At 49.2% G+C, this 144,179-nt stretch overlaps 5 protein-coding genes and 1 pseudogene across 7 annotated transcripts in view; 2 read left to right on the plus strand and 4 right to left on the minus strand.

The window, feature by feature from the left end:
* UBE2W (ubiquitin conjugating enzyme E2 W) overlaps positions 1-1,678 on the minus strand; it is a 39,983-nt gene extending 38,305 nt beyond the window's left edge. Inside the window, exon 1 of the mRNA XM_038766772.1 lies at positions 1,619-1,678. Within this exon, the coding sequence (XP_038622700.1) occupies positions 1,619-1,633 (15 nt within the window). The 5' untranslated portion in view covers positions 1,634-1,678. The remainder of the gene's footprint in view (positions 1-1,618) is intronic.
* Positions 1,679-8,741: 7,063 nt separating this feature from the next.
* On the minus strand, positions 8,742-22,669 carry ELOC (elongin C). Of its 2 annotated transcripts, none has more exons than XM_038766612.1 (4): positions 22,602-22,669; positions 15,729-15,787; positions 12,730-12,873; positions 8,742-8,957 (listed from the first exon to the last, which is right to left on the minus strand). In XM_038766612.1, the coding sequence occupies exons 2-4, from the start codon at positions 15,730-15,732 to the stop codon at positions 8,767-8,769; spliced, it is 339 nt and encodes a 112-aa protein (XP_038622540.1). In that variant the 5' UTR covers positions 15,733-15,787; positions 22,602-22,669; the 3' UTR covers positions 8,742-8,766. The 2 variants fall into 2 exon arrangements, with proteins under 2 accessions (XP_038622540.1, XP_038622539.1); XM_038766611.1 differs by having other exon boundaries at positions 22,591-22,632.
* Positions 22,670-29,060: 6,391 nt separating this feature from the next.
* TMEM70 (transmembrane protein 70) lies at positions 29,061-39,283 on the plus strand. The gene is made up of 3 exons (XM_038766715.1): positions 29,061-29,339; positions 34,455-34,566; positions 38,644-39,283. Exons 1-3 carry the CDS (start codon positions 29,136-29,138, stop codon positions 39,084-39,086), a joined length of 759 nt encoding a protein of 252 aa, XP_038622643.1. The 5' UTR covers positions 29,061-29,135; the 3' UTR covers positions 39,087-39,283.
* Positions 39,284-46,467: 7,184 nt separating this feature from the next.
* Positions 46,468-72,324, plus strand: LY96 (lymphocyte antigen 96). 2 transcript variants are annotated; one of them, XR_005456246.1, is made up of 6 exons: positions 46,468-46,625; positions 49,881-49,970; positions 52,642-52,770; positions 54,540-54,592; positions 58,488-58,626; positions 72,264-72,324. XR_005456246.1 is itself a non-coding variant. In XM_038766752.1 (5 exons), the coding sequence occupies exons 1-5, from the start codon at positions 46,514-46,516 to the stop codon at positions 58,572-58,574; spliced, it is 471 nt and encodes a 156-aa protein (XP_038622680.1). In that variant the 5' UTR covers positions 46,468-46,513; the 3' UTR covers positions 58,575-58,985. The 2 variants fall into 2 exon arrangements, 1 of the variants encoding a protein (XP_038622680.1); XM_038766752.1 differs by lacking the exon at positions 72,264-72,324 and having other exon boundaries at positions 58,488-58,985.
* A 13,943-nt stretch (positions 72,325-86,267) lies between these two features.
* JPH1 (junctophilin 1) overlaps positions 86,268-144,179 on the minus strand; it is a 69,251-nt gene continuing 11,339 nt past the window's right edge. Inside the window, exons 2-6 of the mRNA XM_038766636.1 lie at positions 118,196-118,922; positions 98,466-98,584; positions 92,860-93,368; positions 88,672-88,767; positions 86,268-86,351 (exon numbers count right to left, since the gene is read on the minus strand). Coding sequence (XP_038622564.1) covers positions 88,687-88,767; positions 92,860-93,368; positions 98,466-98,584; positions 118,196-118,922 — 1,436 coding nt within the window. The 3' untranslated portion in view covers positions 86,268-86,351; positions 88,672-88,686. The remainder of the gene's footprint in view (positions 86,352-88,671; positions 88,768-92,859; positions 93,369-98,465; positions 98,585-118,195; positions 118,923-144,179) is intronic.
* Positions 120,649-120,767, minus strand: LOC119945616 (annotated as a pseudogene).

Here is a 144,179-nt window from a genome sequence, read left to right on the forward strand (position 1 = left end):
GTGATCCAGGTTGTCCCACGGGGGGCTCCCAGTCTTCATCCCCATTTTCCAGCTGACAACCGGCGGAGCCGGGGTTTGAACCCCTGACCTCTGACCCAAAGCCCGGGCTCCTTCCGCTGAGCCACGCTGCTTCTCCATGAGATTGGGGGGGCAGGAGAGATGGGGGGCTCTAGATGAGGTTGGGGGGGGGACAGGAGAGAGATGGGGGGAACTCTAGATGAGATGGGGGGGACAGGAGAGAAGGGGGGAACTCTAGATCAGATGGAGGGCGGGACAGGAGAGATAAGGGGTGAGGGCTCCAGATGAGATTGGGGGGGACAGGAGCGATAAGGGGGGGGCCTCCAGATAAGGGAGAGACTCCAGATAAGTTTGGGGGAGACAGGAGAGATAAAGGGGGGGTCCAGATAAGATAAGGGAGGGGTTCCAGATAAGTTTGGGGGGGACAGAAGAGATAAGGGGGGGCTCCGGATAAGGTGGCAGGGGACAGGAGAGATACGGGGGGGGGGGGGGGGGGGCATCAGATGAGGTTGGAGGGGGACAGGAGAGATAAGGGGGGAGGCTCCAGATAAGTTTGGGTTTTTAGACTGTGAGCCCACTGTTGGGTAGGGACTGTCTCTCTATGTTGCCAACTTGTACTTCCCAAGCGCTTAGTACAGTGCTCTGCACACAGTAAGCGCTCAATAAATACGATTGATTGACAGGAGAGATAAGGGGGGGCTCCAGATAAGTTGGGGGGGACAGGAGAGATGGGGGGGGCTCCAGATGATAAGTTGGGGGGGAAAGGAGAGATAAGGGGGAGGGGCTCCAGATAAGATGGAAGGGGCTGGGACAGGAGAGATAAGGAGGGGGGGTTCCAGATGATAAGTTTGGGGGGGGGCAGAAGAGATAAGGGGGGGCTCCAGATAAGTTGGGGGGGGCCGGAGAGATAACGGGGGAGGCTCCAGATGAGATGGGGGGGGACAGGAGAGATAAGGGGGGGTTCCAGATGATAAGTTGGGGGGGGGGCAGGAGAGATAAGGGGGGGCTCCAGATAATAAGTTGGGGGGGACAGGAGAGATAAGGGGGGGTTCCAGATGATAAGTTTGGGGGGGGCAGGAGAGATAAGGGGGGGGCTCCAGATGATAAGTTGGGGGGGACAGGGGAGATAAGGGGGGGCTCCGGATGAGATTGGGGGGGACAGGAGAGATAAGGGGGGAGGCTCCAGGTAAGTTCGAGGGGGGACAGGAGAGATAAGCGGGGGGCTCCAGATGATAAGTTGGGGGGGACAGGAGAGATAAGGGGGGGCTCCAGATGATAAGTTTGGGGTGTCCCGAGAGATAAGAGGGGGCTCCAGATGATAAGTTGGGGGGGACAGGAGAGATAAGGGGGGGCTCCAGATGAGTTAAAGGGGGACAGGAGAGATAAGGGGGGGGGGGGGGTCCAGATAAGATGGAAGGGGTCTGGGACAGGAGAGCTAAGGGGGGATGGGGGGGGGCTCCAGAGAAGATGGAGGGTCTGACCCAGAAGGGAGAAGGGGGGCGGCGGGGGGGGGGGGGGTCCTGTCAGCCGCCCCACCCCCCCCGGGGGAGGCGGGGCGATGGGGGGAGGGCGGGGGAGGGGGGGAGGGCGCGGCGCTCACCTGCATTGACGCCATGATGGCGGCGGCGGCGGCAGCGGCGGCGGCGGCGGCGGCGGCGGCGACGGGAGCAGCATCGCCGCCCCTCCCCCTCCCCCCTCCCCGCCGCGCGACGGGGGGCGGGGCCGGGCGGGGTGACGTCACGCGCAGCACCGCCCGCGCGGCCCCCCACGACGACGGAGGTGGGGGAGGGGCGGCGGGGACGCCATTGGCCGAGCGGCCCGGCGGGGGGGGGAGGGGCCGATGGGGGCGGGGCTGCTGAGGCGCGATCGCAATAATGGCGAGAGTGACGGGCTGGGTTGAGCGCTTAGTAGGTGACAGGCGCCGTACTGAGCGGCGGGGGGGGAGACGAGGTGATGAGGTTGTCCCACGGGGGGCTCGCAGTCTTCATCCCCATTTGACAGATGAGAGAAATGAGGCCAAGAGAATAATAATAATAATAATAATAATGACATTTGTTAAGCGCTTATTATGTGCCAAACGCCGTTCTAAGCGCTGGGGGAGATACAAGGTGATGAGGTTGTCCACCCGGGGGCTCACAGTCTTCATCCCCATTTGACAGATGAGGGAACTGAGGCCCAGAGAATAATAATAGTGATAATAATGGGATTTGGTAAGCACTCACTATGTGCCCAGCACCGTTCTAAGCTCTGGGGGGGATACAAGGTGATCAGGTTGTCCCACGTGGGGCACGTACTCTTCATCCCCATTTGACAGATGAGGGAATTGAGGCAAAGAGAATAATAATAATAATAATAATAATAATAATGGCATTTGTTAAGCACTCACTATGTGCCAAGCACGGTTGATGATCACCTCAGGTTGTCCCACGGGGGGCTCACAGTCTTCATCCCCATTTGACAGATGAGGGAACGGAGGCCCAGAGAATAATAATAATAATAACAGCATTTGTTAAGCACTTACTATGTGCCAAGCACCGTTCTAAGCATTAGGGAGGATACAAGGTGATCATAATAATAAGAATGATGGCATCTGTTAAGCACTTACTATGTGCCAAGCACTGTTCTAAGCGCAAGGGGGATACAACATGATCAGATTGTCCCCCGGTGGGCTCCCAGTCTTTATCCCCATTTGACAGAGGAGGGAACTGAGGCACAGAGAATAATAATAATAATAATAATGACGGCATTTGTTAAGCGCTTACTAGGTGCCAAGCACTGTTCTAGGTGCTGGGGGAGATACAAGGTGATGAGGTTGTCCCACGTGGGGCTCACAGTCTTCATCCCCATTTGACAGATGAGGGAACTGAGGCCCAGAGAATAATAATAATCATAATGATGATGATGATGGGATTTGTTAAGCGCTTACTCTGTGCCAAGCACCGTTCTAAGCGCTGGGGAATTTACAAGGTGATGAGGTTGTCCCACGGGGGGCTCAGTCTTCATCCCCATTTGACAGATGAGAGAAATGAGGCCAAGAGAATAATGATGATAATAATAATAATGGCATTTGTTAAGCACTTACTATGTGCCAAGCGCCGTTCTAAGCGCTGGGGAGGATACAAGGTGATCAGGTTGTCCACCCGGGGGCTCACAGTCTTCATCCCCATTTGACAGATGAGGGAACTGAGGCCCAGAGAATAATAATAATCATAATGATGGCATTTGTTAAGCGCTTACTATGCGCCAAGCACCGTTCTAAGCGCTGGGGGGGATACAAGGTGATGAGGTTGTCCCACGGGGGGCTCGCAGTCTTCATCCCCATTTGACAGATGAGGGAACTGAGGCCCAGAGAATAATAATAACAATAATAATAAACAATAATTATGATGATGATGATGGCATTTATTAAGCGCTTACTATGTGCCAAGCACCGTTCTAAGCGCTAGGGGGATACAACATGATCAGGTTGTCCCCGGGTACGCTCCCAGTCTTTATCCCCATTTGACAGAAGAGGGAACTGAGGCACAGAGAATAATTAATGATAATAATAATAATAATGACGGCATTTGTTAAGCGCTTACTATGTGCCAAACACTGTTCTAGGTGCTGGGGGAGATACAAGGTGATGAGGTTGTCCCACGTGGGGCTCCCAGTCTTCATCCCCATTTGACAGATGAGGGAACTGAGGCCCAGAAAAGTGAGGTGACTTGCCCAAAGTCACACAGGAGACAAGGGGCGGAGGCGGGATTCGAACCCACAGCATCTGACTCCCAAGCCCGGGCTCTTCTACGTGAGCCACCACGCTGCTTCATTTGGGGGCGGGGACTTTGGGGACAGGGCTATTCATTCATTCATTCAATCGTATTTATTGAGCGCTTACTGTGTGCAGAGCACTGGACTAAGCGCTTGGGAAGTCCAAGTTGGCAACATATAGAGACGGTCCCTACCCAACAGCGGGCTCACAGGCTACAAGGGGGAAGGCAACCTGATCACCTTGTAATCTCCCCAGCGCTTAGAACAGTGCTTGGCACATAGTAAGCGCTTAATAAATGCCATCATTATTATTATTACATGTGATCGGGGTCACCGACAGGGGGCGTGGCCTTTGTGGGCGCGACTCCATGTGAACGGGGCTACTTTGTGGGCGGGGCTGTCTGTGCGCATGCTCATTGGGACGGGGCCTTTTGTGGGCGTTGACGTTGAGGGCGGGGCTATCTGGGCGCATGCGCATTGGGGCGGGTCCCTTTGTGGTCGTTGTGGGCCGGGCTATCTGTGCGCATGCCCATTGGGACGGGGCTATCTGTGCGCGTGGTCATTGTGGGCGGGGCCTATTGTGCGCGTGCTCATTGTGGGCAGGGCTGCCCGTGCGCATGCCCATTGGGGCGGAGCTATCTGTGCACGCGCTCATCGTGGGCAGGGCCGGTTGTGCGCGTGCTCATTGTGGGCGGGTCTATCCGTGCGCACGCCCATTGGGGGCGGGGCTATCTGTGCGCGTGCTCGTTGTGGGCGGGGCTATCGGTGCGCGCGGTCATCGGGGGCGTGGCTATCTGTGCGCGCGTTCATTGTGGGCGCTGCTATCTGTGCGCATGCCCATTGGGCCGGGCCTTTGTGGGCGTGGTCGTTATGGGCGGGGCCACCGGTGCTCATGCCAACTGGGGCGGGGCTGTCTATGCGCGTGGTCATTGTGAGGCGGGTGATCTGTGCGCGTGCTCATTGTGGGGAGGGTGATTTGTGCGCGTGCTCATTGTGGGCGGGGCGATCGGTGCGCATGCCCATTGGGCTGGGGCCCCCCTATGGGCGGGGCCATCTGTGCGCTTGCCCATTGGGGCGGGGCCATATGTTGCCAGCTGGTACTTCGCAAGCGCTTAGTCCAGTGCTCTGCACACAGTAAGCGCTCAGTAAATGCTATTAAATGAGTGAATGAAATCTTTCCTCTCTCTATCTCCATCTCTCTTCTGTTTCATATGTTTAGTTTTGTCGTCTGTCTCCCCCTTCTAGACTGTGAGCCCGCTGTTGAGTAGGGACCGTCTCTATGTGTTGCCGACTTGGACTTCCCAAGCGCTTAGTACAGTGCTCTGCACACAGTAAGCGCTCAATAAATACGATTGAATCAATTAATGAATGACCATCTTCTAGATTGTGAGCCCGCTGTTGGGTAGGGACTGTCTCTGTATGTTGCCGACTTGGACTTCCCAAGCGCTTAGTACAGTGCTCTGCACATAGTAAGCGCTTAACACCTACCATTATTATTATTATTATTATGTGGGCGGGCCAGCTGTGCGTGTCTTCGTGTGGGCGTGGCCATCTATGGGCGTGGCCATTGGGGGCGGGGCGTTCTGTGCACGTGCTCATTACAGGCGGGGCGATCTGCCCGCGTGATCATTATGGGTGGGGCGATCTGCGCGCATGCCCACTGGAGTGCGGCTTTTGTGGGCGGGGCGATCGGTGCACGTGACCTTTGTGGGCGGGGCGACCTGTGCACGTGACCTTTGGGGCGGAGGCCTTTAGTGGGCGGGGCTAGCTGCGCGTGGTCATTGTGGGCGGGGCTTTCTGCACGTGGTTATTGTGTATGGGGGCTATCTGTGCGCATACCCATTGGGACGGGGCCTTTTGTGGGCGGGGCTAGCTGTGCGCACTGTCATTGTGGGCGGGGCGATCTGTGCGCATGGCCCGGGTGTGGACTTTGTGGGCGGGGCGGTGCGTGCACATGATCATTGTGGGCGAGGGCTATCGGTGCACATGACCACGGGGGCGGGCCCTTTTGTGGGCGGGGCTATCTATGCACGTGGCCTTTGTGGGCGGGGCTACCTGTGCACGTGGTCAATGTGGGCGGAGCTCGGCGCTCACGCACATCAGGGCGGGGCTATCTCTCCACGTGGTCACTGTGGGCGGGGGCATCTATGCGCATGCCCACTAGGGCAGGCCCTTTTGTGGGCGGGAATACCCGTGCACGTGGTCACCGTGGGCGGAGCTATCTGTGCGCATGCCCACTAGGGCGGGAATATTTGTGCACGTGATCATTATGGGCGGGGCTATCTGTGCGCATGACCATTGGGACGGGGGCCTTTTGTGGGCGTGGTCACTGGGGGCGGGGCCGCCGGGTGCGACACCGCCCCCTAGAGGACCCGGATGACTGTGGAAGAATAATAATAATGATGATGATGGTATGTGTTAAGCGCTTACTATGTGCCAAGCACTGTACTAAGCGCTGGGGGAGATACAAGGTGACCAGGCTGTCCCACGGGGGAGGGGGGCTCAGTCTTCATCCCCATTTGACAGATGAGGGAACTGAGGCCCAGAGAAGTCAAGTGGCTTGCCCAAAGTCACACAGCTGACAAGTGGCAGCGGTGGGATTTGAACCCATGACCTCTGACTCCATAGCCTGGGCCACACAGGATCAGGAGCCTGGGGGGAGCGGGGAGAATCATCATTGTGGTAGTTCTTCATCATCATCGTTAAGAGAAGCCGCGTGGCTCAGTGGAAAGAGCCCAGGCTTTGGAGTCTGAGGTCGTGGGTTCAAATCCCCGCTCCGCCAATTGTCAGCTGGGTGACTTTGGGCAAGTCACTTCATATCCGTGTGCCTAGTTACCTCATCTGTAAAATGGGGATGAAGACTGTGAGCCCCCCATGGGACAACCTCATGGAAAGAGCCCGGGCTTTGGAGTCAGAGGTCATGGGTTTGAATCCTGACTCCACCACAAGTCTGCTGTGTGACCTTGGGCAAGTCACTTCACTTCTCTGAGCCTCAGTTACCTCATCTGTAAAAATGGGGATTAAGACTGTGAGCCCCACGTGGGGCAACTTGATCACACTGTATCCCCCCCAGCGCTTAGAACAGTGCTTTGCACATAGTAAGCGCTTAACAAATGCCATCATTATTATTATTATTATCACCTCACGGGCTTTGGAGTCAGAGGTCATGGGTTCAAATTCCCACTCCACCAACTGTCAGCTTGGTGACTCTGGGCAAGTCACTTCACTTCTCTGGGCCTCAGTTCCCTCATCTGCAAAATGGGGATTAATGTGAGCCCCCCCATGGGACAACCTGATCACCTTGTAACCTCCCTAGTGCTTAGAACAGTGCTTGGCACATAGTAAGCGCTTAATAAATGCCATTATTATTATTATTACTAGGTGCCAGGCACTGTAGAAGCAGCGTGGCTCAGGGAAAGAGCCTGGGTTTGAGAGTCAGAGGTCATGGGTTCGAATGCCAGCTCCCCCACGCCTGCTGTGTGACCTTGGGCAAGTCACTTCACTTCTCTGGGCCTCAGTTCCCTCATCTGGAAAATGGGGATGAAGACTGCGAGCCCCGCGTGGGACAACCTGATCACCTTGTACCCTCTCCAGGGCTTAGAACAGTGCTTGGCACATAGTAAGCGCTTAATAAATGCCATCATTAATCAATCAATCAATCGTATTTATTGAGCACTTACTATGTGCAGAGCACTGTACTAAGCGCTTGGGAAGTACAAATTGGCATCACATAGAGACAGTCCCTACCCAACAGTGGGCTCACAGTCTAAAAGACAGTCATCATTATTATTACTAAGCGCTGGGGTAGATAACAAGGTGATCAGGTTGTCCCCCATGGGGCTCACGGTCTTCATCCCCATTTTCCAGATGAGGTCGCAGAGGCCCAGAGACGTGCAGTGACTCGCCCAAGGTCACACAGCACGCGAGTGGTTTTAGCTCAGCCCTTCCTAGGGGCCCGACACCGTACTGAGCGCCGGCTAAATGCAAGCAAACGGGGTTGAGCACAGTCCCCGTCCTACAGGGCGCTCACGGTCTCCCTCCCCATTTTCCGGATGAGGGCACTGAGGCCCTGAGAAGGGAAGGGACTCACCCAAGGTCACACAGCGGACGAGTGGCGGAGCCGGGATGAGGACCCAAATTGCACTTCCGAAGCGCTCAGTCCAGTGCTCTGCACGTAGTAAGCGCTCAATAAATACGATTGATGATGACCCACGCCCTTCTGACTCCCGGGGGCCCAGGCCGCTAAGCCACAGTGCGTCTCCTACACTTAGAGAAGCAGCGTGGCTCAGTGGAAAGAGCCCGGGCTTTGGAGTCGGAGGTCATGGGTTCAAATCCCGGCTCCGCCACTCGTCACCAGCGTGAGGTTGGACGAGTCACTTCACTTCTCTGGGCCTCAGTTCTCTCATCTGTAAAACGGGGATTAAGACTGTGAGCTCCATGTGGGACAACCTGATCACCTTGCATAATAATAATAATAATGATGGTATATGTTAAGCGCTTACTATGAGTAAAGCACTGTTCTAAGCGCTGCGGAGGTTACAAGGTGATCAGGTTGTCCCACAGGGGGCTCACAGTCTTAGTCCCCATTTTCCAGATGAGGGAACTGAGGCCCAGAGAAGTGACTTGCCCAAAGCCACACGGCTGACAAGTGGCAGAGCTGGGATTCGAACCCATGACCTCTGACTCCAAAGCCTGTGATCTTTCCACTAAGCCACAGCTGCTTCTCTGCTTCTCTCTTGTATCCCCCCGGGGTGCTTAGAACAGTGTTTTGCACAGAGTAAGTGCTTAACAAATACTATTATCAGCGTCATTACACTGATTCTTGACCGGACTAAGCGGCTAAATGGGTTAGGACTCTTTCATTCACTCACTCGATCGTATTTACGGAGCGCTTACTGTGTGCGGAGCACTGGACTGAGCGCTTCGGAAGTACACGGCGCGACAGACGCACACGCGCGCGCGCGCGCCTCGACGGTGGGCGATCATTTATTTTCCCTAACAGTCGAGGAAGTTGGCGGCCATCAGCAGCTCCAGGGCGATTTCGGGGGCGATGGGGAACTCGGGGATCTCCGTGGAGCTGTTGGTGTAGCGCACCTTGTACGTGAAGTACATGCAGACCTTGGAGAGGACGTGCGACGGGATCTCGCGGAAATTCACCTCGTTGGTCTCGTTCTCGGCGAACTGCCCTGCAAGACCGAACAGCACCGCGTCGACGGAGCCCAGGCAGCTGCGCAGCAGGCAGAAACCCCTCACCCTGGGCTTCAAGGCCGTCCATCCATCCCCTCACCCCCTCCTCCCTCCCCTCCCTTCTCTCCTTCTCCATCGCAGCCCGCACCCTCCGCTCCTCCGCCGCTTATCTCCTCCCCGTACCTCGCTCTCGCCCGTCCCGCCATCGACCCCCGGCCCCCGTCCTCCCCCGGGCCCGGAATGCCCCCAATCCCTCTGCCCACCCACCAAGCTCGCTCTCTTCCTCCCTTCAAGGCCCTGCTGAGAGCTCACCTCCTCCAGGAGGCCTTCCCACACTCAGCCCCTTCCTTCCTCTCCCCCTCGTCCCCCTCTCCATCCCCCCCATCTTACCTCCTTCCCTTCCCCACAGCACCTGGATAGATGTTTGTGCATATTTATTACTCTATTTATTTTACTTGTCCATATCTATTCTATTTATTTTATTTTGTTGGTATGTTTGGTTCTGTTCTCTGTCTCCCCCTTTTAGACTGTGAGCCCACTGTTGGGTAGGGACTGTCTCTATGTGTTGCCAATTTGTACTTCCCAAGCGCTTAGTACAGTGCTCTGCACATAGTAAGCGCTCAATAAATACGATTGATTGATTGATTACTCTATTTATTTTACTTGTACATATCTATTCTATTTATTTTGTTACTATGTTTGGTTTTGTTCTCTGTCTCCCCCTTTTAGACTGTGAGCCCACTGTTGGGTAGGGACTGTCTCTATGTGTTGCCAATTTGTACTTCCCAAGCGCTTAGCGCAGTGCTCTGCACATAGTAAGCGCTCAATAAATACGATTGATTGATTGATTACTCTATTTATTTTACTTGTACATATCTATTCTATTTATTTTATTTTGTTAGTATGTTCGGTTTTGTTCTCTGTCTCCCCCTTTAAGACTGTGAGCCCACTGTTGGGTAGGGACCGTCTCTAGATGTTGCCAATTTGGACTTCCCAAGCACTTAGTCCAGTGCTCTGCACACAGTGAGCGCTCAATAAATACGATTGACGATGATGATGATGACTGTCTCTAGATGTTGCCAATTTGGACTTCCCAAGCGCTTAGTCCAGTGCTCTGCACACAGTGAGCGCTCAATAAATACGATTGATGATGATGATGATGACTGTCTCTAGATGTTGCCAATTTGGACTTCCCAAGCGCTTAGTCCAGTGCTCTGCACCCAGTGAGCACTCAATAAATACGATTGATGATGATGATGATGATGATGATGATGATGATGATGAGGGACGGCCGCCGCCCGCCTGGGGCGAGTCCAAGATTAATGGCAGGACGGATGCGTCCCCCTCCGCGTCTCGACACGGTGGGAGCTCGGAAGAGCCCGCGGCTCTGCCCACGGGTCGGCTGGTGGGCGAGTCGCTTCCCTTTTCCGGGCCTCGGTTGCCTCACCCGGAAAATTCACTCATTCAATCGTATTTATTGAGCGCTTACTGCGTGCAGAGCGCTGGACTAAGCGCTTAGCGCGGTTGGGGCTGAAGGCTGCGGGTCCCATGGGGGACGGGGCCGACCCGATTTGCTTGGGTCGGGCCCGGACGGACGGTGCTCAAATCCCGGCTCCGCCGATTGTCAGCTGGGTGACTTTGGGTAAGTCACTTAACTTCTCTGGGCCTCAGTTCCCTCATCTGGAAAATGGGGATGAAGATTGTGAGCCCCCCGTGGGACAACCTGATCACTCTGTAACCTCCCCAGCGCTTAGAACAGTGCTTTGCACATAGCAAGCGCTTAATAAATGCCATCATTATTATCATCATCATCATCAATCGTATTTATTGAGCGCTTACTGTCTGCAGAGCAATGTACTATTTATTCTCTGCATCTCAGTTCCCTCATCTGGAAAATGGGGACGAAGACTGGGAGCCCCCCGTGGGACAACCTAATCACTCTGTAACCTCCCCAGTGCTTAGAACAGTGCTTTGCACATAGTAAGTGCTTAATAAATGCCATCATTATTATTATTATTATTATTCTCTGCACCTCAGTTCCCTCACCTGGAAAATGGGGATGAAGAATGTGAGCCCCTCCGTGGGACAACCTGATCACTTTGTAACCTCCCCAGCGCTTAGAACAGTGCTTTGCACATAGTAAGTGCTTAATAAATGCCATCATTATTATTATTATTACTCTCTGGACCTCAGTTCCCTCATCTGGAAAATGGGGATGAAGACTGGGAGCCCCCCGTGGGACAACCTGATCACCTTGTAACCTCCCCAGCGCTTAGAACGGTGCTTTGCACATAGTGAGCGCTTAATAAATGCCATTATTATTATTATTATTCACGGCCATATCCCAGTCCCATCTCCTCCGGGAGGCCTTCCCAGACTAGGCCCCGCTTTTCCTCCTCTCCCCATCCCTCCTCCACCTCCCCGACTCGCTCCCTTCCCTCTTTCCCGCTCCCAGCCCCTTCCCACTTAGGTCCGCGTCTCTCATTTTATTTCTCCGCGTCGACGTCCCTCTCTCCCCTCTAGACTCGTCGCGGGCGGGGAATGTGACCGGTTACTGTTTGGTCCTCTCCCCAGTGCTTAGAACAGTGCTTTGCACATAGTAAGTGCTTAATAAATGCCATCATTATTATTATTATTACTCTCTGGACCTCAGTTCCCTCATCTGGAAAATGGGGATGAAGACTGGGAGCCCCCCGTGGGACAACCTGATCACCCTGTAACCGCCTCAGCGCTTAGAACGGTGCTTTGCACATAGTAAGCGCTTAATAAATGCCATTACTATTATTATTCACGGCCATATCCCAGTCCCATCTCCTCCGGGAGGCCTTCCCAGACTAGGCCCCGCTTTTCCTCCTCTCCCCATCCCTCCTCCACCTCCCCGACTCGCTCCCTTCCCTCTTTCCCGCTCCCAGCCCCTTCCCACTTAGGTCCGGGTCTCTCATTTTATTTCTCCGCGTCGACGTCCCTCTCTCCCCTCTAGACTCGTCGCGGGCGGGGAATGCGACCGGTTACTGTTTGGTCCTCTTCCCAGTGCTTAGAACAGTGCTTTGCACATAGTAAGTGCTTAATAAATGCCATCATTATGATTATTATTACTCTCTGGACCTCAGTTCCCTCATCTGGAAAATGGGGATGAAGACCGGGAGCCCCCTGTGGGACAACCTGATCACCCTGTAACCGCCTCAGCGCTTAGAACGGTGCTTTGCACATAGTAAGTGCTTAATAAATGCCATTATTATTATTATTCACGGCCATATCCCAATCCCATCTCCTCCGGGAGGCCTTCCCAGACTAGGCCCCGCTTTTCCTCCTCTCCCCATCCCTCCTCCACCTCCCCGACTCGCTCCCTTCCCTCTTTCCCGCTCCCAGCCCCTTCCCACTTAGGTCCGCGCCTGTCATTTTATTTCTCCGCGTCGACGTCCCTCTCTCCCCTCTAGTCTCGTCGCGGGCGGGGAACGCGACCGCTTATTGTTTGGTCAATCAATCAATCATATTTATTGAGCGCTTACTATGTGCAGAGCACTGTACTAAGCGCTTGGGAAGTACAAATTGGCAACACCTAGAGACAGTCCCTACCCAACAGTGGGCTCATGATGACTTCTAGACCGTGAGCCCGCTGTCGGGGAGGGACCGTCTCCATACGTTGCCGACTTGGACTTCCTGAGCGCTTAGTCCAGTGCTCAGCACACAGTAAGCGCTCAATAAATACGGCGGAACGAACGGCAATGCTCTGCACGCAGTGGGCGCTGAATAAGTAGCCGTCACACTGACCGGGGCCGCTGAGCATGGCCTTGATGGTCCCCGAAGTCAGGGCGTGCTCCCGCTTCACGATGAACTCGTGCCCGTCGGAGGAGATGAGCTTCACGTACATGGCGTCCGGGCCCTCGCACCCGCCGTAGGTCTTCTCTTCGCCATCTGGAAGGCCGGCGGTGAGGACGCGGGGGGCCGTGGGGGGAGTCCACCCCAGCCCCCCGCCGCCGGGGACCGAGGGAGGGTCGCTCACGCAGTAGGAGCGGGGCCGGGACGCTCGGGAAGGCGGCGGGCGCGCCAGGGACGGCGGGAGACGGGATGCGGGGCCAGCGGGCATCGGGGGATGACGGGAAACGAGGGCAGGACGAGAGGAGGACCGGGATAAAAGAGGAGGAGGAGGAGGAGGATGGGCCGAAGGGAGAGGAAGAGAAGGACAGAAGCATTCATTCATTCATTCATTCATTCATTCAATCGTACTTATTGAGCGCTTACTGTGTGCAGAGCACTGGACTAAGCGCTTGGGAAGTACAAGTTGGCAACATCTAGAGATGGTCCCTACCCGACAGTGGGCTCACAGTCTAGGAGGGGGAGACGGAGAACAAAACAAAGCATACTAACGAAATAAAATAAATAGAATAGATAAGTACAAGTAAAATAAATAGAGTAATAAATATGTACAAACATCGATCCATATAGACAGGTGCTGTGGGGAAGGGAAGGAGGTAAGACGGGGGGATGGAGAGGGGGATGAGGGGGAGAGGAAGGAGGGGGCTCAGTCTGGGAAGGCCTATTTATTTAACAGACTAATATATCGTATAAATAAATCGATTTAATAAATCGTACTTATTGAGCGCTTACTGTGTGCAGGGCACTGGACTAAGCGCTTGGGAAGGACAAGTTGGCAACATCTAGAGACGGTCCCTACCCGACAGTGGGCTCACAGTCTAGAAGACTAGAAGCAGCGTGGCTCGGTGGAAAAGAGCCCGGGCTTTGGAGTCAGAGGTCATGGGTTTGAATCCCAACACCGCAACATGTCTGCTGGGTGACCTTGGGCAAGTCACTCCACTTCTCTGGGCCTCAGTGACCTCATCTGGAAAATGGGGATGAAGACTGGGAGCCCCAAGGATCACCTTGGAACCTCCCCAGCGCTTAGAACGATGCTTGGCACATAGTAAGCGCTTAATAAATGCCACCATTATTATTAGTATTATTATTAAGCAGCGTGGCTCAGTGGAAAAGAGCCCGGGCTTTGGAGTCAGAGGCCATGGGTTCAAACCCCGGCTCCGCCAACTGTCAGCTGGGGGACTTTGGGCAACTCACTTCACTTCTCTGGGCCTCAGTTACCTCATCTGGAAAATGGGGATGAAGACTGTGAGCCCCACGGGGGCCAACCTCATCACCTTGTAACCTCCTCAGTGCTTAGAACAGTGCTTAGCACATAGTAAGCACTTAATAAATGCCGCCATTATTATTATTATTAAATGCCACCGCCATCATCATCATTATCAAGCAGCATGGCTCAGTGGAAAAGAGCCCGGGCTTTGGAGTCAGAGGTCATGGGTTCAAATCCCAGCTCCGCCACTTGTCAGCTGGGTGACTTTGGGCAACTCACTTCACTTCTCTGGGCCTCAGTTCCCTCATCTGTCAAATGGGGATGAAGACTGTGAGCCCCCCGTGGGACAACCTGATCACCTTGTAACCTCCCCAGTGCTTAGAACCGTGCTTAGCACGTAGTAAGCGCTTAATAAATGCCATTACTATTATTCTCTGGGCCTCAGTGACCTCACCTGGAAAATGGGGATGAAGACTGTGAGCCCCCGTGGGACAACCTGATCACCTTGTAACCTCCCCAGTGCTTAGAACGGTGCTTGGCACGTAGTAAGCGCTTAATAAATGCCATTATTATTATTCTCTGGGCCTCAGTGACCTCATCTGGAAAATGGGGATGAAGACTGTGAGCCCCTGTGGGACAACCTGATCACCCTGTAACCTCCCCAGCGCTTAGAACAGTGCTTGGCACCTAGTAAGCGCTTAATAAATGCCATTATTATTATTCTCTGGGCCTCAGTGACCTTACCTGTCAAATGGGGATGAAGACTGGGAGCCCCCCATGGGACAACCTGATCACCTTGTAACTTCCCCAGCGCTTAGAACAGTGCTTGGCACCTAGTAAGTGCTTAATAAATGCCATTATTATTCTTCTCTGGGCCTCAGTGACCTCACCTGTCAAATGGGGATGAAGACTGTGAGCCCCCCGTGGGACAACCCGATCATCTTGTAACCTCCCCAGCGCTTAAAACGGTGCTTGGCACCTAGTAAGTGCTTAATAAATGCCATTATTATTATTCTCTGGGCCTCAGTGACCTCACCTGTCAAATGGGGATGAAGACTGTGAGCCCCCCGTGGGACAAGCTGATCACCTTGTAACCTCCCCAGTGCTTAGAGCGGTGCTTGGCACGTAGTAAGCGCTTAATAAATGCCATTATTATTCTTCTCTGGGCCTCAGTGACCTCACCTGTCAAATGGGGATGAAGACTGTGAGCCCCCGTGGGACAACCTGATCACCCTGTAACCTCCCCAGCGCTTAGAACAGTGCTTTGCACATAGTAAGCGCTTAATAAATGCCATTATTATTATTCTCTGGGCCTCAGTGACCTCATCTGTAAAATGGGGATGAAGACTGTGAGCCCTACGAGGGACAAGCTGATCACCTTGTAACCTCCCCAGTGCTTAGAGCGGTGCTTGGCACCTAGTAAGTGCTTCATAAATGCCATTATTATTATTCTCTGGGCCTCAGTGACCTCACCTGTCAAATGGGGATGAAGACTGTGAGCCCCACGAGGGACAAGCTGATCACCTTGTAACCTCCCCAGCGCTTAGAGCGGTGCTTGGCACGTAGTAAGCGCTTAATAAATGCCATTATTATGATTATTATTAGAGGAGGAGAGGAGAAAGCGAGGGGTCGGGGCAGGCCGGGGCACGGAGGAGACGGGCGACCCGGCGGCCGTTCCCCAACTCACCCATGGTCCCGGAGCGGCGGTCCGCTTCGTCTCCCCGGGAATCTCGGCCCCACGCGATCCTGCAAAGACGCCGACAGGGAGATGTGGGACAGGACCCGCGCCTCTTCATCATCATCATCATCATCATCAAATCGTATTTATTGAGCGCTTACTATGTGCAGGGCACTGTACTAAGCGCTTGGGAAGTACAAATTGGCAACATCGAGAGACGGTCCCTACCCGACAGCGGGCTCACCGTCTAAAAGGGGGGGACGGAGAACAAAACCAAACGTACTAACAAAATAAAATAAATAGATTTCTTCCCACCCCCTCCTCCTCCGAACCTGCAGACCCCAAGGGGGGGACAAATAATAATGACGGCATTTATTAAGCGCTTACTATGTGCCAGGCACCGCTCTGAGCGCTTTACAAGGTGATCGGTTGTCCCACGGGGCGGCTCACAGTCTTCATCCCCATTTGACAGATGAGGAAACTGAGGCCCAGAGAAGGGAAGCGGCTCGCCCAAGGTCACGCGGCTGACTCGGGGGGCCGGCGTGCGGACGGACGGACGGACAAATCCAGGACCGTCAGTGTCCCCCGAGCACGGGCACCGCGCGGCTACTAGTCCAGTGCTCTGCACCATCATCATCATCATCATCCGTCGTATTTATTGAGCGCTTACTGTGTGCAGAGCACTGTACTAAGCGCTTGGGAAGGACAAATTGGCAACATATAGAGACGGTCTAAAAGCGCTCTGCACACGGTAAGCGCTCAATAAATACGGCTGAACGAATGAAGCGTCACGTTGAAGGTCCCGCAGCAGACCGTGAGCCCGCTGTCGGGTAGGGACCGTCCCTCTATGTTGCCAACTTGGACTTCCCAAGCGCTCAGTACAGTGCCCTGCACACAGTAAGCGCTCAATAAATACGGCTGAATGAATGGCGCAGCCGGAATTCGAACCCAGCTCCCGGGACTCCCAGCCCGCGGCGTTGTTCAGGAGGCGGCGCTGCTTCGGTCTGGGCCGGGAAGCGGCACGGCCAAGCGGGCAGAGCCCAGTCCTGGGAGAGTCCGAGGTTCTGGGTTCAAATCCTGGCTCCGCCACTTGTCTGCTGTGTGACCTTGGGCGAGTCGCTTCACTTCCCCGGGCCTCAGTTTCCTCATCTGGAAAACCGGGATGGAGACTGGGAGCCTCACCTGTTGCCAATCTGTACTTCCCAAGTGCTTAGTACAGCGCTCTGCACATAGTAAGCGCTCAATAAGTACGATTGATGATGATGATTTGCTGGTACCCACCCCGGCGCTTAGTACAGTGCCCGGCACGTAGTAAGCGCTTAACGAATGCCATTACTACTCTTCTTCTTCCAAGGGGCACCGAGTCAGCGGGCGAAGAAGCAGCGTGGCTCAGTGGAAGGAGCCCGGGCTTTGGAGTCGGAGGTCATGGGTTCGAATCCCGGCTCCGCCAACTGTCAGCCGGGTGACTTTGGGCAAGTCGCTTCACTTCTCTGGGCCTCAGTTCCCTCATCTGGAAAATGGGGATGAAGACTGGGAGCCCCCCGGGGGACAACCTGATCACCCTGTAACCTCCCCAGTGCTTAGAACAGTGCTTGGCACATAGTAAGCGCTTAATAAATGCCATTATTATTATAACAGACACACTCCTTGCTCCCAGCGACCTCACAGCTTGGAAGGGGAGTATTTAGTGAGCGCTCCCTGTGTGCAGAGCACTGCGCTAAGCGCTCGGGCCAGGATCCCACAACATTATCACAGACACACACTCCCTGCCCACAACGAGGAAGCAGCGTGGCTCAGGGGAGAGAGCCCGGGCTTTGGAGCCAGGGGTCATGGGTTCGAATCCCGGCTCGGCCAACTGTCAGCTGGGGGACTTTGGGCGAGTCACTTCACTTCTCCGGGCCTCAGTTCCCTCATCTGGAAAATGGGGATGAAGACTGGGAGCTCCACGTGGGACAACCTTGTAACCTCCCCAGCGCTTAGAACAGTGCTTGGCACATAGTAAGCGCTTAATAAATGCCATTGTTATTATAACAGACACACTCCCTTCTTACAGCCTGGAGGGGGAGTATTTACTGAGCGCTCCCTGTGTGCAGAGCACTGTACTAAGCGCTCGGGACAGGATCCCACAACATTAGAAGAGGCACACACCCTCCCTGCCCACAACGGCCTCACAGCCTGCAGGAGAAGGGGTATGTAGTGAGCGCTCCCCGCGTGCACAGCACTGTGCTAAGTGCTCGGGACGGGATCCCACAACATTAGAAGAGACACACCCTCCCTGCCCACAACGACCTCACAGCCTGCAGGAGAAGGAGTACTTAGTGAGCGCTCCCTGCGTGCAGAAGACTGTACTAAGCGCTCGAGAGGGGATCCCACAACATTAGAAGAGACACACACACTCCCTGCCCAAAACGACCTCACAGCCTGCTGGAGAAGGGAGTATTTAGTGAGCGCTCCCTGTGTTCACAGCACTGTACTAAGCGCTCAGGACAGGATCCCACATTAGAAGAGACACCCTCCCTGCCCACAACGACCTCACGGCCTGGAGGAGGAGGAGTATTTAGTGAGCGCTCCCTGAGTGCACAGCACTGTGCTAGGCGCTCGGGACAGGATCCCACAACATTATCACCACAGACACGCACACTCCCTGCCCACAACGACCTCACAGCCTGCGGGAGAAGGGGTATGTAGTGAGCGCTCCCCGTGTGTGCAGAGCACTGTACTAAGCGCTCGGGACAGGTTCCCACAACATTAGAAGAGACGCACCCTCCCTGCCCACAACGACCTCACAGCCTGCAGGAGCAGGAGTACTTAGTGAGCGCTCCCCGTGTGCACAGCACTGTACTAAGCGCTCGGGACAAGATCCCACAACATTATCACCACAGACACTCCCTGCTCACAGTGACCTCACAGCCTGGAGAAGGAGTACTTAGTGAGCGCTCCCCGCGTGCAGAGCACTGTACTAAGCGCTCGGGAGGGGATCCCACAACATTAGAGGAGACACACACACTCCCTGCCCACAACGGCCTCACAGCCTGCAGGAGAAGGGGTATGTAGTGAGCGCTCCCCGTGTGTGCAGAGCACTGTACTAAGCGCTCGGGACAGGATCCCACGACATTAGAAGAGACACACCCCTCCCTGCCACAACGACCTCACAGCCTACAGGAGAAGGAGTATGTAGTGAGCGCTCCCCGCGTGCGCAGAGCACTGTACTAAGCGCTTGGAAAAGGATCCCACAGCATTATCACCACAGACACATACTCCCTGCCCACAATGACCTCACAGCCTGCAGGAGAAGTACTTAGTGAGCGCTCCCTGCGTGCACAGCACTGTACTAAGCGCTCAGGACAGGATCCCACTTTAGAAGAGACACACCCCTCCCTGCCCACAACGACCTCACAGGCTGGAGCAGGAGTACTTAGTGAGCGCTCCCCGTGTGCAGAGCACTGTAGTAGGCGCTTGGAAAAGGATCCCACAATATTATCACCAGACACACACTCCTTGCCCACAACGACCTCACAGCCTGCAGAAGGGGTATTTAGTGAGCGCTCCCCGTGTGTGCAGAGCACTGTACTAAGCGCTCGGGACAGGACCCCACAACATTATCACCACAGACACACCCTCCCTGCCCACAACGACCTCACAGCCTGGAGCAGGAGTACTTAGTGAGCGCTCCCTGTGTGCAGAGCACTGTACTAAGCGCTCGGGAGAGGATCCCACAACATTAGAAGAGACACACCCTCCCTGCCCACAACGACCTCACAGCCTGGAGAAGCAGGGGTACTTAGTGAGCGCTCCCCGTGTGCACAGCACTGTACTAAGCGCTCGGGACAAGGTCCCACAACAGTATCACCACAGACACACACTCCCTGCTCACAACGACCTCACAGCCTGGAGAAGGAGTACTTAGTGAGCGCTCCCCGCGTGCAGAGCACTGTACTAAGCGCTCGGGAGAGGATCCCACAACATTAGAGGAGACACACACACTCCCTGCCCACAACGGCCTCACAGCCTGCAGGAGAAGGGGTATGTAGTGAGCGCTCCCCGTGTGTGCAGAGCACTGTGCTAAGCGCTCGGGACAGGATCCCACATCATTATTACCACAGACACACACTCCCTGCCTACAACGACCTCACAGCCTGGAGAAGGAGTACTTAGTGAGCGCTCCCCGCGTGCAGAGCACTGTACTAAGCGCTCGGAACAGGATCCCACAACATTAGAAGAGACGCACACTCCCTTCCCACAACGGCCTCACAGCCTGCGGGAGAAGGGGTACTTAGTGAGCGCTCCCCGTGTGTGCAGAGCACTGTACTAAGCGCCCGGGAGAGGATCCCACAACATTAGAAGAGACACACCCCTCCCTGCCCACAACGACCTCACAGCCTGCGGGAGCAGGAGTACTTAGTGAGCGCTCCCCGTGTGCACAGCACTGTACTAAGCGCTCGGGACAAGGTCCCACAACATTATCACCACAGACACACACTCCCTGCCCACAACGGCCTCACAGCCTGCAGGAGAAGGGGTACGTAGTGAGCGCTCCCCGCATGCAGAGCACTGTACTAAGCGCTCGGGACGGGATCCCACAACATTGGAAGAGACACACCCCTCCCTGCCCACAACGGCCCCACAGCCTGCAGGAGAAGGGGTACGTAGTGAGCGCTCCCCGCGTGCGCAGAGCACTGTACTAAGGGCTCGGGAGGGGATCCCACAACATTAGAAGAGACACACACTCCCTGCCCAAAACGACCTCACAGCCTGCGGGAGAAGGAGTATTTAGTGAGCGCTCCCCACGCGCAGAGCACTGTACTAGGCGCTCGGGAAAGGATCCCACAACATTATTACCACAGACACACCCTCCCTGCCCACAACGACCTAACAGCCTAGAGCAGGAGTACTTAGTGAGCGCTCCCCGTGTGCAGAGCACTGTACTAGGCGCTTGGAAAAGGATCCCACAACATTATCCCCACAGACACACACACTCCCTGCCCACAACGGCCTCAAAGCCTGCAGGAGAAAGGGTATGTAGTGAGCGCTCCCCGCGTGCAGAGCACTGTACTAGGCGCTCAGGAGGGGATCCCACAACATTAGAAGAGACACACGCACTCCCTGCCCACAACGACCTCACAGCCTGGAGCACGAGAAGGGGTACGTAGTGAGCGCTCCCCGTGTATACAGAGCACTGTACTAAGCGCTCGGGAGAGGATCCCACAACATTAGAAGAGTCACACCCTCCCTGCCCACAACGACCTCACAGCCTGCAGGAGAAGGAGCACTTAGTGAGCGCTCCCCGCGTGCAGAGCACTGTACTAGGCGCTCGGGACGGGATCCCACAACATTAGAAGAGACACACACTCCCTGCCCACAACGGCCTCACAGCCTGCAGGAGAAGGGGTACTTAGTGAGCGCTCCCCGTGTGTGCAGAGCACTGTACTAAGCGCCCGGGAGAGGATCCCACAACATTAGAAGAGACACACCCCTCCCTGCCCACAACGACCTCACAGCCTGCGGGAGCAGGAGTACTTAGTGAGCGCTCCCCGTGTGCACAGCACTGTACTAAGCGCTCGGGACAGGATCCCACAACATTAGAAGAGTCACACCCTCCCTGCCCACAATGACCACGCAGCCTGGAGCAGGAGTATTTAGTGAGCGCTCCCCGTGTGTGCAGAGCACTGTACTAAGCGCTCGGGACAGGATCCCACGTTAGAAGGGACACACAGTCCCTGCCCACAAGGACCTCACAGCCTGCAGGAGGAGCACTTAGTGAGCGCTCCCCGTGTGCAGAGCACTGTACTAGGCGCTCGGGAGGGGATCTCACAACATTAGAAGAGACACACCCCTCCCTGCCCACAACGGCCTCACAGCCTGCAGGAGACGGAGTATGTAGTGAGCGCTCCCCGCGTGCAGAGCACTGTGCTAGGCGCTCGGGACGGGATCCCACAGCATTATCACCACAGACACACCCTCCCTGCCCACAACGACCTCACAGCCTGGAAGAGGAGTATTTAATGAGCGCTCCCCGTGTGCAGAGCACTGTACTAAGCGCTCAGGAGGGGATCCCACAACATTAGAAGAGACACACCCTCCCTGCCCACAACGGCCTCACAGCCTGGAGCAGGAGTACTTAGTGAGCGCTCCCTGTGTGCAGAGCACTGTACTAAGCGCTCGAGGGGGATCCCACAACATTAGAAGAGACACACCCCTCCCTGCCCACAACGACCTCACAGCCTGCAGGAGAAGGGGTACGTAGTGAGCGCTCCCCGCGTGTGCAGAGCACTGTGCTAAGCGCTCGGAAGGGGATCCCACAGCATTAGAAAGGACACACCCCTCCCTGCCCACAACGACCCCACAGCCTGCAGGAGAAGGGGTACGTAGTGAGCGCTCCCCGCGTGCACAGCACTGTACTAAGCGCTCGGGACGGGATCCCACAGCATTATCACCACAGACACACCCTCCCCGCCCACAACGGCCTCACAGCCTGGAGGAGGAGTATTTAGTGAGCGCTCCCTGCGTGCAGAGCACTGTACTAAGCGCTCAGGAGGGGATCCCACGACATCAGAAGAGACACACCCTCCCTGCCCGTAACAGCCTCACAGCCTGGAGCGGGAGAAGGGGCACGTAGTGAGCGCCCCCCCGCGTGCGCAGAGCGCTGTACTGAGCGCTGAGGCGGCCCGGGCCTGAGGGGAGGCGGCGGGGGGAGGGGCTGCTGGACGCTGATTGGCTCCCGGGCGGCCAGCCCCCAGAAGCCCCCGCGCGGGGTGGCCAAGGGGGCCAAGGGGCCAAGGCCCGCGCGCGCCCCCGCGGACTGCGCGCTCCCGCGCCGCCGGGGTGGGGGGGGAGGGGGAAGGGGAGGAGGGGGAAGGGACGGACGACCGACCGACAAACCAACCGCCGCCTCCCAGGACCGGCCGCTCGCCCTCACGCCCCCACTTCCGGGAGGCCACCGGAAGTGCGTCACGCCCCCCGCCGGCGACCAATCAGGAGCCGCTTCCGGCCCCCTCCGCGGCCCGGCATGCAGCGCGCCGAGGCCGCCCGAGGGGGAGGCCGGAAGTGGCGCGGCCGCGGGGGATGCCGGGAAAGGGGGGGTGCCCTAGGGGCCGCCCCTCCGGCAGGGGGCGCCCGCACGGGCCCGGCGCTCAGTCCAAGCCTGCGCCCCATTAATACGAGGGAATTCGTTCGTTCATTCATCTGATCGATCGGGGCCGCCCCTCCGGCAGGGGGCGCCCGCACGGGCCCGGCGCTCAGTCCAAGCCTGCGCCCCATTAATACGAGGGAATTCGTTCGTTCATTCATCTGATCGATCAATCAATCAATCAATCAATCGTATTTATTGGGCGCTTACTACGTGCAGGGCACTGTACTAAACGCTTGGGAAGTACAAGTTGGCAACATATAGAGACGGTCCCTACCCAACAGTGGGCTCACAGTCTAGAAGAAGCGCTTACTACGTGCAGGGCACTGGACTAAGCGCTGAGGAAAGTACAATGTAATTATATATATATCATATATATGATGGCATTAATTAATTAATTAATTATTATTATTTATTCATTATTATTAAATATTTATTATTTTTAGACTGTGAGCCCACTGTTGGGTAGGGACCGTCTCTATATGTTGCCAATTTGTGCTTCCCAAGCGCTTAGTACAGTGCTCTGCACACAATAAGCGCTCAATAAATACGATTGATGATGATGATGATTAAGCGCTTACTATGTGCCAAGCACTGTTGCAAGCGCTGGGGAGGTTACAAGGTGATCAGGTTGAGCCACGGGGGGCTCGCAGTCTTCATCCCTGTTTTACAGATGAGGTCACTGAGGTACAGAGAATAATAATAATGGCATTTATTAAGCGCTTACTATGTGCCAAGCACTGTTCTAAGGGCTGGGGAGGTTACAAGGTGATCAGGTTGAGCCACAGGGGGCTCACAGGCTTCATCCCCATTTTACAGACGAGGGAACTGAGGTACAGAGAGGTGAAGTGACTTGCCCAAAGTCACACAGCTAATTGGAGTAGGTGAAGTAATTATAAAGAGGAACGGTTCCTGCCCACATAATAATAATAATAATAATAATAATAATAGTTTTTGTTAAGCGTTTACTATGCACCAAAGCACTGTTCTAAGTGCTGGGAGGGGTTACAAGGTGATCAGGTTGTCCCATGGGGGGCTCACAGTCTTCATCCCCATTTCACAGATGAGGCACCTGAGGCCCAGAGAAGTGAAGTGGCTTGACCAAAGTCATCCAGCTGACAAGTGACAGAGGCGGGATTAGAACCCATGACCTCTGACTCCCAAGCCCGGGCTCTTGTCACTGAGCCACGCTACGTCTCACATTGTCAGCCTGTCAGTCAGTCCATGGCATTTATTCATTCATGTGGCTCAGTCTCCCCCTTCTAGACCGTGAGCCCACTGTTGGGTAGGGACCGTCTCTGTATGTTGCCAACTTGGACTTCCCAAGCGCTTAGTACAGTGCTCTGCACACAGTAAGCGCTCAGCGCTTAGAACAGTGCTTTGCACATAGTAAGCGCTTAATAAATGCCATTAAAAAATACAATTGATTGATTGATTGGTATCTGGTACCTAGTGGATGAATAAAAGATGCAAGTCAGGGCAACGCAGAAGCACTTAGTACAGTGTATCAGCCGCCTCTCTGATCTCCCATCCTCCTGTCTCTCCCCGCTTCCATCTATGCTTCACTCTGCTGCCAGTCCCCAGTTTACAGATGAGGTCACTGAGGCCCAGAGATGTGAAGCGACTTGCCCCCTCCTCCCCCTCTCCATCCCCCCTGCCTTCCTCCTCCTCCTCATCATCAATCATATTTATTGAGCGCTTACTGCGTGCAGTAATGAGTCCCGATGAGTCCCCCCCAACTTCCTCCTTCCCTTCCCCACAGCACCTGTATATATGTATAGAAGTTTGTACGTATTTATTACTCTATTTTTTTTTACTTGTACATATCTATCCTATTTATTTTATTTTGTTAATATGTTTGGTTCTGTTCTCGGTCTCCCCCTTCTAGACTGTGAGCCCGCTGTTGGGTAGGGACCGTCTCTATGTGTTGCCAACTTGTGCTTCCCAAGCGCTTAGTCCAGTGCTCTGCACACAGGAAGCGCTCAATAAATACGATTGATTGATTGATTGCTTGCTCAAGGTCAAACAGCAGACACGTGGCGGTCTCACCTCCCCAACATCGCCAAGATGCGCCCTTTCCTCTCCATCCAAACCGCTCCCTTGCCGGTTCGATCTCTCATCCTCTCCCGACTGGCTGACTGCATCCGCCTCCTCTCTGATCTCCCATCCTCCTGTCTCTCCCCGCTTCACACCGCTGCCCGGATCGTCTTTGTGCAGAAATGCTCTGGGCCTGTCACTCCCCTCCTCAAAAATCCCCAGTGGGTGCCTGTTGACCTACGTATCAAGCAAAAACTCCTCACCCTGGGCTTCAAGGGCGTCCATCACCTCGCCCCCTCCCACCTCACCTCCCTTCTGTCCTTCTCCAGCCTAGGCCGCACCCTCCGCTCCTCCGCCGCTAATCTCCTCACCGGGCCTCGTTCTCCCCTTTCCCGCCGTCGACTCCTCCCGCCGTCCTCAAAAATCTCCAGTGGCTACCAATCAATCTGCGCATCAGGCAGAAACTCCTCACCCTGGGCTTCCAGGCTGTCCATCCATCCCCTGGCCCCCTCCTACCTCACCTCCCTTCTGTCCTTCTCCATCGCAGCCCGCACCCTCCACTCCTCCACCGCTAATCTCCTCACCGTACCTCGCTCTCGCCCGTCCCGCCATCGACCCCCGGCCCACGTCCTCCCCCGGGCCCGGAATGCCCCCAATCCCTCTGCCCACCCGCCAAGCTCGCTCTCTTCCTCCCTTCAAGGCCCTGCTGAGAGCTCACCTCCTCCAGGAGGCCTTCCCACACTCAGCCCCTTCCCTCCTCTCCCCCTCGTCCCCCTCTCCATCCCCCCATCTTACCTCCTTCCCTTCCCCACAGCACCTGTATATATGTATATATGGTTGTACATATTTATTACTCTATTTATTTATTTATTTATTTTACTTGTACATTTCTATCCTATTTATTTTATTTTGTTGGTATGTTTGGTTCTGTTCTCTGTCTCCCCCTTTTAGACTGTGAGCCCACTGTTGGGTAGGGACTGTCTCTATGTGTTGCCAATTTGTACTTCCCAAGCGCTTAGTACAGTGCTCTGCACACAGTAAGCGCTCAATAAATACGATTGATTGATTGATTGATTGACTCCCCGGCCCGGAATTCCCTCCCTCCTCACATCCGCCAAGCCGGCTCTCTTCCTCCCTTCAAATCCCTACTGAGCGCTCACCTCCTCCAGGAGGCCTTCCCACACTCAGCCCCCTTTTCCTCCGCTCCTCCTTCTCCCCTCCCCAGCAGAGAAGCAGCGTGGCTCAGTGGAAAGAGCCCGGGCTTTGGAGTCAGAGGTCATGGGTTCAAATCCCGGCTCCGTCACTTGTCAGCTGGGTGACTTTGGGCGAGTCACTTCACTTCTCTGGGCCTCAGTTCCCTCATCTGGAAAATGGGGATGAAGACTGGGAGCCCCCCAAGGGACAACCTGATCACCTTATAACCTCCCCGGCACTTAGAACAGTGCTTTGCACATAGTAAGCACTTAATAAATGCCATTATTATTATTATTATTATTATCACCTCCACTCCCTCCCTCTACTCTACCCTTCCCCTCCCCACAGCACCTATATGTATCTACAGTTCTATTTACAGTAATACTTGTTTACTTGTTTTGGTGTGTATATTCATTCATTCAATCGTATTTATCGAGCGCTTACTGTGTGCAGAGCACTGGACTAAGCGCTTGGAAAGTACAATTCGGCAACAAATGGGGACAATCCCTACCCGACAACGGGCTCTATAATTCTATTTATTTCTACTGATGCCTGCTTACTTGTTTCGCTGTCTGTCTCCCCCCTTCAAGACCGTGAGCCCAGTCGGGGCAGAAATTGTCTCTGATTAGAGAAGGAACGTGGCTCAGTGGAAAGAGCCTGGGATTTGGAGTCATTCATTCATTCATACATACGTATTTATTGAGCGCTTACTGTGTGCAGAGCACTGTACTAAGCGCTTGGGAAGTACAAATCGGCAACAGATAGAGACGGTCCCTACCCAACAGTGGGCTCACAGCCTAGAAGGGCGAGAGGGACAACAAAACAAAACAAGTAGACAGGTGTCAATGCCATCAGAAAAACAAGAATTGCATCTACATATCCCAAATAAATACAACTGAATGAATGAATGATCTCCCAAGCACTTAGTCAATTGTATTTATTGAGTGCTTACTGTGTGCAGTCAATAAATACAACTAAGTTCCAATCCCGGCTCTGCCAGTTCTCAGCTGTGTGACTTTGGGCGAGTCACTTCCCTTCTCTGGGCCTCAGTTACCTCATCTGGAAAATGGGGATTAAGACCGTGTTGTCCACTAGCGGACTTGACGTGACTGACTCCGTTTTGTGTATGCGGACAGTAGCCCTCCATTCTGTGCAGGCCGAGAGAACAACTCCTTTTCGTATTTTCTGCAAGGCTCAGCAACAGATATCTTCAAGGCCAGTAACAAGTATCTACGCAAGGCCACAGGGCAGATAACAACAACCTGCGCAAGGCAGTGAGACCAGAGAATAATGAGAATTTGTAACATCTCGTCGGGCCGAGTCGGATTCCTGAAATTCCTAATTCCCATGTCGCTGTAACTCAATAAAAGACACAGTGATGTTGGGATCGGGGCTGCTTGTCACTCGTCCCTCTCCCGGGAGGTGAACGGGCAGGTGGCCACTTTCCTTCTTTCCTGCTCTATCGGAACTCATGTCTCCGAGTCATCATCATCATCAATCGTATTTATTGAGCGCTTACTGTGTGCAGAGCACTGTACTAAGCGCTTGGGAAGTACAAATTGGCAACATATAGAGACAGTCCCTACCCAACAGTGGGCTCGCAGTCGAAAAGGGGGAGACGGAGAACAAAGCCAAACATACGAACAAAATAAAACAGGTATGCACAAGTAAACTAAATAAATAAATAGAGTAATAAATATGTACAAACATCATTTTTCCTCTCTGTGTCACCACCTTGGGTACAAGAACCCTGTGGCCGATTTACACCGAGTTAACCTATTTTGCACCCTACTTGTCGATAACAGACCGTGAGCCCCCCATGGGACAGCCTGATCACCTTGTAACCTTCCCAGAGCTTAGAACAGTGCTTTGCACATAGTAAGGGCTTAATCAATCAATCAATCGTATTTATTGAGCGCTTACTGTGTGCAGAGCACTGTACTAAGCGCTTGGGAAGTCCAAGTTGGCAACATAGAGAGACGGTACCTACCCAACAGTGGGCTCACAGTCTAAAAGGGGGAGACAGACAACAAAACCAAACATACTAACAAAATAAAATAAATAGAATAGATAGGTACAAGTAAAATAAATAAATAAATAAATAAATAGAGTAATAAATATGTACAAACATATATCCATATATACAGGTGCTGTGGGGAAGGGAAGGAGGTAAGATGGGGGGGATGGAGAGGGGGACGAGGGGGAGAGGAAGGAAGGGGCTCAGTCTGGGAAGGCCTCCTGGAGGAGGTGAGCTCTCAGTAGGGCCTTGTGTCTCTTTGCTGCTGAATTGTACTTTCCAAGCGCTTAGTTCAGTGCTCTGCACACAGTAAGCGCTCAATAAATACGATTGAATGAATGAATGAATGAATAATGGTCTCTGATGTGGGAGGGAATGGAAGTGCCGGGGGACGCGTGTGAGGGGGGAACGGAAGTGCACGGGGACACGTACGTGAGGGGGAACGGAAGTGCCGAGGGACTCATGTGAGGGGGACCGGAAGTTCCGAGGGACGCACGTGAAGGGGGACCGGAAGTGCTGTGAACGCACGTGAGGGGGGGACCGGAAGTGCCGTGAACGCACGTGAAGGGGGAACGGTAGTGTCGGGGGACAGGCACGAAGGGGAACGGAAGTGCCGAGGGACGCATGTGAGGGGGAACGGAAGTGCACGGCGACACGCACGTGAGGGGGAACGGAAGTGCTGAGGGACGCTTGTGAGGGGGGAAGGGAAGTGCACCTGGACAGGCACGAGGGGGAACGGAAGTGCCGAAGGACGCACGTGAGGGGGGGACCGGAAGTGCCGTGAAACGCACGTGAGGGGGGAACGGTAGTGTCGGGGGACAGGCACCAGGGGGACGCGCATGAGGGGGAACGGAAGTGCTGTGACGCACATGGGGGAACGGAAATGCCGAGGGACGGGCCTGAAGGAGAGCGGAAGTGATGGGAGACGGGCGTCAGGGGAACGGAAGTGCCAGGGGACGGGTGTGAAGGGGGACGGAAGTGCCGGGGACGCCCGTGCAGGCCCACTTCCGGCGTGCCTGCTGTCAGGGCCGGTGTTGGCGCGATGTTGCTGCGGGCGGCGTTGTTGGGTCGGAGCGGGTCCGGGCTCTGGGCCCGGGGGCCTCCGGCGGTAACGGCAGCAGCGGCCGCCGCCTCCGCCGCCATGTCGGGCCCAGGGCTGTGGGGCGCGGGGCGGAGGCCGCCGGCGGCGGCGACGGCGGGAGGAGCACGCGCCCTTCTCGGCCATCTTCGGAGGGACCCGGAACAGGTGCCACCCGGCCCCTCCCTTCCTCCCGCCCCGAGCGCATGCGCCGCTTGGTTCCACCCTCCCCGGTCTGGAGCGCATGCGCCACCCGGCCCCTCCCGCCCGCCCGCACCATGCGCATGCGCCGCTCTGTCCCTCCCTTACACCTCTAGCCCCGGGCGCATGCGCCGCCCGGCCCCTCCCTCTTGCAACGCTTGCGCGTGCGCCACTCGACCCCTCCCTCCTTCCGCCAGCCCCGAGCGCACGCGCCGCCTGATTTCCCTCCCTGGCCCGGAGCGCATGCGCCATCCGGCCCCTCCTGTCTCCAGCCCCATGCGCATGCACCACCCGGCCCCTCCCTCTCCTCCTCCAGCACCATGCGCGTGCGCCGCTCAGCCCCTCCCTTTCGCCTCTAGCCCCGGGCGCATGCGCCGCCCGGCCCCTCCCTCTTGCAGCGCGTGCGCCGCCCGGCCCCTCCCTCTTGCAGCGCGTGCGCCGCCCGGCCCCTCCCTCCTTCCGTCAGCCCCGAGCGCATGCGCCGCTTGGTTCCCCTCTCTGGCCTGGAGCGCATGCGCCATCCGGCCCATCCCTCCTCCAGCACCATGCGCATGCGCCGCTCAGCTCTTCCCTTCTACAGCCCCGGGCGCATGCGCCGCTCAGCTCCTCCCTCCTCCAGCCCCAGGCGCGTGCGCCACTCAGCCACTCCCTCCCCGAGCCCGCATGCGCTAAGCGGCTCGGCGCTACCAGGCATGCGCTGCCCTGCCCCGCCACCTCCCCATCCCACTCCGGGGCGCATGCGCCGTCCCGCTATTTCCCCCCCACCCCTCCTTCTCGGGGCGCATGCGCGCCCGCCCGTGGCGCCCCTTCATTCATTCATTCACTCCATCTTATTTATTGAGCACTTGCTGTGTGCAGAGCACTGTACTAAGCGCTTGGGAAACCCAAGTTGGCAACATCTAGAGACGGTCCCTACCCAACAACGGGCTCACAGACCAGCACTGCCCTAGTGACTACAGCCCGGGTTTGGGAGCCAGAGGTCCTGGGTTCTAATCCTGCCTCCGCCCCTTGTCAGCTGGGTGACCTTGGTCCAGTCACTTCACTTCTCTGGGCCTCAGCCCCCTCATAATAATAATAATAATGGCATTTGCTCATTCATTCATTCATTAAATTGTATTTATTGAGCACTTACTGTGTGCAGAGCACTGTACTAAGCGCCTGGGAAGTCCAAGTTGGCAACATCTAGGGACGGTCCCTACCCGACAACGGGCTCGCAGACCTGCACTGTCCTAGTGACTACAGCCCAGGCTTGGGAGCCAGAGGTCCTGGGTTCTAATCCCACCTCCGCCCCTTGTCAGCTGGGTAACCTTGGGCCAGTCAATTCACTTCTCTGGGCCTCAGCTCCTTCATAATAATAATAATGATAATGGCATTTGCTCATTCATTCATTCATTAAATTGTATTTATTGAGCACTTACTGTGTGCAGAGCACTGTACTAAGCGCTTGGGAAGTCCAAGTTGGCAACATCTAGAGATGGTCCCTACCCGACAACGGGCTCACAGGCCAGCACTGCCCTAGTGACTACAGCCCAGGCTTGGGAGCCAGAGGTCCTGGGTTCTAATCCCGCGTCCGCCCCTTGTCAGCTGGGTGACCTTGGGCCAGTCACTTCACTTCTCTGGACCTCAGCTCCCTCATAATAATAATAATAATGGCATTTGCTCATTCATTCATTCATTCCATCCTATTGTGCTCTTACTGTGTGCAGAGCACTGTACTAAGCGCTTGGGAAGTCCAAGTTGGCAACATCTAGAGATGGTCCCTACCCGACAACGGGCTCACAGGCCAGCACTGCCCTAGTGACTACAGCCCAGGCTTGGGAGCCAGAGGTCCTGGGTTCTAATCCCGCGTCCGCCCCTTGTCAGCTGGGTGACCTTGGGCCAGTCACTTCACTTCTCTGGACCTCAGCTCCCTCATAATAATAATAATAATGGCATTTGCTCATTCATTCATTCATTCCATCCTATTGTGCTCTTACTGTGTGCAGAGCACTGTACTAAGCGCTTGGGAAGTCCAAGTTGGCAACATCTAGAGATGGTCCCTACCCGACAACGGGCTCACAGGCCAGCACTGCCCTAGTGACTACAGCCCAGGCTTGGGAGCCAGAGGTCCTGGGTTCTAATCCCGTGTCCGCCCCTTGTCAGCTGGGTGACCTTGGGCCAGTCACTTCACTTCTCTGGGCCTCAGCTCCCTCATAATAATAATAATAATGGCATTTGCTCATTCATTCATTCATTCCATCCTATTGTGCTCTTACTGTGTGCAGAGCACTGTACTAAGCGCTTGGGAAACCCAAGTTGGCAACATCTAGAGATGGTCCCTACCCGACAACGGGCTCGCAGACCAGCACTGCCCTAGTGACTACAGCCCAGGCTTGGGAGCCAGAGGTCCTGAGTTCTAATCCCGCCTCTGCCCTTTGTCAGCTGGGTGACCTTGATCCAGTCACTTAACTTCTCTGGGCCTCAGCTCCCTCATAATAATAATAATAATAATGGCATTTGCTCATTCATTCATTCATTCCATCCTATTTATTGAGCGCTTACTGTGTGCAGAGCACTGTACTAAGCGCTTGGGAGAGGACAATATGGCAACAGAGAGAGACCACCCCCACCCGCCAGCGAGCTCACGGTCTCACACGGGGCGAGAGGGAACGTGCATTGAACCCCCATTTTGCAAACGAGGACAGGGCCAAGCCACTGGCCCAAGGTCACCCAGCCGGCCAGTGGAGGTGGCAGAATTTGAACCCAGACCTATTGGCTCTTGAGTCCGGGTGCTTTCCATCAGGCCACACTGCCCCTCTGCAGGCCCTAGAGAAGCAGCGTGGCTCAGTGGAAAGAGCCCGGGCTTTGGAGTCGGAGGTCATGGGTTCAAATCCCAGCTCTGCCAATTAATAATAATAATAACGATGGCATTTATTAAGCGCTTACTCTGTGCAAAGCACTGTTCTAAGCGCTGGGGAGGTTACAAGGTGATCAAGTTGTCCCACGGGGGCTCACAGTCTTAATCCCCATTTTACAGATGAGGTAACTGAGGCACCGAGAAGTTAAGTGTTAATATGTTTTGTTTTCCCCCTTCTAGACTGTGAGCCCACTGTCGGGTAGGGACCGTCTCTAGATGTTGCCAACTTGGACTTCCCAAGCGCTTAGTCCAGTGCTCTGCACACAGTAAGCGCTCAATAAATGCGATTGAATGAATGAATGAAAGTGACTTGCTTTAAGTCACACAGCTGACAAGTGGCAGAGTCGGGATTCGAACCCATGACCTCCGACTCCAAAGCCCGGGCTCTTTCCACTGAGCCGCGCTGCTTCTCTTGTCAGCTGGGTGACTTTGGGTGAGTCACGTCACTTCTCTGGGCCTCAGTTACCTCATCTCTAAAATGGGGATTAAGACTGTGAGCCCCCCGTGGGACAACCTGATCACCTTGTTTTCTCCCCAGTGCTCAGAACAGTGCTTGGCACATAGTAAGCGCTTAATAGACTGTGAGCCCACTGTTGGGTAGGGATCGTCTCTATATGTTGCCAACTTGGACTTCCCAAGCGCTTAGTCCAGTACTCTGCACACAGTAAGCGCTCAATAAATACGATTGATTGAATGAATGAATGAATAAATGCCATTATTATTATTATTATGATTCCGGCTTCCACCCCGGGCTCGTCTGGAGCCTCGGGAAAAAAATCCGGGGCATCCCATCCCCTCCACGGCATTTGCGCTTTACAAAACTAATTCCCTTCTTCCTGTGCAATCCATACACAGTCGCATGTCCTGTTTTTTAATGATTTTCCAATCGTACTGAGCGCTTCTTGCGTGCGGAACACTGTTGTAAGCGCTTGGGAGAGGACGCTCTTAATCCCCTCCGCCTCCCTGCCCTCGCTTCTGGGCTAAAGCCCGGCCCTTTCTGCGGGAATTTCCTCCCTTTCCGCAATCAGGGATCGTTCCCAGACCGACCCCTGCCTTCCCCGGAGGAAGCGAGACGGGGAGAAAAGCCATTTAATAATAATAGTGATGGCATCTGTTAAGCGCTTACTATGTGCGAAGCACCGTTCTAAGCGCTCGGGGGGGATACAAGGTGATCAGGTTGTCCCACGGGGGGCTCACAGTCTTCACCCCCATTTTTCAGATGAGGTCACTGAGGCCCAGAGAAGTGAAGTGACTTGCCCAAAGTCACACAGCTGACACTAATAATAATAATGATGATGGCATTTATTAAGCGCTTACTATGTGCGAAGCACCGCTCTAAGCGCTGGGGAGGTTACAAGGTGATCAGGTTGTCCCACGGGGGGCTCCCAGTCTTCACCCCCATTTTTCAGATGAGGTCACTGAGGCCCAGAGAAGTGAAGTGGCTTGCCCAAAGTCACCCAGCTGACAATAATAATAATGACGGCATTTATTAAGCGCTTATTATGTGCAAAGCATTGTTCTAAGCGCTGGGGAGGTTACAAGGTGATCAGGTTGTCCCACGGGGGGCTCCCAGTCTTTACCCCCATTTTTCAGATGAGGTCACTGAGGCCCAGAGAAGTGAAGTGACTTGCCCAAACTCTGACAATAATAATAATGGCGGCATTTATTAAGCGCTTATTATGTGCAAAGCTCTGTGCTAAGCGCTGGGGTGGTTCCAAGGTGATCAGGTTGTCCCGCGTGGGGCTCACAGTCTTCATCCCCATTTTTCAGATGAGGTCACTGAGGCCCAGAGAAGTGAAGTGACTTGCCCAAAGTCTGACAATAATAATAATGGCGGCATTTATTAAGCGCTTATTATGTGCAAAGCTCTGTGCTAAGCGCTGGGGTGGTTGCAAGGTGATCAGGTTGTCCCCCGGGGGGCTCACAGTCTTCATCCCCATTTGACAGACGAGGGAACCGAGGCCCAGAGAAGTGAAGTGACCGGTCCAAAGTCACCCAGCTGACAATTGGCGGAGCCGGGATTTGAACCCACGACCTCTGGCTCCCGAGCCGCTGAGCCACGCTGCTTCTCAGTGCTTCGCACATAGTAAGCGCTTAATAAATGCCATCATCATTATTATTATTATTCGTATGAGCCATTTGCTCAGGAACGGCGTCCTCGACGCCCGCCTCTGCCTCTCCCGCAGGCCCCGTCTTCTCTCCGGGTGGACGCCCGCAGCCTTCGCACCCAGACCCAGCCGGGGGACGGCGGAGACGGAAGGCTGATTTACAGCGGGAATCTGGGCCGAGCCGTGTTCGGTAGGTGGGAACCCGGAGGGCGGTCCTCCCCCTCTCCCTGCGGAGGGGTTAAGTGACTTGGCCAAGGTCACCCGGCATTCATTCATTCATTCCATCCTATTTATTGAGCGCTTACTGTGTGCAGAGCACTGGACTAAGCGCTTGGGAAGTCCAAGTTGGCAACATATGGAGACGGTCCCTACCCGACAGCGGGCTCACAGTCTAGAAGGGGGAGACAGACGACAAGACAAAACGTATTCACAAAATAGAATAAATATATACAAATAAAATAAATAGAGTAATAAATACGTACAAACATATATATACATTCATTCATCTGTTGCCGTCGGGCCACTCCGTCTCCCCAACGGGTCTCCAGGCCCGATTTCCGATCACTGGACGATGTCTGTCCGTCAGGTGGTCGTATTTCTTGAGCACTTGTGGCCCAGTGGAAAGAGCCCGGGCTTTGGAGTCGGAGGTCGTGGGTTCAAATCCCGGCTCCGCCAGTTGTCAGCTGGGTGACCATGGGCAAGTCACTTCGCTTCTCTGGGCCTCAGTGACCTCATCTGGAAAATGGGGATGAAGACTGTGAGCCCCACACGGCACAATCTGATCACCTTGTGTGTGCTTTGCACATAGTAAGCGCTTAACAAATGCCATCATCATCATTATTATTATTATGTGCAGAGCACTGGCCTCATTCATTCATTCATTCAGTCATTCATTCAATCGTATTTATTGAGCGCTTACTGTGTGCAGAGCACTGGACTAAGGGCTTGGGAAGTCCAAGTTGGCAACATCTAGAGACGGTCCCTACCCGACAGCGGGCTCACAGTCTAGAAGTCTAGAAGGCTGATAACCGGCGGAGCCGGGATTTGAACCCATGACCTCCGACTCCAAAGCCTGGGCTCTTTCCACCGAGCCACGCTGTAATAATAAATAAATAATATAAACAATATTACAATATATATTTATAATACATGCGCATGATAAATACATAATATAATAATATATGTTTGTGATAATATAATATAAGTAATAATAAATCGTATTTATTGAATACGATTGAATGAATGAATTGTAACCTCCCCAGCGCTTAGAACAGTGCTTTGCACATAGTAAGCACTTTATAAATGCCATTATTATTATTATTATTATTATTATTATTATAATGACGATGCCGAGTAACCGGTCCTGGCTCTCTTCTCTCCCGTAGGCATGAAGTTTCCTCCGACTCCAAAGCCTGGGCTCTTTCCACTGAGCCACGCTGTCATAATAAATACATACAATAAATAAATAATAGAAATAATATTACAATACACATTCATAATAATAAATAAATAATATAACAATATATGACATATATATATATTTAATAATATAAATAAATAATAATAAATCGTATTTATTGAATACAATTGACTGAATGAATTGTAACCTCCCCAGTGCTTCAAACAGTGCTTTGCACATAGTAAGCGCTTTATGAATGCTATTATTATTATTATTACTGTTATTATCATTATTATGATGATGATGATGATGATGATGCCGAGTAACCGGTCCTGGCCCTCTTCTCTCCCGTAGACGTGAAGTTTCCTCCGACTCCAAAGCCTGGGTTCTTTCCATTGAGCCACGCTGTAATAATAAATACGTATAATAAATAAATCATATAATAATATATATTTATAATAATAAATACGTATAATATGTATATATATATAAATATAATAGTATAAATAAATAATAATCATATTATAATGACGATGCCGAGTAACCGGTCCTGGCCCTCTTCTCTCCCGCAGGCGTGAAGTTTGCTCCGACTCCAAAGCCCAGGCTCTTTCCACTGAGCCACGCTGTAATAATAAATAAACCATATTATAATATATATTTATAATAATAAGTACGTATAACAAATACATAGTATATATATGATAGTATTCATAAATAATAATAAATCATATTATAATGGCGATGCCGAGTAACCGGTCCTGGCCCTCTTCTCTCCCGCAGGCGTGAAGTTTCCTCCGACTCCAAAGCCCGGGCTCTTTCTATTGAGCCACGCTGTAATAATAAATATGTATAATAAATAAATCACATAATAATATATATAATAATAAACACATATAATAAATAAATAATATAATAATATATATATAATAGTATAAATAAATAATAACAAATAGTATTTATTGCATACGATTGAATGAATGAATGAATGGTAACCTCCCCAGCGCTTCGAACAGTGCTATGCACATAGTAAGTGCTTTATAAATGCCATTATTATTATTATTATTATTATTATTATTATTACTATTATTATTATTATGCCGAGTAACCGGTCCTGGCCCTCTTCTCTCCCGCAGGCGTGAAATTTCCCCCAACTCCAAAGCCCGGGCTCTTTCCACTGACCCACGCTGTAATAATAAATAAATCATATAATAATATATATTTATAATAATAAACATGTATAATAAATACATAATATATATAATAGTATACATAAATAATAATAAATCATATTGAGGATGCCGAGTAACCGGTCCTGGCCCTCTTCTCTCCCGCAGGCGTGAAGTTTCCTCCGACTCCAAAGCCCGGGCTCTTCCCACTGAGCCACGCTGTAATAATAAATACATATAATAAACACATAATATTATGATGTATATTGATAATAATAAATACATATAATAAATAATATAATAAGACTCCATATTTATAATAGTATAAATAATAACAAATTGTATTTATTGAATACGATTGAATGAATGAATGAATGAATGAATGAATGGTAACCTCCCCAGTGCTTCTAACAGTGCTGTGCACCTAGTAAGCGCTTCATAAATGCCATTATTATTATTATTATTATTATTATTATTATTATTATTATTATTATTATTACTATGACGATGCCGAGTAACTGGTCCTGGCCCTCTTCTCTCCCACAGGCGTGAAATTTCCCCCAACTCCAAAGCCCGGGCTCTTTCCACTGAGCCACGCTGTAATAATAAATAAATCATATAATAATATATATTTATAATAATAAATACATACAATAAATACATAATATATATGTAATAGTATACATAAATAATAATACATCATATTGACGATGCCGAGTAACCGGTCCTGGCCCTCTTCTCTCCCGCAGGCGTGAAGTTTCCTCCGACTCCAAAGCCCGGGCTCTTTCCACTGAGCCATGCTGTAATAATAAATAAATCATATAATAATATATATTTATAATAATAAATACGTATAACAAATACATAATATATATATAATAGTATACATAAATAATAATAAATCATATTATAATGACGATGCCGAGTAACTGGTCCTGGCCCTCTTCTCTCCCGCAGGCGTGAAGTTTCCTCCGACTCCAAAGCCTGGGGTCTTTCCATTGAGCCACGCTGTAATAATAAATATGTATAATAAATAAATCATATAATAATATATATCTATAATAATAAATACGTATAATATATATATATATATATAGTATAAATAAATAATAATCATATTATAATGACAATGCCGAGTAACCGGTCCTGGCCCTCATCTCTCCTGCAGGCGTGAAGTTTGCTCCTACTCCAAAGCCCGGGCTCTTCCCACCGAGCCACACTGTAATAATAAATAAATCATATAATAATATATATTTATAATAATAAATACGTATAATAAATACATATTATATATATAATAGTATGCATAAATAATAATAAATCATATTATAATGAAGATGCCAAGTAACCGATCCTGGCCCTCTTCTCTCCCGCAGGCGTGAAGTTTCCTCCGACTCCAAAGCCCGGGCTCTTCCCACTGAGCCACGCTGTAATAATAAATACGTATAATAAATAAATAATATTATAATATATTCATAACAACAAATACATATAATAAATAAGTAATATAATATACGTACATTTATAATAGTAAAAATAAATAATTGTATTTATTGAATACGATTGAATGAATGAATGGTAACCTCCCCAGTGCTTCGAACAGTGCCGTGCACCTAGTAAGCGCTTTATAAATGCTATTATTATTATTATTGTTTATAGTGATGATGCCGAGTAACCGGTCCGGCCCTCTTCTGTCCCGCAGGCGTGAAGTTCTTCTCGTACTCCAGCAGCGCGGCGGGGCTGGCCCTGCTGCCCTACATCTTCTCGCAGGTGAGCGCGGAGCCGAGCGGCCTGCCCGCGAAGGTGGCCCTGTCCGTCGTGGCGGGGGTCTTCACGCTGACCACCCCGGTCCTCCTGCACCTGGTCACCAGGGGCTACGTCCTGCGCCTCTACCACGCGGCCGAGACGGACACGTACACGGCCGTCACCTACAGTGCCCTCCTGGCGGAGAAGCGGACCGTCTTCCGCCGGGCCGACGTGCGCGTCCCCGAGCTGCGCAACCTGTTCACCTCCTTCTACGCCAAGACCCAGTCCATGTTGGTCAATCCCGCCCTCTTCCCCCTCGCCCGGGACTACGACCACCTCATGGGGTACGACGAGCCCCCCGCTCCCCACGGGGAACCGGGGGCCGGAGGAGGCCTATAGGGACCGAGAACGACCTACCTATAAGGGCCGGGGGCGGCCTATAGGGGCCGGGGGCGGCCGGCGCGCTCGTCCCAAAGAAAATAAAACGCTCCCCTTCTGGAAAGATGCGTGTAATAATAATAATAGCACTAATAATGGCGTTTAGGAGGCGCCTACTACATGCAAAGCACCGTTCTGAGCGCGCCTGAGGTCACACAGCAATCAATCAATCGTATTTATTGAGCGCTTACTGTGTGCAGAGCACTGCACTAAGCGCTTGGGAAGTCCAAGTTGGCAACATCTAGAGACGGTCCCTACCCAACAGTGGGCTCACAGTCTGGGATTCAAACCCATGACCTTAGTACAGTGCTCAAGCGCTTAGTCCGGTGCTCTGCACACAGTAAGCGCTCAATAAATGCGATTGAATGAATGAACGACCTCTGACTCCAAAGCCCGGGCTCTTTCCACTGAAACACGCTGCTTCTCCAGGTAGAGACGGCCCCTCCCCAACTCCGGGCTCCCTGGATTAAAATACCTTTAAAATAACAAATACCATAGTTATTATTAATAGTTGTACTTCCCAAGCTCTTAGTCTAGTGCTCTGCACACAGTAAGCGCTCAATAAATACGATTGAATGAATGAATAAATGAATAACAGCATTTATTAAGTGCTTACTACACACAAAGCACTGTTCTAAGCGTGCCTGAGGTCACACAGCAGACATGTGGGGGAGCTGGGATTCGAACCCATGACCTTAGTGCAGTGCTCAAGCGCTTAGTCCAGTGCCCTGCACACAGTAAGCGCTCAATAAATGCGATTGAATGAATGAACGACCTCTGACTCCAAAGCCCGGGCTCTTTCCACTGAGCCAGGCTGCTTCTCTAGATAGATAGAGCCGGCCCCTCCCCAACACCGGGCTCCCTGGATTAAAATACCTTTAAAATAACAAATACCATAGTTATTATTAATAGTTGTACTTCCCAAGCTCTTAGTCTAGTGCTCTGCACACAGTAAGCGCTCAATAAATACGATCGAATGAATGAAGGAATAATGGCATTTATTAAGCGCTTACTACATGCAAAGCACTGTTCTAAGCGTGACTGAGGTCACACAGCAGACGTGGGGGAGCTGGGATTTGAACCCATGACCTTAGTACAGTGCTCAAGCGCTTAGTCCAGTGCTCTGCACACAGTAAGAGCTCAATAAATACGATTGAATGAATGAATGACCTCTGACTCCAAAGCCCGAGCTCTTTCCACTGAGCCCCGCTGCTTCTCTAGATAGATAGAGCTGGCCCCTCCCCAACAGCGGGCTCCCAGGATTAAAATACCTATAAAATAACAAATACCATAGTTATTATTAATAGTTGTACTTCCCAAGTGCTTAGTACAGTGCTCTGCACACAGTAAGCGCTCAATAAATACGATTGATTGAATGAATGAATGAATAACGGTGTTTATTAAGCACTTACTACATGCAAAGCAATGTTCTAAGCGTGCCTGAGGTCACACAGCAGACATGTGGGGGAGCTGGGATTCGAACCCATGACCTCTGACTCCAAAGCCCGGGCTCTTTCCACTGAGCCCCGCTGCTTCTCTGTGCATGTAATAATAATAATAACAGTGTTGGTATTTGTTAAGCGCTTACTATGTGCAAAGCACTGTTCTAAGCGCTGAGGTAGATACAAGGTCATCAGATTGTCCCCCGTGGGGCTCACAGTCTTAATCCCCATTTTCCAGATGAGGGAACTGAGGCCAATTGACTTTGGGCCAGTCACTTCACTTCTCTGTGCCTCAGTTACCTCATCTGGAAAATGGGGATGAAGACTGTGAGCCCCCCTTGGGACAACCTGATCACCTGATTGTCTGATGCGGGACCTTCTCTGAGCCTCAGTTATCTGGAAAATGGGGATGAAGACCGTGAGCCCCCCCCCCCCCCGCCCCCCCACTGAAGAACTCTTATCATTTCCCCCAGCGCTTAGAACAGTGCTTGGCATATAGTAAGCGCTTAATAAATACCGTCATTATTATGTCCGATCATTTTATTATGTCCAATCATTCACTCATCCAATTGTATTTATTGCCAACTTGTACTTCCCAAGCGCTAAGTCCAGTGCTCTGCACACAGTAAGTGCTCAATAAATACGATTGAATGAATGAATTTATTAATAACAATAATGATGGCATTTATTAAGCACTTACTATGTGCTGAGCACCGTTCTAAGCGCTGGGGGAGATACAAGGTGATCAGCTTGTCCCACATGGGGCTCACAGTCTTCACCCCCATTTTCTAGATGAGGGAACTGAGGCCCAGAGAATAATAATAATAATGATGATGATGGCATTTATTAAGCGCTTACTATGTGCTGAGCACTGTTCTAAGCGCTGGGGGAGATACAAGGTGATCAGCTTGTCCCACATGGGGCTCACAGTCTTCACCCCCATTTTCTAGATGAGGGAACTGAGGCCCAGAGAATAATAATAATAATGATGATGGCATTTATTAAGCGCTTACTATGTGCCAAGCACTGTTCTAAGCGCTGGGGAGGTTACAAGGTGATCAGGTTGTCCCACGGGGGGCTCACGGTTTTAATCCCCATTTGACAGATTTGTTGAGCGCTTACTGTGTGCAGAGCACTGTACTAAGCGCTTGGGAAGTCCAAGTTGGCAACGTCTAGAGACGATCCCTACCCAACAACAGGCTCACAGTCTAGAAGGGGGAGACGGACGACAACACAAAACAAGTAGGTGTCAAAACCGTCAGAATAAATGAAATTAGAGCTATAACTCTAGAGCCACATTCATTCATTCATTCAATCGTATTTATTGAGCGCTTACTGTGTGCAGAGCCCTGTACTAAGCGCTTATAATAATAATATATTATATAATAATAATGTTTTGTTGTCTGTCTCCCCCTTCTAGACTGTGATCCCACTGTCGGGTAGGGACCGTCTCTAGATGTTACCGACTTGGACTTCCCAAGCGCTTAGTCCGGTGCTCTGCACACAGTAAGCGCTCGGTAAATACGATTGATTATATCTATTCTATTTATTCTATCTATTTATTTTATTTTGTTAGTATGTTTGGTTTTGTTCTCTGTCTCCCCTTTTAGACTGTGAGCCCGCTGTTGGGTAGGGACCGTCTCTAGATGTTGCCGACTTGGATTTCCCAAGCGCTTAGTACAGTGCTCTGCACACAGTAAGCGCTCAATAAATACGATTGATTGATTGATTGATTGATTGATTATATGACCTTGTAACCCCCCCCAGCGCTTAGAAACAGGGCCTGGCACAGAGTTAACCGTTCAACAGATACCATTTTTACAAAATAACAGCAGCGCGGCCACGAATCGGTTTTTCGGCCAGGGCCCTCGCCCGGGACACCTGGAAAACGTGAGGGAATAGAAAAGTTTTCTATTTCTCCGAGAAATGGAGCGACAGCTGCTCCGTCACCCATCCGCTCGTGTCTCCTACCGGTAAAATTCCCGTTCTCCGCCCACTCCCATCCATCAGGATTGCGTTTCTGGGAACAAAATTCATCACTCGCTGCCCTCAAAACCCTCCTACGGCCTCCAACTCCCCCAGTCCCATCCACGATCATTTCCTCGGCACCGAAGTGGCGTTTATCAGTGGAAATCAATCAGTCGTATTTATTGAGCGCTTACTGTGTGCAGAGCACTGGACTAAGCGCTTGGGAAGGACAAGTCGGCAACATACGATTCTAATCCTGACTCTGCCCCCAGCTTGTTGTGTGACCTTGGCCAGGTCACTTCATTTCTCTGGGCCCCGGTTCCCTCATCTTGAAAATAATAATAATCATGGTTCCCTCATCTGGAAAATAATAATAATCATGGTTCCCTCATCTGGAAAACGATAATAATCATGGTGGCATTTATTAAGCGCTTACTATGTGCAAAGCACCGTTCTAAGCGCTGGGGAGGTTACAAGGGGATCAGTTTGTCCCACGGGGGGCTCACAGTCTTCATCCCCATTTTCCAGATGAGGGAACTGAGGCCCAGAGAAGTGAAGTGACTTGCCCAAAGTCACCCAGCTGATAAGTGGCAGGGACAGGATTCGAACCCACGACCTCTGGCTCCCAAGCCCGGGCTCTTTCCACTGAGTCACGCTGCTTCTCTACATGTTTATATATAGATAATGATAATGATAATGGTATTTGTTAAGCGCTTACTATGTGCAAAGCACCGTTTTAAGCGCTGGGGAGGTTACAAGGGGATCAGTTTGTCCCACGGGGGGCTCGCAGTCTTCATCCCCATTTTCCAGATGAGGGAACTGAGGCCCAGAGAAGTGAAGTGACTTGCCCAAAGTCACCCAGCTGATAAGTGGCAGAGCCGGGATTCGAACCCACGACCTCTGGCTCCCAAGCCCGGGCTCTTTCCACTGAGTCACGCTGCTTCTCTACATGTTTATATATAGATAATGATAATGATAATGGTATTTGTTAAGCGCTTACTATGTGCAAAGCACCGTTCTAAGCGCTGGGGAGGTTCCAAGGGGATCAGGTTGTCCCGCGGGGGGCTCCCAATCTTCATCCCCATTTTCCAGATGAGGGAACTGAGGCACAGAGAATCAATCAATCAATCAATCAATCGTATTTATTGAGCGCCTTCTGTGTGCAGAGCACTGTACTAAGCGCTTGGGAAGTACAAATTGGCAACATCTAGAGACGGTCCCTACCCAACTGCGGGCTCACAGTCTAGAAGGGGGAGACAGAACAAAACCAAACATATTAACAAAATAAAATAAATAGAATAGATATGGACAAGCAAAATAAATAGAGTAATGAATACATACAAATGCGTGGCTCAGTGGAAAGAGCCCGGGCTTTGGAGTCAGAAGTCATGGGTTCAAATCCTGACAAGAAGTGACTTGCCCAAAATCACCCAGCTGACAGTCGGCGGAGCCGGGATTTGAAATGGGGGTTAAGAATGTGAACCCCATGTGGGAAGGGGACTGAGTCCAACCCGATTTGCTCGAATCCACCACAGTGCTTAGAACAGTGCCTGGCACATAGTAAGCGCTCAACAAATACCACGGTTACTATTATTATTACCTTGGAAATTTGATCAGCAAGAGGCAGTCCCTACTCCGTAGGTGTATAGGTGACTATTCCATTAAACGTGCCAATTCTCTTGTATTGTCCTCTCCCAAGCGCTTATTACAGTGCCCTCCACATAATAATAATAATAATGGCATTTATAAAGCGCTCACTATGTGCAAAGCACTGTTCTAAGCGCTGGATAGTAAGAACTCAATAAATACCATCGATTGTTGGATTGATTGAGAGTCAACCGATGGAGGGTGGAAGGGAAGCAGAGTGGTCTAATGGTTAGAGCCCGGGCCTGGGCGTCCGAAGGACGTGGGTTCTAATCCCGGCTCCGCCGCGGGTCGGCTGGGTGACCTTGGGTAAGTCACTTCACTCCTCTGGGCCTCTGTTCCCTCATCTGCAAAATGGGGATGAAGACAGTGAGCCCCACGTCCCCAGGGACAGGGACTGTGTCCAAACTGGTTAGCTGGGCTCTGCCCCGGCATTTAGTACAGTGCCTGGCATGTAGTAAGCGCTTAACAAATACCATTAAAAAAAAAAAAAAGGCCTGCATGAGAGTTTAAGACCGTGGCCTTTGATTTTCCCAAATCTGGGTCTGGTGCCTGGCATATAGTGAGCCACGGGGGGCTCACAGTCTTCTTCCCCATTTTTCAGATGAGGTCACTGAGGCCCAGAGAAGTGATGTGACTTGCCCAAAGTCATCCAGCTGACAATAATAATAATAATAATGGTGGCATTTATTAAGTGCTTACTATGTTCAAAGCACTGTTCTAAGCGCTGAGGGGATTACAAGGTGATCAAGTTGTCCCATGAGGGGCTCACAGTCTTCATCCCCATTTTCCAGATGAGGGAACTGAGGCCCAGAGAAGTGAGGTGACTTGCCCAAAGTCACCCAGCCGACAATATTAATAATAATAATGGTGGCATTTATTAAGTGCTTATTCTGTGCAAAGCACTGTTCTAAGCGCTGAGGGGGATACAAGGTGATCAGGTTGTCCCACGGGGGGGGCTCACATTAATCCCCATTTTCCAAATGAGGTCACTGAGGCCCAGAGAAGTGATGTGACTTGCCCAAAGTCATATAGCCGACAATAATAATAATAATAATGGTGGCATTTATTAAGTGCTTATTCTGTGCAAAGCACTGTTCTAAGCGCTGAGGGGGATACAAGGTGATCAGGTTGTCCCACGGGGGGCTCACAGTCTTCATCCCCATTTTCCAGATGAGGTCACTGAGGCCCAGAGAAGTGACATGACTTGCCCAAAGTCACCCAGCCAACAATAATAATAATAATGGTGGCATTTATTAAGTGCTTACTCTGTGCAAAGCACTGTTCTAAGCGCTGGGGAGGTTACAAGGTGATCAGGTTGTCTCACGAGGGGCTCGCAGTCTTCATCCCCATTTTCCAGATGAGGGAACTGAGGCCCAAAGAAGTGAAGTGACTTGCCCAAAGTCACCCAGCCGACAATAATAATAATAATAATGGTGGCATTTATTAAGTGCTTACTATGTGCAAAGCACCGTTCTAAGCGCTGGGGAGGTTACAAAGTGATCGGGTTGTCCCACGGGGGGCTCACATTCATCCCCATTTTCCAGATGAGGTCACTGAGGCCCAGACAAGTGACGTGACCTGCCCAAAGTCACCCAGCCGACAATAATAATAATGATGGTGGCATTTATTAAGTGCTTACTCTGTGCAAAGCACCGTTCTAAGCGTTGAGGGGGATACAAGGTGATCAGGTTGTCCCACGAGGGGCTCACAGTCTTCATCCCCATTTTCCAGATGAGGTCACTGAGGCCTAGAGAAGGGAAGTGACTTGCCCAAAGTCACCCAGCCAACAATAATAATAATAATGGTGGCATTTATTAAGTGCTTACTCTGTGCAAAGCACCGTTCTAAGCGCTGAGGGGGTTACAAGGTGATCAGGTTGTCCCACGGGGCGGCTCACATTAATCCCCATTTTCCAGATGAGGTCACTGAGGCCCAGAGAAGTGACATGACTTGCCCAAAGTCACCCAGCCGACCAGCGGCGAAGCCGGGATTGGAACCCACGGCCTCCGACTCCGAAGCCCGGGCTCTTTCCACTGGGCCACGCTGCTTCGTAGTAAGCGCTTAACCAACGCCACCCTTATTATGATTACTAATAATTATTAATATTATAAATATTAATTATTTCGTCATTGGAAAGCCCCCCCTCCAACGGATAAAGCCAAAAACAAGAAGCTGGAAGCCCAGTGAGGTGGAAAGGGCTCAGAAAAGAGGAAATAGAGGAGGGGAAATCATGTGATTGTTGTGGAGTCCAACTTTTCCCCGCTGTCCGAGAGGGCCGAGCGGAGGAGCTGGTGGTGTTTCTGGGGTGGGGGGCTTGGGAAGCCCCTCGCCATGTTTCCACTCTTCCTCTGGACGGCCCTGCTGGGGTCCGCAGCCCTCGAAGGCCCGGAGAGCCGGCTCCTCTGCACCTCGCCGGACCTGTCCATCTCCTACTCCTTCTGCGGTGGGTCGGATTCGCCCCCGGACCCCCGGACGCGGGTGGGGGGCTCCCCTCCTCCTGGCCTGGTGGCATCAGGGGATCTGGGTTCTAATCCAGCTGCTGGGAGACCTCGGCCCGGTCACTTCTTCTGCGCCTCTCAGTGACCTCATCTGGAAAATTCACGCATTCAATCGTATTTATGGAGCGCTTACTGTGTGCAGAGCACTGGACTAAGCACTTGGGAAGTCCAAGTCGGCGGTGCTTTGCACATTCATTCATTCAATCGTATTTATTGAGCGCTTACTGTGTGCAGAGCACTGGACTAAGCGCTTGGGAAGAACAAGTTGGCAACATATAGAGACAGTCTTTACCCCACAGTGGGCTAGTTCAATCAATCAATCAATTGTATTTATTGAGCGCTTACTGTGTGCAGAGCACTGGACTAAGCGCTTGGGAAGTCCAAGTTGGCAACATCCAGAGGCGGTCCCTACCCAACATTCATTCATTCAATCATATTTATTGAGCGCTTACTGTGTGCAGAGCACTGGACTAAGCGCTTGGGAAATCCAAGTTGGCAACATCTGGAGACGGTCCCTACCCAACATTCATTCATTCAATCGTATTTATTGAGCGCTTACTGTGTGCAGAGCACTGGACTAAGCGCTTGGGAAGCCCAAGTTGGCAACATCTAGAGGCAGTCCCTACCCGACATTCATTCATTCAATCGTATTTATTGAGCGCTTACTGTGTGCAGAGCACTGGACTAAGCGCTTGGGAAGCCCAAGTTGGCAACATCTAGAGCCGGTCCCTACCCGACATTCATTCATTCAATCATATTTATTGAGCGCTTTGGGGTGGGACGGGGAAAGAACAAAGGGATAAATACAATTACAGATTCCAGAATGACAATACAAATACAATTACAATTACAGATATGTACATTGGCTCCGCCAATTGACAGCTGTGGGACTTTGGGCGAGTCACTTCACTTCTCTGGGCCTCAGTTCCCTCCTCTGTAAAATGGGGATGAAGACTGGGAGCCCCCCGTGGGGCAACCTGATCCCCTTGTAACCTCCCCAGCACTTAGAACAGTGCTTTGCACATAGTAAGTGCTTAATAAATGCCATTATTATTTATTATTATTTATTTATTATTATTTATTATTTGAGCACTATGCAGAATTACAGAATTACAACCTCCCCAGCGCTTAGAACAGTGCTTTGCACATAGTAAGCGCTTAATAAATGCCATTATTAATTATTATTTATTATTATTATTATTTATTTGATCACTATACAGAATTACAGAATTACAACCTCCCCAGCGCTTAGAACAGTGCTTTGCACGTAGTAAGCGCTTAATAAATGTCATTATTTATTATTATTAATATCATTTATTATTATTATTTATTATCTGAGCACTATACAGAATTATAGAATTGCAACCTCCCCAGCACTTAGAACATTGCTTTGCACCTAGTAAGTGCTTAATAAAAGCCACCATTATTTATTATTATTATTTATTTGAGCATTGTACTAAGCGCTTGAAAGGACATAAGCGCTTTGGGCTGGGTGGGGGGGAAGAACAAAGGGATAAATACAATTACAGATTCCAGAATGACAATACAAATACAATTACAATCACAGATATGTACATTGGCTCCGCCAATTGTCAGCTGTGGGACTTTGGGCGAGTCACTTCACTTCTCTGGGCCTCAGTTCCCTCCTCTGTAAAATGGGGATGAAGACTGGGAGCCCCCCGTGGGACAACCTGATCCCCTTGTAACCTCCCCAGGGCTTAGAACAGAGCTTTACACAGAATAAGCGCTTAATAAATGCCATCATCATTATTATTATTGTCAGCTGTGTGACTTTGGGCAAGTCACTTCACTTCCCTGGGCCTCAGTGACCTCATCTGAAAAATGGGGGTGAAGACTGGGAGCCCCCCATGGGACAACCTGATCACCTTGTAGCCTCCCCAGCGCTTAGAACGGGGCTTTGCACATAGTAAGCGCTTAATAAATGCCATCATCATTATTATTATTGTCAGCTGTGTGACTTTGGGCAAGTCACTTCACTTCTTTGTACCTCAGTTCCCTCATCTGGAAAATGGGGATGAAGACTGGGAGCCCCCCGTGGGACAACCTGATCGCCTTGTAACCTCCCCAGCGCTTAGAACAGCGCTTGGCACATAGTAAGCGCTTAATAAATGCCATCATTATTATTATTATTGTCAGCTGTGTGACTTTGGGCAAGTCACTTCACTTCTTTGTACCTCCGTTCCCTCATCTGAAAAATGGGGGTGAAGACTGTGAGCCCCCCGTGGGACAACCTGATCACCTTGTAACCTCCCCAGCGCTTAGAACGGCGCTTGGCACATAGTAAGCGCTAAATAAATGCCATCATTATTATTATTATTGTCAGCTGTGTGACTTTGGGCAAGTCACTTCACTTCTTTGTACCTCCGTTCCCTCATCTGAAAAACGGGGGTGAAGACTGTGAGCCCCCCGTGGGACAACCTGATCGCCTTGTAACCTCCCCAGCGCTTAGAACGGCGCTTGGCACATAGTAAGCGCTAAATAAATGCCATCATTATTATTATTATTGTCAGCTGTGTGACTTTGGGCAAGTCACTTCACTTCTTTGTACCTCCGTTCCCTCATCTGAAAAACGGGGGTGAAGACTGTGAGCCCCCCGTGGGACAACCTGATCACCTTGTAACCTCCCCAGCGCTTAGAACGGCGCTTGGCACATAGTAAGCGCTAAATAAATGCCATCATTATTATTATTATTGTCAGCTGTGTGACTTTGGGCAAGTCACTTCACTTCTTTGTACCTCCGTTCCCTCATCTGAAAAATGGGGGTGAAGACTGTGAGCCCCCCGTGGGACAACCTGATCGCCTTGTAACCTCCCCAGCGCTTAGAACGGCGCTTGGCACATAGTAAGCGCTAAATAAATGCCATCATTATTATTATGATTGTCAGCTGCGTGACTTTGGGCAAGTCACTTCACTTCTCTGGGCCTCAGTGACCTCATGGGATGAAGCCTGTGAGCCCCCCGTGGGACAACCTGATCACCTTGGAACCTCCCCAGCGCTTAGAACGGCGCTTGGCACATAGTAAGCGCTTAATAAATGCCATCATTATGATTATTATCAGAGGAGGAGAGCGTGCGGGCCCGGTTGGCGCAGGAGGGCGGCCAAGTGAGGTAGGAGGGGGCCGGGGGATGGACGGTGGATGACTTTGATAACTTATTCGCGGGGATGTCTTTTCCACTTAGGTGGCATCTCTCACATGCTCTCCCTTGGAGTCAAAAGCTGTTTGACGAAAGACAACACCAAGGATGACCTGTACCTTTTCTTCGTCCCCAGTAAGTTGGCTTCTTCACTGTGATGGAGCTGGAGAATTTGGAGGTGTGTGTGTCGCTTAGCAACAGGCCGGAAGCAAATTATCAATCAATCAATCAATCAATCAATCAATCGTATTTATTGAGCGCTTACTGTGTGCAGAGCACTGGACTGAGCGCTTGGGAAGTCCAAGTTGGCAACCTAGAGAGACGGTCCCTATCCAACAGCGGGCTCACAGTCTAGAAGGGGGAGACAGACGACAAAACCAAGCATACTAACAAAATAAAATAAATAGAATAGATATGTACAAGTAAAATAAATCGATCAATAAATAGAGTAATAAATCTGTACAAACATATATCCATATATACAGGTGCTGTGGGGAAGGGAAGGAGGTAATATGAGGGGGATGGAGAGGGGGACGAGGGGGAATGTACATCATTACACTTTTAGACTGTGAGCCCACTGTTGGGTAGGGACTGTCTCTATATGTTGCCAATTTGTACTTCCCAAGCGCTTAGTACAGTGCTCTGCACATAGTAAGCGCTCAATAAATACGATTGATGATGATGATGATGATGATGTAAGTTCTACTTTTGAGATTGTTATAACGCGAGCGCTTTGTTGGGTATGCGATGCCTTCCATCAAGCTGATACCGGCCGCTACGTCCCAAAAGTCCGCGGCCAATAAGTTCTACGAAAGGAAGGACAATTTTTGGTACCGCCGTTCAATAAGTTGGAACTGACGGAGAGGTGAGTTTTACCTCTTGTAGCTTGGTACCGCTGTTCGATAAGTTGGAACTGACGGAAAGGTAGTTTTACCTTCTAGACCATGAGCCCGCTGTTGGGTAGGGACCGTCTCTAGATGTTGCCAACTTGGACTTCCCAAGCGCTTAGTCCAGTGCTCTGCACACAGTCAGCGTTCAATAAATACGATTGATTGATTGATTGATAAATACGATTGAATGAACGAATGACCTTGAATCTATCTCATTGCTCGACAGATACGATTGAATGAACGAATGACCTTGAATCTATCTCATTGCTCGACAAATACGGTTGAATGAATGAATTGCTTCGAATCTACCCTAAGTGCTCAATAAATACAACTGATTGATTGATTGACTGATACATACGATTGAATGAATGATAAATACGATGGAATGAACGAATGACCTTGAATCTACCCCATTACTTAGAACAGCGCTTGGCACCTCGTAAGAGCTTAACAAATGCCATTATTATTATTATTATTATTATTATTATTATTATTATTCACAAATGTGAAGCACTACATCAGTTCACAGGACACAGACACGTATGACTTTTAGAGAAAACACAGGCAGTCCTCTGAAAGCTACCCTTAGTCTCCTTGCCCCGGGGCGTAGCATGGCACAAAACATGTCTTACACGTGATGTAAGTTCTACTTTTGAGATTGTTATAACGTGAGAGCTTTGCTGGGTACGCGATGCCTTCGATCAAGCTGATACCGGCAGCTACGTCCCGAAAGTCCGCGGCCAATAAGTTCTACGAAAGGAAGGACAATTTTTGGTACCGCCGTTCAATAAGTTGGAACTGACGGAGAGGTGAGTTTTACCTCTTGTAGCTTGGTACCTCTGTTCAATAAGTTGGAACTGACGGAAAGGTAAGTTTTAGCTTCTAGACCGTGAGCCCACTGTTGGGTAGGGACCGTCTCTATATGTTGCCAGCTTGGACTTCCCAAGCGCTTAGTCCAGTGTTCTGCACACAGTAAGCGCTCAATAAATACGATTGATTGATTGATTGATTACCTCTTGTGGCACAAGCTTCCCCTACTTACGTAAAGGTAGTTAAAAGCCATGGCCGACCGTGAGCCCGTTATTGGGTGGGGACCGTCTCTAGATGTTGCCAACTTGGACTTCCCAAGCGCTTAGTACAGTGCTCTGCACACAGTAAGCGCTCGATAAATACGATTGAATGAACGAATGACCTTGAATCTATCTCATTGCTCGACAAATACGTTTGAATGAACGAATGACCTTGAATCTATCTCATTGCTCGACAAATATGATTGAATGAATGAATTACTTCGAATCTACCCTAAGCGCTCAATAAATACGATTGATTGATTGATTGATTACCTCTTGTAGCACAAGTTTCCCCTACTTACGTAAAGGTAGTTAAAAGCCATGGCAGACCGTAAGCCCGTTGTTGGGTGGGAACCATCTCTCTATGTTATGATTTGTCTTTCCCAAGCACTTAGCCCAGTGCTCTGCACACAGTAAGCGCTCGATAAATACGATCGAATGAACGAATGACCTTGAATCTATCTCATTGCTCGACAAATACGATTGAATGAACGAATGACCTTGAATCTATCTCACTGCTCGACAGATACGATTGAATGAACGAATGACCTTGAATCTATCTCATTGCTCGACAAATACGATTGAATGAACGAATGACCTTGAATCTATCTCATTGCTCGACAAATACGATTGAATGAATGAATTACGTCGAATCTACCCTAAGCGCTCAATAAATACGATTGATTGATAAATACGATTGAATGAATGGTAAATACGATGGGATGAACGAATGACCTTGAATCTACCCCATTACTTAGAACAGCGCTTGGCACCTCGTAAGTGCTTTGCAAATGCCATTATTATTATTATTATTATTATTATTATTATTATTATTTGTCTCTGCAGAGAGAGACATTATCGAGTTGAGCGTGGCTATCCAGGTGTGGTTCAAGGCTGTCCAGGTGGCCAAATTCACAGAGCCCCTGTGCCGCGGATTTGACGACGAATACTCCTTCTGCGGAGTCCTGAAGGGAGGTAGGCCTGCCCCGCGCCGCCCACGGAGCTAACGGGCCCCTTCGGCGCTCTCTCCGGTGGGCTGGGCACTGTACTGAGCGCTCGGAGGAGCACGGTGGATCAGCAGAAAGGATCCCCGCTCTCCAGAAGCTTCCAATCTACCCGGTGCTAAGCCACACCAGGGTTGGGTAGGGACTGTCTCTCTATGTTGCCAATTTGTACTTCCCAAGCGCCTAGTACAGTGCTCTGCACATAGTAAGCGCTCAATAAATACGATTGATGATGAGAGGAGCGGAGTTCGTCGTTCTCGTACTCCAGCCTCCTTCGAATTTGAACCTCCGCCGCCCTGTGTAGTTCACTGTAGTAGCCGCCTCTTCCTTGTAAATCCTTGAAGGCAGGGATCGATCGCGTCTACTACTAAGCGCCTCCGAAGTGCTTAGTTCAGTGCTGCCCACGTAGACACTCAATCGCTCCTTTGGCTCGAATCGCTTTGCAAACGCTTTAAATCAATCAATCGTATTTATTGAGCGCTTACTGTGTGCAGAGCACTGGACTAAGCGCTTGGGAAGTCCAAGTTGGCAACATCTAGAGACGGTCCCTACCCAACAGTGGGCTCACAGTCTAAAAGGGGGAGACGGAGAACAAAATCAAACATACTAACAAAATAAAATAAATAGAATAGATAGGTACAAGTAAAATCAATCAATAAATAGGGTAATAAATATGTACAAACATATATACATATATACGGGTGCTGTGGGGAAGGGAAGGAGATAAGATTTAAAGCATTTCCGGAGACTTGGGAGAAGCGGAAGCTACATCTCGGGGAAGGGGAATAACGGACAGACCGGATTGCGGGATTTAGAAGGGGAAAAGATTCCCGGTTCCCAAATTCTGAGCTTCATTTCTGGCTGAAAAGTGTCCACGTCGACTTAAGCGAGACACCCAGTAAGGAAGAAAGTCTGGGAGAAGGATTTCTATGTCAATGAGCGGCAAAAAGAAATGAATCCCGTTTAGTGGGGGTCTGAATTATTATTAATGATGATAATGGTAGTTGTAAAGTATTTACTAGGTGCCAGGCACTGTACTAAGTGCTGGGTTGGATACAAGCAGATCGGGGTGGACACAGTATAAATATCGATACGTATATCGATATAGATAGATGGATAGATCATCATCATCATCATCATCAATCGTATTTATTGAGCGCTTACTATGTGCAAAGCACTGTACTAAGCGCTTGGGAAGTACAAATTGGCAACATATAGAGGCAGTCCCTACCCAACAGTGGGCTCACAGTCTAAAAGGGGGAGACAGAGAACAAAACCAAACATACTAACAAAATAAAATAAATAGAATAGATATGTACAAATAAATTAAATAAATAAATAAATAGAGTAAAAAAATATGTACAAACATATATCCATATATACAGGTGCTGTGGGGAAGGGAGGGAGGTAAGATGGGGGGATGCAGAGGGGGACGAGGGGGAGAGGAAGGAAGGGGCTTAGTGGAAAGAGCCCGGGCTTGGGAGTCAGAGGTCATGGGTTCTAATCCCGGCTCCGCCGCTTGTCTGCTGCGTGACCTTGGGCCAGTCACTTAACTTCTCTGTGCCTCAGGTCCCTCATCTGTAAAATGGGGATGAAGACTGTGAGCCCCATGGGGGACAACCTGATTACTCTGTATCTACCCCAGCGCTTAGAGCAGTGCTTGGCACATAGTAAGCACTTAACAAATGCCATCGTCATCATCATTCGTTGGGGCTGACAGTTTTTTTCTTTCCTTTGCAGAGACGATCAATATCACCGTGCCGTTCTCCTACAGGAAATTTATTTTTCCCCAGGTAATAATACTAAATAATTCATTCAGTCGTATTTATTGGGCGCTTACTGTGTGCAGAGCACTGTACTAAGCACTTGGGAAGTCCAAGTTGGCAACATCTAGAGACAGTCCCTACCCAACAGCGGGCTCACAGTCTAGAAAATGACATCTGCGGTCTATGTTAAGTGCTTACTACGTGCCAGGCACTGTACTAAGCCCTGGGCTAGAGACAAGGTAATTGGATTGGACATGGTCCCCGTCCCCCACGGGACTCACGGTCTTAATCCCCATTTTCCAGATGAGGGAACTGAGGGACGGAGAAGCGAAACGACTTGCCCAAGGTCGCACAGCGGGCCAGTGGCGAAGGCAGGATTGGAACTCAGGTCCTGTGACTCCCAAGTCTGGGCTCTTTCCACTGAGTCACACTGCTTCTCCAGCCCGTTTGAAAGGCGGGAGGGTCAAGAATTCCCAAGAAGCCCCACAGGAGGATTAATCGGAATTCCCAAGAATCCCCACAGGAGGATTAATCGGAAAGGAAATTCTGGAGCGTTTAAACGAATCTTCCAGGCCCAGATTCATTCATTCATTCATTCAATCGTATTTATTGAGCGCTTACTGCGTGCAGAGCACTGTACTAAGCGCTTGGGAAGTCCAAGTCGGCAACATCTAGAGACGGTCCCTACCCGACAGCGGGCTCACAGTCTAGAAGGGGGAGACAGCACCTGTATATATATATTTGTACATATTTATTACTCTATTTTACTTGTACATATTTATTCTATTTATTTTATTTTGTTAATATGTTTTGTTTTGTTGTCTGTCTCCCCCATCTAGACTGTGAGCCCGCTGTCGGGTAGGGACCGTCTCTAGATGTTGCCAACTTGGACTTCCCAAGCGCTTAGTCCAGTGCTCTGCACACAGTAAGCACTCAATAAATACGATTGAATGAATGAATGAAAAACAAAACATATTAACAAAATAAAATGAATAGAATAAATAAATATGAAGATAATCATATAGCTAATAATCAGCATAACTGTGGTATCTGTGAGGCATTTTTTTGTGCCAAGCACTGCACTAAGCACTGGGATAAATAAAAGACAGGTGAGACGCAGTCCCTGTCCCTCAAGGGGCTCACAGTCCAACTCGGAGGGAGAACAGAGATTGAATCCCCGTTTTACAGATTGGGAAACTGAGCCACAGGGAAGATGATGATGATGATGGTATTTGTTAAGCGCTTACTATGTGCTAAGCACTGTTCTAAGCGCTGGGGGTATACCAGGTGATCAAGTTGTCCCCCGTGGGGCTCACAGTCTTCATCCCCATTTGACAGATGAGGCAACTGAGGCTCTGAGAAGTGAAGTGACTTGCCCAAGGTCACCCAGCAGACATGTGGCGGAGCCGGGATTCGAACCCATGACCTCTGACTCCAAAGCCCGGGCCCTTGCCACTGAGCCACGCTGCTTCTCAAGAGAATTAGTGTAGTGCTCTGCACACAGTAAGCGCTCAATAAATACGATTGATTGAGTGAATGAATGAATAAGATGTCTTTTAGAGGGAGAGGGAAAAGGCAGAGGAAACGTTTTTCTCTTCTTTTCGACGGCTTCTTTCTGAGATTAATAATAATAATAATAAAGATGGCATTTATTAAGCACTTACTATGTGCAAAGCACTGTTCTAAGCGCTGGGGAGGTGACAAGGTGATCAGGTTGTCCCACAAGGGGCTCCCAGTCTTCATTCCCATTTGACAGACGAGGGAACTGAGGCCCACCAGAGAAGTGAAGCGACTCGCCCAAAGTCACCCAGCTGACAATGGGAGGAGCCGGGATTTGAACCCACGACCTCCGACTCCAAAGCCCGGGCTCTTTCCACTGAGCCACGCTGCTTCTCAATACCTCCGACTTCCCTGAGATCGTAAGCTTCTTGAGGGCAGGGAACGGGGTGCGGAGTTTTAAAACCCTTCAGAGTGAGGGTAAAGCCAAGGTCGAAAGATCTCTTGAAATTTTTTGAGGAACAGAAAATGACTCACGTCTGAGGTCCTTCAGTTCAGAGATGCGACCAGTGTGGCTCAGTGGAAAGAGCCCGGGCTTGGGAGTCAGAGGTCATGGGTTCAAATCCCGCCTCCTCCACGTCTCTGCTCTGTGTGACTTTGGGAGAGTCACAACTTCTCTGGGCCTCGGTTCCCTCATCTGGAAAATGGGGCTGAAGACTGGGAGCCCCAAGTGGGACAACCTGACCACCTTGTATCCCCCCCACCCCGGCGCTCTGTGCCTCAGTTCCCTGCAGAATTCATTCGGTCGTATTTAGAGAAGCAGCGTGGCTCAGTGGACAGAGCCCGGGCTTTGGAGTCCGAGGTTGCGGGTTCAAATCCACTGAGCTCTTCCTGGATGTTTCCCGTGAGCTGAGAAACAACCCGGTAGAGAATATTGAATTCATTTTATTTTACAAGAAGCAGCGTGGCTCGGTGGGAAGAGCCCCGGCTTTGGAGTCGGAGGTCACGGGTTCAAATCCCGGCCCCGCCAATTGTCAGCCGGGTGACTTTGGGCGAGTCACTTCGCTTCTCTGGGCCTCAGTTCCCTCATCTGGAAAATGGGGATGAAGACTGGGAGCCCCCCGTGGGACAACCTGATCACCTTGTAACCTCCCCAGCGCTTAGAACGGTGCTTTGCACGTAGTAAGCGCTTAATAAATGCCATTATTATTATTATTATTACTTACTGTGCCAGCTTACTATGGCACATAGTAAGCGCTTCGCAAACACCGTCATCATCATTATTATTAACAGAGAATATCCGCCAACTCCGAATTTAATTCCCAACGGTTTTTCCGAATGCAAAGCTGATGAATCGTCACCGAGAAGCTACGGGGAGCGCGGTTTTCATCATTTCACCAGGCCGGCCCGCTTGGGCCCAGGATTTACTGGCCCTACTGAGAGGTCACCTCCTCCAGGAGGCCTTCCCAGACTGAGCCCCTTCCTTCCTCTCCCCCTCGTCCCCCTCTCCATCCCCCCCATATTACCTCCTTCCCTTCCCCACAGCACCTGGATAGATGTTTGTACATATTTATTACTCTATTTATTTATTTTACTTGTACATATCTATCCTATTTATTTTATTTTGTTAGCATGTTTGGTTTTGTCTCCCCCTTTTAGACCGTGAGCCCACTGTTGGGTAGGGACCGTCTCTATATGTTGCCAATTTGTACTTCCCAAGCGCTTAGTACAGTGCTCTGCACACAGTAAGCGCTCAATAAATACGATCGATTGTGTTGTGCTCTCTCAAGAGCTCAGCGCAGTGCTCTGCACGCAGGAAGCGCTCAATAAATACCATGGACTGATTGCTGTGTGACCTCTCTGTGCCTCAGTTCCCTGCGGAATTCATTCAGTCATATTTCGAGAAGCAGCGTGGCTCAGTGGACAGAGCCCGGGCTTTGGAGTCCGAGGTCGCGGGTTCAAATCCACTGAGCTCTTCCCGGATGTTTCCTGCGAGCTGAGAAACAACCCGGTAGGGAATATTGAATTCATTTTATTTTACAAGAAGCAGCGTGGCTCGGTGGAAAGAGCCCCGGCTTTGGAGTCCGAGGTCACGGGTTCAAATCCACTGAGCTCTTCCCGGATGTTTCCCGCGAGCTGAGAAACAACCCAGTAGAGAATATTGAATTCATTTTATTTTACAAGAAGCAGCGTGGCTCGGTGGAAAGAGCCCCGGCTTTGGAGGCGGAGGTCACGGGTTCAAATCCCGGCCCCGCCGATTGGCAGCCGGGTGACTTGGGGCGAGTCACTTCGCTTCTCTGGGCCTCAGTTCCCTCATCTGGAAAATGGGGATGAAGACTGGGAGCCCCCCGGGGGACAATAAATACGATTGATGATGATGATGATGACTTAAAATTGGGATTTTTTTGCGCTTTCTCTGTTTCAGGGGCAGTACACTGTCCTTTTCGAAGGTATATCCGGCAGATCCAACGATTTGATTTTCTGCGTGAACGCCACAGTGATCCTCAAATAATCCGCCCCACGCTTCCCGAGGATGGATCGATGCCCCATTTCTTCACGGAAAGGTTGTGGAGAAGGCCCACCACTGAGATTCATTCATTCCATCGTATTTATTGAGCGCTTACTGTGTGCAGGGCACTGTGCTAAGCGCTTGGGAAGTCCAGGTTGACGACAGCGGGCTCACAGTCTAGATTTAGACTTCTCCTCCACCGAAAGAAGCATCGTACCGACCCAGAAGAGATCGTTTCTCAAGGTTTCCGTCGTCATCAATCGTATTTATTGAGCGCTTACTATGTGCAGAACACTGGACTAAGCGCTTGGGAAGTACAAATTGGCAACATATAGAAACAGTCCCTACCCAACAGTGGGCTCACAGTCTTTCCATCAAGGGAAAGTCTCCATTTGCATCGATCCTCCATTCTCCGTTGGCAAATAATAATAATAATGGTGTTTGTTAATAATAATAATAATAATAATAATAATAATAATGATGGCATTTGTTAAGCGCTTACTATGTGCCAAGCACTGTTCTAAGCGCTGGGGAGGATACAAGGTGATCAGGTTGCCCCCCGTGGGGTTCCCAGTCTTCATCCCCATTTGACAGATGAGGTCACTGAGGCTCAGAGAAGTGACTTGCCCAAGGTCACACAGCAGACATGTGGCGGAGCCGGGAGTGCTTACTATGTGCAGAGCACTGTACTAAGCGCTTGGGAAGTACAAATTGGCAACATCTAGAGACAGTCCCTACCCAACAGTGGGCTCACAGTCTTCCCATCAAGGGAAAGTCTCCATTTGCATCGATCCTCCATTCTCCATTGGCAAATAATAATAATAATGGTGTTTGTTAATAATAATAATAATAATAATGATGGCATTTGTTAAGCGCTTACTATGTGCCAAGCACTGTTCTAAGCGCTGGGGAGGATACAAGGTGATCAGGTTGTCCCCCGGGGAGCTCCCGGTCTTCATCCCCATTTGACAGATGAGGTCACTGAGGCTCAGAGAAGTGACTTGCCCAAGGTCACACAGCAGACATGTGGCGGAGCCGGGAGCGCTTACTATGTGCCAAGCACTGTTCTAAGCGCTGGGGGAGATACAAGGTGATCAGGTTGTCCCCCGTGGGGCTCCCAGTCTTCATCCCCATTTGACAGATGAGGTCACTGAGGCCCAGAGAAGTGAAGCGACTCGCCCAAAGTCACCCAGCTGGCAAGTGGCGGAGCCGGGATTTGAACCCATGACCCATGACTCCCAAGCTCCTTCCACTGAGCTCTTCCCGGATGTTTCCCGTGTTTCCTGGTAGAGAATATTGAATTCATTTTATTTTACAAGAAGCAGCGTGGCTCAGTGGAAAGAGCCCCGGCTTTGGAGTCGGAGGTCACAGGTTCAAATCCCGGCCCCGCCAATTGTCGGCTGGGTGACTTTGGGTCAGTCACTTCACTTCTCTGGGCCTCAGTTCCCTCCTCTGTAAAATGGGGATGAAGACTGTGAGCCCCCCGTGGGACAACCTCATCACCTTGTAACCTCCCCAGCGCTTAGAACAGTGCTTTGCACGTAGTAAGCACTTAATAAATGCCATTATTATTATTATTATTATTATTTATTGAGCACTGACTGTGTGCAGGGCACTGTACTAAGCGATGAAGACTGTGAGTCCCATGTGGGACATGGACTGTGTCCAATGAATTAATAAATGCCATCGTTATTATTATTATTATTTTAGCAAGTCCATCTTTGATTCTTTCTTAATGTTGTTCATTCAGCGCTTACTAGGCGCCAGGCACTGTACTAAGCGCCCGGGTGGATCCGAGCTAATCGAGTGGGACGCGCTCACTCTCGGTCCTATTTATTTATGTATTTATTTATTTATCATATATATTGAGCGCTTATTGTGTGCAGAGCACTGTACTAAGCGCTTGGGAAGTACAAGTTGGCAACATCTAGAGACGGTCCCCACCCAACAACGGGCTCACGGTCTAGAAGGGGGAGACCGAGAACAAAACCAAACTTACTAACAAAATAAAATAAATAGAATAGATATTTATTTATTTATTGAGCGCTTACTGTGTGCAGAGCACTGGACTGAGCGCTTGGGAAGTACAAATCAGCAACATACAGAGACGGTCCCGACCCAACAGTGGGCTCAACTTCTGGGCCTCAGTTCCCTCATCTGTAAAATGGGGACAAGGTTCCTGTTCCCTCACTCTTTTAGATGGGGAGCCCCATGTCGGCAGGACCAAGGTTCGATGTAAGTTTATTATTTCTGCTCCGGCGCTTAGCACAGTGCTTGGCACAGAGTCAGGGCTTACGCTTGTCATAGCAGGGAATATGTCGACCAACTCTGTCCCCCTTTTAGACTGTAAGCCCACTGTTGGGTAGGGACCGTCTCTATATGCTGCCAACTTGGACTTCCCAAGCGCTTAGTACAGTGCTCCGCACACAGTAAGCGCTCAATAAATACGATTAAATACGATTGATTGTGTTGTGCTCTCTCAAGAGCTCAGCACAGTGCTCTGCACGCGGGAAGCGCTCAATAAATACCATTGACTGATTGCTGTGTGACCTCTCTGTGCCTCAGTTCCCTGCAGAATTCATTCAGTCGTATTTAGAGAAGCAGCGTGGCTCAGTGGACAGAGCCCGGGCTTTGGAGTCAGAGGTCGTGGGTTCAAATCCCGGCTCCACCACTTGTGAGCTGTGGGACTTCGGGCGAGTCACTTCACTTCTCTGGGCCTCAGTGACCTCATCTGGAAAATGGGGATGAAGACTGGGAGCCCCCCGTGGGACAACCTGATCACCTTGTAACTTCCCCAGCGCTCAGAACAGTGCTTGGCACATAGTAAGCACTTAATAAATGCCATTATTATTATTATTATTATTATTGTTATTATTGTAACTTCCCCGGTGCTCAGAACAGTGCTTTGCACATAGTAAGCGCTTAATAAATGCTATTATTATTATTATTATTATTATTGTAACTTCCCTGGTGCTCAGAACAGTGCTTGGCACATAGTAAGCGCTTAATAAATGCCATTATTATTATTATTATTATTATTATTATTGTAACTTCCCTGGTGCTCAGAACAGTGCTTGGCACATAGTAAGTGCTTAATAAATGCCTTCATTATTATAGAGAAGCAGCGTGGCTCAGTGGAAAGAGCCCGGGCTTTGGAGTCAGAGATCATGGGTTCAAATCCCGACTCCGCCACTTGTCAGCTGGGTGACTTCGGGCGAGTCACTTCACTTCTCTGGGCCTCAGTTCCCTCATCTGTAAAATGGGGATGAAGACTGTGAGCCCCCCATGGGACAACCTGATCACCTTGTAAACTCCCCAGCGCTTAGAACAGTGCTTTGCACAAAGTAAGCACTTAATAAATGCCATTATTATTATTATTATTTATTGAGCGCTGTGTGGAGGGCACTGTACTAAGCGATGAAGACTGTGAGTCCCATGTGGGACATGGACTGTGTCCACCCCGATTAGCTTGGATCTACCCCAGCGCTTAGTACAGTGCCTGGCACATAGTGAGCACTTAACAAATACCACAATTATTATTGTTATTATTGATATTATTATTCGCTGGGCCTCAGTTACCTCATCTGTAAAATGGGGACTGGATCTAACCTGATTAGCTCGTATCGATGCAGGTGCTTAGTACAGTGCCTTGCACATAGTGAGCGCTTAACAAATCCCACAGTTATTATTAATATTCCTCTCTGGGCCTCAGTTACCTCATCTGTAAAATGGGGACTGGATCTAACCTGATTAGCTCGTATCGATGCAGGTGCTTAGTACAGTGCCTTGCACATAGTGAGCGCTTAACAAATCCCACAGTTATTATTAATATTCCTCTCTGGGCCTCAGTTACCTCATCTGTAGAATGGGGACTGTATCTAACCTGATTAGCTCGTATCGATGCAGGTGCTTAGTACAGTGCCTTGCACATAGTGAGCACTTAACAAATCCCACAGTTATTATTAATATTCCTCTCTGGGCCTCAGTTACCTCATCTGTAAAATGGGGACTGTATCTTATCTGATTAGCTCATATTTACCCCAGCGCTTAGTGGCCGTGGGATAACCTGATCACCTTGTGACCTCCCCGGCGCTTAGAACAGTGCTTTGCACATAGTAAGCGCTTAATACCATTATTATTATTATTACAATGCTTGGTGCATTGTAAGAGCTTAATACCACAATTATTATCATTATTATTCTTATTTGCTGAGCCTCAGTTACCTCATCTGTAAAACGGGGACTGTCTCTAACCTGATTAGCTTGTATCTTCCCCAGCGCTTAGTACGATGCCTGGCACATAGTAAGCGTTTAACAAATACCGCAATTATAATTGTTATTAGTCCTCTCTCGGCCTCAGTGATCTCATCTGTAAAATGGGGGCTATATCCAGCCCGATTAGCTTGTGTCAAACCCCAGCGCTTAGTACGATGCCTGGCACATAGTAAGCGCTTAACAAATAATAATAATAATGGTATTTGTTAAGTGCTTACTATGTGCTGAGCACTGCTCTAAGCGCTGGGGAGGTTCCAAGGTGATCAGGTTGTCCCACGGGGGGCTCACAGTTTTATTTCCCATTTTACAGATGAGGTAACTGAGGCCCAGACTAGTTAAGTGACTTGCCCAAAGTCACACAGCGGGAATTTGAACCCATGACCTCTGACTCCAAAGCCCTTGCTCTTTCCACTGAGCCACGCCGCTGTAGCTCATATTTACCCCAGCGCTTAGTACAATGCCTGGCGCATTGTAAGCGCTTAATACCGCAATTACTATCGTTACCATTATTCCTCTCTGGGCCTCAGTTACCTCATCTGTAAAATGGGGACTGTATCCAACCCTGTTAGCTTGTATCTTCCCCAGTACTTAGTTTGATGCCTGGTACACAGTAGGTGCTTAACAAATATGGCAATTATTACTGTTATTATTCCTCTCTGGGCCTCAGTTACCTTATCTGTAAAATGGGGACTGTACCCAACCCGATTAGCTTATGTCAAACCCCAGCCTTTAGTACGATGCCTGGCACATAGTAAGCGCTTAATACCACAATTATTGTTAATATTCCTCTCTGGGCCCCAGTTACCTCACCTGTAAAATGGGAACTGTATCTGACCCGATTAGCTTGTGTCAAAGCCCAGCCCTTAGTACGATGCCTGGCACATAGTAAGCGCTTAATACCACAATTCTTATTAATATTCCTCTCTGGGCCTCAGTTACCTCACCTGTAAAATGGGGACTGTATCCAACCCGATTAGCTTGTGTCGAACCCCGGCCTTTAGTACGATGCCCGGCACATATTAAGGGCTTAACAAATACTACAATTATTATTAATATTCCTCTCTGGGCCTCAGTTACCTCACCTGTAAATTGGGGACTGTATCCAACCCAGTTAGCTTATGTACGTAGTAAGCGCTTAATACCACAATTCTTATTAATATTCCTCTCTGGGCCTCAGTTACCTCACCTGTAAAATGGGGACTGTATCTGACCCGATTAGCTTGTGTCAAACCCCGGCCTTTAGTACGATGCCCGGCACATAGTAAGCGCTTAACAAATACCCCAATTATTATTAGTATTCCTGTCTGGGCCTCAGTTATCTCACCTGTAAAATGGGGACTGTATCCGACCCGATTAGCTTGTGTCAAACCCCGGCCTTTAGTACGATGCCCGGCACATAGTAAGCGCTTAACAAATACTACAATTATTATTAATATTCCTCTCTGGGCCTCAGTTACCTCACCTGTAAAATGGGGACTGTATCCAACCCGATTAGCTTATGTACATAGTAAGCGCTTAATACCACAATTATTATTAATATTCCTCTCTGGGCCTCAGTTACCTCACCTGTAAAATGGGGACTGTATCCGACCCGATTAGCTTGTGTCAAACCCCGGCCTTTAGTGCGATGCCCGGCACATAGTAAGCGCTTAACAAATACTACAATTATTGTTAATATTCCTCTCTGGGCCTCAGTTACCTCACCTGTAAAATGGGGACTGTATCCAACCCGATTAGCTTGTGTCGAACCCCGGCCTTTAGTACGATGCCCGGCACATATTAAGCGCTTAACAAATACTACAATTATTATTAATATTCCTCTCTGGGCCTCAGTTACCTCACCTGTAAAATGGGGACTGTATCCAACCCGATTAGCTTATGTACGTAGTAAGCGCTTAATACCACAATTCTTATTAATATTCCTCTCTGGGCCTCAGTTACCTCACCTGTAAAATGAGGACTGTATCCAACCCGATTAGCTTGTGTCAAACCCCGGCCTTTAGTACGATGCCCGGCCTGTAGTTAAGCGCTTAACAAATACCCCAATTATTATTAGTATTCCTCTCTGGGCCTCAGTTACCTCACCTGTAAAATGAGGACTGTATCCAACCCGATTAGCTTGTGTCAAACCCCAGCCTTTAGTACGATGCCCGGCCTGTAGTTAAGCGCTTAACAAATACCCCAATTATTATTAGTATTCCTCTCTGGGCCTCAGTTACCTCACCTGTAAAATAGGGACTGTATCCAACCCGATTAGCTTGTGTCAAACCCCAGCCTTTAGTACGATGCCCGGCACGTAGTAAGCGCTTAACGAATACCCCAATTATTATTAGTATTCCTCTCTGGGCCTCAGTTACCTCATCTGTAAAAAGATGACTGTATCCTACCCAATTAGCTTGTGTCAAACCCCAGCCTTTAGTATGATGCCCGGCACATAGTAAGCGCTTAACAAATACCCCAATTATTATTAGTATTCCTCTCTGGGCCTCAGTTACCTCACCTGTAAAATGGGGACTGTATCCAACCCGATTAGCTTGTGTCAAACCCCAGCCTTTAGTACGATGCCCGGCACATAGTAAGCGCTTAACAAATACCCCAATTATTATTAGTATTCCTCTCTAGGCCTCAGTTACCGCACCTGAAAAATGGGGACTGCACCTATCCTGATCAGCTCGTCATCTACCCCGGCGCTTGGTACAGCGCCCGACACTTGGAAAGAAGTTAACAAATACCAGGAAAAGAAAAAGGAGGAAAGTCTGCGGCCGCCACCGCTGTCCCCAAAGCCGGGAGGTTTTCGGCGGAGCCTATTTTGGGGAGCAGATGGCCCGCCCACGGGGGGACAAAGGAGACGAGCGGCGAAGCTTCTCTCCCACGAGCCATAAGGGTGCGAGGCGGAAGAGGAGAAGTGGCGCGGGGGCCAGGACCAGCCAAACTGGGCGATGACAAATACCGTGTGCTCTGCACACAGTAAGCGCTCAATAATCGATCAATCAATTGTATTTATTGGGCGCTTACTGTGTGCAGAGCACTGCACTGAGCGCTCAATAAATACGATTGAATGAGATCCGACAGATTGGCACCGGCCACCGTGGGCGGCCCACCTCGAGGCTCGTCTCTCTGGCAATCCGCTCCCGCAGGGCAGAGTTCTCTGGGCCTCAGTTGCCCCATCTGTCAAATGGGGAGGAGATGCCCGCTCGTGCCAACTCCCTGGCAGTGATTCAGAGTCCACATGGGGAGGGCCACAGAGAAGCGGCCATCCAGTAGTGACTCTCCCCCGCTTCCAAGCCTTACTGAAGGCCCGTCTCCTCCAGGAAGCCTTCCCTGACTGCTCCCTCCTTTCCTCTTCTCCCGCTCCCTTCTGCGTCGCCCAGACTCGCTCTCTTTCTTCATCCCCCCTTCCCAGCCCCACACCGCTCGTGTCCACATCCGTCGTTGATTTATTTCTATTTATAATAATGATGGCATTAATTAAGCGCTTACTATGTGCCAAGCACTGTTCTAAGTCAAGTCACTTCACTTCTCTGGGCCTCAGTGCCCTCAGCTGGAAAATGGGAATGAAGACTGGGAGCCCCCCATGGGACAGCCTGATCACCTTGTAACCTCCCCAGTGCTTAGAACGGTGTTTTGCACATAGTAAGCGCTTAATAAATGCTATTATTATTATTATTATGGGTTCAAATCCTGGCTCCGCCACTTATCAGCTGTGTGACTGTGGGCAAGTCACTTCACTTCTCTGGGCCTCAGTGCCCTCATCTGGGAAACGGGGATGAAGACTGCGAGCCCCCCATGGGACAACCTGATCACCTTGTAACCTCCCCAGCACTTAGAACAGTGCTTGGCACATAGCAAGCGCTTAATAAATGCCATTATTATTATTATTATTATTATTATTATTATTATTATGGGTTTAAATTCTGGCTCCGCCACTTGTCAGCTGTGTGCAAGCATTTCACTTCTCTGGGCCTCAGTTCCCTCATCTGGAAAATGGGGATGAAGACTGCGAGCCCCCCATGGGACAACCTGATCACCTTGTAACCTCCCCAGCGCTTAGAACAGTGCTTTGCACATAGTAAGCGCTTTATAAATGCCATTATTATAACTATTATGGGTTCAAATCCCGGCTCCGCCACTTAGCTGCGTGACTGTGGGCCAGTCACTTCACTTCTCTGGGCCTCAGTTCCCTCATCTGTAAAATGGGGATGAAGACTGCGAGCTCCCTGTGGGCCAATCTGATCACCTTGTAACCTCCTCAGCGCTTAGAACAGTGCTTGGCACATAGTAAGCGCTTAATAAATGCCATTATTATTATTATTATGGGTTCAAATCCCGGCTCCGCCACTTGTCAGCTGTGTGACCGTGGGCCAGTCACTTCACTTCTCCGGGCTTCAGTTACCTCGTCTGGAAAATGGGGATGAAGACTGTGAGCCCCCCGTGGGACAACCTGATCACCTTGTAACCTCCCCAGCGCTTAGAACAGTGCTTGGCACATAGCAAGTGCTTAACAAATGCCATTATTATTATTATTATTGTAACCTCCCCAGTGCTTAGAACAGTGCTTTCCACACAGCAAGCGCTTAACAAATGCCATTATTATTATTATTATTATTGTAACCTCCCCAGTGCTTAGAACAGTGCTTTGCACATAGCAAGTGCTTAGAACAGTGCTTTGCACATAGCAAGTGCTTCACAAATGCCATTATTATTATTATCATTGTAACCTCCCCAGTGCTGAGAACAGTACTTTGCACATAGCAAGCGCTTAAGAAATGCCATTATTATTATTATTATTGTAACCTCCCCAGTGCTGAGAACAGTGTTTGGCACATAGCAAGCGCTTAACAAATGCCATTATTATTATTATTATTGTAAACTCCCCAGTGCTGAGAACAGTGCTTTGCACATAGCAAGCCGCTTAACAAATGCCATTATTATTATTATTATTGTAACCTCCCCAGCGCTTAGAACAGTACTTGGCACATAGCAAGCGCTTAACAAATGCCATTATTATTATTATTATTATTGTAACCTCCCCAGTGCTTAGAACAGTGCTTGGCACATAGCAAGCGCTTAACAAATGCCATTATTATTATTATTATTATTGCAACCTCCCCAGTGCTGAGAACAGTACTTTGCACATAGCAAGCTCTCAACAAACGCCATTATTATTATTATTATTGTAACCTCCCCAATGCTTAGAACGGTGGTTGGCACATGGCAAGCGCTTAACAAATGCCATTATTATTATTATTATTATTGTAACCTCCCCAGTGCTGAGAGCAGTGCTTGGCACATAGCAAGCGCTTAACAAATGCCATTATTATTATTATTATTGTAACCTCCCCAATGCTTAGAACGGTGGTTGGCACATAGCAAGCGCTTAACAAATGCCATTATTATTATTATTATTGTAACCTCCCCAGTGCTTAGAACAGTGTTTTGCACATAGGAAGCGCTTAATAAATGCCATTATTATTACTGGCGCGTAGTAAGGCCTTAACAGAGACCGTTGGTCTTCCTCTTCTTTGTCAGGGTGGTGACGATGCCAATCTGTCGGATCTCATCGCCCAGTTTGGCTGGTCCTGGCCCCCGCGCCACTTCTCCTCTTCCGCCTCGCACCCTTATGGCTCGTGGGAGAGAAGCTTCGCCGCTCGTCTCCTTTGTCCCCCCGTGGGCGGGCCATCTGCTCCCCAAAATAGGCTCCGCCGAAACCCTCCCGGCTTTGGGGACAGCGGTGGCGGCCGCAGACTTTCCTCCTTTTCCTTTTCCTGGTATTTGTTAACTTCTTTCCAAGTGTCGGGCGCTGTACCAAGCGCCGGGGTAGATGACGAGCTCATCAGGATAGGTGCAGTCCCCATCTTTCAGGTGAGGTAACTGAGGCCCAGAGAGGAATACTAATAATAATTGGGGTATTTGTTAAGCGCTTACTATATGCCCGGCATCATACTAAGGGCTGGGGTTTGACACAAGCTAACTGGGTAGGATACAGTCCCCATTTTACAGATGAGGTAACTGAGGCCCAGAGAGGAATAATAATAATAATTGGGGTATTTGTTAAGCGCTTACTACGTGCCAGGCATCATACTAAAGGCTGGGGTTTCACACAAGCTAATTGGGTAGGGTACAGTCATCTTTTTACAGATGAGGTAACTGAGGCCCAGAGAGGAATACTAATAATAATTGGGGTATTTGTTAAGCGCTTACTACGTGCCAGGCATCATACTAAAGGCTGGGGTTTGACACAAGCTAATCGGGTAGGATACAGTCCCCAGTTTACAGATGAGGTAACTGAGGCCCAGAGAGGAATAATAATAATATTAATTGGGGTATTTGTTAAGCGCTTACTATATGCCGGGCATCGTACTAAAGGCCAGGGTTTGACACAAGCTAATTGGGTTGGATACAGTCCCCATTTTACAGATGAGGTAACTGAGGCCCAGAGAGGAATAATAATAATAATTGCGGTATTTGTTAAGCACTTACTATGCGCCTGGCATCGTACTAAGGACTGGGGTTTGACACAAGCTGATCGGGTTGGATACAGTCCCCATTTTACAGATGAGGTAACTGAGGCCCAGAGAGGAATACTAATAATAATTGGGGTATTTGTTAAGCGCTTACTATGTGCCGGGCATCATACTAAAGGCTGGGGTTTGACACAAGCTAATTGGGTAGGATACAGTCAGCATTTTACAGATGACGTAACTGAGGCCCAGAGAGGAACACTAATAATAATTGGGGTATTTGTTAAGCGCTTACTATATGCCAGGCATCATACTAAGGGCTGGGGTTTGATACAAGCTAATTGGGTAGGATACAGTCCCCATTTTACAGATGAGGTAACTGAGGCCCAGAGAGGAATAATAATAATATTTGCGGTATTTGTTAAGCACTTACTATGTGCCAGGCATCATACTAAGGGCTGGGGTTTGACACAAGCTAATTGGGTTGGATACAGTCCCCATTTTACAGATGAGGTAACTGAGACCCAGGGAGGAATAATAACAGTAATAATTGCCGTATCTGTTAAGCGCTTAGTATGTGCCAGGCATCGTACTAAGCGCTGGGGAAGATACAAGCTAATCGGGTTGGATGCAGTCCCCATTTTACAGATGAGGTAACTGAGGCCCAGAGAGGAATAATAACAGTAATAATTGCTGTATTCATTAAGTGCTTACTATGTGCCAACTATCGTACTAAGCGCTGGGGAAGATACAAGCTAATTGGGTTGGATATAGCCCCCATTTTACAGATGAGGTAACTGAGGCCCAGAGAGGAATAATAATAATAATAATATTAATTGCAGTATTTGTTAAGCACTTACTATGTACCAGGCATCGTACTAAGCGCTGGGGAAGATACAAGCTAATCGGGTTGGATACAGTCCCCATTTTACAGATGAGGTAACTGAGGCCCAGAGAGGAATAATAACACTAATAATTGCCACATTTGTTAAGTGCTTACTATGTGCCAGGCATCATGCTAAGCGCTGGGGAAGATACAAGCTACTGGGGTTGGATACAGCCCCCATTTTCCAGATGAGGTAACTGAGGCCCAGAGAGGAATAATAATAATAATAATATTAATTGCAGTATTTGTTAAGCACTTACTATGTACCAGGCATCGTACTAAGCGCTGGGGAAGATACAAGCTAATCGGGTTGGATACAGTCCCCATTTTACAGATGAGGTAACTGAGGCCCAGAGAGGAATAATAACAGTAATAATTGCTGTATTCGTTAAGTGCTTACTATGTGCCAGCCATCGTACTAAGCGCTGGGGAAGATACAAGCTAATCGGGTTGAATACAGCCCCCATTTTCCAGATGAGGTAACTGAGGCCCAGAGAGGAATAATAACACTAATAATTGCCACAGTTGTTAAGTGCTTACTATGTGCCAGGCATCATGCTAAGCGCTGGGGAAGATACAAGCTACTCGGGTTGGATACAGCCCCCATTTTACAGATGAGGTAACTGAGGCCCAGAGAGTAATAATAATAATAATATTAATTTCAGTATTTGTTAAGCACTTACTATGTGCCTGGCATCGTACTAAGGGCTGGGGTTTGACACAAGCTAATCCGGCTGGGTACAGTCCCCATTTTACAGATGAGGTAACTGAGGCCCAGAGAGGAATAATAACAGTAATAATTGCTGTATTCGTTAAGTGCTTACTATGTGCCAGCCATCATACTAAGCGCTGGGGAAGATAAAAGGTAATCGGGTTGAATACAGCCCCCATTTTCCAGATGAGGTAACTGAGGCCCAGAGAGGAATAATAACAGTAATAATTGCTGTATTTGTTAAGTGCTTACTATGTGCCAGGCATCGTACTAAGCGTTGGGGAAGATACAAGCTAATCGGGTTGGATACAGTCCCCATTTTACAGATAAGGTAACTGAGGCCCAGAGAGTAATAATGATAATAATAAAATATTAATTGTGGTATTTGTTAAGCACTTACTATGTGCCAGGCATCGTACTAACTGTTGGGGCTTGACACAAGCTAATCGGGTTGGATACAGTCCCCGTTTTACAGATGAGGTAACTGAGGCCCAGAGAGGAATAATAACACTAATACTTGCCACATTTGTTAAGTGCTTACTATGTGCCAGGCATCATGCTAAGCGCTGGGGAAGATACAAGCTAATCGGGTTGGATGCAGTCCCCATTTTACAGATGAGGTAACTGAGGCCCAGAGAGGAATAATAATAATAATAATATTAATTGCAGTATTTGTTAAGCACTTACTATGTGCCTGGCATCGTACTAAGGGCTGGGGTTTGACACACGCTAATCCGGCTGGGTACGGTCCCCATTTTACAGATGAGGTAACTGAGGCCCAGAGAGGAATAATAACAGTAGTAATTGCTGTATTCGTTAAGTGCTTACTATGTGCCATAGTAAGCGCTTAATAAATGCCATCTTCATCATCCTTTGGAGGCAAATCCCACAGGCCGAGTGCACCGGCATTCCCACATTTTGGGGAGGAATTGCAGTTTACGCTGGGCATATCCCTTCATTTTACGGAACGCCGCGGATCGCCCGGGAAGACGGAGAGAACCAGACAAGCTCCCAGGATCCCAAGGATGCGGGAGGAAAAGAAAAAAGTCTGCAGGATAAAACTAGGTAGACGCCCCCGGACCCCTATTTTTAGAGAAGCTCAGTGGAAAGAGCCCGGGCTTTGGAGTCAGGGGTCACGGGTTCAAATCCCGGCTCCACCAACTGTCAGCTGGGTGACTTGGGCCAGTCACTTCACTTCTCTGGGCCTCAGTTCCCTCATCTGTAAAATGGGGATGAAGCCTGTGAGCCCCAGGTGGGACAAACTGATCATCTTGTAACCTCCCCAGCGCTTAGAACAGTGCTTTGCACGTAGTAAGCGCTTAGTAAATGCCATTATTGTTATTATTATTATTATTTCAGGGTCTGGCTTGCTGCGGGGGACGTGACAACCCGGAGGATTTCGGCGTAGGAGACAGAAGCCATTTGCTAAGTGCTAAGCGCTTAGTACAGTGCTCTGCACACAGTAAGCGCTCAATAAATACGATTGATGATGATTTGGGCCCAGCCGTGCGTCATTCGGCTGGACCTTTGGGCTCGGTCTTCCGCACGTGGCCGGGTTAGACGTCTTTCTGAACGCCTCACTCGGCAGAGGCCATTTCTGAGTGGGAGCCAGGGTGGGTTAGGAATGGATTGGACGCCCCCCGACCAAGAGCCAGCCGGATTTGGGATGAATCGGAGTAACGGGAAAAATCCCCGGTGATGAGCACTTGTCCGTGACCTTACCCTCCGCTGCTTCCCCTAGCTGTATTTTATAAAATAATAATTTTATTATTCAGAAACAGCGTGGCTCAGTGGAAAGAGCCCGGGCTTTGGAGTCCGAGGTCATGGGTTCAAATGCCGGCTCCGCCACTTGTCAGCTGGGTGACTTCGGGCAAGTCACTTCACTTCTCTGGGCCTCAGTGACCTCATCTGGAAAATGAGGATAAATCAATCAATCGTATTTATTGAGCGCTTACTGTGTGCAGAGCACTGGACTGAGCGCTTGGGAAGTACAAGTTGGCAACATCTAGAGACAGTCCCTACCCAACAGTGGGTAGACAACCCACTGGGGGACAACCTGATCGCCTTGTGTCCTCCCCAGCGCTTAGAACAGTGCTTTGCACATAGTAAGCGCTTAATAAATGCCATTATTATTATTATTATTAATGATAGAATTTGCTGAGTGCTTACTCAATAATAATAATAATGATGGCATTTGGTAAGCGCTTACTATGTGCCAAGCACTGTTCTAAGCGCTGGGGAGGATTCAGGGCAATCAGGTTGTCCCACGTGGGGCTTCACAGTCTTCATCCCCATTTTCCAGATGAGGTCACTGAGGCCCAGAGAGGTGAAGTGGCTTTTCCAAAGTCACCAAGCTGACAAGCGGCGGAGCCGGGATTTGAACCCACGACCTCCGACTCCAAAGCCCGGGCTCTTTCCACTGAGCCACGCTGCTTCTTACATTTTATTAAGCGCTTACTATGTGCCAAGCACTGTTCTAAGCGCCGGGGAGGTTACAAGGTGATCAGGTTGTCCCACGGGGGGCTCACAGTCTTAGTCCCCATTTTACAGATGAGGGAACTGAGGCCCAGAGAAGTTATGTGACTTGCCCAAGGTCACACAGCAGACATGTGGTGGAGCCGGGATTCGAACCCATGACCTCGGACTCCAAAGCCCGGGCTCTTTTCCACTGAGCCACACTGCTTCTCTACATCTAGAGACGGTCCCTCGCCGACAGTGGGCTCACAGTCTAGAAATTGGGCACGTTCATTCATTCATCATATTAGCGTGGCTCAGTGGAAAGAGCCCGGGCTTTGGAGTCAGGGGTCATGGGTTCGAATCCCTGCTCCGCCAATTGTCAGCTGTGGGACTTTGGGCCAGTCACTTCACTTCTCTGTGCCTCAGTGACCTCATCTGGAAAATGGGGATGAAGACTGGGAGCCCCTCTTGGGACAACCTGATCACCTTGTAACCTCCCCAGCGCTTAGAACAGTGCTCTGTACATAGTAAGCGCTTAACAAATGCTATTATTATTATTATTATTTGTTGAGTGCTTACTGTGTGCAGAGCACTGTACTAAGCGCTTGGGAAGTACAAGTTGACAACATAGAGAGACGGTCCCTACCCGACAGCGGGCTCACAGTCTAGAAATTGAGCACGTTCATTCATTCATCATATTAGCGTGGCTCAGTGGAAAGAGCCCGGGCTTTGGAGTCAGGGGTCGTGGGTTCGAATCCCGGCTCCGCCAATTGTCAGCTGTGGGACTTTGGGCCAGTCACTTCACTTCTCTGGGCCTCAGTGGCCTCATCTGGAAAATGGGGAAGAAGACTGTGAGCCCCCTGTGGGACAACCTGATCACCTTGTAACCTCCCCAGCGCTTAGAACAGTGCTCTGTACATAGTAAGCGCTTAACAAATGCTATTATTATTATTATTATTGTTATTATTTGTTGAGTGCTTACTGTGTGCAGAGCACTGTACTAAGCGCTTGGGAAGTACAAGTTGACAACATAGAGAGACGGTCCCTACCCGACAGCGGGCTCACAGTCTAGAAATTGAGCACGTTCATTCATTCATCATATTAGCGTGGCTCAGTGGAAAGAGCCCGGGCTTTGGAGTCAGGGGTCATGGGTTCGAATCCTGACTCCGCCAATTGTCAGCTGTGGGACTTTGGGCCAGTCACTTCACTTCTCTGGGCCTCAGTGACCTCATCTGGAAAATGGGGATGAAGACTGGGCGCTCCCCTTGGGACAACCTGATCACCTTGTAACCTCCCCAGCGCTTAGAACAGTGCTCTGCACATAGTAAGCGCTTAACAAATGCCATCATCATCATCAACTTGTAACCTCCCCAGCACTTAGAACAGTGCTCTGCACATAGTAAGCACTTAACAAATGCTATTATTATTATTATCATTATTTATTGAGCGCTTACTGTGTGCAGAGCACTGTACTAAGCGCTTGGGAAGTACAAGTTGGCAACATATAGAGACGGTCCCTACCCAACGGCGGGCTAACAGTCTTTGTGCAGAGCACTGTACTAAGCGCTTGGGAGGGGACAAGCCTGTGAGCCCGTTGATGGGTAGGGACCGTCTCTAGACGTTGCCAACTCATCATTCATTCATTCATTCATTCATTCAATCGTATTTATTGAGCGCTTACTGTGTGCAGGGCACTGTACTAAGCACTTGGGAAGTCCAAGTAGGCAACATATAGAGACGGTCCCTACCCGACAGCGGGCTCACGGTCTAGAAGGGCTCGTCCTTCCCAAGCACTCAGCCCGCAGTGAGCGCTCAATAAATACGATCGAATGGATGGCACATAGTGAGCGCTCAATAAATACGATCGAATGGACGGCACATAGTGAGCGCTCAATAAATACGATTGAATGGACGGCACATAGTGAACGCTCAATAAATACGATCGAATGGATGGTACATAGTGAGCGCTCAATAAATACGATCAAATGGATGGCACGTAGTGAGGGCTCAATAAATACGATCGAAGGGACGGCACATAGTGAGTGCTCAATAAATATGATCGAACGGACGGCACATAGTGAGCGCTCAATAAATATGATCGAATGGATGGCACATAGTGAGCGCTCAATAAATACGATCGAATGGACGGCACATAGTGAGCGCTCAATAAATACGATCGAATGGACAGCACATAGTGAGTGCTCAATAAATACGATCGAATGGATGGCACATAGTGAGCACTCAATAAATGCGATCGAACGGACGGCACATAGTGAGCGCTCAATAAATACAATCGAATGGACGGCACGTAGTGAGCACTCAGTAAAAACGATCGAATGGACGGCACATAGTGAGCGCTCAATAAATACGATCGAACGGACGGCACATAGTGAGCGCTCAATAAAAATGATCGAACGGACGGCACATAGTGAGTGCTCAATAAATATGATCGAATGGATGGCACATAGTGAGCGCTCAATAAATACGATCGAATGGATGGCACGTAGTGAGCGCTCAATAAATACGATCGAACGGATGGCACATAGTGAGTGCTCAGTAAATACGATTGAATGGACGGCACGTAGTGAGCGCTCAATAAATATGATCGAACGGACGGCACTTAGTGAGCGCTCAGTAAGTACGATCGAATGGACGGCACGTAGTGAGCGCTCAATAAATACGATCGAATGGACGGCACATAGCGAGCGCTCAATAAATACGGTCAAATGGATGGCACATAGTAAGCGCTCAATAAATATGATCAAATGGATGGCACATAGTGAGCGCTCAATAAATACAATCGAATGTACGGCACATAGTGAGCGTTCAATAAATACGATTGAATGGACGGCACGTAGTGAGCGCTTAACGATTTCACAATTAGTATTATAATTGTGAACGGCTCGGGCCCGCAGGCCTCGGATCCCACCGGGACGGGAAATTCCTGTCGGGAGGCCTTCTCTCCCCCGTTTCTTCCCGGGAATGGGGAGGGGGTTTGGAGCGAGGCAGGGAGGCGGGAAGGGTGCGGGTTCGACCCCGGGCAGCGGGGCTGGCTCTATCTTTACCCGGCCCGCGGCCTGCGGCCTGGACGCTCAGCACATTGACGGGCCAGAGCAGGTGGGCGTCCAGCGGCCTAACCTTGGCGGGCCGGCCTCGGTTGACCCCCCGCCCCGCTTCCAGGGAGATCCGATGTCCCGCTGAAAGGTGGAAGGGCCCCGGCGACGTGCCGGCCCAGAAATAGAAAGGGACAGGTGGGACCGGGCCGCCGCTTGACGTGTGAGCCCGCTGTCGGGTAGGGACCGTCTCTATGTGTTGCCGACTTGGACTTCCCAAGCGCTTAGTACAGTGCTCTGCACGCAGTAAGCGCTCAATAAATACAATTGACTGATTGATTGACGTCGGCCCCTCCATCTTCCAGGCTGTGAGCCTGCTGTCGGGTAGGGACCGTCTCTCCCGGTTCATTCAGTCGTATTTATCCACTGTTGGATAGAGACCGTCTCTATATGTTGCCAACTTGGACTTCCCAAGCGCTTAGTACAATGCTCTGCACACAGTAAGCGCTCAATAAATACGATTGATTGATTGATTGATTGATTGACGTCGGCCCCTCCATCTTCCAGGCTGTGAGCCCGCTGTCGGGTAGGGACCGTCTCTACAGGTTCATTCAGTCGTATTTATCCACTGTCGGGAAGGGACCGTCTCTCTGTGTTGCCAACTTGGACTTCCCAAGCGCTTAGTACAGTGCTCTGCACACAGGAAGCGCTCAATAAATACAATTGATTGATTGATTGATTGATTGATTGACGTCGGCCCCTCCATCTTCCAGACTGTGAGCCCGCTGTCGGGTAGGGACCGTCTCTACAGGTTCATTCAGTCGTATTTATCCACTGTCGGGTAGGGACCGTCTCCATATGTTGCCAACTTGTACTTCCCAAGCGCTTAGTACAGTGCTCTGCACACTGCAAGCGCTCAATAAATACGATTGATTGATTGATTGACGTCGGCCCCTCCATCTTCCAGGCTGTGAGCCCGCTGTCGGGTAGGGACCGTCTCTCCAGGTTCATTCAGTTGTATTTATCCACTGTCGGGTGGGGACCGTCTCTATATGTTGCCAACTTGGACTTCCCAAGCGCTTAGTCCAGTGCTCTGCACACAGTAAGCGCTCAATAAATACAATTGATTGATTGATTGATTGATTGACGTCGGCCCCTCCATCTTCCAGGCTGTGAGCCCGCTGTCGGGTAGGGACCGTCTCTCCAGGTTCATTCAGTTGTATTTATCCACTGTCGGGTAGGGACCGTCTCTATAAGTTGCCAACTTGTACCTCCCAAGCGCTTAGTACAGTGCTCTGCACACAGTAAGCGCTCAATAAATACAATTGACTGATTGATTGATTGACGTCGGCCCCTCCATCTTCCAGGCTGTGAGCCCGCTGTCGGGTAGGGACCGTCTCAACAGGTTCGTTCAGTCGTATTTATCCACTGTTAGGTAGGGACCGTCTCTCTATGTTGCCAACTTGTACTTCCCAAGCGCTTAGTCCAGTGCTCTGCACACAGTAAGCGCTCAATAAATACAATTGATTGATTGATTGATTGATTGACGTCGGCCCCTCCATCTTCCAGGCTGTGAGCCCGCTGTCGGGTAGGGACCGTCTCTCCAGGTTCATTCAGTCGTATTTATCCACTGTCGGGTAGGGACCGTCTCTATAAGTTGCTGACTTGGATTTCCCAAGCGCTTAGTCCAGTGCTCTGCGCACAGTAAGCGCTCAATAAATACAATTGACTGATTGATTGATTGACGTCGGCCCCTCCATCTTCCAGGCTGTGAGCCCGCTGTCGGGTAGGGACCGTTTCTCCAGGTTCATTCAGTCGTATTTATCCACTGTCGGGTAGGGACCGTCTCTATGTGTTGCCGACTTGGACTTCCCAAGTGCTTAGTCCAGTGCTCTGCACACCGTAAGCGCTCAATAAATACAATTGATTGATTGATTGATTGATTGACGTCGGCCCCTCCATCTTCCAGGCTGTGAACCCGCTGTCGGGTAGGGACCGTCTCTACAGGTTCATTCAGTCGTATTTATCCACTGTCGGGTAGGGACCGTCTCTATAAGTTGCCAACTTGTACTTCCCAAGCGCTTAGTACAGTGCTCTGCACACAGTAAGCGCTCAATAAATACAATTGATTGATTGATTGATTGATTGACGTCGGCCCCTCCATCTTCCAGACTGTGAGCCCGCTGTCGGGTAGGGACCGTCTCTACAGGTTCATTCAGTCGTATTTATCCACTGTCGGGTAGGGACTGTCTCTATATGTTCCCGACTTGGACTTCCCAAGCGCTTAGTTATAATAATAATAATAATAATAATAATAATAATAATAATAATAATGATGGCATTTGTTAAGTGCTTACTATGTGCAGAGCACCGTTCTAAGCGCTGGGGAGGATACAAGGTGATTAAGTTGTCCCACGTGGGGCTCACAGTCAATCCCCATTTTACAGATGAGGTAACTGAGGCTCAGAGAAGTGAAGTGACTTGCCCAAGGTCACACAGCAGACATTTGGCGGAGCCGGGCTTCGAACCCCTGCCCTCTGACTCCAAAGCCCGTGCTCTTTCCACTGAGCCACGCTGCTTCTCCAATGAAGAATTGATAATAATATTATTATTATTATCCGATTATTATCCAATTGATAATAATAATAATAATAATTTTGGTATTTGTTAAGCGCTTACTATGTGCACAGCACCGTTCTAAGCGCTGGGGAGGATGCAAGGTGATCAGGTTGTCCCCCGTGGGGCTCCCAATCTTCATCCCCATTTTCCAGATGAGGTAACTGAGGCCCAGAGAAGTGAAGTGACTCGCCCAAAGTCACCCAGCTGACAATGGGCGGGGCCGGGATTTGAACCCATGACCTCTGACTCCAAAGCCCGGCCTCTTTTCCACTGAGCCAAGCTGCTTCTCTTGTACAGTGCTCTGCACACAGTAAGCGCTCAATAAATACGATTGATTGTGTGGCTCAGTGGAAAGAGCCCGGGCTTTGGAGTCAGAGGTCATGGGTTCGAATTCCGTCTCCACCACCTGTCTGCTGTGTGACCTTGGGCGAGTCACTTAACTGCTCTGAGCCTCAGTTCCCTCATCTGGAAAATGGGGATTAAGACTGGGAGCCCCACGTGGGACAACCTGATCACTTTGTACCCCCCCCAGCGCTTAGAACAGTGCTTTGCACATAGTAAGTGCTTAACAAATGCCAACATTATTATTATTATTATTATTATTGATTGATTGACTCATTCGTCCAATCAATCCTATCTACTGAGCGCTTACCATGTGCGGAGCGCTTGGGAAGTCCAGGTCGGCAACATCTAGGGACGGTCCCTGCCCGACAGCGGGCTCACAGTCTGGAAGCGCTTAGTACAGTGCCAAGCGCTTAGTCCAGTGCTCTGCACATAGTAAGCGCTCAATAAATACGATTGATGATGATGATGGAAGGGGGAGACGGACGACAAGACAAAACATATTCACAAAATAAAATCAATCAATCGTATTTATTGAGCACTTACTGTGTGCAGAGCACTGGACTAAGCGCTTGGGAAGTACAAGTTGGTAACGTATAGAGACAGTCCCTACCCGACAGTGGGCTCACAGTCTAGAAGGGGGAGACAGAGAACAAAACCAAACATACTAACAAAATAAAATAAATAGAATAGATATGTACAAGTAAGACAAATAAATAAATAAATAAATAAATAAATAAATAAATAAATAAATAAATAAATCGTATTTATTGAGCGCTTACTGTGTGCAGAGGACTGTACTAAGCGTTTGGGAAGTACAAGTTGGCAACTTATAGAAACGGTCCCTACCCAACAGTGGGCTCACAGTGCATTTATTAAGCACTTACTCTGTGCAAAGCGCTGTTCGAAGCGCTGGGGAGGTAACAAAGTGATCAGGTTGGATCAGGTTGTCCCACAGTCTTCATCCCCATTTTCCAGATGAGGTAACTGAGGCCCAGAGAAGTGAAGTGACTTGCCCGAAGTCACACAGCTGACAATTGGCGGAGCCGGGATTTGAACCCACGACCTCTGACTCCAAAGCCCGGGCTCTTTCCACTGAGCCACGCTGCTTCTCTATGAATAGAATAGTAAATGAATAGAACAGTAAATATGTACAAGTAAAATAAATAGAGTAACAAATATGTATGAACATATATACATATATATAATATTCATTCATTCATTCTGTCGTATTTATTGAGCGCTTACTGTGTGCAGAGCACTGGACTAAGCGCTTGGGAAGTCCAAGTTGGCAACATCTAGGGACGGTCCCTACCCAACAGCGGGCTCACAGTCTAGAAGGGGGAGACGGACGACAAAACAGAACGTATTAACAGAATGAAATAAATAGAATAAATACGTACAAGTAAAATAAATAAATAAATAGAGTAATAAATACGTACAAACATATATACACATATACAGGTTATATATACAGGTTTATTTATTCATTCATTCAATCCTATCTACTGAGCGCTTACCGTGTGCGGAGCGCTTGGGAAGTCCAGGTCGGCAACATCTAGAGATGGTCCCTGCCTGACAGCGGGCTCACAGTCTGGAAGCGCTTAGTACAGTGCCAAGCGCTTAGTCCAGTGCTCTGCACATAGTAAGCGCTCAATAAATACGATTGATGATGATGATGGAAGGGGGAGACGGACGACAAGACAAAACATATTCACAAAATAAAATCAATCAATCAATCGTATTTATTGAGCACTTACTGTGTGCAGAGCACTGGACTAAGCGCTTGGGAAGTACAAGTTGGTAACGTATAGAGACAGTCCCTACCCGACAGTGGGCTCACAGTCTAGAAGGGGGAGACAGAGAACAAAACCAAACATACTAACAAAATAAAATAAATAGAGTAGATAGGTACAATAAGATAAATAAATCAATCGTATTTATTGAGCGCTTACTGTGTGCAGAGCACTGTACTAACCGCTTGGGAAGTACAAGTTGGCAACCTATAGAAACGGTCCCTACCCAACAGTGGGCTCACAGTGCATTTATTAAGCACTTACTCTGTGCAAAGCGCTGTTCGAAGCGCTGGGGAGGTAACAAAGTGATCAGGTTGGATCAGGTTGTCCCACAGTCTTCATCCCCATTTTACAGATGATGTCACTGAGGCCCAGAGAAGTGAACTGACTTGCCCAAAGTCACACAGCTGACAATTGGCGGAGCCGGGATTTGAACCCATGAACTCTGACTCCAAAGCCCGGGCTCTTTCCACTGAGCCACGCTGCTCAGGATATGGATGTAAGTGTCGTGGGACTGAGATTAGGGCGCATATTAAGTGCTCTGCACACAGTAAGCGCTCAATAAATACGATTGATGATGATTAAGTAATAATAATAATGATGGCATCTGTTAAGTGCTTACTATGTGTCAGGCACTGTACTAAGCGCTGGGGCGGGTACAGAAGCAGCGTGGCTCAGTGGAAAGAGCCCGGGCTTTGGAGTCAGAGGTCGTGGGTTCGAATCCTGGCCCTGCCAATTGTCGGCTGGGTGACTTTGGGCGAGTCACTTGACTTCTCTGGGCCTCAGTTCCCTCATCTGGAAAATGGGGATGAAGACCGGGAGCCCCCCCGTGGGACACACTGATCGCCTTGTAACCTCCCCAGCGCTTAGAACAGGGCTTTGCACATAGTAAGCGCTTAACAAATGCCATCATTATTATTATTATTTGGAGCCAGAGGCCATGGGTTCAAATCCCAGCTCCGCCAATTGTCAGCTGGGTGACTTGGGGCGAGTCACTTCACTTCTCTGGGCCTCAATGACTTCATCTGGAAAATGGGGATGAAGACTGTGAGCCCCCCGTGGGACAACCCGATCGCCTTGTAACCTCCCCAGCGCTTAGTACAGTGCTCCGCACACAGTAAGCGCTCAATAAATACGATTGAGCGCTTACTGTGTGCAGAGCACTGGACTAAGCGCCCTAGAGGAGCGCTTGGCAAAGCCTTAGTCGGCATGAAATTCTTTTTTCGGTTTCCGTTAAAATTCATTCATTCATTCAATCGTATTTATTGAGCGCTTGCTGTGTGCAGAGCACTGTACTAAGCGCTTGGGAAGTACAAGTTGGCAACATCTAGAGACGGGCCCTACCCGACAGCGGGCTCACAGGCTAGAAGGGGGAGACACAACAAAACGAAATGATGATGATGATGATGATGATGATGATGATGATGATGATGGCATTTGTTAAGCGCTTACTATGTGCCAAGCACTGTTCTAAGCGCTGGGGAGGTTACAAGGTGATCAGGTTGTCCCACATGGGGCTCACAGTTTTCATCCCATTTTACTGATGAGGGAACTGAGGCACAGAGAAGTTAAGCGATTTGCTGACAATTGGCGGAGCCGGGATTTAATAATGATAATAATAATAATAATAATAATAATAATAATAATGGCATTTGTTAAGCACTTACTATGTGCAAAGCACTGTTCTAAGCGCTGGGGAAGTTACAATGTGATCAGGCTGTCCCACGGGGGGCTCACAATCTTAATCCCCATTTTAATAATAATAATGATGGCATTTATTAAGTGCTTACTATGTGCAATGCACTGTTCTAAGCGCTGGGGAGGTTACAAGGTGATCAGGTTGTCCCACGGGGGGCTCACAGTCTTCATCCCCATTTTAATAATAATAATAATGATGATGGCATTTATTAAGCGCTTACTATGTGCCATGCACTGTTCTAAGCGCTGGGGAGGTTACAAGGTGATCACAGTCTTCACCCCCATTTGACAGATGAAGGTCACTGAGGTCCAGAGAAGCGAAGTGACTTGCCCGGAGTCACCCAGCTGACGATTGGCAGAGCCGGGATTCGAACACATGACCTTGGGCTCTCAAACCCGGGCTCTTTCCACTGCGTCTCCCCCTTTTAGACTGTGAGCCCACTGTTGGGTAGGGACTGTCTCTATATGTTGCCAATTTGTACTTCCCAAGCGCTTAGTACAGTGCTCTGCACACAGTAAGCGCTCAATAAATACGATTGATGATTATGATGATGATGCTTCTCTACAAAGTAAGGGCTTCCTCCGTGCCGGGCTCTGTTTTGAGCGCCGGGGTGGATCCCAGCTAATCAGGTTGGCCCCAGTCCCCGTCCCACCCGGGGCTCACGGTCTTCATTTGACAGATGAGGGAACTGAAGCCCAGAGAGGTGAAGTGACCGGCCCGAGGTCACCCAGCCGAGTCGGGAGTCGAACCCAGGCCTCGGTCCCGCGTTCCCCGGTGGTGTACCGAGCGCCTAATACAGTGCTCTGCACACAGTAAGCGCTCAATAAATACGACTGAATGAATGGTGCTCCCTTGGGGCTCTGGGAAGGGGTTTCCGGGGTTGGAGGTGGTCTTCCCTTGGGGATAATAAGCCCCTCCCTCCTCTCCCTATAATAATAATAATAATAAAAATAATAATAATAATAATGGCATTTATTAAGCGCTTACTATGTGCCAAGCACCGTTCTAAGCACTGGGAAGGTTCCAAGGTGATCAGGTTGTCCCCCGGGGGGCTCCCAGTCTTCACCCCCATTTTCCAGATGAGGCAACTGAGGCCCAGAGAAGTGAAGTGACTTGCCCAAAGTCACCCAGCTGACGATTGGCGGAGCCGGGATTTGAACTCACGACCTCGGACTCCAAAGCCCGGGCTCTTTCCACTGAGCCACGCTCCCCATCCCCCCCCGCCCCACCTCCTTCCCCTCCCCACAACCCCGTCTATATGTTTGTGCAGATTTATTACTCTATTTATTTTACTTGGACATATTGACTATTCGATTTATTTTATTTTGTTACTGCTGTGCATCTAACTTTACTTCTATTTATTCTGACGACTTGACACCCGTCCACATGTTCTGTTTTGTCGTCCGTCTCCCCCTTCTAGACTGTGAGCCCGCTGTCGGGCTCTAGACGTTGCCCACTTGGACTTCCCAGGCGCTTAGTACAGTGCTCTGCACACAGTGAGCGCTCAAGAAATACGACCGAATGAACGACGATATTTGCTAAGCGCTTATTATGTGCCGAGCACTGTTCTAAGCACTGGGGGAGATACAAGGAGATCAGGTTGTCCCCCGTGGGGCTCCCAGTCTTCATCCCCATTTTCCAGATGAGGCAACTGAGGCCCAGAGAAGTGAAGTGACTGGCTCAAAGTCCCAGAGCAGTGGCAGAGCCGGGATTCGAACCCATGACCTGTGACTCCCAAGCCCGGGCTCTTTCCACTGAGCCACGCTCTCTCTCTCATGAGGGGTTACTCGGGGAGGAAGTGGTGTTCCTTCGGGGCCGCTTGTGGGAGGGGGTTACTATTATTATATTTGTGAGGCGCTTACTATGTGCCCAGCACCGTTCTAAGCGCTGGGGAGGTTACAAGGTGATCAGGTTGCCCCACGTCTTCATCCCCATTTTCCAGATGAGGAAACCGAGGCCCAGAGAAGTGAAATGACCGGCCCAAGGTCCCAGATGAGTGGAAGAGCCGGGATTAGAACCCAAGTCCGCTGGCTCCCAAGGACTATATCACAATAATAGTAATAATAATGGCATCCGTTAAGCGCTTACAGATGCTGTACTAAGCGCCGGGGTGGATTTTTAGACTGTGAGCCCACTGTTGGGTAGGGACTGTCTCTATATGTTGCCAATCTGTACTTCCCAAGCGCTTAGTCCAGTGCTCTGCACACGGTAAGCGCTCAATCAATACGATTGATGATGATGATTCGAGCCGATCGGGTGGGACGCCGTCCCCGTCCCACGTGGGGCCCGCGGCCTCCGACCCCGTTCGACGGACGGGGGAAACCGAGGCCTGTTCCCGGCCCGTTTGGCCTCCCGGCTCCTTGGGGAAAGTCGGAAAGCGCTCGAGAAAGGCACGCAACCGGCCGCACTGCAAGAACCAACGTCGTTTTAATCGGAGCAGAAACAGCGGGGAAAACCGTACGGGACACACGCCGGGGAGGTTATAAATAAGAGGAAACCTGGCGGCAAAAAGGCCTTTCACGGCAAGAGACGTTTGGGAGACAGGGCTCCGCGGGCCGTCCAAAAGGTAGCCTGCGGCGACCCGTTAATAAATAGCCTTTCGTGGAAAATGCAACTGAGCGCGGCTTAGAAAAATACCCACATCTGCGCCTTCGGGCCTCGTTTCTAAAAAAGCTTATAAATCCGACGTGTATTTATAAATGGACAGTCCCGCCCTCTCCGGTTTAAAAACGTCTGGCGGGAGCCCCTCCGGGCGTCTGAAACGCCCGTCCCGGGGGAGATATTTCCATTAGGGGAGGAAAAAACCACACGCACACCCAACAAAATCGGCTTTTCCAAGAGGCCGGAGGGGGCGAGGGCCCGTCGGACGCCGGGAGACGCAAAGCGGCTCGGGTGGGAGAACGCGCCCGTCCGGCTGGAAAAGCGTGATTAAAAAACGGGAAATAAATAAAAACGCGAGACGGGCCGTCTCCGCTTTCTCCCGCAACGCGTCTCGGCCGCCCCTCGACGGGCGGTTAAGTTTCGGCGGAAAAGGGAGAGGAAACCCACAAAAGAAACACCTTACGACGCCACCGCCGCCCCGGGAATGCGGCCCGTGGTTCCGAACCACCGGGTCGGATCCCCGGTCCGGTCTCCGCTCCCGGGAGATGGGAAAGCCGTCGAGAGGAGGGATCTCCGTTACATCATGCAGCACGTGGAAAAACGCCTCCCGACGGCGGGTCTTTCCCGACGCCCATCCGGGAGGCTCCGGGCCTGGTGCCGTCCCCTCCGCCGTGGAGGATCCCGGCCCGAGGGGTCGACTGCTTTTTCCAGGATGTTCGACGGGAGAGGGAAAGATCCCAAGCCGGACGTTGGGGCGGGATTGTGTGGACGCCGGCCTTCCCCGGCAGACCGACGACCACGCGCGGGCAGGCCGGAGCTCCGGCCTGGATTGGACTCGGCGGGCGGGCGGCGTCCTCAGGCCGTGGGGACGTGCGGGGGACTGAGGGGAGAGACAGAAACCGGACGTATATATATCTATATTATATCATCATCATCATCAATCGTATTTATTGAGCGCTTACTGTGTGCAGAGCGCTGGACTAAGCGCTTGGGAAGTCCAAGTTGGCAACACAGAGAGACAGTCCCTACCCAACAGTGGGCTCACAGTCTAAAAGGGGGAGACGGAGAACAGAACCAAACATACTAACAAAATAAAATAAATAGAATAGATAGGTACAAGTACAATAAATAAATAAATAGAGTAATAAATATGTACAAACATATGTCCATATATACAGGTGCTGTGGGGAAGGGAAGGAGGTAAGATGGGGGGGATGGAGAGGGGGACGAGGGGGAGATATATACATTATATATGTATATATGTTTGTACATATTTATCACTCTATTTATTTTACTTGTACCTATCTATTCTATTTATTTTATTTTGTTAGTATGTTTGGTTTTGTTCTCTGTCTCCCCCTTCTAGACTGTGAGCCCACTGTTGGGTAATAATAATAACGATGGTATTTGTTAAGCGCTTACTATGTGCAAAGCACTGTTCTAAGCACTATGTATATATATATATATAATATATATGTTTGTACATATTTATTACTCTATTTTTTTATTTCACTTGTACCTATCTATTCTATTTATTTTATTTTGTTAGTATGTTTGGTTTTGTTCTCTGTCTCCCCCTTCTAGACTGTGAGCCCACTGTTGGGTAATAATAATAACGATGGCATTTGTTAAGCACTTACTATGTGCAAAGCCCTGTTCTAAGCACTATGTATATATATATATATATATATATATATTATATATGTATATATGTTTGTACATATTTATTACTCTATTTATTTATTTTACTTGTACCTATCTATTCTATTTATTTTATTTTGTTAGTATCTTTGGTTTTGTTCTCTGTCTCCCCCTTCTAGACTGTGAGCCCGCTGTTGGGGAACAATAATAATGATGGTATTTGTTAAGTGCTTACTATTTGTACATATTTATTACTCTATTTTACTTGTACCTATCTATTCTATTTATTTTATTTTGTTAGTATGTTTGGCTTTGTTCTCTGTCTCCCCCTTCTAGACTGTGAGCCCACTGTTGGGTAATAATAATAACGATGGTATTTGTTAAGCGCTTACTATGTGCAAAGCACTGTTCTAAGCACTATGTATATATATATATTATATATGTATATATGTTTGTACATATTTATTACTCTATTTATTTATTTATTTTACTTGTACCTATCTATTCTATTTATTTTATTTAGTTAGTATGTTTGGTTTTGTTCTCTGTCTCCCCCTTCTAGACTGTGAGCCCGCTGTTGGGTAACAATAATAATGATGGTATTTGTTAAGTGCTTACTATTTGTACATATTTATTACTCTATTTTACTTGTACCTATCTATTCTATTTATTTTATTTTGTTAGTATGTTTGGCTTTGTTCTCTGTCTCCCCCTTCTAGACTGTGAGCCCACTGTTGGGTAATAATAATAACGATGGTATTTGTTAAGCGCTTACTATGTGCAAAGCACTGTTCTAAGCACTATGTATATATATATATTATATATGTATATATGTTTGTACATATTTATTACTCTATTTATTTATTTATTTTACTTGTACCTATCTATTCTATTTATTTTATTTAGTTAGTATGTTTGGTTTTGTTCTCTGTCTCCCCCTTCTAGACTGTGAGCCCGCTGTTGGGTAACAATAATAATGATGGTATTTGTTAAGTGCTTACTATTTGTACATATTTATTACTCTATTTTACTTGTACCTATCTATTCTATTTATTTTATTTAGTTAGTATGTTTGGTTTTGTTCTCTTGTCTCCCCCTTCTAGACTGTGAGCCCGCTGTTGGGTAATAATGATAACGATGGTATTTGTTAAGCGCTTACTATGTGCAAAGCCCCGTTCCAAGCACTGGGGAGATACAAGGTGATCAGGTTGTCCCACCGGGGGCTCACAGTCTTCATCCCCATTTTCCAGAGGAGGGAACTGAGGCCCAGAGAAGTGAAGTGACTCGCCCAAAGTCACCCAGCTGACAAGTGGCGGAGCTGGGATTTGAACCCATGACCTCCGACTCCAAAGCCCGGGCTCTTTCCGCTGCTTCTCTGGGTAGGGACGGTCTCTAGGTGTTGCCAGCTTGGACTTCCCAAGCGCTTAGTCCAGTGCTCTGCACACAGTAAGCGCTCAGTAAGTACGATTGATTGATTGATTGACGGCGACCTTGGGGGGCCGGGGTCGCCCTTCCGCCCTCCGGCCCCCCGCGGTCGACCCCCGGGGACGGGGCCTTACCTGGCCGAGGCCCGGTCAGGTGAGGAAGTGAACGATGAGGATGGCCACCCCGACGTTGAGCAGCATGACCAGGACGATGACCACAGAGTTGGGGCCCTGGGGAGCCAAATAGACGACACTGTCATCCCGGGGCGGCGGTTCGCGGGCTGTGAGCCCGCCGTCGGGTAGCGGCCGTCTCTAGATGTTGCCAACTTGGACTCCCCAAGCGCTTAGTCCAGTGCTCTGCACACAGCAAGCGCTCAATAAATACGATGGATTGACTGGATGGTCACGGCGTACCCTCCTAAGCGCTCAGTACAGTGCCCTGCCCACAGCGTGGCACGGTGGCTACGGCCCGGGAGCCAGAGAGGTCGTGGCTCTGCCACTCGTCTGCTCCTTGACCTCTCTCTGGGCCTCAGTGACCTCTTCTGGAAAACAATCAGTCAATCAATCGTATTTATTGAGCGCTTACTGAGGGCAGAGCACTGGACTAAGCGCTTGGGAAGTCCAAGTTGGCAACATAATAATAATAATGGCATTTATTAAGCGCTTACTATGTGCAAGGCACTGTTCTAAGCTCTGGGGGTATACAAGGTGATCAGGTTGTCCCACATGGGGCTCACAATCTTCATCCCCATTTTACAGCTGAGGGAACTGAGGCCCGGAGAAGTTAAGTGACTTGCCCAAAGTCACACAGCTGACAAGTGGCAGAGCCAGGATTCGAACCCATGACCTCTGGCTCCAAAGTCCGTGCTCTTTCCACTGAGCCACGCTGCTTCTAGAGACGGTCCCTACCCGACAGTGGGCTCACAGTCTAGAAGGATGAAACTTGTCAGCTGTGTGACCTTGGCAAGCCACCTAACTTCTCTGTGCCTCAGTGACCTCATTTGTAAAATGGGGATTAAGACTGTGAGCCCCCAGTGGGACAACCTGATCACCTCATAGCCAGCGCTTAGAACAGGGCTTTGCACATAGTAAGCGCTTAACAAATACCACCGTTATTATTATTATTATTATTATAATGGCAGCATTCGTTAAGCGCTTACTATGTGCAAAGCACTGTTCTAAGCGCTGGGGGGGATACAAGGTGATCAGGTTGTCCCACAGGGGGCTCACAGTCTTCACCCCCATTTGACAGATGAGGTCACTGAGGCTCAGAGAATAATAATAATAATAATTAATAATAATAATGATGGCATTTGTTAAGCACTTACTATGTGCCAAGCACTGTTCTAAGCGCTGGGGGGGGGGGGGGGATACAAGGTGATCAGGTTGTCCCCCGGGGGGCTCCCAGTCTTCATCCCCATTTTCCAGATGAGGGAACTGAGGCCCAGAGAAGTGAAGTGACTCGCCCAGGGTCACACAGCAGACATGTGGCGGAGCTGGGATTCGAACCCATGACCTCTGACTCCCAAGCCCGGGCTCTTTCCACTGAGCCACGCTGCTTCTCTCTGACTGTGAGCCCCATGGGGGACGGGGACTGTGTCTAACCTGATCTGCTTCTATCCATCCCTGCGCTTATCATCATCAATCGTATTTATTGAGCGCTTACTGTGTGCAGAGCACTGGACTAAGCGCTTGGGAAGTACAAGTTGGCAACACATAGAGACGGTCCCTACCCAACAGTGGGCTTACTACAGTGCCCGTCACTTCGTAAGCACCTAAATGCCCCAATTATTATTATGATGACAGTAAACTCTTCCAAGCACTTGGTACAGTATTTTGGCCACAGGAAGTGCTCAATAGATACGACCAAATGACAATTCAGTTCATTCAATTGTATTTATTGAGCGCTTCCTGTGGGCAGAGCACTGTACTAAGCGCTTGGGACAGGACAATAAGAGAAGCAGCGTAGCTCAGTGGAAAGAGCCCGGGCTTTGGAGTCAGAGGTCAAGGGTTCTAATCCCGGCTCCGACAACTGTCAGCTGTGTGACTTCGGGCAAGTCACTTCACTTCTCTATGCCTCAGTTCCCTCATCTGTAAAATGGGGATGAAGACTGGGAGCCCCCCATGGGACAACCTGATCACCTTGTAACCTCCCCAGCCCTTAGAACAGTGCTTTGCACATAGTAAGCGCTTAATAAATGCCATCATTATTATTACAATAAGTGCTCAATAAATACAATTGAATGAATGAATGAATAAATAAGACTGTGAGCCCACCGTGGGACAGCCTGATCACCCTGTAACCTCCCCAGCGCTTAGAACAGTGCTTGGCACATAGTAAGCGCTTAATAAATGCCATCATTATTATCATTATCTGTGCCTCAGTGACCTCATCTATAAAATGAGGATTAAGACTGTGAGCCCGCCGTGGGACAACCTGATCGCCTTGTAACCTCCCCAGTGCTTAGAACAGTGCTTTGCACATAGTAAGCGCTTAACAAATACCATTATTATTATTATTATTATTATTTGGTGAGAAGGTGGGCAGAGGGGTGGGCGACCTTGGGCGGAGGCGGCCCAAGCTGGATGGCAGAGCACTGTACTAAACACTTGGGAGCGTGCAGTATACTGTGAGCCCACTGTTGGGTAGGGACCGTCTCTAGATGTTGCCAACGTGGACTTCCCAAGCGCTTAGTCCAGTGCTCTGCACACAGGAAGCGCTCAATAAATACGATTGACTGATTGATTCTAGACTGTGAGCCCACTGTCAGGTAGGGACCGTCTCTAGATGTTGCCAACATGGACTTCCCAAGCGCTTAGTCCAGTGCTCTGCACACAGGAAGCGCTCAATAAATATGACTGATTGATTGACTGATTGATTGATTCTAGACTGTGAGCCCACTTTTGGGTAGGGACTGTCTCTGTGTGTTGCCAACTTTAACTTCCCAAGCACTTAGTCCAGTGCTCTGCACACAGGAAGCGCTCAATAAATACGATCGATTGATTGATTGATTCTAGACTGTGAGCCCACTGTTGGGTAGGGACCGTCTCTAGATGTTGCCAACGTGGACTTCCCAAGCGCTTAGTCCAGTGCTCTGCACACAGGAAGCGCTCAATAAATACGATTGACTGATTGATTCTAGACTGTGAGCCCACTGTCAGGTAGGGACCGTCTCTAGATGTTGCCAACATGGACTTCCCAAGCGCTTAGTCCAGTGCTCTGCACACAGGAAGCGCTCAATAAATATGACTGATTGATTGACTGATTGATTGATTCTAGACTGTGAGCCCACTTTTGGGTAGGGACTGTCTCTGTGTGTTGCCAACTTTAACTTCCCAAGCACTTAGTCCAGTGCTCTGCACACAGGAAGCGCTCAATAAATACGATTGACTGATTGATTGATTCTAGACTGTGAGCCCACTGTTGGGTAGGGACCGTCTCTAGATGTTGCCAACGTGGACTTCCCAAGTGCTTAGTCCAGTGCTCTGCACACAGGAAGCGCTCAATAAATACGATCGATTGATTGATTGATTCTAGACTGTGAGCCCACTGTTGGGTAGGGACCGTCTCTAGATGTTGCCAACATGGACTTCCCAAGCGCTTAGTCCAGTGCTCCGCACACAGGAAGCGCTCAATAAATACGACTGACTGATTGATTGACTCTAGACTGTGAGCCCACTGTCGGGTAGGGACCGTCTCTAGATGTTGCCAACGTGGACTTCCCAGGCGCTTAGTCCAGTGCTCTGCACACAGGAAGCGCTCAATAAATACGATTGACTGATTAATTGATTCTAGGCTGTGAGCCCACTGTCGGGTAGGGACCGTATCTAGATGTTGCCAACGTGGACTTCCCAAGCGCTCAGTCCAGTGCTCTGCACACAGGAAGCGCTCAATAAATACGACTGATTGATTCTAGACTGTGAGCCCACTGTTGGGTAGGGACTGTCTCTATGTGTTGCCAACTTGGACTACCCAAGCGTTTAGTCCAGTGCTCTGCACACACGAAGCGCTCAATAAATACGATTGACTGATTGATTGATTCTAGACTGTGAGCCCACCGTCGGGTAGGGACCGTCTCTAGATGTTGCCAACGTGGACTTCCCAAGCGCTTAGTCCAGTGCCCTGCACACAGGATTGATTGATACGACTGAGGAAGTGCTCAATAAATACAATTGATTGATTGATACGACTGAATGAATGATTGATCGATACGGCACACAGGAAGCGCTCAATAAATACGACTGGTTGATCGATTGAGTGAACTGACCTTGATTGATTGATTGATTGATTGATAAATGCGACTGAATAATGAGTGAACTGACCGGGTTGACCTCCCTGTCCACGGGGGGTGAGCCATTGCGGGCCGGACTCTTGGCCGTCGACAGCTCGGACGCCCTGGCCCGCGGGACGGGGCCTTCCTGGACGGGCGGACGGGGCGCGGCCTTGGCCGGGGGCGTCCGGTGCGGCGGGCCGGCGGGCGGGGGGCCGGGGGCGGCCACCCCATCGTCGTCCTCGGGCGCGGGTTGCGGGGCGCCGACCTTCACGTAGTAGCCGTGGTACTGGGCGTGCAGCTGGCCGTCGCCCGGGCCGGAGGGATTATGGCGGCCCGCGTACTTGGAGGCCGCCGCGGGCGACGGAGCGGGCCTGGGGTTGGGCCTCTTGGCGGCGGGGGGCTTGGGGCTGGGCTGCGGCGAGCTGGGGGGCGTCGTGCCTTTCCGGTAGAAGTGGGGGGACTCCTCGGGGGAGGCGGCCTTCTCGGGGACGCCGTCCTCGGCCTGCCCTTCGGGGCCGCCGACCTCCTCCGGGACCCTCTGCTTGATGTAATCGGGGCCTCGAAGAAGAATAATAACGTCATCATCATCGTCAATCGTACTGATTGAGCGCTTACCGTGTGCAGAGCACTGGACTAAGCGCTCGGGAAGTCCAAGTTTGGCAACGTCTAGAGACGGGCCCTATCCAACGGCGGGCTCGAAGTCTAAAAGGGGGAGACGGACAACAAAACCAAACATACTAACAAAATAAAAAATAGAATGGATAGGTACAAGTAAAATAGAGTAATAAATAGGTACAAGCATATATACATCTATACAGGTGCTGTGGGGAAGGGAAGGAGGTAAGATGGGGGGATGGAGAGGGGGACGAGGGGGAGAGGATGTTGGCGTTTGTTAATAATAATAATAATTTTGGTATTTGTGAAGCGCTTACTATGTGCAAAGCACTGTTCTAAGCGCTGGGGGGGATACAAAAGTGATCAGGTTTTTCCATGTGGGGCTCATAGTCTCAATCCCCATTTTACAGATCAGGTAACGGAGGCCCAGAGGAGTGAAGTGACTTGCCCAAAGTCACACAGCTGACAAGCAGTGGAGCTGGGATTTGAACCCACGGCCTCTGGCTCCCAAGCCCGGGCTCTTTCCGTTGAGCCACGCTGTTAAGCGCTTACTAGGTGCCAAGCACCGTTCTAAGCGCTGGGGCGGATACGAGGTCATCAGGTTGTCCCACGGGGGGCTCACGGTCTTCACCCCCATTTGACAGATGAGGGGACTGAGGCCCAGAGAAGTGAAGTGACTTGCCCAGGGTCACCCAGCTGACAAGTGGCGGGGCCGGGATTTGAACCCGTGACCTCTAACTCCAAAGCCCGGGCTCTTTCCACTGAGCCACGCTGCTTCCGGGGACAGAGGCGGTCAGGCCCGTCTCCTCCCAGGAGCCTTCCCTGACTGTGCCCTCCGTCCCCCTTCTCCCGCCCCCTCTTCCCCCCTCCCAGCCCTACACCGCTTAATAATAATAATAATAATAATGATAATAATAGTATTTGTCAGAGTGCTTAGAACAGTGCTTTGCACTTAGTAAGTGCTTAATAAATGCCATTATTATTATTATTATTTGTTAAGTGCCAAGCGCTAAGCGCTTGGGGTAGACTGGGTTGCCCCATGCGGGGTTCCCAGTCTTCATCCCCATTTTACAGATGGGGTCACTGAGGCACGGAGAAGTGGCGTGGCTCGCCCAAAGTCACCCAGCTGACAAGCGGCGGAGGCGGCATTAGAACCCAAGACTTCTGACTCCCAAGCCCGGGCTTTTTCCACTGAGCCACGCTGCTTCTCACTTAGGTCCGCCTCTGTCATTTATTTATTTCTATTATTAATAATAATAATAATAATAATAATGACATTTATTAAGCGCTTACTATGTGCATGGCACTGTTCTAAGCGCTGGGGAGGTTACAAGGTGATCAGGCTGTCCCATGGGGGACTTACAGTCTTAATCCCCATTTTACAGATGAGGGAACTGAGGCCCAGAGAAGTGAAGTGACTTGCCCGAAGTCACACAGCTGACAATTGGCAGAGCTGGGATTCGAACCCATGACCTCGGACTCCAAAGCCCGGGCTCTTTCCACTGAGCTGTCTCCCCATCTCGACTGACTGTGAGCCCCCCGTGGGACAACCTGATCACGTTGTAGCCACCCCAGCGCTTAGAACAGTGCTTCGTACATAGTAAGCGCTTAACAAATGCCATCATTATTATTATTATTAACAAATGCCATCATCATCATCATTATTATTATTATAAGTACACTGTGGGCAGGGAATGTGTCTATTTATTGTCGTACTGTCCTCTCCCAAGCGTTTAGTACAGTGCTCCGCAACAGTAAGCGCTCCGTAAATACGACTGACTGATCTCTAGACTGTCAGCTCATCGTGGGCAGGGGACGTGCCTGCTTACTGTCTGAGCGTCCTCTCCCCAGCGCTTAGACCATTCATTCACTCACTCAATCGTATTTATTGAGCGCTTACTGTGTGCAGAGCACTGTACTAAGCGCTTGGCAAGTACAATTCGGAAACAGAGAGAGGCAATCCCTGCCCACAATGGGCTCACGGTCTAGAAGCGGGGAGACAGCAAAATACGTAAACAGGCATCAATAGCATCGATATAAACAGAATTACAGATATATGTACACATCAAAACGAGAACCCAGGCATTAATATAAATAAATAGAATTCACTCAATCGTATTTATTGAGCGCTTACTGTGTGCAGAGCACTGGACTGAGCGCTTGGCAAGTACAATTCGGGAACAGAGGCAATCGTATTTATTAATAATCATCATCAATTGTATTTATTGAGCGCTTACTATGTGCAGAGCACTGTACTAAGCGCTTGGCAAGTACAATTCGGAAACAGAGAGCGGCAATCGTATTTATTAATAATCATCATCAATTGTATTTATTGAGCGCTTACTGTGTGCAGAGCACTGTACTAAGCGCTTGGGAAGTACAAATTGGCAACATAATAATGATGGTCTTTATTAAGCGCTTCCTATGTGCAAAGCACTGTCAGGTTTACTGAGCGCTTCCTGTGTGCAGAGCACTGTACTAAGCGCTTGGGAAGTACAATTCGGAAACAGAGAGCGGCAACCGTATTTATTAATAATCATCATCAATTGTATTTATTGAGCGCTTACTGTGTGCAGAGCACTGTACTAAGCGCTTGGGAAGTACAAATTGGCAACATAATAATGATGGCCTTTATTAAGCGCTTCCTATGTGCAAAGCACTGTCAGGTTTACTGAGCGCTTCCTGTGTGCAGAGCACTGTACTAAGCGCTTGGGAAGTACAATTCGGAAACAGCGGCAATCGTATTTATTAATAATCATCATCAATTGTATTTATTGAGCGCTTACTATGTGCAGAGCACTGTACTAGGCGCTTGGGAAGTACAAATTGGCAACATAATAATGATGGCCTTTATTAAGCGCTTCCTATGTGCAAAGCACTGTCAGATTTACTGAGCGCTTCCTGTGTGCAGAGCACTGTACTAAGCGCTTGGGAAGTCCAAGTCGGCCACATCTAGAGACGTCCCTACCCGACAGCGGGCTCACAGTCTAGAAGCGGGAGACGGGCGACGAAACAAAACATATTAACGGAATAAAATAAATAGAAGAGGAAACATGTACAAGACGCAGTAAGCGCTCAATAAATAGGAGCGATCCGTGGCAGATGGCACCCAGTGACTTCCTCCGGGTCACCAACCCGGAACGGGGGCGGGAGAAGGTGGTGAGTTTTGGTTGAAAACAGGAAGAGTGAAATTCGCACCATGGGCCACAGACCTTTGTTCAGCTGCAGGGTGGGGTGGGGACCGTGTCTGATCAGAGAATATGTCTCTATATGTTGCCAACTTGTACTTCCCAAGCGCTTAGTACAGTGCCCTGCACACGTAAGTGCTCAATAAGTACGACTGAGTGAATGAATGACTTCAATCAGATAATAATAATAGTGGTATTGGTTAAGCGCTTACTATGTCCGTGCCGCAGACTGTGAGCCCACTGTCGGGTAGGGACCGTCTCTATATGTTGCCAACTTGGACTTCCCAAGCGCTCAGTACAGTGCCCTGCACACGTAAGCGCTCAATAAATACGACTGAATGAATGAATGACTTCAATCAGATAATAATAACGATAATAATAACAGTGGTATTGGTTAAGCGCTTACTATGTCCCCCCCGCAGACTGTGAGCCCACTGTCGGGTAGGGACCGTCTCTATATGTTGCCAACTTAGACTCCCCAAGCGCTTAGTACAGTGCTCTGCACACAGTAAGCGCTCAATAAATACGATTGAATGAATGAATGCCAGGCACTGTACTAAGCGCTGAGGTGGATACCATCACAGGCTTTGGAGTCAGAGGTCATGGGTTCAAATCCCGGCCCCGTCAATTGTCAGCTGGGTGACTTTGGGCGAGTCACTTCACTTCTCTGGGCCACAGTGACCTCATCTGGAAAATGGGGATGAAGACTGTGAGCCCTCCATGGGACAACCTCATCACCTTGTAACCTCCCCAGCGCTTAGAACAGTGCTTGGCACATAGTAAACGCTTAATAAAACGCCAATATTATTATTATTATTAAAATGGGGATTAAGATTGTGAGCCCCCCGTGGGACAACCTGATCACCTTGTAACCTCCCCAGCGCTTAGAACAGGGCTTGGTGCATAGTAAGCGCTTAACAAATGCCATCATCATTATTATTATTTGGAGTCAGAGGCCATGGGTTCAAATCCCGGCTCCGCCAATTGTCAGCTGTGCGACTTTGGACGAGTCACTTCACCTCTCTGTGCCTCAGTGACCTCGTCTGTAAAACAGGGATGAAGACTGTGAGTCCCCCGTGGGACAACCTGGTAACCTTGGAACCTCCCCAGCGCTTAGAACAGTGCTTTGCATATAGTAAGCGCTTAATAAAAACGCCATTATTATTATTAAAGAGCCCGGGCTTTGGAGTCAGAGGCCATGGGTTCAAATCCCGGCTCCGCCAATTGTCACTGGGTGACAATTCACTGGGTGACAAAGTCACTGGGTGACTTTGGGTAAGTCACTTCACTTCTCTGTGCCTCACTTCTCTCATCTGTAAAATGGGGATGAAGACTGGGAGCCCCCCGTGGGACAACCTGATCACCTTGTAACCTCCCCAGCGCTTAGAACAGTGCTTGATGCATAGTAAGCGCTTAACAAATGCCATCATCATTATTATTATTTGGAGTCAGAGGTCATGGGTTCAAATCCCGGCTCTGCCAATTGTTGGCTGGGTGACTTTGGGCGAGTCGCTCCACTTCTCTGGGCCTCAGTTACCTCGTCTGTAAAACAGGGATGAAGACTGGGAGCCCCACAGGGGACAACCTGATGACCTTGGAACCTCCCCAGCGCTTAGAGCGGTGCTTTGCACGTAGGAAGCGCTTAACAAATAGCATTATTATTAGGAACAAGTACCTTTCCCACATTCCAAAGCGCTGGTTTCTATAACGGGAATAGGAGTGGCGGTATTTCGGAGGGGAAGATGGGGCCGGACCGGCCAACCCATCCGCCCGGCCCGTCTCCATCCCGGACTCTTCCCGCCTCGCCCCGGCCCGTCCCATACAGTCCCCCGTCCCCCGGTGGGGTGGGTACCTGGTTGATAGAAGTTGGGGGCCAGTTCCTTGGCTACTGCCCGGGCGATGTTGCACTCCTGGATGGCGGCCTGGGCGGCCTGGTCAGCGGCGTCGGCCTTCGCCCTGGCGTGGGCAGTCCTGGGGACGGAGCCAGTCATTCATTCCATCGTATTTATTGAGCGCTTACTGGGTGCAGAGCACTGTACTAAGCGCTTGGGAAGCCCAATTTGGCAACGTCTAGAGACGGTCCCTACCCAACAGCGAGCACACAATCTAGAAGTCTACTTTGTATCTCCTTCGGCGCTTAGAACAGTGCTTCGCACGTAGTAAGTGCTTAACAAATCCCATCCTTTTCATTATCATCATTACTATTATAGAACGTCTCTTTTTTATTCATTCATTCAGTCATATTTATTGAGCACTTACTGTGTGCAGAGCACTGGATTAAGCGCTTGGGAAGTCCAAGTTGGCAACGTCTAGAGACGGTCCCTACCCAACAGCGGGCTCACAGTCTAGAGGTCTACTTTGTATCTCCCTCAGCGCTTAGAACAGTGCTTCGCAGTGTGAGCCCACTGTTGGGTAGGGACCGTCTCTAGATGTTGCCACTTGGACTTCCCAAGCGCTTAGTCCAGTGCTCTGCACACAGTAAGCGCTCAATAAATATGATTGATTGATAGTAAGTGCTTAACAAATCCCATCCTTTTTATTATTATCATTACTATTGTAGAACGTCTCTTTTTTCATCCATTCATTCCATCATATTTATTGAGCGCTTACTTTGTGCAGAGCACTGGACTAAGCGCTTGGGAAGTCCAAGTTGGCAACATCTAGAGGCGGTCCCTACCCAACATTCATTCATTCATTCATTCCATCGTATTTATTGAGCGCTTACTGTGTGCAGAGCACTGGACTAAGCGCTTGGGAAGTCCAAGTTGGCAACATCTAGAGACGGTCCCTACCCAACATTCATTCATTCATTCATTCCACCGTATTTATTGAGCGCTTACTGTGTGCAGAGCACTGGACTAAGCGCTTGGGAAATACAAGTTGGCAACATCTAGAGGCAGTCCCTACCCAACATTCATTCATTCATTCACTCCATCGTATTTTTTGAGCGCTTACTGTGTGCAGAGCACTGGACTAAGCGCTTGGGAAGTCCAAGTTGGCAACATCTAGAGACGGTCCCTACCCGACAACGGGCACACAATCTAGAGGTCTGCTTTGTATCTCCCTCAGCGCTTAGAACAGTGCTTTGTACATAGTAAGTGCTTAACAAATCCCATCCTTTTCATTATTATCATTACTATTATAGAACGTCTCTTTTTTAATTCATTCATTCAATCGTATTTATTGAGCGCTTACTGTGTGCACAGCACTGGACTAAGCGCTTGGGAAGTCCAAGTTGGCAACGTCTAGAGACGGTACCTACCCAACAGCGGGCTCACAGTCTAGAGGTCTGCTTTGTATCTCCCTCAGCGCTTAAAACAGTGCTTCGCACGTAGTAAGTGCTTAACAAATCCCATCCTTTTCATTATTATCATTACTATTATAGAACGTCTCTTTTTTATTCATTCATTCAGTCATATTTATTGAGCACTTACTGTGTGCAGAGCACTGGACTAAGCGCTTGGGAAGTCCAAGTTGGCAACGTCTAGAGACGGTCCCTACCCGACAACGGGCTCACAGTCCAGAGGTCTGCTTTGTATCTCCCTCAGCGCTTAAAACAGTGCTTCGCACATAGTAAGTGCTTAACAAATACCATCCTTTTTATTATTATCAGTACTATTATAGAGTGTATTTTTTTCATTCATTCATTCAGTCGTATTTATCGAGCGCTTACCGTGTGCAGAGCACCGGACTAAGCGCTTGGGAAGTCCAAGTTGGCAACATCTAGAGACGGTCCCTACCCGACAGCGGGCTCACAGTCTAGAAGGGGGAGGCAGACGACAAAACAAAACATATTCACAAAATAAAATAAATGGAATAAATATGTACAAATAAAATAAATAGAGTAATAAATACGTTCAAACATATATACAGGTGCTGTGGGGAGGGGAAGGAGGAGATGGGGGGACAAGGCCGAGCGTCCGACTCAAACGTGTCCCACTGTTCCCGACTTAGAGAAGCAGTGTGGTTCAGTGGAAAGAGCCCGGGCTTGTGAGTCATTCATTCATTCCGTCGTATTTATTGAGCGCTTACTGTGTGCGGAGCACTGGACTAAGCGCTTGGGAGGACGGTTGAGCGCTTACTGTGTGGACTAAGCGCTTGGGAAGTCCAAGTTGGCAACATCTAGAGACGGTCCCTACCCGACAATGGGCTCACAGTCTAGAAGGGGGAGATGGACGAGAAAACAAAACATGTGAGCCATCAGAATAAATAGAAGTAAAGCTAGATGCACATCATTAATAAAATAAAATAAAATAAAATAAAATAAAATCAGAGGTCGTGGGTTCCAATCCCAGCTCCGCCACTTAATAATGATAATGATGGTCTTTGTTAAGCGCTTACTATGTGCCAAGCAGTGTTCTAAGCACTGGGGAGGTTACAAGGTGATCAGGTTGTCCCACGTGGGGCTCACAGTCTTCATCCCCATTTGACAGATGAGGTCACTGAGGCACAGAGAAGTGAAGTGACTTTTTACTGGTATTTGTTAAGCGCTTACTATGTGCAAAGCGCTATTCTAAGCTCTGGGGAGGTTACAAGGTGATCAGGTTGTCCCACGTGGGGCTCACAGTCTTCATCCCCATTTTACAGATGAGGTCACTGAGGCCCAGAGAAGTGAAGTGACTTTTTACTGGTATTTGTTAAGCGCTTACTATGTGCAAAGCACTATTCTAAGTGCTGGGGAGGTTCCAAGGTGATCAGGTTGTCCCACGGGGGGCTCACAGTCTTCATCCCCATTTTACAGACGAGGTCACTGAGGCCCAGAGAAGTGAAGTAACTTTTTTTTTTAATGGTATTTGTTAAGCGCTTACTATGAGCCAAGCCCTGTTCTAAGCGCTGGGGAGGTTACAAGGTGATCAGGTTGTCCCGCGGGGGGCTCACAGTCTCCATCCCCATTTTCCAGATGAGGGAACTGAGGCCCAGACAAATGAAGTGAAGAAGCGTGGGTCAGTAGTCAATCAATCAATCAATCAATCGTATTTATTGAGCGCTTACTATGTGCAGAGCACTGTACTAAGCGCTTGGGAAGTACAAATTGGCATCACATAGAGACAGTCCCTACCCAACAGTGGGCTCACAGTCTAAAAGAGATGGGAAAGGATGCCATTGTTATTATTATTCTCTGTGCCTCAGTGACCTCATCTGTAAAATGGGGATGAAGACTGTGAGCCCCCTGTGGGACAGCCTGATCACCTTGTAACCTACTCTGCGCTTAGAACAGTGCTTGGCACATAGTAAGCACTGAACAAATGCCATCATTATTATTATTCTCTGTGCCTCAGTTCCCTCATCTGTCAAATGGGGATAAAGACTGTGAGCCCCGCAAGGGGACAACCTGATCACCTTGTAACCTACCCAGCGCTTAGAACAGCGCTTGGCACATAGTAAGCACTTAACAAATGTCATCGTTATTATTATTCTCTGTGCCTTAGTGACCTCATCTGTCAAATGGGGATGAAGACTGTGCGCCCCATGTGAGACAACCTGATCACCTTGTATCTACACCAGCGCTTAGAACAGTGCTTGGCACATAGTAAGTGCTTAACAAATGCCATCATTATCATTATTCTCTGGGCCTCAGTTCCCTCATCTGTCAAATGGGGATGAAGACTGTGAGCCCCCCGTGGGACAACCTGATCACCTTGTATCTACCCCAGCGCTTAGAACAGTGCTTGGCACATAGTAAGCGCTTAACAAATGCCATCATTATCATTATTCTCTTGTGCCTCAGTTCCCTCGTCTGTCAAATGGGGATGAAGACTGTGAGGCCCACAGGGGACAACCTAATCACCTTGTAACCTCCCCAGCGCTTAGAACAGTGCTTGGCACATAGTAAGCGCTTAACAAATGCCATCATTATTATCATTCTCTGGGCCTCAGTGACCTCATCTGTCAAATGGGGATGAAGACTTTGAGCCCCACGTGGGACAGCCTGATCACCTTGTAATCTCCCCAGCGCTTACAACAGTGCTTGGCACATAGTAAGCGCTTAACAAGTACCATCATTACTGTTATTATCCTTGATTGCCCCTCCGCTGACCCAGCCCGGACCACCCAACCCCCCAAACTCTCCCCGGTCACCCGGCCCGTACGATCCCTCCTTCTGCGAGCCCCACCTGGGACAACCTTGCATCTCCCCCAGCGCTTAGAACAGTGCTTGGCACATAGTGAGCGCTTAACAAGCAGCGTGGCTCGGTGGACAGAGCCCGGGCTTTGGAGTCAGAGGTCATGGGTTCAAATCCCGGCTCCGCCAACTGTCAGCTGGGTGACTTGGGGCAAGTCACCTCACTTCCCTGGGCCTCAACTGCCTCATCTGTCAAATGGGGATGAAGACCGTGAGCCCCCCGTGGAACAACCTGATCACCTTGTAACCTCCCCAGCGCTTAGAACAGTGCTTGGCACGTAGTAAATGCTTAATAAGTGCCAATATTATTATTATTATTACCGTGACTGTGCCTCATCTGTCAAATGGGGATGAAGTGCTTGGCACATACTGAGTACTTAAGGGAAGCAGCGTGGCTCAGTGGAAAGAGCCCGGGCTTTGGAGTCAGAGGTCGTGGGTTCAAGTCCCGGCTCCGCCACTTGTCAGCTGTGTGACTTTGGGCAAGTCACTTCACTTCTCTGGGCCTCAGTTCCCTCATCTGGAAAATGGGGATGAAGACTGTGAGCCCCTCGTGGGAAAACCTGATTACCTTGTATCTACCCCAGCGCTTAGAACAGTGCTTGGCACACAGTAAGCGCTTAACAAATACCAACATTATTATTATTATTATTTTTAACAAGCAGCGTGGCTCGGTGGACAGAGCCCGGGCTTTGGAGTCAAAGGTCATGGGTTCAAATCCCGGCTCCGCCAACTGTCAGCTGGGTGACTTTGGGCAAGTCACCTCACTTCCCTGGGCCTCAATTGCCTCATCTGTCAAATGGGGATGAAGACTGGGAGCCCCCCCTGGGACAACCTGATCACCTTGTAATCTCCACAGCGCTTAGAACAGTGCTTTGCACATAGTAAGCACTGAATAAATGCCATTATTATTATTATTATTAAATACTATATTTATAATTATTATAATAATCAGAAACAGGGCATCCAGGCCTAGCGAGACGGACGTCCGGGTGTTCCCAGACGGTGCCGCCCATGGCTCGAATCCAGCCCTGCCCACTTAGAACAGTGCTTTGCACATAGTAAGCGCTTAATAAATGCTATTATTATTATTATTATTATTAAATACCATAATTATAATTATTATCATAATCAAAAACGGGGCGTTCAGGCCTAGCGAGGCGGACGTCCGGGTGTTCCCAGACGGTGCCGCCCATGGCCCGAATCCAGCCCTGCCCGCCTGGCAAACATGCCCGGGGCCTCTAGGATCTGCACTCATTCATTCATTCAACTGTATTTATTGAGCGCTTACTGTGTGCAGGGCACTGTACTAAGCACTTGGGAAGTCCAAGTGGGCAACATCTAGAGACGGTCCCTACCCAACAGCGGGCTCACAGGCTAGGAGGGGGAGACAGACAACGAAACAAAACATATTAACAAAATAAAATAAATAGAATCAATATGTACAAATAAATAAGTACAAATAAATAAATAAAATAAAATAAAATAAATTGAGCGCTTACTGTGTGCAGGGCACTGTACTAAGCGCTTGGGAAGTCCAAGTTGGCAACATCTAGAGACGGTCCCTACCCAACAGTGGGCTCACAGTCTTGAAGGGGGAGACAGACAACGAAACAAAACATATTAACAAAATAAAATAAATAGAATCAATATGTACAAATGAATAAGTACAAATAAATAAATAAATAAAATAAAATAAAATAAAATAAAAAAATAAATTGAGCGCTTACTGTGTGCAGGGCACTGTACTAAGCGCTTGGGAAGTCCAAGTAGGCAACATCTAGAGACGGTCCCTACCCAACAGTGGGCTCACAGTCTAGAAGGGGGAGACAGACAATGAAACAAAACATATTAACAAAATAAAATAAATGGAATCAATACGTACAAATAAATAAGTACAAATAAATAAATAAATAAATAAATAAAATAAAATAAAATAAATTGAGCGCTTACTGTGTGCAGGGCACTGTACTAAGCGCTTGGGAAGTCCAAGTTGGCAACATCTAGAGACGGTCCCTACCTAACAGCGGGCTCACAGTCTAGAAGGGGGAGGCAGGGAACAAAACAAAACATATTAACAAAATAAAATAAATAGAATCAATATGTACAAATAAATAAGTACAAATAAATAAATAAATAGAGTAATAAATATGTACACACCTATATCCAGGTACTGTGGGGAGGGAAAGGAGGTAAGACGGGGGGGGGGGGGGGATTCATTCATTCATTCAATCGTATTTACTGAGCGCTTACTGTGTGCAGAGCACTGTACTAAGCTTGGGAAGTACTCCACCCACTTCCTTCTTCCTCCCTTTTCTTTCTTCTTTTCTGTTATTTGTGAAGCACTCACTATGTGCCCGCTACTTCTACCGTTGTACTGCACTCTCCTGAGTGTTCAGTACAGTCCCCCCGCATTGTAAGAGCTCAAAAAATCAGAGGAAGCCGCGTAGCTGAGTGGGTAGAGCCCGGGCCTGGGAATCAGGAGGTGGGAGCTTCTGATCCCAGCTCTCCGCGTGTCTGCTGTGTGACCCTGGACCAGTCACTTCACTTCTCCATGCCTCAGTTACCTCATCTGGAAAACGGGGATAAAGGGTGCGAGCCCTGTGCGGGACAGGGATTGGGTCCAATTCTATTTGTATGTTATCATTATTTTTATTATTATTACGGTGATCAGCACATAGTAAGCGCCTAACAAAAACCATCATTTTTAGTTTTTTTTCTCGGTGCCTCCGTTATCTCATCTGTCAAATGGGGATGAAGATGGGGAGAGTTATCTCATCTGTCAAATGGGGATGAAGATGGGGGAGAGCAGCCGACCGCCTCTCCCGCTTGACCAACGGAAGGCCCGGAGAGGTGAAATCAAATCAAATCAAATCAAATCAATCGTACTTATTGAGCGCTTACTGGGTGCAGAGCGCTGTACTAAGCGCTTGGGAAGTACAAGTTGGCAACACATAGAGACGGTCCCTACCCAACAGGTGAAGTGACATTGCCAAGGTCACACGGGGGACCTTAAGCCCCCCAACCTCCCGGCCCCAGCTCTCCCTCCGCCATTAGCGGATCTTTAATTAAAGGCTCCTTGGAATTTCAAAAATCTTTCCAGCCCACAGTGAGCGGAAAGTCGGTATTCCGCGAAGGTATTCTGCTTTTCCAAAACCTTGCCCTAATCCGCTAATTCCGCTCTTGTTAGTGAGTGGGGGCTGAAATCGTTACACGGCTAGCAGAGTTTCAAAAACCCCGGTGGAAAGAGCAGGGGCTTTGGAGTCAGAGGTCATGGGTTCAAATCCCGGCTCTGCCAATTGTCAGCTGGGTGACTTTGGGCAAGTCACTTTATTTTACTTGTACCTATCTATTCTATTTATTTTATTTTGTTAGTATGTTTGGTTTTGTTCTCTGTCTCCCCCTTTTAGACTGTGAGCCCACTGTTGGGTAGGGACTGTCTCTATATGTTGCCAACTTGGACTTCCCAAGCGCTTAGTCCAGTGCTCTGCACACAGTAAGTGCTCAATAAATATGATTGATTGATTGATTAATTGATTCTCTGGGCCTCAGTGACCTCATCTGGAAAATGGGGATGAAGACTGCGAGCCCCCCGTGGGACAACCTCATCACCTTGTAACCTCCCCAGCGCTTAGAACGGTGCTTTGCATGTAGTAAGCGCTTTGTTAGGTAGGGACCGTCTCTATATGTTGCCAACTTGTACTTCCCAAGCGCTTAGTACAGTGCTCTGCACACAGTAAGCGCTCAATAAATACGATTGAATGAATGAATATGTTGCCAACTTGTACTTCCCAAGTGCTTAGTATAGTGCTCTGCACACAGTAAGCACTCAATAAATACAATTGAATGAACGAATGAATAAATGTCATTATTATTATTATTATTATTATTATTGTTATTATTCTGGTAAACAGTCATGGAGCGTGCTCCAGATGGCTGATGGTTTCTTAGGGTCTGATGAAAATCTGATGCTTCTCATCTTGGGCGAGTGGGACTTGAGCTGCTGGATTTTCCTCTAGAGAAGCAGCGTGGCTCAGTGGAAAGAGCCCGGGGTTTGGAGTCCGAGGTTATGGGTTCGAATCCTAGCTCTGCCAATTGTCAGCTGTGTGAATTTGGGCCAGTCACTTCACCTCTCTGGGCCTCAGTTCCCTCATCTGGAAAATGGGGATTATTCATTCATTCAATTGTATTTATTGAGTGCTTACTGTGTGCAGAGCACTGTACTAAGCGCTTGATTAACACTGTGGGAATAGGACTGTGAGCCCCTCGTGGGACAACCTGATCACCTTGTAACCTCCCCAGCGCTTAGAACAGTGCTTTGCACGTCGTAAGCGCTTAATAAATGTCATTATTATCATTATTATTATTTTCTAAATTGAGCTGGGAGCTGGTGAGACCCTGGGTGATTATCAGTGTCTGTTAAACGCTTACTATGTGCCAGGCATAGCGCTAAGCGCCAGTGTATTCATTCATTCATTCATTCAATCGTTTTTATTGAGCGCTTACTGTGTGCAGAGCACTGTACTAAGCGCTTGGGAAGTCCAAGTTGGCAACATATAGAGACGGTCCCTACCCAACAGCGGGCTCACAGTCTAGAGGGGGAGACAGACGACAAAACAAAACATATTAACAAAATAAAATAAATAGAATAAATATGTACAAGTAAAATAGAGTAATAAATATGTACAAACATATATATATATTCATTCATTCATTCAATCATATTTATTGAGCACTTACTGTGTGCAGAGCACTGTACTAAATACTTGGGAAGTCCAAGTTGGCAGCATATAGAGACAGTCCCTACCCAACAGCGGGCTCACAGTCTAGAAGGGGGAGACAGACGACAAAACAAAACATATTAACAAACTAAAATAAATAGAATCAATATGTACTAGTAAAATAGAGTAATAAATATGTACAAACATATATATATATATATACATATTCATTCATTCATTCAATCATATTTATTGAGCGCTTACTGTGTGCAGGGCACTGGACTAAGCGCTTGGGAAGTCCAAGTTGGCAACATCTTGAGACGGTCCCTACCCAACAGCGGGCTCACAGTCTACAATGGGGAGACAGACGACAAAACAAAGCATATTAACAAAATAAAATAGATTCAATATGTACAAGTAAAATAGAGTAATAAATATGTACAAACATATATACATATATATTCATTCAATCGTATTTATTGAGCGCTTACTGTGTGGACTAAGCACTTGGGAAGTCCAAGTTGGCAACATCTAGAGACGATCCCTACCCGACAGCGGGCTCACAGTCTAGAACGGGGAGACAGACGACAAAACAAAACATATTAACAAACTAAAATAAATAGAATCAATATGTACTAGTAAAATAGAGTAATAAATATGTACAGACATATATATATATATACATATTCATTCATTCATTCAATCATATTTATTGAGCGCTTACTGTGTGCAGGGCACTGGACTAAGCACTTGGGAAGTCCAAGTTGGCAACATCTTGAGACGGTCCCTACCCAACAGCGGGCTCACAGTCTACAATGGGGAGACAGACGACAAAACAAAGCATATTAACAAAATAAAATAGATTCAATATGTACAAGTAAAATAGAGTAATAAATATGTACAAACATATATACATATATATTCATTCAATCGTATTTATTGAGCGCTTACTGTGTGGACTAAGCACTTGGGAAGTCCAAGTTGGCAACATCTAGAGACGATCCCTACCCGACAGCGGGCTCACAGTCTAGAACGGGGAGACAGACGACAAAACAAAACATATTAACAAACTAAAATAAATAGAATCAATATGTACTAGTAAAATAGAGTAATAAATATGTACAAACATATATATATATATACATATTCATTCATTCATTCAATCATATTTATTGAGCGCTTACTGTGTGCAGGGCACTGGACTAAGCGCTTGGGAAGTCCAAGTTGGCAACATCTTGAGACGGTCCCTACCCGACAGCGGGCTCACAGTCTACAATGGGGAGACAGACGACAAAACAAAGCATATTAACAAAATAAAATAGATTCAATATGTACAAGTAAAATAGAGTAATAAATATGTACAAACATATACACATATATATTCATTCAATCGTATTTATTGAGCGCTTACTGTGTGCAGAGCACTGTACTAAGCGCTTGGGAAGTCCAAGTGGGTAGCATATAGAGACGGTCCTTACCCAACAGCGGGCTCACAGTCTAGAAGGGGGAGACAGACGACAAAACAAAACATATTAACAAACTAAAATAAATAGAATCAATATGTACTAGTAAAATAGAGTAATAAATATGTACAAACATATATATATATATACATATTCATTCATTCATTCAATCATATTTATTGAGCGCTTACTGTGTGCAGAGCACTGGACTAAGCGCTTGGGAAGTCCAAGTTGGCAGCATATAGAGACGGTCCCTACCCAACAGCGGGCTCACAGTCTAGAAGGGGGAGACAGATGACAAAACAAAACATATTCACAAAATAAAATAGAGTCAATATGTACAAGTAAAATAGAGTAATAAATATGTACAAACATATATATATATATATATATATATACATTCATTCATTCAATCATATTTATTGAGTGCTTACTGTGTGCAGGGCACTGGACTAAGCACTTGGGAAGTCCAAGTTGGCAACATCTAGAGACGGTCCCTACCCGACAGCGGGCTCACAGTCTAGGACGGGGAGACAGACGACAAAACAAAACATATTAACAAACTAAAATAAATAGAATCAATATGTACTAGTAAAATAGAGTAATAAATATGTACAAACATATATATATATATACATATTCATTCATTCATTCAATCATATTTATTGAGTGCTTACTGTGTGCAGGGCACTGTACTAAGCGCTTGGGAAGTCCAAGTTGGCAACATCTAGAGACGGTCCCTACTCGACAACGGGCTCACAATCTAGAAGGGGGAGACAGATGACAAAACAAAACATATTCACAAAATAAAATAAATGGAATCAATATGTACAAGTAAAATAGAGTAATAAATATGTACAAACATATATGCATATATATTCATTCATTCATTCATTCATTCAATCGTATTTATTGAGCGCTTATTGTGTGCAGAGCACTGGACTAAGCACTTGGGAAGTCCAAATTGGCAACATCTAGAGACGGTCCCTACCCAACAGCGGGCTCACAGTCTAGAAGGGGGAGACAGAGAACAAAACCAAACACACTAACAAAATAAAATAGAGTCAATATGTACAAGTAAAATAGAGTAATAAATATGTACAAACATATATATATATTCATTCATTCATTCAATCATATTTATTGAGCACTGTACTAAGCGCTTGGGAAGTCCAAGTTGGCAACATCTAGAGACGGTCCCTACCCAACAGCGGGCTCACAGTCTAAAATGAGCGGACCCGCTGCCCGCAACGCGTCGACGGTCCAGGGCCTGGGTGGGCGTCCAGCCCAGTGTGGGCATTTGGAGCCCGCCCGTGGCGATGCCACCTCTGCGGGAACAGGGGCAGGGCCCCGTTGGCGGCGTCCAGCGGGGCCCGGTCGCCAGGAAGACGGCAGCTGTGCTAACCCGACCCTTGGGCCGGGCGAGGAGGCCGGGTCCGGTGTCACCGGCAGGGCCGGGGGCACCGTCCACCCCATCCCGGGCACAGGGAGGGGGTGATGGGGTCCCCCTCCTCCTCCTCCTCCTCCTCCTCCTCCTTTCTGGTCCCTTCCTCTTCCACCTCCTTGAGAAGCGGTGTGGCTCAGTGGAAAGCCTGTCTCCCCCTTCTAGACCGTGAGCCCGCCGTTGGGTAGGGCCCATCTCTATGTGTTGCCAACTTGGACTTCCCAAGCGCTTAGTCCAGTGCTCTGCAATCAATCAATCAATCAATCGTATTTATTGAGCGCTTACTGTGTGCACAGCACCGGACTAAGCGCTTGGGAAGTCCAAGTTGGCAACATAGAGAGACGGTCCCTACCCAACAGTGGGCTCACAGGATACCATCATTATTATTCTTATCAATCAATCGTATTTATTGAGCACTTACCGTGTGCAGAGCACTGTACTAAGCGCTCAATAATAATAATATCATTATATTATAATTATAATATTATAAGAACAATAATATCATTATTATTCTCCCCAGCGCTTAGAACAGTGCTTTGCACATAGTAAGCGCATACTAAGCGCTTGGGAAGTCCAAGTTGGCAACATAGAGAGACGGTCCCTACCCAACAGTGGGCTCACAGGATACCATCATTATTATTCTTATCAATCAATCGTATTTATTGAGCACTTACCGTGTGCAGAGCACTGTACTAAGCGCTCAATAATAATAATATCATTATATTATAATTGTAATATTATAAGAACAATAATATCATTATTATTCTCCCCAGCGCTTAGAACAGTGCTTTGCACATAGTAAGCGCATACTAAGCGCTTGGGAAGTCCAAGTTGGCAACATACAGAGACGGTCCCTACCCGACAGCGGGCTCACAGTCTAGAAGGGGGAGACAGACGACAAAACCAAACATATTAACAAAATAAAATAAATAGAAATGGAGAGAGAGAAACAGAGAGGGGGCATTTTTGTTAAGCGCTTACTATGCTTAACCAATACCATTATTATTATTATTATTATTATTATTATTATTATTATTGATTCTGCTCTCTCATTCTCCCCACACACCCACTCCGTCACCAAAACCTGCCGGTCCCAACTTCACAACATCGCCAAGATCCTCCCTTTCCTCTCCATCCTAACCGCTACCACATTAGTACAATCGCTCATCACAGCACCTGTCTATATTTGTACAGATTTATTACTCTATTTTATTAAGGATGTGTGTTTAGCTATAATTCCATCTATTCTGACGGTATTAACACCTTTCTACCTGTTTTGTTTCGTTGTGTGTCTCCCTTTTCTAGACTGTGAGCTTGTTCTTGGGTAGGGACCGTCTCTATGTGTTGTCGATTTGTACTTCCCAAACGCTTAGTACAGTGCTCTGCACACAGTAAGCGCTCAATAAATACGATTGAATGATGGGGGTGATGGCCGCGGGCAGGGCCTACCTTCCCCTACCTCCCGGGGCAGAGGGCAAAGCCATCAGAGAAGCCGCGCGCCTCAGCGGAAAGAGCCCAGGCTTTGGAGTCAGAGGTCGTGGGTTCGAATCCCGGCTCTACCCCTTGTCAGCTGGGTGACTTCGGGCCAGTCACTTCTCTGCACCTCGGTCGCCTCATCTGTCAAATGGGGATGAAGCTGGGAGCCCCCCGTGGGACAACCTGATCGCCTTGGAACCTCCCCAGCGCTTAGAACAGTGCTTGGCACATAGTAAGCGCTTAATAAATGCCATTATTATTATAACAGACACACACTCCCTGCTCACATCGACTTCACAGCCTAGTAAGCGCTTAGTAAATGCCATCATTATTATTATTATTCTCTGGGCCTCAGTTGCCTCATCTGTCAAATGGGGATGAAGACCGTGAGCCCCCTGTGGGACAACCTGATCACCTTCATCATCATCAATCGTATTTATTGAGCGCTTACTGTGTGCAGAGCACTGTACTAAGCGCTCGGGAAGTACAAGCTGGCAACATATAGGGACGGTCCCTACCCGACAGTGGGTTCACAGTCTAGAAGACTAATCACACAAATGATTACACAAATCACACCGTCCCATCACACAAATGGCGGCACCTTTTTTTTTTTTGTGGTGGCATTTGTTCATTCGTTCACTCATTCAATCGTATTTATTGAGCGCTTACTGTATACAGAGCACTGTACTAAGCGCTTGGGAAATTTGTTAAGCGCTTACTATGTGCAAAGCGCTGTTCTAAGCGCTGGGGGGATCCAAGGTGATCAGGTTGTTCCACGGGGGGGCTCCCAGTCTTCATCCCCATTTTCCAGATGAGGTCACTGAGGCCCAGAGAAGTGAAGTGACTTGCCCAAAGGCACACGGCTGACAATGGGCGGAGCCGGGATTTGAACCCCTGACCTCGGACTCCAAAGCCTGTGTTCTTTCCACAGAGCCACGCCACTTCATGTGAGCCCTTTGTTGGATAAGGGACCGTCTCTAGATGTTGCCGATTTGTACTTCCCAAGCGCTTAGTACAGTGCTCTGCACACAGTAAGCGCTCAATAAATACGGTTGAATGAAAGCTGCTGTGGCTCAGTGGAAAGAGCCTGGGCTTTGGAGTCAGAGGTCATGGGTTCAAATCCCAGCTCTGCCAACTGTCAGCTGTGTGACTTTGGGCAAGTCACTTAACTTCTCTGGGCCTCAGTTACCTCATCTGTAAAATGGGGATTAAAATTGTGAGCCCCCCATGGGACAACCTGATCACCTTGTAACCTTCCCAGCGCTTAGAACAGTGCTTTGCACATAGTAAGCGCTTAACAAATACCGACATTATTATTATTATTATTATTATATGAATTTGTTAAGCGCTTACTATGTGCAAAGCACTGTTCTAAGTGCTGGGGAGGTTACAAGGGGATCAGGTTGTCCCACGGGGGGCTCCCAGTCTTCATCCCCATTTTCCAGATGAGGTCACTGGGGCCCAGAGAATAATAACAATAATAATAATAATAATAATAATATTGGTATTTGTTAAGCACTTACTATGTGCCAAGCACTGTTCTAAGCACTGGGGTAGATACAAGGTAATCAGGTTGGCCCACGGGGGGGCTCCCAGTCTTCATCCCCATTTTCCAGATGAGGGAACTGAGGCCCAGAGAAGTGAAGTGACTTGCCCAAAGTCACATGGCTGACAATGGGCTGACAATGGGCGGAGTCGGGATTTGAACCCATGGCCTCGGACTCCAAATAATAAGCCGGGATGAGAACCCGCGACCTCTGACTCCCAAGCCCGGGCTCTTTCCACTGAGTACCGCCGCTTTTGACCTCCCATCTCCCTCTGACCTACCTGATGACCGCCCCTCTACCCCAGCGCTTAGAACAGTGCTCTTCGCCCCGTGAGCGCTTCCCAAATACCACGGTGATTGTTAATGATGGTGAATCCGACGCTTGCCCGGGTTCTCAGCACGGGCCTCTCATCCCAAGCGCTTAGTCCAGTGCTCTGCACACAGTAAGCGCTCAATACGTACGATTGAATAATAATAATGATGGCATTTGTTAAGCGCTTACTATGTGGAAAGCACTGTTCTAATAATAATAATAATGGCATTTATCAAGCGCTTACTATGTGCAAAGCACTGTTCTAATAATAATAATAATGGCATTTATTAAGCGCTTACTATGTGCAAAGCACCGTTCTAAGCGCTGGGGCGGTTACAAGGTGATCGGCTTGTCCCACGTGGGGCTCACAGTCTTCATCCCCATTTTACAGATGAGGGAACTGAGGACCAGAGAATAATAATAATGATAATAATAATAATGGCATTTATTAAGCGCTTACTATGCGCAAAGCACTGTTCTAAGTGCTGGGGAGGTTAGACGGTGATCGGGTTGTCCCACGTGGGGCTCACAGTCTTAATCCCCATTTACAGATGAGGGAACTGAGGCCCAGAGAAGTGAAGTGACTTGCCCAGAGTCCCACAGCTGACAGTTGGCGGAGCTGGGATTTGAACCCACAACCTCTGACTCCAGAGCCCGGGCTCTTTCCATTGAGCCATGCCGCTTCTCTTAATGATGGCATTTATTAAGCACTTACTACGTGCAAAGCACTGTTCTAAGCGCTGGGGAGGTTACAAGATGATCAGGTTGTCCCACGGGGGGCTCACAATCTTAATCCCACAGATGAGGGAACTTAGGCCCAGAGAAGTGAAGTGACTTGCCCATCTGACAGTTGGTGGAGGCAGAATTTGAACCCACGGCCCCTGACTCCAAAGCCCGGGCTCTTTCCACTGAGCCACACCGCTTCTCTTAATGATGGTATTTGTTAAGTGCTTACTATGTGCAAAGCACCGTTCTAAGCGCTGGGGCGGTTACAAGGTGATCAGGTTGTCCCACGGGGGGCTCACAATCTTAATCCCCATTTACAGATGAGGGAACTGAGGCCCAGAGAAGTGAAGTGACTTGCCCAGCTGACAGTTGGTGGAGGTGGGATTTGAACCCATGACCTCTGACTCTAAAGATCGGGCTCTTTCCACTGAGCCACACCACTTCTCTTAATGATAGTATCTGTTAAGCGCTTACTATGCGCAAAGCACTGCTCTAAGCGCTGGGGAGGTTACAAGGTGATCAGGCTGTCCCACGGGGGGCTCACAGGATTTGAACCCACAACCTCTGACTCCAAAGCCCGGGCTCTTTCCACTGAGCCGCGCCGCTTCTCCTAATGATGGCATCTAAGCGCTTACTATGTGCAAAGCACTGCTCTAAGCGCTGGGGCAGTTACAAGGTGATCGGGTTGACCCACGGGGGGCTCACAATCATTTACAGATGAGGGGACTGAGGCCCAGGGAAGTGACTTGCCCAGCTGACAGTCGGCGGAGGCGGGATTTGAACCCAGGACCTCTGGCTCCAAAGCCCGGGCTCTTTCCACTGAGCCGCGCCGCTTCTCTTAATGATGGTATTTGTTAAGCGCTTACTATGCCTAAAGCACTGTTCTAAGCGCTGGGATGGTTACAAGGTGATCAGGCTGTCCCACTTGGGGCTCACAGGATTTGAACCCACAACCTCTGACTCCAAAGCCTGGGCTCTTTCCACTGAGCCACGCCGCTTCTCCTAATGATGGCATCTAAGCGCTTACTATGTGCAAAGCACTGCTCTAAGCGCTGGGGCGGTTACAAGGTGATGGGGTTGACCCACGGGGGGGCTGACAATCATTTACAGATGAGGGGACTGAGGTCCAGAGAAATGACTTGCCCAGCTGACAGTCGGAGGAGGTGGGATTTGAACCCACGACCTCTGACTCCAAAACCCAGGCTCTTTCCATTGAGCCACGCCGCTTCTCCTAATGATGGCATCTAAGCGCTTACTATGTGCAAAGCACTGCTCTAAGCGCTGGGGCGGTTACAAGGTGATCGGGTTGACCCACGGGGGGCTCACAATCATTTACAGATGAGGGGACTGAGGCCCAGGGAAGTGACTTGCCCAGCTGACAGTCGGCGGAGGCGGGATTTGAACCCAGGACCTCTGGCTCCAAAACCCAGGCTCTTTCCACTGAGCCGCGTCGCTTCTCCTAATGATGGCATCTAAGCGCTTACTATGTGCAAAGCACTGCTCTAAGCACTGGGGCGGTTACAAGGTGATCGGGTTGACCCACGGGGGGCTGACAATCGTTTACAGATGAGGGGACTGAGGCCCAGGGAAGTGACTTGCCCAGCTGACAGTCGGAGGAGGCGGGATTTGAACCCAGGACCTCTGGCTCCAAAACCCAGGCTCTTTCCACTGAGCCGCGTCGCTTCTCCTAATGATGGCATCTAAGCGCTTACTATGTGCAAAGCACTGCTCTAAGCACTGGGGCGGTTACAAGGTGATCGGGTTGACCCACGGGGGGCTCACAATCGTTTACAGATGAGGGGACTGAGGCCCAGGGAAGTGACTTGCCCAGCTGACAGTCGGCGGAGGCGGGATTTGAACCCAGGACCTCTGACTCCAAAGCCCGGGCTCTTTCCACTGAGCCGCGCCACTTCTCTTAATGATGGTATTTGTTAAGCGCTTACTATGCCTAAAGCACCGTTCTAAGCGCTGGGGCGCTTACAAGGTGATCGGGTTGTCCCACGGGGGGCTGACAATCATTTACAGATGAGGGGACTGAGGCCCAGGGAAGTGACTTGCCCAGCTGACAGTCGGAGGAGGCGGGATTTGAACCCAGGACCTCTGACTCCAAAGCCCGGGCTCTTTCCACTGAGCCACGCCGCTTCTCTTAATGATGGTATTTGTTAAGCGCTTACTATGCCTAAAGCACCGTTCTAAGCGCTGGGGCGCTTACAAGGTGATCGGGTTGTCCCACGGGGGGCTCACAATCATTTACAGATGAGGACTGAGGCCCAGGGAAGTGACTTGCCCAGCTGACAGTCGGCGGAGGCGGGATTTGAACCCAGGACCTCTGGCTCCAAAGCCCGGGCTCTTTCCACTGAGCCACGCTGCTTCTCTTAATGATGGCATCTGTTCAGAGCTTACTATGCGCAAAGCACCGTTCTAAGCGCTGGGGCGGTTACAAGGTGATCGGGTTGACCCACGGGGGGCTCACAATCATTTACAGATGAGGGGACTGAGGTCCAGGGAAGTGACTTGCCCAGCTGACAGTTGGCAGAGGCGGGATTTGAACCCAGGACCTCTGGCTCCAAAGCCCGGGCTCTTTCCACTGAGCCGTGCCGCTTCTCTTAATGATGGCATCTGTTAAGCGCTTACTATGCGCAAAGCACCGCTCTAAGCGCTGGGGCGGTTACAAGGTGATCGGGTTGACCCACGGGGGGCTCACAATCATTTACAGATGAGGGGACTGAGGCCCAGGGAAGTGACTTGCCCAGCTGACAGTCAGAGGAGGCGGGATTTGAACCCACGACCTCTGACTCCAAAGCCCGGGCTCTTTCCACTGAGCCGCGCCACTTCTCTTAATGATGGTATTTGTTAAGCGCTTACTATGCCTAAAGCACCGTTCTAAGCGCTGGGGCGGTTACAAGGTGATCGGGTTGACCCACGGGGGGCTCACAATCATTTACAGATGAGGGGACTGAGGCCCAGGGAAGTGACTTGCCCAGCTGACAGTTGGTGGAGGCGGGATTTGAACCCACGACCTCTGACTCCAAAGCCCGGGCTCTTTCCACTGAGCCACACCGCTTCTCTTAATGATGGTATCTGTTCAGCGCTTACCATGCGCAAAGCACCGCTCTAAGCGCTGGGGCGGTTACAAGGTGATCGGGTTGTCCCACGGGGGGCTCACAATCATTTACAGATGAGGGGACTGAGGCCCAGAGAAATGACTTGCCCAGCTGACAGTCGGAGGAGGCGGGATTTGAACCCACGACCTCTGACTCCAAAGCCCGGGCTCTTTCCACTGAGCCGCGCCGCTTCTCTTAATGATGATATTTGTTAAGTGCTTACTATGCCTAAAGCACTGTTCTAAGCGCTGGGGCGGTTACAAGGTGATCAGGTTGTCCCATGGGGGGCTCACAGGATTTGAACCCACAACCTCTGACTCCAAAGCCCGGGCTCTTTCCACTGAGCCGCGCCGCTTCTCTTAATGATGGCATCTGTTAAGCGCTTACTATGCGCAAAGCACCGCTCTAAGCGCTGGGGCGGTTACAAGGTGATCGGGTTGACCCACGGGGGGCTCACAATCATTTACAGATGAGGGGACTGAGGCCCAGGAAGTGACTTGCCCAGCTGACAGTCGGCGGAGGCGGGATTTGAACCCATGACCTCTGGCTCCAAAGCCCGGGCTCCTTCCACCGAGCCACGCCGCTTCGCTACGGTCGTCGTGGTGTTTTGGAAGCGGGCGGGCGGCCTTTCGTCGGTGGCGGACGGGCACCCCCCGCGCCCCCGGCCTTACCTGGACGTGGCGATCTCCACCTTGGTCTTGGCCACGGCGGCGGCCCGCTGGGCGCTCTCCACGGCGCGGTCCACCTTCTGCCGCGTCTTGCCGGGGCCTCGCAGGGGCAGGAGGAGACGGCGGCGGACGCCCCGGACCAGGACGTTGTTCTTGTACTTGCCCTCGTGCAGCGAGCCGTCGGGCAGCGCGGTGCAGCCGTAGCCGTGGCGCCGGTTCTCCCGCCACTCCCCGGCGTAGTGGACGCCGTCCGACCGCTCGCTGACCCCGAAGCCGCTGCGCTTGTCGCCCCGCCACTCGCCGGCGTAGGTCTCGGTGGTGGTGGCGTCCACGCGGTCCTCGGCCGGCCCGCCGCGCCAGTCGCAGTCGGCGTCGCCCAGGCTGGGGGCCGACGAGGCCGCGTCGCTGGAGCTGAGCCGGCTGGGCCCCGTGGCCTCGCTGCGCAGCGAGCTGCGCTTGCTGGACAAGGAGGAGCGGGATTCGGAGCGGCCTGGACGCCAGGCCCGCCGCCGGGCCGCCGGGCCCTCGCCCGCCGGCCGGCCGAGGACGAAGCCGCCCCGCGTGCCCGCCGGGCTGTCGGGCGGGAGCCCGCCGTCGCTCTGCTCGCTGCGCAGGGAGGCCGACGACGTCCGCAGCGGCCAGCGGATCACCGTCGCCAGCCCGTACGGAGCGCTTTGACGCAGGCCGAAGCCGTGGCGCACGCCGCCGCTCCACTGGCCCTGGTAGGTACCTGGGAGGGGAGACGCACACGCCAACGCACACGCCGACGGACGGACGGACACGTGGACAACACGCACGGAGAGGCCGGGGTCAAGGCCGCAGGCCCGGCCTCCGCCCCGGCCAACAGCCTCTATTCTACTTTGTTAGTATGTTTGGTTTTGTTCTCCGCCTCCCCCTTCTACACTGTGATCCCGCTGTCATCATCATCATCATCATCAATCGTATTTATTGAGCGCTTACTATGTGCACAGCACTGTACTAAGCGCTTGGGAAGTACAAATTGGCAACATAGAGAGACAGTCCCTACCCAACAGTGGGCTCACAGTCTAAAAGGGGGGAGACAGAGAACAAAACCAAACATACTAACAAAATAAAATAAATAGATATGTACAAGTAAAATAAATAAATAAATAAATGGAGTAATAACAATTAACATGCTATGGTAATAATAAAATGAGCAGATGATTGAACCCCAGAGAGCAGATAACAATTAATATGTGATGGCAAAAAAATTAAGCAGATGATGACATCACATAGAGCGGTTAACAATTAACATGCGATGGCAGTGAAATAAGCAGGTGATGACATCACTGAGAGACGTTAACAATAACATTCTTTGGGAATAATGAAATAAGCAGATGATGACATCACAGAGAGCAGTTTACAATTAACATGCAGAAGCGACCATAAAATAGGCAGATGATGCTCAAAGCAGAAGGATGAATTGTCCCTAGGTCAGTCAAATCAAATCGAAGAGGTTAATGGCAAGGAGAGTCTAGGGGCTCTTGGCGAAAATGTCTCTGAGGTGGTGGAGGATGGAGTCCTATGAATGAGTCCTATCTTCTTTCAGAGAGTACGGGGACCGTCTCTAGATGCTGCCGGCTTGGACTTCCCAAGCGCTTAGTACAGTGCTCTGCACCGTCCAAGTTGGCGACGTATCGAGACGCTCCCTACCCGACGGCGGGCTCACGGTCTAGAAGCGTGATGCGTTCGTTGGGTCGGTTTCTTTTCTTTTGCCTCATTGTAATAATAATAATGATGGCGTTTGTTAAGCGCTTACTACGTGCGAAGCACCGTTCTAAGCGCTGGGGAGGTTACAAGGTGATGGGGTGGTCCCACTGGGGGCTCACGGTTTTTTAATCCCCATTTTACAGATGAGGGAACGGAGGCCCGGAGAAGTGAAGTGACTTGCCCAACGTCACCCAGCTGACGGTGGGTGGGGCCGGGATTTGAACCCACGACCTCTGACTCCAAAGCCCGGGCTCTTTCCACTGAGCCACGCTGCTTCTCGTCATCATCGTCATTATCATCATCAAGGCATTTATGGAGCGCTTACTGTGTGCAGAGCACTGTGCTAAGCGCTCGGGAGAGGACAGGGCAAAGGAACTGGTAGAAACACTCCCCCCTTCCAAAAATTCCCATGCCAGGGCCGCCCACTTTAACGCGTTCAAATGTTTGGTTTCTTTCCATTTAGCGCTCGTTTTCTGGGATTTCTCGCCGTCCGCGCGTTATCATCGTGGCTTACTGTGTGCGGAGCACTGTGCTAAGCGCTCGGGAGAGTACAGCAACACAACGGAGCTGGTAGAAACGTTCCCCCACCCACAAAGTGCTCGCGTCTCGAGACAGACCTCATAGAATTTATAATGTCAATTTAGAATTGACAGATAACGGACATTCATTCATTCAATCGTATTTATTGAGCGCTTACTGTGTGCAGAGCACTGTACTAAGCGCTTATAAAAACTTGGCTAGATGCCACGAAGGAGGTGGCAATGCCTTCAACGTATATGGGCCACTAGGACCTCTTCCATCCTTCTCAAGGCGAGTGCTAACCTTCCCTCCTTTCATACAATCAATCAATCAGTCGTACTTATTGAGCGCTTACTGTGTGCAGAGCACTGTACTAAGCGCTTGGGAAGTCCAAGTTGGCAACATATAGCGATGGTCCCTGCCCAACAGTGGGCTCACAGTCTAGAAGGTGGGCTCTCAACATAAGGGTTGAGTGGGGGGTGAGCAGCAAATGATCAAAGGTCAGGGATAATAATTGTATTTGTTAAGCGCTTCCTAAGCGCCAGACACTGTACTAAGCGCTGGGTAGATAGAAGGGTTGGACAACGGTCCCTGCCCCGCGTGGGGCTCACAGTCTTCCACCCCATTTGACAGATGGGGTCACCGAGGCCGGGCGAAGTGAAGTGACTCGTCCAGGGTCACGCGGCAGGTGAGCGGCCGAGCCGGGATGAGAACCCAGATCTGGGATCTCCCCACCGGGCCATCCTGCTTCCCAACAGAGTTGGAAAACACGGTCCCTGCCCGCAGGGAGCTTACGGTCTACAGGGACGTAAGGTGTAACACGATGCATCTCACGACGTAATTTTTTTGGTAAATGTCATTTAATCCACGCCGCCTCCTCCGAGGACACGACATCACGTTAGGGTGGAGTCCACTCTGTAACATCAGGATGCGGAGGGCCGTAATGATAATAATAATAATAATAATAATAATAATAATAATAATAATAATAATGATGATGGCATTTAAGTGCTTACTATGTGCAAAGCACCGTTCTAAGCGCTGGGGAAGTTAAAAGGTGATCAGGTTGTCCCACGGGGAGCTCCCAGTCTTCATCCCCATTTGACAGATGAGGTCACTGAGGCCCGGAGAAGTGAAGCGACTTGCCCAAAGTCACACAGCAGACAAGCGGCAGAGCCGGGATTGCTCCATCTCCCAAGCCTGGACTCTTTTTTTTTAATGGCATTTATTAAGCGCTTACTATGTGCAAAGCACTGTTCTAAGCACTGGGGAAGTTAAAAGGTGATCAGGTTGTCCCACGGGGGGCTCACAGTCTTCATCCCCATTTGACAGATGAGGTCACTGAGGCCCGGAGAAGTAAAGCGACTTGCCCAAAGTCACACAGCAGACAAGCGGCAGAGCCGGGATTGCTCCATCTCCCAAGCCTGGACTCTTTTTTTTTAATGGCATTTATTAAGCGCTTACTATGTGCAAAGCGCTGTTCTAAGCGCTGGGGAGGTTACAAGGTATCAGGTTGTCCCACGGGGGGCTCACAGTCTTCATCCCCATTTTCCAGATGAGGTGACCGAGGCCCAGAGAAGTGAAGTGACTTGCCCAAAGTCACACAGCTGACAATTGGTGGAGCTGGGATTTGAACCCATGACCTCTGACTCCAAAGCCCGGGCTCTTTCCACTGAGTCACGCTGCTTCTTCATGTTTGCTGGGGGGAGGACGTCAGTCAGTCAGTCGTATTTATTGAGCACTTACCACGTGCGGAGCACTGTACTAAGCGCTCGGGAGAGGACGACAGAACAATAAACCGACACGTTCCCTGCTCCCGACGAGGCGCCGCTCAGTGGAAAGAGCCCGGGCTTTGGAGTCAGAGATCGTGGGTTCTAATCCCGGCTCTGCCACTTGCTGCTGTGTGACTTTGGGCAAGTCACTTCACTTCTCTGGGCCTCAGTGACCTCATCTGGAAAATGGGGATGAAGACTGGGAGCCCCACGTAGGACAACTTGATTACCCTGTATCTACCCCAGCGCTTAGAACAGTGCTTTGCACATAGTAAGCGCTTAATAAATGCCATTATTATTATTATTACCCCAGTGCTTAGAACGGTGCTTGGCACACAGGAAGCGCATAATAATAATAATAATAATAACAATAATAATAATAATGATGATGGCATTTATTAAGCACTTACTATGTGCAAAGCACTGTTCTAAGCGCTGGGGAGGTTACAGGGTGATCAGGTTGTCCCACAGGGGCTCACAGTCAACCCCCATTTTACAGATGAGGGAACTGAGCTCCAGAGAAGTTAAGTGACTTGCCCAAGGTCACACAGCTGACAACTGGCAGAGCCGGGATTTGAACCCACGACCACTGACTCCAAAGCCCGGGCTCTTTCCACTGAGCCACGCTGCTTCTCTAACAAATACCAACGTTATTATTATTATTATTATGTAATTCCTCAGAAATTAAGAGCACACAGAGCGACTTAGGGTTCCCGCTCCAAGGATTAGACCCCCGTGGGATACCGAAATTCCGGACCCCAGCAAAATTCTGGGAAAGGACTCTTAGAGAGAGGGGATACAAGTTCCTTGGCAGGGAGAAGGCAGTTTGTTTATTTGGAATTTCAAGTGGCCTTCACTTCTTAGGCGAAGCCAGCCGCCCTCACATCTCAGGGCCTTATTGAAACTGTGGGAATAATAATAATAATAATAATAATAATAATAATAATAATAATAATAATGATAATAATAATAATAATAATAATAATGGCATTTATTAAGCGCTTACTATGTGCAAAGCACCGTTCTAAGCGCTGGGGAGGTTACAAAGTGATCAGGTTGTCCCACGGGGGGCTCACAGTCTTCATCCCCATTTTACAGATGAGGGAACTGAGGCCCGGAGAAGTGAAGTGACTTGCCCAAAGTCACCCAGCTGACAACTGGCGGAGCCGGGATTTGAACCCGGGCTCTTTCCCTTGAGCCACGCCGCTTCTCCGACTTCGCTTCCTCATAGCCTCAGTTTCTTCATTTGTAAAATGGGGATTATGACTGTGAGCCCCATGTGGGACAGGGACTGTGTCCAACCTGATTATCCTGAATCCAGCCCGACACTCACCACAGTGTGGGGCACATAGTAAGCGCTTAACAAATACCTATTATTTATACCTTATCTGTAAAATGGGGATTAAGAAAGTCTCCCTTTTAGACTGTGAGGCCACTGTTGGGTAGGGACTGTCTCTATATGTTGCCAACTTGTACCTCCCAAGCGCTTAGTACAGTGCTCTGCACACAGTAAGCGCTCAATAAATATGATTGATTGATTGATTGACTGTGAGCCCCACGTGGGATGGTCACTGTGTCCAACCTGATTAACCTGTGTCCACCCCAGCGCCTAGTACAGTCCGTGGCAAACAGTAAGCGTAAGGATTTCCGCTGCCGGAGATTCCCGAATTAGTCGTCCTCATCCCTTAAGGACGCGGCCTCGTTTGAGGGAATCCGGGCCTAAAGGAGAGAGCCCGGAAGCGGGAAAGAGCCCGGAAGCGGGAGTCGGGAGACCCTGGTCTGTGTCCCGGCTCCACTGGACCACAGCGGACAAGAAGCAGCGTGGCTCGGTGGAAAGAGCCCGGGCTGTGGAGCCGGAGGTCATGGGTTCAAATCCCGGCTCTGCCAATTGTCAGCTGGGTGACTCCGGGCAAGTCGCTTCACTTCTCTGGGCCTCAGTTCCCTCACCTGTAAAATGGGGATTAAGACTGTGGGACAACCTGATCACCTTGTAACCTCCCCAGCGCTTAGAACAGTGCATTGCACATAGTAAGCGCTTAATAAATGCCGTCATTATTATTGTCAGGAACGTGTCTGTTGTTCTATTGTCCTCTCCCAAGCGCTTAGTACAGTGCTTTGCACACAGGAAGTGCTCAATAAACAGGACTGAATGAATGAAAGTCGCTCCTCCTCTCTGGGCCTCGGTTTCCTCCTCTGGAAAATGGGGATAAAATTCCCGTTCTCTCTCCCTCTCGGAGTGACAGCCTGGTGAAAAACAGGGGCCCGGGCCTGATCTTTTTTTTTTCTTTTTTTAAATGATATTTGGGAAGCACTAAGTTCATCGTGGGTAGGGAATGTGTCTGTTTATTGTTTTATCGTACTCTCCCAAGCGAGAGATTTTGTGTGTGAGAGATTTTGTGTGTGAGATTTTGTGTGTGAGAGATTTTGGGCATGAGAGGCAGAGATTGTGTGGGTCAGAGTTTGTGTGAGAGATTGTGTGAGAGATTTTGGGTGTGAGATGGAGAGGTTTTGTGTGAGAGAGACTTGTGCGTGAGAGAGTTTTTATGTGAGAGTTTGTGTGAGATTTTGTGTGTGAGGGGGGAGATTTTGTATGAGAGGGATTTGTGTGTGAGAGTTTGTGTGTGAGAGAGTGTGTGTGAGATTTTGGGTGTGAGATGGAGAGGTTTTGTGTGAGAGAGATTTTGTGTGTGAGAGGGAGAGATTTTGTGTGAGAGAGTTTGTGTTAGAGAGTTCGTGTGAGAGATTTTGGTGTGTGAGATGGAGAGATTTTGTGTGAGAGAGATTTGTGTGGGAGAGTTTGGGTGTGAGATGGAGAGGTTTTGTGTGAGAGAGATGTGTGTGAGAGAGAGATTTTGTGTGTGGCAGATACAGTGCATGAGAGGGAGAGATTGTGTGTCAGAGTTTTTGTGAGAGTTTGTGTGAGAGATTTTGTGTGTGAGATGGAGAGGTTTTGTGTGAGAGAGACTTGTGTTTGTGAGAGCTTTTATGTGAGAGAGTTTATGTGTGAGAGAGTTTGTGTGAGATTTTGTGTGTGAGAGGGAGAGATTTTGTATGAGAGATATTTGTGTGTGAGAGTTTGTGTGAGAGGTTTTGGGTGTGAGATGGAGAGGTTTTGTGTGGGAGAGACGTGTGTGAGAGAGATTTTGTGTGTGAGAGAGATTTTGTGTGTGAGAGATTTTGCGCATGAGAGGGAGAGATTGTGTGTGTCAGTGTTTTTGTGAGAGTTTGTGAGAGAGATTTTGGGTGTGAGATGGAGAGGTTTTGTGTGAGAGAGACGTGTGTGAGAGAGTTTTTATGTGAGAGAGAGTTTGTGTGCAATTTTGTGTGTGAGAGGGAGAGATTTTTGTACGAGAGGGATTTGTGTGTGAGAGAGTTTGTGGGAGAGATTTTTGTGCATGAGAGGGAGAGATTGCGTGTGTCAGTGTTTTGGTGAGAGTTTGTGTGAGAGATTTTTGGGTGTGAGATGGAGAGGCTTTGTATCAGAGACACGTGTGTGAGAGTTTGTGTGCGATTCTGTGTGTGAGAGGGAGAGATTTTTGTACGAGAGGGATTTGTGTGTGAGAATTTTTGTGTGAGAGAGTTTGTGGAAGAGATTTTTGTGCATGAGAGGGACAGCTTGTGTGTGTCAGAGTTTTTGTGAGAGTTTGTGTGAGAGATTTTGGGTGTGAGATGGAGAGGTTTTGTGTGAGAGAGACTTGTGTGTGAGAGAGCTTTTATGTGAGAGAGCTTGTGTGCGATTTTGTGTGTGAGAGGGAGAGATTTTTGTACGAGAGGGATTTGTGTGTGAGAGTTTGTGTGAGAGATTTTGGGTGTGAGATGGAGAGGTTTTGTGTGTGAGAGGGAGAGATGTTGTGTGAGAGAGATTTGTGTGTGAGAGATTGTGTGGGCGATTTTGGGTGTGAGATGGAGAGGTTTTGTGTGTGAGAGATTTGTGTGTGCGAGAGAGTTTGTGGGTGAGAGAGCTTCCTGCACACAGGAAGCGTTCAATAAATACAACTGAACGAGCAAACGAAGCACTGGGGTGGATACAAGTTAATCATCATCATCAATCGTATTTATTGAGCGCTTACTGTGTGCAGAGCACTGTACTAAGTGCTTGGGAAGTACAAAATGGCAACTTAATCTGGTCGGACACTGTCCCTGTCCCCCGTGGGCCTCAGTTATTCTCTGGGCCTCAGTTCCCTCATCTGTAAATGGGGATTAAGATTGTGAACCCCCGGTGGGACAACCTGATCTCTCACACAAAACCTCTCCATCTCACACCCAAACTCTCCCACCCAAATCTCTCTCACACAAAATGTCTCCATCTCACACACCAAAATCTCTCACACAAACTCCCTAACACAAACTCTCTGACGCAAAATCTCTCCCTCTCACACACAAACTCTCTCTCACACACAAGTGTCTCTCACACAAAACCCTCCATCTCACACCCAAAATCTCTCACACAAACTCTCCCACACAAATCTCTCTCACACAAAACCTCTCCATCTCACACCCAAAATCTCTCACACAAACTCTCACGCACAAATCTCTCTCACACAAAACCTCTCCATCTCACACCCAAAATCTCTCACACAAACTCTCTCACGCACAAACCCCTCTCATACAAAATCTTTCCCTCTCACACACAAAATCTCACACAAAGTCTCTCACACACAAACTCTCTCTCACACACAAGTCTCTCTCTCACACAAAACCTCTCCATCTCACACCCAAAATCTCTCACACAAACTCTCACACCCAAATCTCTCTCACACAAAACCTCTCCATCTCACACCCAAAATCTCCCGCACAAACTCTCCCACACAAACTCTCCCACACAAAATCTCTCCCACCAACACTCTCCTCACACAGTCTCCAACCCCATTTTCCAGAGGAGGGAACTGAGGCCCAGAGAAGTGAAGCGACTGGCCCAAGGTCACACAGCAGACAGGTGGCAGAGCCGGGATGAGAACCAAACCCTAATTCTGATGCCTGCTTCTGTGAGAAGCAGCGTGGCTCAGTGGCAAGAGGTTTGGGAGTCAGAGGTCACGGGTTCTAATCCTGACTCCGCCACTCGTCTGCTGCGTGACCTTGGGCAAGCCAATGCAGTGTGGCTCAGTGGAAAGAGGACGGGCTTTGGAGTCAGACGTCAGGGGTTCAAATCCCGGCTCCGCCAATTGTCAGCTGTGTGACTTTGGGCGAGTCACTTCACTTCTCTGGGCCTCAGTGACCTCATCTGGAAAATGGGGATGAAGACCGTGAGCCCCCCGTGGGACAACCTGATCACCTTGCAACCTCCCCAGCGCTTAGAACAGTGCTTGGCACATAGTAAGCGCTTAATGAGCCCACTGTTGGGTAGGGACCATCTCTATATGTTGCCAACTTGTACTTCCCAAGCGCTTAGTACAGTGCTCTGCACACAGTAAGCATTCAATAAATACCATTGAATGAATGAATGAATAAATGCCATCATTATTATTATTATTATTCTCTGGGCCTCAGTTCCCTCATCTGTAAGTGGGGATTAAGATTGTGAGCCCCCCGTGGGACAACCTGATCATCTCGTAACCTCCCCAGCGCTTAGAACAGTGCTTTGTACATAGTAAGCGCTTAATAAACGCCATCACTATTATTATTATTATTCTCTGGGCCTCAGTTCCCTCATCTGTAAATGGGGATTAAGACTGTGAGCCCCCCATGGGACAACCTGATTACTTTGTATTCCCCCCAGCTCTTAGAACAGTGCTTGGCAAATAGTAAGCGCTTAATAAATGCTATTATTATTATTATTATTATTCTCTGGGCCTCAGTTCCCTCATCTATAAATGGGGATTAAGATTGTGAGCCCCCCGTGGGACAACCTGATCACCTTGTAACCTCCCCAGTGCTTAGAACAGTGCTTCGCACATAGTAAGTGCTTAATAAATGCCATTATTATTATTATTATTATTATTATTCTCTGGGCCTCAGTTTGCTCATCTGTAAACGGGGATTAAGATTGCGAGCCCCCCGTGGCACAACCTGATCACCTTGTAACCTCCCCAGTGCTTAGAACAGTGCTTGGCACATAGTAAGCGCTTAATAAATGCCGTCATTATTATTATTATTATTCTCTGGGCCTCAGTTCCCTCATCTATAAATGGGGATTAAGATTGTGAGTCCCCCGTGGGACAACCTGATCACCTTGTAACCTCCCCAGCGCTTAGAACAGTGCTTGACACATAGTAAGTGCTTAATAAATGCCATCATTATTATTATTATTATTCTCTGGGCCTCAGTTCCCTCATCTATAAGTGGGGATTAAGATTGTGAGACCCCCATGGGACACCCTTTTACTTTGTATTCCCCCCAGCGCTTAGAACAGTGCCTGGCACATAGTAAGCGCTTAATAAATGCTATCATTATTATTATTATTATTATTATTATTCTCTGGGCCTCAGTTCCCTCATCTGTAAATGGGGATTAAGATTGTGCCCCCCATGGGACAACCTGATTACTCTGTATTCCCCCCAGCGCTTAGAACAGTGCTTGGCACATAGTAAGCGCTTAATAAATGCTATCATTATTATTATTATTATTCTCTGGGCCTCAGTTCCCTCATCTGTAAATGTGGATTAAGATTGTGAGCCCCCCATGGGACAACCTGATTACTTTGTATTCCCCCCAGCGCTTAGAACAGTGTTTGGCACATAGTAAGCGCTTAATAAATGCCATCGGTATTATTATTGTGACCCAAGCGGGTCTGACACTTCTCCCATTTGGGCTCTGCTTGGGTTTTCTCATTTCAAGTTGGCTCAGGTTCCTGGGTGGGTCAGCCTGGGATCAGATTTGAGTCAGGCAGGCTCCGCTTCTCTTTCTCTCTCACACACAAACACAAAATCGCTCACAGACACAAACGTTCACACACACACACACACTCTCATACATAAACTCTTTCAACACAAACTCTCTCACACACACAAACTCTTTCACCCACAATCTCTGCCTCTCACACACAGAATCTCTCACACAAACTCTCACACATAAACTCTCTCACACAAATCCCTCTCATGCAAAATCTGTCTCACACCCAAAATCTCTCACAAACTCTCTCTCACATACAAAATCTCTCTCACACACAAATATCTCTCACACAAAACCTCTCCATCTCACACCCAAAATCTCTCACACAAACTCTCTCACACACAAACTCTCACACACAAACTCTCACACACAAATCCCTCTCACACAAAATCTCTCCCTCTCACACAGAAAATCTCATACACTCTCTCACACACAAAAACTCTCTCAAGTCCTCTGTCACACAAAACCTCTCCATCTCACACCCAAAATCTCTCACACAAACTCTCACACAAAGTCTCACACACACAATCTCTCCCACTCATGCACAAAATCTCTCACACACAAAATCTCTCTCACACACAAATCTCTCTCACACAAAACCTCTCCATCTCACACCCAAAATCTCCCACACAAACTCTCACACACAAATCTCCCTCACACACAAATCTCTCTCACACAAAACCTCTCCATCTCACACCCAAAATCTCCGACACAAACTCTCACACACAAATCTCTCACACAAAATCTCTCCATCTCACATACCAAAATCTCTCACACAAACTCCCCAACACAAACTCTCTCACACAAAATCTCACCCTCCCACACGCAAAATCTCTCTCACACACAAATTTCTCTCACACAAAACCTCTCCATCTCACACCCAAAATCTCTCAAACAAACTCTCACACACAAACTCTCACACACAAATTCCTCTCATACAAAATCTCTCCCTCGCACACACAAAATCTCACACAAAAGCTCTCACACACAAACTCTCTCTCTCACACAAGTCTCTGTCATACAAAACCTCTCCATCTCACACCCAAAATCTCTCACACAAACTCTCCCACCCAAATCTCTCTCACAAAACCTCTCCATCTCACACCCAAAATCTCCCACCCAAACTCTCCCACACAAATCTCTCTCACACAAAATGTCTCCATCTCACACACCAAAATCTCTCACACAAACTCTCTAACACAAACTCTCTGATGCAAAATCTCTCCCTCTCACACACAAAATCTCTCTCACACACAAACTTCTCTCACACAAAACCTCTCCATCTCACACCCAAAATCTCTCACACAAACTCACACACAAACCCCTCTCATTACAAAATCTCTCCCTCTCACACACAAAATCTCACACAAAGTCTCTCACACACAAACTCTCTCTCACACACGTGTCTCTCACACAAAACCTCTCCATCTCACACCCAAAATCTCTCACACAAACTCTCCCACACAAATCTCTCTCACACAAAAGCTCTCCATCTAACACCCAAAATCTCTCACACAAACTCTCTAACACAAAATCTCTCCCACAAACACTCTCCTCACCCAGACTCCCTCAGACAAAATCTCTCCCTCTCACAGAATCTCTCACACACAAAATCTCTCATACACACGAAATCTCTCATACACGCACAATGTCTCTCACACAAAATGTCTCCATCTCACACACCAACATCTCTCAAACTCTCTAACAAACACTCACACAAAATCTCTCACACAAACTCTCTCCCTCTCACAGAATCTCTCACACACAAAATCTCTCATTTACACAAAATCTCTCATTACACACAAAATGTCTCTCACATACGCACACAATCTCTCACATACACACTCACACAAGGTATACATGAAATCTCTCATACACACACAATGTCTCTCACACAAACTGTCTCCGTCTCACACACCAACATCTCTCAAACTCTCTAACACAAACTCTCTCACACAAACTCTCTCCCTCTCACGGACTCACTCACACACAAAATCTCTCATTTACAAGAAATCTCCCATACACACAAAATATCTCTCACATAGCACACAATCTCTCACATACACACTCACACAAGGTCCTTTTCTCACATAGACACACACACACACACAAACTCTCTTTCTCTGTCCTTCTCCGTCTCCCACGGGCTAGGCCACAAATCCACCAGACCAGCGGGTCTTCCTGCTTTGGTCCAGGAGACCGGGGCGGGCATCGCCGGACACACCGGTTGTGCCCAAAGTGTGTGTACGACGGACTCGCGGATGCCAACGGATGCCCCGGGCGTGCCACAGGATGTGGCGTGGGGGGAAACGAACAAACCACAAGACCTCGTGGCCTCGGCACTCAGAGGCCCTGGGTTCTAAACCTGACTCCACCGTGGCATCTGCTAGGCGCTTACTATGTGCCAGCCACTGTTCTAAGTGCTGGGGAAGATACAAGCTAATCAGGTTGGACACCTTTCCCGTCCCACAGGGGGGCTCCCGGTCTTCATCCCCATTTTCCAGATGAGGGAACCGAGGCCCAGAGAAGAGAAGTGACTCGCCCACGGTCACACGGCAGATGAGTGAAGCGGCGTGGCTCAGTGGAAAGAGCCCGGGCTTTGGAGTCAGAGGTCACGGGTTCGAATGCTGGCTCCGCCACATGTCTGCTGGGTGACCTTGGGCAAGTCACTTCACTTCTCTGCGCCTCAGTTACCTCATCTGGAAAATGGGGATGAAGACTGTGAGCCCCACGTGGGAGAACTTGATCACCTTGTATCCCCCCCAGCACTTAGAACAGTGCTCTGCACATAGTAAGCGCTTAACAAATGCCATCATCATCATTATTATTATTATTAAATGGCAGAGCCGGGGATGAGAACCAAGCTCCTTCTGACTCCCGGCCCAGCGCTCTACCCATTAGACCACCCTGCCTTCACAGCACTCTTGCCTGCCGGGTGACATCGGGTAAGCGCTTAGTGCAGTGCTCTGCACACAGTAAGCGCTCAATAAATACGATCGAATGAAGTCACTTTATGTCTCCGCGCTTCGATTCCCCTGTCTGTAAAACAGGGATTAAACTCTAGCTCGTTGTGGGCTGGGAATGCATCTCTTATGTCATTATATCGTCCTCTCCCAGGCACTCAGTGCTCTGCACACAGTAAGTGCTCAATAAATACGATCGAATGAAGTCACTTTACGTCTCCGCGCTTCGATTCCCCCGTCCGTAAAACGGGGATTAAACTCTAGTTCGTTGTGGGCTGGAAATGCGTCTCTTATATTGTCATATCGTCCTCTCCCAGGCACTCAGTGCTCTGCACACAGTAAGCGCTCAATAAATACGATCATATGAAGTCACTTTACGTCTCCGCGCTTCGATTCCCTCGTCCGTAAAATGGGGATTAAACCCTAGCTCGTTGTGGGCTGGGAATGCGTCTCTTATATCGTTATATCATCCTCTCCCAGGCACTCAGTGCTCTGCACACAGTGAGCGCTCAGTAGCTACGACGGAACGAAAGAATGAATGAAATCCTCCAATTCGGCTTCTCCCTCCTCCCTGTAATTTCCTTTCCCGTCTCCCAAGTGCTTTGGCAGGGCTCCACACACAATACCTCCTCAAACGGAAGGGCAAGGATCAGATCCACTAACTTTTATGACAGTAATAATAATAAAATAGTATATGTTCAGCGCTTTTGTCCAGCCCTGTAGGAAGCGTTAGTTAGTAGCAAGCTAATCAGGGCCCACGTGGGGCTCCCGGGCTAAGTAGGAGGGTCTAGCGCTTAGAACAGTGCTTTGCACGGAGTAAGCGCTTAATAAACTCCATCCGCCAAGCTAGCTCTCTTCCTCCCTTCAAGGCCCTGCTGAGAGCTCACCTCCTCCAGGAGGCCTTCCCAGACTGATCCCCTTCCTTCCTCTCCCCCTCGTCCCCCTCTCCATCCCCCCCATCTTTCCTCCTTCCCTTCCCCACAGCACCTGTATATATGTATATATGTTTGTACATATTTATTACTCTATTTATTTATTGATTTTACTTGTACATATCTATTCTATTTATTTTATTTTGTTAGTATGTTTGGTTTTGTTCTCTGTCTCCCCCTTTTAGACTGTGAGCCCAATGTTGGGTAGGGATTGTCTCTATATGTTGCCAATTTGTACTTCCCAAGCGCTTAGTACAGTGCTCTGCACATAGTAAGCGCTCAATAAATATGATTGATCGATTGATTGATTGATAAAAAAAACAAAAGGAATTGTGTAGTCCCCATTTTGCAGGTGAGGGAACTGAGGCCCAGAGAGGTGAAGCGACTTGCCCGAGATCACACAGCAGACAGGCGGCAGAGCCGGGATGAGGACCCAGGTCTTCGGATTCCCAGGCCCGGGCTCTTTCCGCTTCTCGAGCATCCAGTCCAGCGCTTTCCACACGGTGAGCGCTCAATAAATAAATGCCTATCAGCTCTACTAAAACTATTATTCTCACCTTTTAGACTGTGAGCCCACTGTTGGGTAGGGACTGTCTCTATATGTTGCCAACCTGGACTTCCCAAGCGCTTAGTACAGTGCTCTGCACACAGTAAGCGCTCAATAAATACGATTGATTGATTTATTGATTGATTCCAGTTTGGGATTCTGTTGATGGATTCTGATATTGCTAACACAATCCTCAATTGCAGAATCCCGAATTGCTACCTCAGAGAAGCAGCGGGGCCTAGCGGGTAGAGCCCGGGCCGGGAGACCGTGAACCTGTTATTGGGTAGGGACCATCTGTTGCCAAATTGTACTTTCCGAGCGCTTAGTACAGTGCTATGCACACAGTAAGCGCTCAGTGATGATGATGATGATGGTATCTGTTAAGTGCTTACTGTGTGCAAAGCACATACACGTTGTGTTGTCTGTCTCCCCCTTCTAGACCGTGAGCCCGTTGCTGGGTAGGAACCATCTCTATCTGTTGCCAAACTGTAGTTTCCGAGCGCTCAGTACAGTGCTATGCACACAGTAAGCGCTCAATGATGATGATGATGGTATTTGTTAAGCGCTTACTGTGTGCAAAGCACATACACGTTTCGTTGTCTGTCTCCCCCTTCTTGACCGTGAGCCCTTTGTTGGGTAGGGACCGTCTCTATCTGTTGCCAAATTGTACTTTCTGAGCGCTTAGTACAGTGTTCCGCACACACTAAGCGCTCAATAAATACGATTGAAAGAATGAGTGAATGAATAAATACGATTGAATGAAGGAAGGAATGAGTCAGGAGGATCTGGGTTCTAATCCCAGCTCCGCCGCCTGTCTGCCGGGTGACCTCGGGTGAGTCACTTTGCTTTGGACAAGCAGCGTGGCTCAGTGGAAAGCGCATGGGCTTTGGAGTCGGAGGTCATGGGTTCAAATCCCGGCTCTGCCAATTGTCAGCTGTGTGACTTTGGGCAAGTCACTTCACTTCTCTGGGCCTCAGTGACCTCATCTGGAAAATGGGGATGAAGACTGCGAGCCCCCCGTGGGACAACCTGATCACCTTGTAACCTCCCCAGTGCTTAGAACAGTGCTTGGCACATAGTAAGCGCTTAACAAATACCATCATCATCATTATTATTATTCTCCGGGCCTCGGTTCCCTCATCTGCAAAACGGGGATGAAGCCCCTGAGTCCCACGTGGGACGCGGACCGTGTCCGACCCTGATTAATTTGCATCAAATCCCGGCTCTTCCAAACGTCAGCTGTGTGACTTTGGGCAAGTCACTTCACTTCTCTGTGCCTCAGTGACCTCATCTGCAAAATGGGGGTGAAGACTGTGAGCCCCCCGTGGGACAACCTGATTACCCTGTATCCTCCCCAGAGCTTAGAACAGTGCTTTGCACATAGTAAGCGCTTAATAAATGCCATCATTATTATTATTATCTCCTGCAGTGCTTAGTACAGTGCTTGCCGCGTAGTAAGTGCTTAAAAAATACTATTAAAAAAACCCCAAAACCTCGAGATTTTTCTCCGATTACCCGGGATCCTCGACTTCCGATTCCCTCGACCAAACCCGGCGCTTCAGAGCTATCCCGGGATGAAACGGGGCTACGAGCTAGGATTTTTTCCAACATTTTTGAGGCCTGCTGAGGGAGAATCCGCCCGCACTAGCGTGAATCTAACCAGGCCGGGCGCTTAATACAGTCCAGATATCAACGAAGCGCTCTCGCGCGGCGGTGGAAACTGCAGATACTCAGGCCTCTTACCGCCGGGAGCGGATCACATGATTTTTCTGGCCCGTTACAGGAATACTACGAGGAAGACAGGTGCCTGGACTTTCGGGGTGGCTAAATGCATCAACTGAGGTCATCGATGGACGTTGAAACAAACCAAAACAAACGCTTAAAATAGCCTTTTGGACGCCAAATTATACACCTAAGCGATTCTTTCCTGTATGATATGCGCCGCGTTTCATTGAGAGAGTACAAGGGCTCAAAGAGGAATCGGACGGACACGCGTCAAGAGCTGCGTCTCCACGGAGAAGCCGGGGCCACCTCCCGAAATCGCTTTAAAAAAAAATTATCTCTGTGAAAGGGGTTTATAATGGCATTTATTAAGCACTCACTACGTGCAAAGCACCGTTCTAAGCGCTGGGGAGGTTACAAAGTGATCAGGTTGTCCCCACTGGGGGCTCACAGTCTTCATCCCCATTTTACAGATGAGGGAGCTGAGGCCCACAGAAGTGAAGCGACTTGCCCAGAGTCACCCAGCTGACAAGTGGTGGAGCCGGGATTTGAACCCACGACCTCTGAATCTGACTCCCTTCAAGGCCCTGCTGAGAGCTCACCTCCTCCAGGAGGCCTTCCCAGACTGAGCCCCTTCCTTCCTCTCCCCCTCGTCCCCCTCTCCATCCCCCCCATCTTACCTCCTTCGCTTCCCCACAACACCTGTATACATGTATATATGTTTGTACATATTTATTACTCCATTTATTTTACTTGTACATATCTATTCTATTTATTTTATTTTGTTAGTATGTTTGGTTTTGTTCTCTGTCTCCCCCTTTTAGACTGTGAGCCCACTGTTGGGTAGGGACTGTCTCTATATGTTGCCAATCTGTACTTCCCAAGCGCTTAGTACAGTGCTCTGCACATAGTAAGCGCTCAATAAATATGATTGATTGATTGATTGATTGACTGATTACAAGGTGATCAGGTTGTCCCCACTGGGGGCTCACAGTCTTCCTCCCCATTTTACAGATGAGGGAGCTGAGGCCCACAGAAGTGAAGCGACTTGCCCAAAGTCACCCAGCTGACAAGTGGCGCAGCTGGGATTTGAACCCATGACCTCTGACTCCAAAGCCCGGGCTCTTTCCACTGAGCCACGCTGCTTTTACCGCCCTTGTCTTTTTCGTCGACTCTTTAAAATGCCCGGCAGTGAGCAGCGTGCAATGGGAGGCCACGGTTCGCCAGCTTCGACTGTGAGCTCCAAGTGGGACAGGGTGACTGATCTATGTCTACCCCGAATCTTCGAACCGTAAAAACCGTAAAAAATAAAATATCGTGTAAGAGTGCCGCACCAAGCGCTCTGGGAGAGCTTGGAGGGTATCGTGGCCTAGGGGAAGGAGCGTAGAAAACTCGGTTTCCAATCCAGCTCCATCACTGGCCCGCCGGGTGACCTTGGGTAGATCGCTTTACTTTCTCTGGGCTTCGGCTTCCTCATCTGAATCAATCAATCAATCAATTGTATTTATTGAGCGCTTATTATGTGCAGAGCACTGTACTAAGCGCCTGGGAAGTGCAAATTGGCAACAAATAGAGACAGTCCCTACCCAACAGTGGGCTCACAGTATAAAAGTCTGAAACAACGGGGATTCGAGCTAGACTGTGAGCCCGCCGTCGGGTAGGGACCGTCTCGATACGTTGCCAACTTGGACTTCCCAAGCGCTTAATACAGCGCTCTGCACACAGTAAGCTCTCTCCAACGTCAACTCTTTCAACACAAACTCTCTCACACACACAAACTCTCTCTCACCCACAATCTCTTGTACTTCCCAAGCGCTTAGTCCAGTGCTCTGCACACAGTAAGCGCTCAATAAATACGATTGAATGAATGAATGAACGCCGGGGTGGCTCCCAAGGAGATCGGGTTGGACACAAGCCTTGTCCCGCAGCAGGCTCTTACCATGTGTATTACTTTTTCTTTCTTTTTCTTTCTCTTTCTTTCTTTCTTTCTTTCTTTCTTTCTTTCTTTCTTTCTTTCTTTCTTTCTTTCTTTCTTTCTTTCTTTCTTTCTTTCTTTCTTTCTTTCTTTCTTTCTTTCTCTCTCTCTCTCTTTCTCTCTTTCTCTCTTTCTCTCTCTCTCTCTTTCTCTCTCTCTCTCTCTCTCTCTTTCTTTCTTTCTTTCTTTCTTTCTTTTTCTTTCTTCCTTTCTTTCTCTCTCTCTCTCTCTCTCTCTCTCTTTCTTTCTTTCTTTCTTTCTTCTTATATTACTCTTTATTTACTTATTCTATTTGTACATGTTTATCCTATTTATTTTATTTTGTTAATATGTTTTGTTTTGTTGTCTGTCTCCCCCTTCTAGACTGTGAACCCATTGTTGGGTAGGGACCGTCTCTATAGGCTGCCGATTTGTACTTCCCAAGCGCTTAGTACAGTGCTCTGCACACAGTAAGCGCTCAATAAATACGATTGAACGAATGAATGAATGAATGAATGAATCTCTCCCTCTCACACCCAGAATCTCTCACACAAACTCTCACACCTAAACTCTCTGCCACAAATCCCTCTCATGCAAAATCTCTCCGTCTCACACCCAAAATCTCTCACAAACTCTCTCGCACACACAGTAAGCGCTCAATAAATACGACTGAGTGAATGAATGGGCTCTGCACACAGTAAGCGCTCAATAAATACAACTGAATGAATGATCGGGAAGCAGCCTGGCGGCTACAGCCCGGGCCCGGGAGTCGGAAGGTCATGGGTTCTAATCCCGGCTCCTCCGCTTCCCTGCCGTGCGACCCTGGGCCAGTCGCTTCCCTTCTCTGGACCTCGGTTGCCTCATCTGGAAAATGGGGACGGAGGCCGTGAGCCCCACGTGGGACAGGGACCGTGTCCGACCCGATTATCTGGTCGTCGAACGGGGCTCGGCGCGTAGGAAGCGCCTAAGAAGTACCGTCGCTATCAATTATCACTATTAACAAATACCACAATTATGTTCGTGACAGAGCTTGCAGACATTCATTCATTCAGTCGTATTTATTGAGCGCTTACTGTGTGCAGAACACTGTACTAAGCGCCTGGGAAGGACAAGTTGGCAACATATAGAGACGGTCCCTACCCGACATTCATTTGTTCATTCAATCGTATTTATTGAGCGCTTACTGTGTGCAGAGCACTGGACTAAGCGCTTGGGAAGTACAAGTTGGCAACATATAGAGCCGGTCCCTACCCAACATTCATTCGTTCATTCAATCGTATTTATTGAGCGCTTACTGTGTGCAGAGCACTGGACTAAGCTCTTGGGAAGTACAAGTTGGCAGCATATAGAGACAGTCCCTACCCAACATTCATTCATTCATTCAATCGTATTTGTTGAGCGCTTACTGTGTGCAGAGCACTGGACTAAGCGCTTGGGAAGTACAAGTTGGCAACATCTAGAGACGGTCCCTACCCAACATTCATTCATTCATTCAATCGTATTTATTGAGCGCTTACTGTGTGCAGAGCACTGGACTAAGCGCTTGGGAAGTACAAGTTGGCAACATCTAGAGACGGTCCCTACCCAACATTCATTCGTTCATTCAATCGTATTTATTGAGCGCTTACTCTGTGCAGAACACTGTACTAAGCGCTTGGGAAGTCCAAGTTGGCAACATATAGAGACAGGCTCACAGTCTAGAAGGCACTGTAGAAACAGCGTGGCTCAGTGGAAAGAGCCCGGGCTTTGGAGTCAGAGGTCACGGGTTCCAATCCCGACTCCGCCACTTGCCGGCTGTGTGACTTTGGGCCCGTCGCTTCACTTCTCTGGGCCTCAGTTCCCTCATCCGGAAAATGGGGATGAAGACTGGGAGCCCCCCGTGGGACAACCTGATCAACCTGTTTCACCTGCATATATGTATATATGTTTGTACAGAGAAGCAGCGTGGCCCAGTGGAAAAAGCCCGGGCTTTGGAGTCAGAGGTCAGGGGTTCGAATCCCGGCTCTGCCACATGTCTGCCGTGTGACCTTGGGCAAGTCACTTAACTTCTCTGAGCCTCAGTTCCCTCATCTGTAAAATGGGGATTAAGACTGTGAACCCCACATGGGACAACCTGATCACTTTGTATCCCCCCAAGCGCTTAGAACAGTGCTCTGCACATAGTAAGCGCTTAACAAATGCCAACATTATTATTATTATTATTACATATTTATTACTCTATTTATTTATTTATTTTACTTGTACATATCTATTCTATTTATTTTATTTTGTTAATATGTTTGGTTTTATTGTCTGTCTCCCCTTGCCCACTGTTGGGTAGGGACTGTCTCTATATGTTGCCGACTTGGACTTCCCAAGCGCTTAGTCCAGTGCTCTGCACACAGTAAGCGCTCAATAAATACGATTGATTGATTGATTGTAACCTCCCCAGCGCTTAGAAAGGTGCTTGGCACGTAGTAAGCGCTTAATAAATGCCATTATTATTATTTTTATTCTTATAATCCCCATCCTCAAGGAGTTTCCACCCTCCCCTGTGCAGAGCCCCTGTATTTATGGAGCGCTTGGGAAAGGACGAGGGAGGATGTGATCCCTCCTCTCAAGGACTGAGCAAGGGGGAATCAGACACCCCCGGAAAATCACGTGGAAGAGGGACCGCAGTGGGAAAGAGCTTTGGAAAACGGTCAGACGATCTCCCTTCCCCCTTGAAAACAGGGCTGGGAATAATGATGATTCCGGTGGTGCTTGCTAAGCGCCTACCGGGTGCCAAGCGCTGTACTAAGCGCCGGGCAGGAGACAAGCAAATCGGGCTGGACACGGTCCCTGTCCCACGTGGGGCTCACGGCCTCCACAGAGAAGCAGCGTGGCTCATCATCATCAATCAATCGTATTTATTGAGCGCTTACTATGTGCAGAGCACTGTACTAAGCGCTTGGGAAGTACAAGTTGGCAGCATATAGAGACAGTCCCTACCCAACAGTGGGCTCACAGTCTAAAAGGGGGAGACAGAGAACAAAACCAAACATACTAACAAAATAAAATAAATAGAATAGATAGGTACAAGTAAAAATCTAAATCTAAAAGTGGAAAGAGCCCGGGCTTTGGAGTCAGAGGTCATGGGCTCGAATCCCGACTCCGCCACGTCTGCTGTGTGACCTCGGGCGAGTCGCTTAACTTCTCTGCGCCTCAGTTCCCTCATCTGTCAAATGGGGATGAAGACTGTGAGCCCCACGTGGGACAACTTGATCACCTTGTATCCCCCCAGCGCTTAGAACAGTGCTCTGCACATAGTAAGCGCTTAATAAATGCCATCATTATTAGATCCGTTTTCCAGATGAGAGAACTGAAGCCCAGAGAATAATAATAATAATAATAATAATGACATTTATTAAGCGCTTACTATGTGCAAAGCACCGTTCTAAGCGCTGGGGAGGTTACAAGGTGATCAGCTTGTCCCACGGGGGGCTCACAGTCTTCATCCCTTCCCCCTTCTAGACTGTGAGCCCACTGTTGGGTAGGGACCGTCTCTATATGTTGCCAACTTGGACTTCCCAAGCGCTTAGTACAGTGCTCTGCACACAGTAAGCGCTCAATAAATACGATTGATTGATCGACTGATCCCCATTTTACAGATGAGGTCACTGAGGCCCGGAGAAGTGACTTGTCCAAGGCCACACAGCGGATAGGTGGCAGGGCCGGGATTCGAACCCAGGTTCTTTTGATTCCCAGGCCCGGGCTCTACCCACTAGGCCACGCTGCTTTTTGCAATCAATCAATCAATTGTATTTATTGAGCGCTTACTGTGTGCAGAGCACTGTACTAGACTGTGAGCCCACCGTTGGGCAGGGACCGTCTCTATATGTTGCCAACTTGGACTTCCCAAGCGCTTAGTACAGTGCTCTGCACACAGTAAGGGCTCAATAAATACGATGATGATGAGTAAGCGCTCAATAAACACGATTGATTGATTGATTGATTGATTTGAAACCCTATCAAGAAAGGTTCGCTCCCGATCCACGTGTGCGTGGTGTTTAGCCCTTGTCAGGACTGTTGCTCCTTCCTGGCCCACTAATGATAATAGAAATGGTATTTATTGAGCGCTCACTATGTGCCAGGCACTGTACTAAGCGCTGATCACGGCAGGGCTGGAGTCTGAACATGGCGGGGGGCCACCCTGGAGGAGGTTCGGGGGTCCCCCCAGTCTGCCCCGGGCCCCCCACGGCACTGTGGCCCCCTTCTATACCGTCTATATGTTCCCAACTTGTACTTCCCAAGCGCTTAGTACAGTGCTCTGCACACAATAAGCGCTCAATAAATACGATTGAATGAATGAATGAATCAGAGGTAGGGCTGGCGAGAGACAGCGGAGCCTAAGGAATAGAGAGGCAACAGCCCGGGCTTGGGAGCGAGGGGTTGTGGGTTCTAATCCCGTCCCCGCCGCTTGTCTGCTGTGTGACCTTGGGCAAGTCACGTCACTTCTCTGGACCTCAGTGACCTCATCCGGAAAATGGGGACTGAGACTGCGAGCGCCACGGGGGACAGGGACTGCGTCCAACCGAATACGCTGTATCCACCCCGGCGCTCAGTACAGGGCTTGGCACAGAGTGAGCGCTTAACAGACACCACATTTATTATCATTATAAAGCCGGGGCTTAGGAGTCAGAGGACCCGGGTTCTAATCCCGCCTCCACCTCTTGTCTGCCGGGCAACCTCGGGTGGCTCGCTTGGGAAGCCACGCGGCCTGGGAGTGGGAAGGCCCGGGTTCCGATCCTGCTGTGTACCTGCTGTGTGACCTTGGGCGAGTCACTTCGCTGGGCTGTATATATGTTTGTACATATTTATTACTCTATTTATTGATTGATTTTACTCATACATATCTATTCTATTTATTTTATTTTGTTAGTATGTTTGGTTTCGTTCTCTGTCTCCCCCTTCTAGACTGTGAGCCCGCTGTTGGGTAGGGACCGTCTCTAGATGTTGCCAACTTGGACTTCCCAAGAGCTTAGTCCAGTGCTCTGCACACAGTAAGCGCTCAATAAATACGATTGATGATGATGATGATGTTTGGTTTTGTTCTCTGTCTCCCCCTTCTAGACTGTGAGCCCACTGTTGGGTAGGGACTGTCTCTAGATGTTGCCAACTTGGACTTCCCAAGCGCTTAGTCCAGTGCTCTGCACACAGTAAGCGCTCAATAAATACGATTGATGATGATGATGATGTTTGGTTTTGTTCTCTGTCTCCCCCTTCTAGACTGTGAGCCCACTGTTGGGTAGGGACTGTCTCTAGATGTTGCCAACTTGGACTTCCCAAGTGCTTAGTACAGTGCTCTGCACACAGTAAGCGCTCAATAAATACAATTGATTGATTGATTGATTGATTGATTGATTGGGCTCCGGTTCCCTCACCTGTAAAATGGGGGACTGGGACTGTGAGGCCCAGGCGGGACGGGGACTGTGTCCAACCCGGCGACCTCGCAGCCACCCCGGCGCTTGGCACATAGTAAGCGCTTACTATCATCATCATCATCATCAATCGTATTTATTGAGCGCTTACTATGTGCAGAGCACTGTACTAAGCGCTTGGGAAGTACAAATTGGCAACATCTAGAGACAGTCCCTACCCAACAGTGGGCTCACAGTCTAAAAGGGGGAGACCGAGAACAAACCAAACATACTAACAAAATAAAATAAATGGAATAGATATGTACAAATAAAATAAATAAATAAATAAATAAAACTTACTACCGCAGTTATCACCGTTGCTCTTCCCTGGGACTCAGTTTCCCCCTTGGTCAAATGGGGATTCGATGCCTAGTCACTCGTCCCGCTAAACCGAGAACCCCACGGGGCCGCGAATGAACCTGATCGCGTTGGCGCTCAGCGCAGTCAAGAGCCCGCTGTTGGGTAGGGACCGTCTCTAAATGTTGCCGACTTGGACTTCCCAAGCGCTTAGTACAGTGCTCTGCACACAGTAAGCGCTCAATATATACGACTGAATGAATGAACGAATGTACTGAGCGCTTAACAACTACCACAGTGATGATGATTTCTTATTATCCTCCCCACTGGGATGGCCACATTGGACTCCGGGTCCGAACGACCAAGTGCTTTTGAGGTCGGAGCCGGAAGACGCTTAGCTCACTCCTTTTCCCAAAGGACCCTCTCCCTCAGTTTTGCGGTTCATTCATTCACTCAATCGTATTTATTGAGCGCTTACTGTGTGCAGAGCACTGTACTAAACGCATGGGAAGTCCAAGTTGGCAACATCTAGAGACGGTCCCTACCCGACAGTGGGCTCACAATCTAGAAGATGGTCATTCATTCGTTCACTGATTCAGTCGTATTTATTGAGCGCTTACTGTGTGCAGAGCACTGTACTAAGCGCTTGGGAAGCCCAAGCTGGCAACATCTAGAGACGGTCCCTACCCGACAACGGGCTCACAATCTAGAAGATGGTCATTCATTCATTCATTCACTCAATCGTATTTATTGAGCACTTACTGTGTGCAGAGCACTGTACTAAGCGCTTGGGAAGCCCAAGCCGGCAACATCTAGAGACGGTCCCTACCCGACAACGGGCTCACAATCTAGAAGATGGTCATTCATTCACATTCATTGATTCAATCGTATTTATTGAGCACTTACTGTGTGCAGAGCACTGTACTAAGCGCTTGGGAAGTCCAAGTCGGCAACATCTAGAGCCGGTCCCTACCCGACAGCGGGCTCACAGTCTAGAAGGGGGAGACAAATGACAAAACAAGCCCAAAACCCACAAATCAATCAATCGTATTTATTGAGCGCTTACTGTGTGCAGAGCACTGTACTAAGCGCTTGGGAAGTATAAATTGGCAAATGATCGGTTGTGTGCAACGTCTGCCCGAACAGCTTGAGAAGCAGCGGGGGCCGACAGCCCGAGGTCCTGGGTTCTAATCCTGCCTCTGCTGCTTGTCCGCTGGGTGACCTTGGGCCACTCGCTTCGCTTCTCTGTGCTTCCTTCAGCCTCCGTCCCCTCACCTGTAAAAT

The sequence above is a fragment of the Tachyglossus aculeatus genome, chromosome 25, assembly GCF_015852505.1.
Source record: "Tachyglossus aculeatus isolate mTacAcu1 chromosome 25, mTacAcu1.pri, whole genome shotgun sequence".
NCBI classification, from domain to species: Eukaryota; Metazoa; Chordata; class Mammalia; order Monotremata; family Tachyglossidae; genus Tachyglossus; species Tachyglossus aculeatus.

What these genes read in the sequence shown, in the direction of transcription:
- ELOC (XM_038766612.1), bottom strand. An exon ending in GGCCATGCTCAGCGGCCCCG is followed by an intron (nt 8,958 to 12,729) that starts GTCAGTGTGACG and finishes TCGGTCTTGCAG; the next exon opens with GGCAGTTCGCCGAGAACGAG.
- TMEM70 (XM_038766715.1), top strand. Translation starts at nt 29,136, where the DNA reads ATGTTGCTGCGGGCGGCGTTGTTGGGTCGGAGCGGGTCCGGGCTCTGG. An exon ending in TTCGGAGGGACCCGGAACAG is followed by an intron (nt 29,340 to 34,454) that starts GTGCCACCCGGC and finishes CCTCTCCCGCAG; the next exon opens with GCCCCGTCTTCTCTCCGGGT. An exon ending in TCTGGGCCGAGCCGTGTTCG is followed by an intron (nt 34,567 to 38,643) that starts GTAGGTGGGAAC and finishes TCTGTCCCGCAG; the next exon opens with GCGTGAAGTTCTTCTCGTAC.
- LY96 (XM_038766752.1), top strand. Translation starts at nt 46,514, where the DNA reads ATGTTTCCACTCTTCCTCTGGACGGCCCTGCTGGGGTCCGCAGCCCTC. An exon ending in GTACCTTTTCTTCGTCCCCA is followed by an intron (nt 49,971 to 52,641) that starts GTAAGTTGGCTT and finishes TTGTCTCTGCAG; the next exon opens with AGAGAGACATTATCGAGTTG. An exon ending in CTGCGGAGTCCTGAAGGGAG is followed by an intron (nt 52,771 to 54,539) that starts GTAGGCCTGCCC and finishes TTTCCTTTGCAG; the next exon opens with AGACGATCAATATCACCGTG.